General features: G+C 34.7%; 9 protein-coding genes, 1 long non-coding RNA gene, 1 other non-coding gene and 4 pseudogenes across 22 annotated transcripts; 6 read left to right on the forward strand and 9 right to left on the reverse strand.

Annotated features, from left to right (window-relative positions):
* The first annotated feature begins 13,256 nt into the window (after nt 1–13,256).
* On the forward strand, nt 13,257–24,811 carry LOC111012066 (TMV resistance protein N-like). The gene is given in 11 exon segments (XM_088120125.1): nt 13,257–13,796; nt 15,217–15,858; nt 15,860–16,280; nt 16,770–16,945; nt 16,947–17,043; nt 17,373–18,479; nt 19,865–20,463; nt 21,368–21,530; nt 22,188–22,252; nt 22,254–22,899; nt 24,129–24,811. Coding segments are annotated over 11 exon segments (4,911 nt in total). The 5' UTR covers nt 13,257–13,317; the 3' UTR covers nt 24,645–24,811.
* Nucleotides 24,812–31,816: 7,005 nt separating this feature from the next.
* Nucleotides 31,817–47,012, forward strand: LOC111012131 (TMV resistance protein N). 2 transcript variants are annotated; one of them, XM_022286182.2, is made up of 8 exons: nt 31,817–32,400; nt 37,373–38,462; nt 38,920–39,195; nt 39,676–40,791; nt 41,984–42,594; nt 43,165–43,330; nt 43,786–44,499; nt 46,235–47,012. In XM_022286182.2, the coding sequence occupies exons 1-8, from the start codon at nt 31,889–31,891 to the stop codon at nt 46,733–46,735; spliced, it is 4,986 nt and encodes a 1,661-aa protein (XP_022141874.1). In that variant the 5' UTR covers nt 31,817–31,888; the 3' UTR covers nt 46,736–47,012. The 2 variants fall into 2 exon arrangements, with proteins under 2 accessions (XP_022141874.1, XP_022141875.1); XM_022286183.2 differs by lacking the exon at nt 31,817–32,400 and adding an exon at nt 36,471–36,952.
* Nucleotides 47,013–47,548: 536 nt separating this feature from the next.
* LOC148208307 (uncharacterized) lies at nt 47,549–51,412 on the reverse strand. The gene is made up of 5 exons (XR_015789022.1): nt 51,217–51,412; nt 49,164–49,509; nt 48,967–49,013; nt 47,851–48,879; nt 47,549–47,745 (listed from the first exon to the last, which is right to left on the reverse strand). It is a non-coding gene; the product is annotated as an uncharacterized LOC148208307 (long non-coding RNA).
* A 7,273-nt stretch (nt 51,413–58,685) lies between these two features.
* On the forward strand, nt 58,686–59,141 carry LOC111012067 (uncharacterized). Its single transcript, XM_022286092.1, has one exon. It carries the CDS (start codon nt 58,686–58,688, stop codon nt 59,139–59,141), a length of 456 nt encoding a protein of 151 aa, XP_022141784.1.
* Nucleotides 59,142–59,815: 674 nt separating this feature from the next.
* LOC148208308 (uncharacterized) lies at nt 59,816–62,164 on the reverse strand. The gene is made up of 6 exons (XM_088120177.1): nt 62,039–62,164; nt 61,621–61,681; nt 61,436–61,524; nt 60,282–61,369; nt 60,014–60,088; nt 59,816–59,885 (listed from the first exon to the last, which is right to left on the reverse strand). The coding sequence occupies exons 1-6, from the start codon at nt 62,162–62,164 to the stop codon at nt 59,816–59,818; spliced, it is 1,509 nt and encodes a 502-aa protein (XP_087976303.1).
* A 7,233-nt stretch (nt 62,165–69,397) lies between these two features.
* LOC111012133 (putative L-type lectin-domain containing receptor kinase VI.1 pseudogene) lies at nt 69,398–71,902 on the reverse strand (annotated as a pseudogene).
* Nucleotides 71,903–79,891: 7,989 nt separating this feature from the next.
* Nucleotides 79,892–83,057, reverse strand: LOC111012068 (berberine bridge enzyme-like 14 pseudogene; annotated as a pseudogene).
* A 465-nt stretch (nt 83,058–83,522) lies between these two features.
* Nucleotides 83,523–84,346, reverse strand: LOC148208309 (uncharacterized; annotated as a pseudogene).
* LOC148208310 (small nucleolar RNA R71) lies at nt 83,754–83,860 on the forward strand. The gene has a single exon (XR_015789135.1). It is a non-coding gene; the product is annotated as a small nucleolar RNA R71 (small nucleolar RNA).
* A 7,162-nt stretch (nt 84,347–91,508) lies between the features above and the next one.
* LOC148208311 (uncharacterized) lies at nt 91,509–93,931 on the forward strand. Its single transcript, XM_088120178.1, has 7 exons — nt 91,509–91,575; nt 91,660–91,872; nt 91,996–92,287; nt 92,417–92,655; nt 92,902–93,101; nt 93,496–93,634; nt 93,876–93,931. The coding sequence occupies exons 1-7, from the start codon at nt 91,509–91,511 to the stop codon at nt 93,929–93,931; spliced, it is 1,206 nt and encodes a 401-aa protein (XP_087976304.1).
* An 8,328-nt stretch (nt 93,932–102,259) lies between these two features.
* Nucleotides 102,260–102,994, reverse strand: LOC148208312 (secreted RxLR effector protein 161 pseudogene; annotated as a pseudogene).
* Nucleotides 102,995–110,291: 7,297 nt separating this feature from the next.
* Nucleotides 110,292–117,420, forward strand: LOC111012132 (TMV resistance protein N). Of its 3 annotated transcripts, XM_022286185.2 has the most exons (6): nt 110,292–110,615; nt 111,017–111,250; nt 112,813–113,914; nt 114,662–114,937; nt 115,704–116,352; nt 116,440–117,420. In XM_022286185.2, the coding sequence occupies exons 1-6, from the start codon at nt 110,347–110,349 to the stop codon at nt 117,270–117,272; spliced, it is 3,363 nt and encodes a 1,120-aa protein (XP_022141877.2). In that variant the 5' UTR covers nt 110,292–110,346; the 3' UTR covers nt 117,273–117,420. The 3 variants fall into 3 exon arrangements, with proteins under 3 accessions (XP_022141877.2, XP_022141876.2, XP_087976252.1); XM_022286184.2 differs by having other exon boundaries at nt 110,293–110,615; nt 115,704–117,420; XM_088120126.1 differs by having other exon boundaries at nt 110,371–110,628; nt 115,704–117,420.
* A 647-nt stretch (nt 117,421–118,067) lies between these two features.
* EMB1687 (ribonuclease P family protein / Rpp14 family protein) lies at nt 118,068–120,739 on the reverse strand. 3 transcript variants are annotated; one of them, XM_088120127.1, is made up of 4 exons: nt 120,196–120,739; nt 119,862–119,999; nt 119,024–119,180; nt 118,068–118,863 (listed from the first exon to the last, which is right to left on the reverse strand). In XM_088120127.1, the coding sequence occupies exons 1-3, from the start codon at nt 120,371–120,373 to the stop codon at nt 119,035–119,037; spliced, it is 462 nt and encodes a 153-aa protein (XP_087976253.1). In that variant the 5' UTR covers nt 120,374–120,739; the 3' UTR covers nt 118,068–118,863; nt 119,024–119,034. The 3 variants fall into 3 exon arrangements, with proteins under 3 accessions (XP_087976253.1, XP_022141762.1, XP_022141763.1); XM_022286070.2 differs by lacking the exon at nt 118,068–118,863 and having other exon boundaries at nt 118,895–119,180; nt 120,196–120,391; nt 120,555–120,737; XM_022286071.2 differs by lacking the exon at nt 118,068–118,863 and having other exon boundaries at nt 118,895–119,180; nt 120,196–120,738.
* Nucleotides 120,740–127,261: 6,522 nt separating this feature from the next.
* LOC111012090 (RNA-binding (RRM/RBD/RNP motifs) family protein) lies at nt 127,262–131,641 on the reverse strand. Of its 7 annotated transcripts, none has more exons than XM_088119657.1 (6): nt 131,487–131,615; nt 130,861–130,933; nt 130,687–130,758; nt 130,336–130,547; nt 129,021–129,195; nt 127,262–127,500 (listed from the first exon to the last, which is right to left on the reverse strand). In XM_088119657.1, the coding sequence occupies exons 1-6, from the start codon at nt 131,517–131,519 to the stop codon at nt 127,421–127,423; spliced, it is 645 nt and encodes a 214-aa protein (XP_087975783.1). In that variant the 5' UTR covers nt 131,520–131,615; the 3' UTR covers nt 127,262–127,420. The 7 variants fall into 7 exon arrangements, with proteins under 7 accessions (XP_087975783.1, XP_087975785.1, XP_087975784.1 ...); XM_088119659.1 differs by having other exon boundaries at nt 127,262–127,505; nt 131,487–131,614; XM_088119658.1 differs by lacking the exon at nt 127,262–127,500 and adding an exon at nt 127,687–127,974 and having other exon boundaries at nt 131,487–131,614.
* Nucleotides 131,642–132,237: 596 nt separating this feature from the next.
* Nucleotides 132,238–137,670, reverse strand: LOC111012089 (endoglucanase 9). Its single transcript, XM_022286114.2, has 6 exons — nt 137,377–137,670; nt 136,109–136,612; nt 135,124–135,273; nt 133,930–134,041; nt 133,679–133,842; nt 132,238–132,722 (listed from the first exon to the last, which is right to left on the reverse strand). The coding sequence occupies exons 1-6, from the start codon at nt 137,593–137,595 to the stop codon at nt 132,396–132,398; spliced, it is 1,476 nt and encodes a 491-aa protein (XP_022141806.1). The 5' UTR covers nt 137,596–137,670; the 3' UTR covers nt 132,238–132,395.
* Nucleotides 137,671–144,179: the final 6,509 nt, after the last annotated feature.

Consider the following 144,179-nt stretch of genomic DNA (forward strand, 5'->3'; position numbering starts at 1 on the left):
TGCAATGGACTAGCTGAACTTCTCCTTCTTTCTGCACCTCTCTAAGAACATAATACTTTATCTTAAAATGCTAGGTTCTTCTATGAAAAATCAGATTGAATGAAATAGCTAGAGTTACTTGATTATCCACAAACACCTTCACACTCTCTTCTTGCTTCAGATGCAAGTCATGCATAAACTTCTTCAACCAAACAGCTTGGTTGACTGCTGTTGTTGCTGGAATGAATTCAGCTTCTGCAGTTGACTGAGCCACTATATCTTATTTGTTTGAACACCATGAGAAACACCCTGAGCCAAAGTGAACCGATAGCTAGAGGTGCTTTTCATATCATCTAATGACCTAGTCTAATCACTATCTGAGTAACCCTGCAACTCAAAATTTTCAACTTTATTAAATTTGATCCCAAAAGACTATGCTTTTCAGATATCTCAAAATCCTCTTTCCAGTGACCATATGATTCTTGCTTGTACATTGAAGAAATCTAGATAAGACACTTACAGTGTACATAATGTTAGGTCTAGTGGATGTGAGATACATGAGACATCCAACTAAACTTTTGTACACATTATCGTCTGCAGGTTCCTCTCCATCATCCTTTTGCAACTTGATCTTCTGACTCATTGGAGTGTTCACACTCTTACACTCCTACATATTGAACCTCTTCAATATCTCTCTTATGTACTTCTTCTGACAGATGATAGCACATTTTGTGAGCTACATTTCATGAGATTTATATTGAAATTATTTGTTAGTTTTCGTTCTTCATGACAAATTTAAGCACATAAGATATATTTTGTAGGAATAAACGATCGGGAGGAAACGAGACATATTTGGATCAAAATGAGAGAAAAATCAGAATCAAAGTGACCAAGATGGAATAACAAGATTTGAAGCCAAAAACTCGAGGAGATAGCACCAAGGTGTTGGCCTAGAGCGCCGCGGCGCTCCGAAGTTTAAATTTCGCGTTTTGTGAATAGTGTAGCGCCATAACGTTGCCGCGACAACTTTTTATAAAAATAGGGTTGTGCAACCACCGAGAAGGGAGAGTTTGGGATAGGTTTTTGGCAGTTTTACTTTTTGGCCAATTTGGAAGGTAAGGAGACCATTGGAGAGCTTAGAAAAGAGATTTTCAAGGCTCGAGATCGTGGAGCTCACTTCGGGAATGGACGATTCACACGCGGAACATAGTTTCTTCTTATTTCCCTTGATTTTTCTAGTTTCTTTATTGACTTCTCATTGTGATTTTATTGTTTTCCATTGAATATGAGAAGCTGAACCTCTTATCTTAGGGATTGATGTAGCCATTGAACTTTATGCATTGATTGTTTAGTTTTCTTGATTGAATGTTTATGAATGTTTATTAATGTTTTATTTATGCTTCTCTATGCTTAATGTCTTGAATCTACTGACCATAGATTGAGTGATTTTAGACTTGAAATCTTACGTTCGGGAGAGGTGGTATAGAGTTAGAACTGGGATACATAACTAAAGGGGTTTTAAGATCGGGAGATTTAGAAGTCCTTTAGAGGTCGTTAGAAGACTTGATCGATAAAGCCTTTACTTGTTATAGAAACTAGATAGGGATATTGGTTTCTTAATTCGTAAGAAGAATTAGTTTGCGCTAGAGAGAGGTAGTTGAGATTTGAGAGTTCTCAGCCTATAGAATTAATAATTCGTTCAATCTTGGGTAATTAAGTAGTTGCTTCATAGATTCAATAGTTGAAATCAATTCCTTAGAACCTTTCTCCCTATTGTTTTTATTTTTGTTATTGCATGTTTATTTGCTTTGATTATATTCTCCAATTTGATTTTGATTCTCTAAATAAAATTGACCGATTGTATCTATGGTACTTGAGTAATCTAGAAACTCAATCTAGAGGACGATATCGGTATTGACTTACCACTTTATTAAAACTTGACCCGTACACTTGCGGTAAGCAATTTCTGCTACAATAGAGAAACACTTCATTCTGCCCTTGGTGAATCTCCATACCAAGGAAGTAATGTATCAGACCTAGATCGGTCATCTCGAACACCTTCATCCTTTCTTGCTTGGACACCTCTATCTGAACATTATCACTTCCTATCACTAGCAAGTCATCTGCATAGAGAGATACAATCACAATAGCAGTACTTGATTTACTCACATAAAGTATGGATTCACTCAGACTCTTCACAAAATCCAAGTTCAGAAAGTGATCATCCATCTTGCTATACCAAGCCCTAGGAGCTTGCTTCAACCCATAGAGAGCCTTCTTTAATAAATAAACTTTATGCTCTGCCTTAGTGTGATGAACCTATCTGGTTGCTCAACATAGATCTTTTATTCTAACACTCCATTTAGGAATATTGGCTTCACATCCAGTTGATACACCTTCCATCCATGCTGAGCTGACATAGTCATTAGCTTCCTGATTGTGTCCATTCTTGCAACCGGTGCAAAAGTATCAGAGAAATCAACTACCCAGACTTGTGCATACCCTTTTACCACTAACCTGACCTTGAACTTGTTCACATAGTCATCTGGATTTAATTTAGTCTTGAAAACCCATTTGACTCCAATCACCTTTCTGTCAGCAAGCTTCTCCACTAGCTCTCATGTTTTGTTCTTATCTATCATTCTCAACTCCTCTTTCATTGCCTCCATCTACTTTTGATCTCTTTCAGTTTTTCATACCCTTCATGCTTCAATACAGCTACGCTGCTTCTTTCATACACCTCAATCAGTAGTCTAGTCCCTGTAACTGATGCATCATCAACTAGTTCGTCAGGATCCAGAGAGACTTCTTGTTGTTTCACCCCTGCTTCTGTCCAGTCTCACTCCTCATCCTCCAAAAATTGAACGTCTCTACTAATCACCATCATCTTTGTGTGAGATTGATAGATCTTGTAGGCTTTGGACACCATGTTATAGCCTACAAAAGATTCCTGGTTCTGTCTTCTCACTCAACTTATTCTCTCTTCACCTGTGGAACATGAAAAAAACACAAACAACCGAACAACTTCAAATTTATCGGTTATGGTTTAGTATCAAATCGAGCTTCATAGGGTGACCCTTGCAGGTAGTCTATTCAATAGAAAGACTGTCGTGTTTGCTGCTTCAGCCCAAAACTCCTTTGGCAAATTCTTCTCATGCAACAAGCACCTTGTCGTCTCCATAATACACCTGATCTTCATTTCACTAACTCCATTTTGTTGTGGAGAATATGGAGCAGTTAGCTGATGTTCTATACTAACTTCTTTAGAGAAGAAATTAAACCTTTATGATGTATCCATTTTCAGTCCTCACCACCTGAATCTTACAGCCACTTTAATTTTCAACCCATCTTTTAAACTTTGTAAACATTCCAGCTGCTTCAGATTTCTGCTTCATGAAATATATCCAACACATTCGGGTTTAATCATCAATAAAGATAATGAAATACTTGCTACCATTTAGTGAGAGAATTGGTTGAATTCCACACAAGTTAGTGTGGATGAGCTACAGCTTCTCGGTTGATTTCCATATTGACTTCTTGAATGGCAATCTTATTTGCTTCCCTATCAAACAAGCTCTGCAGTTTTTTTTCAGCTCCTCCAAAACTGGTACTCCTATTGGCATCTCATTTTTTTGCAGATACTGCATCCCCTTCTGATGAAAATGCCTCATCCTTCTATGTCATTCACTTGACACTTCAAATCTATCTGCTCCTTCTCGAATGGATCCAGTAAGAAGCTCTTGTGCTGCATCTTTATTTTGAACAACTCATTCCCACCAGAATTAGAAATGAGGCATTTCCCTTCTTCAAATAACACTTTAAATCTCTTCTCTACTAGTTGACTAACACTTAACAAGTTTTGATCAATCTTAGGAACAAATAATACTTCAGTAATCAACTTGGTTCTAGCACAACTCTCTATTGACACTGTGCCCTTTCTCTTCACTTCTAGATACTCATCATTCTCTATCTTCACCCTTGACTTGAATGACTTGTCAAGGTCCTTGGACAACTCTTTATCACTTGTCATGTGATTAGTACACCGACTATCAACCAACCAATTGTTGCATTGAGTGACTGATAAGAAACAGGTAGCTACAAAGAGTTGATCTTCTTCCTGTTGTACTGCACAGCATGTGCTTTCCTTGTTGTTGAGTTTTTGCTTCTTTACAGAACCGTTCATTATGCCCCAATAAATGACACCTTCTACACTTCACATCTGGCCTTCTCCAGCATCTGAAGTGTGGATGATTCTGCTTCCCACAATGCGCTACCAGCATCCTTTGCAGCGGATTTTGAGCTACTATTGCCACTTGCTTTCTTCCATTTCCACTTCTTCTCTCTTCCACCTTCTCCCTACTGCATCTAGCTTTCAGTGCCTCCTCAATGCTTCCTTCTTGCTTCATCAACCTCATCTACTTTTGTGCTTTAAAGCACTAACTACTTCTATCACCTTGAGTTTAAAGAGATCTTTAGTATTTTCTAAGGAAGCAATGGTTCCTTCATATCTTTCAGATATTGAAACAAGAACTTTCTGAACCAATCTCTTGTCAGATAGATCAATTCCTAATGCATTGCCTTGTTAGCAATTCCAATCAACTTGTCTGAATACTCTTTAATTGACCAAAAATCCTTCATCTGCATTCTCTTGAATTCCCTCACCAAGTTAAACACCTTCATGCCTTTAATCCTCTCATCGCCTTCATACTCACTTTTGAGGAACTCCTAGATCTCCTTTGCTGACTTCAAGACCATAATTCTTTTGAATATGGCGGGCGACATACCTGCATATAGGCAAGCTCGAGCTTTTGCTTTCCTTATGACCCTCTTCTTATGAGTCTTAATTTGATGCATTATTCTTGGGTTATTAGGAAGTGGAGCAATCTCAAAATCTTGCTCAATTGCTTCCCAATAATCACAACCCTCCATGTAGGCTTGTATTCTTATTGGCCATGCTTGGTAGTTTTCACCATCAAACACAGGTGGAGCCAGTGAAAAAAGATTTTTTGATCCTAACTCCATCGAACACAACTCTCACAGGTGTATCACTCAGTTTCTCTTGGGGATATTTCACTAAACTTTACTCACAGATCCCTTAAGAATTTAAGGTTCTAATACCACTGTAGTTTTTATTATTAAGAGATAAATGAGAAAGTGGGAAAATGTGAATTTCATTCAATTATGTTCCATATAAATACGTACTTTAATGCTAAAAATATATTCAACTAACTCCATACAATTAGAAACTTACTCCACTAACTCCAAAAGTATAACAACTTAATTTACTTTACTATAACTAAAAATAATACCAACGACTTCCTAGAAACTAGGACTTGGACTAGACAAATTCAAAAACTAACATTCGAACTTGCAATTTGAGTTAACTAACAGTCCATGAAATCAAAAATTGAGGAAAAGGGAGACTAGGTTCTTGACTTAGGGTGTACTTTTCAAATGACCTCTTCGAAAGCATGGTTTTTACATTGCAAATCATAGGAAGGGGGTTCAATGTTCATGGGAGACAATCACAGCTTTTAAGTTGTGGCAACTGGGTCAATTAAACTTAAAATTGAAGACAATAGAGACATCCAACTGAATGAATTCGACTAGCAAACTGCTAATGATTATTCTACCATACTTATGTGTAGTAATGTATGAATAATTTTTGTTTCATGAAATATGTTATGACTGTGGGAGGAATTTGTACTAATATCCTTGCATTATGATTCAAAAAATGCAATATGGATTGTCAAAAATAGTATGTACAATGGCAAGAGACAGCATATACGCTTGAGAAATGAAGTTGTGAAGCAGTTGCTGAAAGGTGGAGTTATCTCCTTGAAGTATGTGAGGTCCGAGAGGAATTTGGCAAATTATCTCACCAAAGGCCTAACAAGGAAGATAATTATTCAGTCCTCCGCTTGTATGAGACTAAAACTATGACGAAATATGTGAATCCCTGACTCTTCTTTTTTTGTGGTCTATGCTTAGACTTGATGGGTTATTGCTGTTGTTCTGAAAATCCATAACCATTCTTCTTGGTGGTCTATGCGTAGACTTGATGGATGATATTGTGATGCACTGTGAAAATCCATAGCCCTTTATTTGGGTGGTCTGTATGGACTTTATGGATAATTTTTTAAAAGTCTTCATAGCTCAGTTCTTGAGTGGTTTATCTCTGATAGACTTGATGAAGCAATAACGTGATTGTGAAGGTGGGTCGCCTTCTATGAAAGAGTTAAATGGTCGCTTTCTGGAGCTTTCACGATGACCCGAGGTTTTATGTGCATGACCATTAATAGCACTTAGTTTATATCGCGAAATCGAAAACATAGGATAAAAACGTTTTGTGGGGTTCTCAACCATAATTATTGAAAGTTCAAAATGTGACTCACTTTTACTACTTAGGTTGTTGCCCTACTTCACTATGCATTAATTCAAATCTAAAGATATTAATGCTTAAGTTTATTTTCCTTCCTTTGCTCATAAAATTTTTTATTTTTACCATTTATCATTTGTGGGGGATTGTTGGGAATGACAATGGACAAAATGAAAATGTGTATTCATAAAGAAAAGAATTAATAATTTTTATTGTTTATATTTTTAAAGTTTTAATAGAAATTTTTTTTATGTTTCAATTAATTATTTAAACATTACTGAATTAATTATTTAACCTTTTAATTAATTCACTCATTATGTTTTATAACGTTTTAATTAATTAATTCAGTCAAAAAGTTTTTATTTACTTTGTTTTTAAACTAAATCGAGGGTAGTTCTTGAGGGGAAAATGAAAAACTTTTGTAAAATTCTGAGCACGTTCTTCGATTACATTCGGCTCCGGTGAGTGCACGTCTGAGTTCGAAGTTGTGTTAACCTTGGGGAGCAACCGGCAACATACAATGTAGCACCATGGTTGTACCGAAATTGCTTTCAAGGCAGTAGTTCTTCCACGACACAACAATCTTTTCATCTGAAATTTTTCTTCTATTTCTAACAAACATGAAATAAAACTCTATTTTTTTATTAATTTTTTTATTTTAGATCACCAACTAAATGCATCCTAAACTGATCAAAGAAAATGAGAGAGCTAGATAGTTGTAGACAAGTGCTAAAACAATGTTGGGATAATGGAGCCAAAACAAATGACCCGCATCCTACGAGGAAAATGATTTTCAACAGTACTATCAATTCCTACAAGGAGTAGGATATTACTGTCTTATAAGAATTACAATATTGTTTTCCTATAAGGATTGGAATATTTGGCCTCTTATAAATAGAACCCTTTTGTTAAGGTTTCATTTGTACAGAATCCAAATAAGAGAGACTTGAGTGGTTGTGGGCAGTGTGTGAAAAAAGCAGTTTGTATCTCGTGGGTTTAGTGAGGGTATTTTCAATTGTGTAATCCTAGGTATCTATTGTTAGGATACTTAGAAGCAAGATAGTAATATCTTGAGTGTGATCTCCATTGTAATATTTTCAACTATAGTTGAACCTGCTTTTTTGCAGAAGACTAGACGTAGTCCCAAGATAGGGGCGAACGAGTATAATCCCTGTGGTGTTAAGCTTTTCTATCTCTATCTCTTATTCTTTTGTTATTGTTACTTATTTATCTGTTTTTAGCCTGGGAAGGGGAAAATCAAATAGTTCCTGTTTGAATAACTTACAGGAGGATCGATTGATCTATATTTTTTTCCCAACAATTAGTATCAGAGCATTTGGTTCAGAAGGTCATGGGATCAGCAAAGAAGTCAGGTTTTGAAGGAATCATGAAGTTCGATGGGGCCAATTTCGAATATTGGAAGATGCAGATTAAGGATTATTTGACCTGCAAGAAGTTGAATAAAGCTTTAAAGGAACAACCAGCAGGGATGAAATATGAAGATTGGGTAGAGACGAATGAGCAGACAGTTGCCTTTTTATCAGATTATGTTTATCGATGAATGTGGCAAGTTTCGTAGGAAACGAACGACAGCAATAGATCTGATGAAAGCACTGGAGAATAGGTACAAGAAACCCTCAACTAATAATAAGGTATATCTCGTAAAAAGGTTCTTTAACATTCAAATGGAAGAGAATACTTCTGTCAATTCCCACATAAATGAGGTCACAAAATTAATCAATCAATTGGCCTCAGTTAAGATTATTTTTAGTGACGAAGTGAATGTTATTTAGTTGCTAACATCTTTACATGAAAGTTGGGAAACGATGAAGACAGCAGTGTCCAATTCGTTAGGAGATGAATCTTTGAAATTTTCAAAAATTTGTGATGCGGCAATTGCTGAAGAAATTCGCAGAAAGGGGAGTGGAAAAAAATCTACTTCCGTACAAGGCTCAGTATTGGCTGTCGAAAAAGGTAAAAAGAAGGTTGCGTCCGATGACAGGCAGCAGAAGCATAGTAGGAGGGATTGGAAGAGAGATGTTGAATGTTTTCATTGCCACAGAAAAGGCCACATCAAGAAAAACTGTAGAATATTAAAAGAGGATCTGAAGAGGTATGTGGCGGAGTCAAATGCAGTTGTAGACGATGCCCTCGTTTGTGTTGAAAGCAACACAGAAATAGGAAACCAGTCATCAGAGTGGGTAATAGACAGCGCAGCTTCAGTACACATATCTTCAAGTAGAAGATTATTCACATCTTTTAGAAGAGGCAATCGCGGCCACGTGAGGATGGAGAATGGAAGACTTTCCAAGACTAAAGGGATTGGAAATATACGATTGAAAAGACCAATAGTGGGACTGAGTTATTACTGCGAGATGTCAGGTATGTACCCAGTATCAGAATGAACCTTATCTTTACAGGTAAATTGGACGATGATGGTTATCAGAGTGAGTTTGGTGGGAACCAATGGAAGCTCACCAAAGGATCCAAGTTGGTGGCAGTTGGCCATAGAAGATCTGCAGTTTACACGTCGCAATTGAGTGTTGCTAGAGGATCATTGAAACAGTGGATGCAAGTTGCAGATGGTGTCCAAAGAGATAGGACTGAACCAACAACAAAGACAACCAGAACAGATCAGAAGGATCTGCCATCAATTCAGGAACAACAATTGGGAAGTCAAAGAACGAGAACAGGTTCTTTAGGTTGTCTGGGATTATCTCTAGTTGTTAGACGAATGGGTGAATTGATGAAGTCGCGCCAGCGAACAGTTGCATCAAAAAAGATTAACTCAGTAGGTGCTGAGGTAAAGAATGGAGTTTCAATTCTGGCAGCAGACTTTAATACAGTTGTCAAGTCATCAGTGAGAAGTTCTTTCTTCAAGAATCAGTATTTGAGAATGAAGAAGGAAACTTCAGATATCGCCACTTAGTTTGAGTGGGAGTACATGGCTGTGTCTCTTGCGTCTGGGAGACAAGACCACGTAGATTGCCTGACCTTAGGGCAAAGACATATGAGACCAGTGATTTCTGATATTTTGTTTTACAAGTTTTTAAACTTGCAGGAGAAGCCTTGAAGATTTTTTCAAAAAGATCAGAAGTAGAAGTTGTTGTAGTAGAAGCCTTAGAGTTTTCCAAGATTATCAGAGACTATTGTTGCAGTGGGAGGCAAGATCGATGTTTTGTCTCCAAATGGGAGATTTTTGGGATAATGGAGCCAAAACAGATGACCCGTGTCCTACGAGGAAAATGATTTTCAACATTACTACCAATTCCTACAAGGAGTAGGATATTATTGTCTTATAAGGTTTAGTGAGGGTATTTTCAATTGTGTAATCCTAAGTAGCTATTGTTAGGATACTTAAAAGCAAGATATTAATATCTTGAGTGTGATCTCCATTGTAATATTCCCAACTATAGTTGAACCTGCTTTTTCACAGAAGACTGGACGTAGTTCCAAGATAGGGGCGAACCAGTATAATCCCGGTAGTGTTAAGCTTTACTATCCCTATCTTTTATTCTTTTGTTATTGTTACTTACTTATTTGCTTTTAGCCTATGGAAGGGGAAAATCAAATAGTTCATGTTTGAAGAACTTACCGGAGGATCGATTGATCTATATTTTTTTCCAACAAACAACACACACGAACACCATTTTTTAAAAGAAAAAATTGTAAGAGATTATGGAAGGTATCAAGATGAAAGAGAGAGAGAAAAAAAAGCACCAAGTCTAAGTGCTAAGAAAGAAACTAAATATTTTTCAAAAAGGAAAAAGAAAGAAACTAAATAACATAAAAGTAGAACAAGTGAAGGGAGGAGGACAATTTTGATGTTCGTAAAATATTTTTAGTTATTTTAGTTATTAGAGCTGGCCACCATGGTACTAAATATCAGTCGAGACATTTCTATCAGCATGTCCATGTATCCATGCATTCGACATCGATATAAGGTATAAATCGACATTTTCATCATTATCTTACAAAAAATAAAAATAAAAAATTGAAAATTTTAAAAAATACCAACAAAATGTAATCAATATATATACAATATTAATATTAATTATTTTTTAAAAACTATTTATTTATTAATTTAAATATATTTTACAATTTTCTAATTTCTCCAATTTTTATAGAAATATTCATCGACATCGATATTTTATCAATATTTCTATCAAAATTTCGATGAAATTGAGATATTGATATTTACATCGACGACATTTAAAACTATGCTGCCGACTCTAATTTCTTCCTAAGAAATATCCAACTTTAGGAGTTGCTGAATCTATTTGAAATTTATTGAAATTTGGTCAAAGTTTGAAGACAAGTACCGTGTGAATTTGGTAAAGCACCATCATTGATTAAAAAGATAATGTCTTAAATTAGAGAGCCCTAATTTAAGTAATGCAAAAATTAGATTAATAGAACATCCAACTGTCATTAAAATAAATAATTAACTGATGGTGATCGTGCCATGGCAAGCCAGCTTTATTCCCAAAGACTCCATTTTTCTTTGCATTTTTTTCTTTTGGACAAACTTTGGCTTAGCAATAATTACAAACAATCTTTCCAAAATCAAACTTTTAATTTCATCATTAAATATCAATACTTTTATTCTTCAAATTTGGAAAATATATCGTGGAATTGATTCCTATTGTCACCTTTACATAAGAAATTAATGTTGGCGTGGGAATCTTGACGCTACACATGATAAGAAATTTAATCAGCAAAAAGTAATATTAAATATAAATAATTAAATAAATAAGCTATGTGAATAATATTATAATATTATTTCCCTGCTTGGCTCTCATTTCACCTTTTTGTTTTGTTATTTAAATCTCTTTTTAATTATCCTTTGAATTTTTAAACTTATTTCAATTTGACCCTCCAGCTTTAAACAAATTTTAGTCCTTGTACTTTTAAAAATAACTATTATAGTCTATTCTCCCATAAATTATTTAACAAATGAACATGTGCATTAATATATTGATATGAATATCTAAGAGCATTCACAGATTGTCAACATGAGTTTAGTTCAGCAGTAATTGACACTTGTCTTGATCAAGAGGTCATGAGTTCAAATCCCCTACTTCTATTTGTTGTACTCCAAGAAAAAACTGTTCTCGGGACGGAGAAAGGATGGGAAAGTCTTCCCCAATCCCCGCTCCCACAGGGTAATCTACGAAGAGTTCACGAGGATTAAGTTCCACGCAGAAAATAATTCCTCACTTATTATTGTTGGTTTTTAAAATATTTTTTTTGAAAAAAAAATAATTAATTACTACTTTATATGGTTAAATCCTTCTTATTTAAAAGAAAAAAATTTAGTACTTAGAATTTTTTAATATATATATATATATCAAGAAAAAGGGCGGTTTTTTCATCCAATGTGGAAAAATTAAAAACCTTTATGAGTATTGGTTGAAATTATATAGACGAACTAAGGTGAATATTAATTTTAAATATGACTCAATTATTGCTAAGGAGGAACAAAGATTTAATATTAGATTTGTCGAAGGCGATTAATCGACCGCCACATGTCAGCACCTGGAGTCAATAGTTGCTAAGATGATCAAGATAACTCAATAAAGAGAATTCGACGAAAACAGTTGTGTCAAATTTGCTAGGGACGAGAGCTTAAAATGTTTTGAGATATGTGATGTTGCAAACCTGTAGGATTCCAACCAATGATCTTTTGGTCAGAATTAGGTGCCTGAACCACTTGAGTATATAAATTTTGTTATTATTCAATGCTTCATTCTAAGGTAATATGAATGTTTCAAACATTAATAAAACTTCCTTAATTATGTCATGCTTGTGCTATTGCCAAGTCTCATAATCTACCTTTTACTCCTTGGACTCAATATAGTGTGCATCTTCACAATTAGTTGTCGCCGACACATATGGAATAAACCATATTAATTACGTAATTAAAGAATATATTTTTAAGTTGGTCCCTGTACTTTAATTAAAGTAATGATTTAGTCCCGAACTTTCAAAAATAACAATTTAGTCTCTATACTTTTAAATTTGTAACAATTTAATTCCTAAAATTTAGAAGGTAACAATTTAGTATTTGAAGTTTAAAGTTTGTAATAATTTAGTCTCCATTGTGGATTTTTTTAATTTTTTTATATATGTAGACCGATAAACCGATGAAGGATCGAATTAGTTTATAAATTACAAAAATTAAATCGTTATATGACAAAATTTGACATTTAATTTTGATGAGATTTTTCGTGATATGGACTAAATTATTACAAATTTTAAACTATAGGGACTAAATTGTTACATATTAAAGTTCAGGGACTAAATTGTTATTAATATGAAAGTACAGGGACTATGTCGTTACAATTAAAAGTTCATGGACTAAATCGTTATTTTAATGAAAGTACAGGACCAAACCAAATGTGCTTTTTAACCTATTTTTAAACTCGAATTAGAAATGTTGTAAATGATACCTTCTGTCTAAGAAAAAATATAAATTTAAAATGACATAATAAATATAATAGAAGAAAGTTAATGTAACAAAAAATTTCCTTTAAAGCGAGAAGTCTAAAAGTAAAGCTAAACTTTAATGTCAACGAGTCAACATTATTTTAAGGAATAGAGAACAATCACTTTTTTAATAAAATAAATTTGTTATTGAAAGCAGTTTGTAAATTTTAACCAAATGCATTACAACATTTTTATTAAAAGTAATTTAAACGATTTTTTTTTTTTGAAAGCTTAATTTAAACGAATTAATTAGTTGCTATTGGTATAAACCATGCATTTATTTAACATAGTTTAGTATTATCCTCTTACCGACCTCCACAAATCATTGTCGTGTTGTGCAAAAGAGTCAAAATCTCATGTGTTTAGTTTCAAATCTGATCTGATTTCTCTTCCAACTCCGAAAACAAATCAGTTGACTCCGTTGACTAGATAAGACATCTCTCTCGAGAAGCAGCTCGAGGTAGTCTCGTATGGCTTCCACAGCCAGCTCTTCTCCTTTCTCTCTCTCCCTTCCTCCTCTCGAGCGAAACTACGACGTTTTTCTCAGCCACAGAGTCGAAGACACCGGCAGTGGTTTCGCCGCCGATCTCCACGATGCTCTAACGGCTCAAGGAATCGTCGTTTTTAAAGACGACGGAGCGAAACCCGTGACCGAGACGCTGAGGGCGGTCGAGGAATCGAGGGCTTCGATCGTGGTTTTCTCAAAGAAGTACGCAGATTGGATTCGAATGAAGGAGATGGCGAAGATTGTAATGTGTAAGGAGAGGATGAATCAGTTGGTTCTTCCTGTTTTCTATCAGATTGATCCAGCCAACGTGAGCAAGCAGATGGGGAACTTTGAGAAGCCGTTTAGTGAACATGAAGAGAATGATATTGAAGAAATTCAAACATGGAGGGATTCTATGAACCAAGTTGGCCACCTCTCTGGATGGCATCTCAAAGAGTCGCAGTAAGAACACCCGTTGATTCTCTTCTTCTTCAATTTTCTTTTAATTTTTTTTAGTTGTACGCCATTCTAGATCAACCTTTTTTAGTTGGAGATATATGTCAACTAACGTTGAACACAAATTTTTAGTTCATCCATTTTTTATGATTTTTTTCTTTTTTATTGAAAAGGATACATTTTTCAATTAAATCGTGTTATTATTTATAAATTATATTATTTATAGATTTTTAATTTAGTCTCTTACATGTTCTAATATTTTTTTAATTATAAGCTTTTTGTAGAGAAAAAGTTTAAAACAAATTTAAATTTTTAATTCATATCTTCCAAAATTCCATGGAGTTGTGGAAATTCTGACGTTTCCACTCTACCCTAATCCCTTGTTCAGATTCCTCCCAAGAGACTAAATATTAAGTTTATTATTAACTATCTGATAAAAAAAACAAAAAAAAAGTGTATAATTGAAAACATTCAAACGTAAAAAGAATTAAATTAAAATTTTTAAATGATTAATACTATTTTGGTTTCTCTACTTTTGGTTTTTGATTTATTTTTTTCCATCTACTTTTAAACCTCTATTTTGGTCTTTGTATTATTCATGTGTTTCATCTCAAAATTAGTTAGCAATGAGAGAAACCTACGTCTAACATGCTCCCTCAAGATCATGACTATTTTTACTCATGGATCTTGACCGGATCCCATTTTTCGACTGGATGCTCATTTGAGGTTTTCTTTTTTACTACCTCTCATATCATAATAATATTCATGGGGTTTCATTTCTAGCCAATTTATTTTGAGATAACACTCCATGAATATTGATATGGTATTAGAGCCGAGCCTCACACGAGCATCTAGACCAACAATAGGATCTGGCCAAAGATTGGTGAACCCTAGAAGGCATTATCTTGAGGTGAATACTACTCTCAAAACTATTTGTTTTTCGATGTAACCTATGAATATTGATGGGCTTTTATAATATGACTAATTTTGGTCAATTTATTTTCATTTTCATCTCATTTATTTCAATCATAATTTTAGCACTGAAATGTTACGTGATCACTAAATTTCTTGAAATATAACCATAAATTTGTATTAAATAGTTTCTATCGTGTATGAAATTTATGTTAATTTTTTCAAATAAAGACCCAATTAGTCTACCTTTTAAAAGTTTGGTCACCTTTTAAAAATAACAAACTATTTTGAAAATGAACAAAAGTTGAGACTACAAAGCAAAATGAACTAAATCAGGAGTAGAAAGACTAAAATAGTATTTAAACCATTAAATTACCGGTTTTTTCCTTAAAAATTAGACACCATCCACATAACCCAAGACAAGTAATTTTGGGGGGAAATGATGAATTTAATCGTTGAATTTCATATTCCACATATTGTTCTTGCTTACTACCTGTTTAATGAAACCTCATAGGTCTGAAGAGGAGGTTATCAAAGAAATTGTGAAGCATATTTTCAACAAATTACGTCCTGATTTGTTTCGATACGATGATAAACTGGTTGGAATTAGCTCAAGATTACACCAAGTAAACATGCTTTTGGGCATAGGATTGGATTATGTGCGATTTGTTGGAATTTGGGGTATGGGTGGAATTGGCAAACAAACCATGGCAAGAATTATTTACAAAAATGTGTCCCATTTATTTGAAGGATGTTACTTTTTGGACAATGTCAAGGAAGCTTTCAAAGATGAAGGCTTGAATTCATTGCAAGAGAAACTTCTATCAGGGGCTCTAATGAAAAGAAACATTGAGATTCAAGATGGTGATGGAGCTACATTGATTAAGAGAAGAATAAGTAATATTAAGGCTCTGATTGTTCTTGATGATGTCAATCACTTGAGCCAACTTCAAAAGTTGGCGGGAGGTTGTGATTGGTTCGGTCCGGGAAGTCGAGTCATCGTCACGACGAGAGACGAACATCTTCTCGTTTCCCATGGCATTGAGAGAAGATACAAGGTCGAGGGGCTAAACCTTGGAGAGGCTCTACGGCTTTTTTCCCATAGAGCTTTTAAATCAGACTACCCAAACAAAGTCTATTTCGACGTCGCTATCCAAGTTGGCAATCGAGGTGCTTGGATCTTCTCTACGTGATAAACCAATGGAGACATGGGAGAATGCAGTAGAGAAGTTGAAAGAAGTTCGTGACAAGAAAATCTTTGAAAAGTTGAGGATTAGTTATGATTTGTTGGAGAGGTCGGAGCAGGAAATTTTTCTAGACATTGCATGTTTTTTTAAAAGGAAAAGTAAAAGCCAAGCAATAGAAGTCCTTCAAAGCTTTGGATTTCATGCTGTTCTTGGAATAGAAATATTGGAGGAAAAATCTCTCATTACTACTCCTCATGACAAGATACAAATGCATGATTTGATCCAAGAAATGGGTCAAGAAGTTGTTCGTAGATTGTTTCCCGACAACCCTGAGAAACGAAGTAGGTTGTGGCTTCGCAAGGATATAAATCTTGCTCTAAGTCGCAATCAGGTAACACTTCCAAATTGAAACGGTAAGCAATATGTCGATCTAGTAAGTCTCTAAATTTTAAACTTTAAAAAGTGTTGATAGATCCCTAAGGTTTTTGATATTATTGTATCTAATATGTTGTTGAACTTTAAAAAGTTTCTAATAAGTCATCCGTGAACTACTCATTTGGTGTCTAATATATCCTTGAACTTAAAAAAGTACCGCAGATTAAGAATTTATTGGATAGGTACAAAATAAAAAATTTAAAGACCTATTCAATGCAAAATTGAGAATTTATCTGATCTATTAGATGTTTTTTAAAGTTCAAAAACTTATTAGACGTTCTCTTGAAAGTTCAGACATCTGTTAAATTTTTTTTAAAGGTCTTCAAGTTTAGAGACTTGTGGTACAGGTCTCTCCTAAACTTGTAATTTAACCCGAAATTTACTTGGCATGTCTGTATGATTTAATTTCTTTCCTTTTGAAAATTTCTCTATTTGATTTTGTTAGGGAACAGAAGCCATTGAGGGCATAATGATGGATTCAAGTGAGAAGGGAGAGTCACAGTTGAATGCCAAGTCCTTTGCAGCAATGACCAATCTCAGAGTGTTGAAAGTTAACAATGTTTACCTTTCTGGAGATCTTGAATATCTCTCTGATCAGTTGCGGTTTCTCAATTGGCATGGACCCTTTGAAATATTTTCCACCAAATTTCAACCCCAAAAGACTATTAGAACTTGAGCTGCCCAACAGCTGCATTGAGCATCTCTGGAAGGGTTCAAAGGTACATGAAATGAGCTAAAATTTCCCATTGTTTAGAGTATGTTCTGTTAATATTCATGGGTTTCACCCCTCATCTTTTCAATATGGAATCCTTAATATGCCTCTTTAAAGTCGTGGTTCTTTTAGCTGGTCGATCTTAGCCAAATTTCATTTTTGGACTAGATGTTTGTTTGAACGTTTTGGACTTTGATACCATATTAATATTCATGGATTCCACTTGAACCAATGAGTAGCACCCATGTCTATTATAAACCCTTTTAAGTCCTTTATCTTTTCGACAACAGGATCCTTATCCTGTGCTCATACACTTATTTTGTTATTGTTTTGCAGAGTTTGGATAAATTGAAAACAATAAATCTAAGTGACTCCCAATTCATTTCCAAGACACCTGATTTCACCGGTGTTCCAAATCTAGAAAGATTGATTTTGAGTGGCTGTGTGGGACTCTCCAAGCTTCACCAATCTCTAGGGACTTTAAAGTATCTTATTCAATTGGATCTCAAGAACTGCAAATCTCTAAGAGGTATCCCTTTCAATATCAGCTTGGAATCACTTGTTATTTTATCTCTTTCAGGCTGTTCAAGGCTCAAGAATTTCCCAAAGATTATGGGAAACATGAAACATTTGTCAGAGATTCATTTAGATAAAACTTCCATACAAGAGTTGCATCCATCAATAGGAAATTTACCAAAACTTGAGCTGTTAAATCTCAAAAATTGCACAAATCTTCTCAAACTTCCAAGCACTATTGGGCTTTTGACATTTCTGAAAACCCTCGACTTAAATGGCTGCTCAAAACTCGACAGAATTCCAGAGAGTTTGGGAAACATTTCTTGTCTAGAGAAGCTTGATGTAACCAATACTCTTGTACATCAAGCTCCATTGTCCCTCCAACTTCTGACAAATCTCGAAATACTAAATTGTCAAGGTTTGTCTCGTAAATTTGTCCACTCATTGTTCCCATGTTGGAATTTTTCATGGAACTCCTCGAACTCTCAAGGCTTGAAGTGGACATACTGCTTTTCTAGCTTTGGCTCAATGAGGAATCTGAATTTAAGTGATTGTAATTTGTTGGATGGGGACATACCAAACAATCTTGAGAGCTTGCCTTCAGTTCAAATTCTTGATCTAAGTGGCAATAGTTTTACTTGTCTTCCTGAAAGCCTTTGCCAACTTGTGAATCTTAGAACTCTTGTTTTGGTAAATTGCACAAGGCTTCAAATTTTGCCTAAACTTCCACTCAGTGTGCGCAATGTGGAAGCAAGGGATTGTGTTTCACTTAAAGAATATTACAATCAGGAGAAGCAGATGCCTTCAAGTTCAACAGGTATTACTGTTATAAGTTGCCCGATAACAAATGAACTTCAGAATTTCAAGATTGATAGGATCGACCTGTCGAGTATCCACCTTCGGACGATGTTTCAAAGATACATCGAGGTAATCCTTCAAGTTTATTCTACTTTGATTCAGAAAAAGTATTTACTTTAATTTCTTACATTATTAATTTTATCTCTGAATTTTCAAATGTATTCTATTTTGATTCATGATTTTTCAATATGTCTTTTTTAGTTATTGAACTTTTAAAAAATAACTCACTACTCTAGTCTTTGTCGTTATTTTGTTGCTAATTGTTTGATAGAAGGACGGTGTAAATTTGAATATATGTATAAACTTGCTAAGTAGATATTTACTAAAAGAGCACTAGGTTGTACCTGGTTGATTCAAGGTCATAGTCATGCATTATTAGCAAGGAAGGGGAAACAAGGGGGAAACAAGGGAGGAGCTAGGTGGGGCTATTAGAAGAGAAAGGGCTCGTTGTTGGATTTTGTGGAGTCCAAATCATCAATAAGACTCGTTGGAAGGTCGTTTATGAAACTTGAATCGAAGGAAATAGAGAAAGGGATCAAAGGAGTTTTGGAAGCACTCGATCGAGCCGAGAAAAGACAACGCCTAGGCACTATACCTGAATGCGCCTACAGCGCCGCCTAGAGTTCCCCTAACACTATCCTAGAGAATCATGGTGCCCACTTATTAATGAAGCTAGTTATTTACGTAACCAAGAAGGTCTGACACATTTTTCAATTTTAACCAAGCTTTCCCCTTTCTTCAGATGCAGCCTCCACTAGTCGCCAAGGAGCTAGTGAGAGGAAAGATTGTGGTTCTATAAAGTGTCAAGTAATTCTTGTTGTGGTATGTATCTTGAGAGCTTTATAGAGTGTTAAGACATCTCATTGTAATCTTTATATTATAGGTAGAATCTAGTAGTTGCAGAAGATCACTGATCATAATCTTGAGTTTGGGATGAACTAGTGTAAACTCTAGTGTTAATTTTCTATCGTTTAATTTGTCCTTCCTTCTATTATTATCATACGAGGAATTGGTTAGATATTGGATAGCTCTAATCTTGGGTTTGAGATGAACTAGGTATAAACTCTAATTTGTCTTTCCTTCTTTTATTATCATACATGAAGGAATTAGATATTAGATAGCTCTAACTTGGAGAGGATTAATTTCCCACTCCGAAACTTTTTTTAATGCATAATAAATAGGTCTGAAAAAAAAAATTGTAACTAGGGTGCCATTTTGATTCGATTTGAATTTTAATATCCACAATATCCTATCTCAAGAGGTTGATACTTGTATTCGAATTCATTTCATCCATCTATCAAACAATTCACATTATACAAGTATCAAAATACATGTTTTAAAAACCCATCAAATGAACTAATATAGACTAATCCAAAATGAAATATACATCAAAGTTCAAGAATCAAACCTAATTTTTATATCTATGTTTCTTCTTTACTTTCTTCAATTTTCAGGCTCTTACATGGCAACAAGAAGAATACTTCTTTTCCATTCCTTACACTCAACTCATTTCATGCTTCGACCACAAAAAGCTTGGATCCTCAATCACAGTCCATTGTGCTCAAGACACACCAGAATCTGAAGATAATACGAGAATTGGGATTGCTTTATCTGCTTTCTTTGAGTTACAAAACCCTCAATCATCTTGCAGTTGCAACTTCCTCATCCAATTGGAAACAGACGATTGTCCTTTTAAATCTCCTCTAGTATTTGACATGAACGAGGACAAATTGAGGCCTCCACAAGGGCTTCTGGTGTTCTATATACCATTCAGAAAGATCAGTTATTGGTTGAGCCAATCTTGCTGTGTAGATGTCTCCATAATGGCTATGAATCCAGTGGTGAAAGTGAAGGCATGTGGGGTTTCTTTACTGTTCCAGAAAAATGGTGGGCTGTTCATTGGAAAGATTATGAAGGGTCTTTTTGGGTCTCCTGATTTTGTCCATAAGTTCATGGTTGATCATATATTGAATGGTCAAAAGCATGTGGAAGTCTCTAGCTTGTTGGAAGGAGGGACAAATGCCAGAAGCTATTGGCTAAATGCCTTGCATAGGTTTGTTTTCAAACTTTCTCTCTATCTAAATTTCAATTTGGTTTGGATTTTTATGGTTGTTTAGGGCCCGTTTGGTAACGTTTCTATTTCTTGTTCTTCATTTTCACATTTCTTACGAAATCTAAGTTTTTCAACTTTCTTAAGAAATCTAAGTATTTTGCAACTAACTGTGTTTCTTGATTCTTCTTTTAATTAACTTTCTCAAAGTTGTATAGAAATTTTGGAAACAATAACCAAAATAGGTTTTTTCCTTCTTGGGTTGGTAAGGAGAGTGCAAGCAAAGTTGCTAAGGAAGAGAATGATCATGAGTATATAAGAGAGGACAATTATCTTCATTGGTATAAGACCTTTTAGGTGGAACCAAAAGCAAAGTCGTGAGGGTTATGTCCAAAGCGGACGATATTATACTATTGCGGAGATATTTGGGATATCGTTGTGCCATGCAAAAATGGTGAACAAATCAATTAAAACATTCCGTTAGTGGTAATTGGTTTATATCTCCAACTAAGAGCTTGTAAGTTCGATTCCTCGCCCCCCACATGTTATACTCAACCAAAAAGGATCTTTGACCGAATCTTATTTTTGGACCTAATGCTTGTTTGAGAGTTTGAGATTGTGATACCATATAAATATTCATGGAATTCATCTCAAAATTAATTGACAATGAGAGAAATAACTCATGTTTATTATAAACTTTTGTTAAGTCGACCTTTATGTTCTTAATATAGAATCCTTAACAAAATCATCACTCGTTAGTTCATTCGCACCCAATATTTGGGTGACGAAATTAACAAAGTTTTTTAATCGGATCAAATCAAAAGTTTAGAAATGTTATTTGAAATTTGACCTTTCCGAATTGTGTTTTCTATCTGATGTAAATCTTATCCCTATGTCTTCGTTTTAGGACGGTCGGATCATTACCAAAGCTTCAACCAAGTAGACAACCTAATGCTACACAAGGCTGTTCCTCTACTCCTAACGCATCAAATGGACGCCAAGTGCATGAAAATGATTCAACAATCATGTTGAAGAAAAGCCTCAAATCGGTGCTATGTAGAACTTTTGAGGTTTGCATCTCTTCTTTTTTGTCGTTTCCTTTTGTTATTTTTTGATACGACATTGACACTACAAGAAAAATGAGCTTTAATGATGAAAATTGTTTCGACCTAATAAGGGTCGCTAGTAGACTCCAACGACAAAAAAGCATGCATCACACAGCTTAGCGAAGATAATGTGTTACGTCACTTGAGCGACAAAATGCCTTTTCATTACTAAGCTCTGCGACGAAAAGTGTTCCATATGCGACAATTTCGTTTTGTGATTGTCGCTATGTTCTTTTTTTTTTTCCTTATACGTGAAGTTTTTCTCTTTTCTGGTCTTGAAGGTTTATAATTATTTTGTTTTGGACCTTAAACTTTGAAATGTTCTATTTGAAGCCTCTAAATGTTGCACCAAAAAAAACTACTTTTTAATGTTGGACGACTAAAGTGTTGAACTTTCATATACTTGTTTTGGTCCTTAAACTTCTTTTTTAGTTTGTTATTCTTCTCTTATCTCCGAAATCAACGATTTTTTAAAAGTTAAGAACTTAAACAGAACGTTTGAATGTTTCAAGGACCAAAAACAAATAAACACAAAAGTCAAAGTAAATTGGTGTCAAACATAAAATTTAGAATCCTTACAAGTAGGTTTACATTGATATTCCATCGAATAATATTTTTCAGGATTTGAAGCTTAATGGTGAATACTACATTTTTCCTCGAGGAGAGATTTCTAAAGAGTGGTTTACCCTTCAAGCTTCCTCCAAATTTGCACAAAACCAAGAGATGGATGGGCTTGGCTCTCTTCGCGATATTCGCCATCGACAAGAAGTCAAAAATTTCACAATCTTTCTCGTATCAAGTAGAATCCGATGAATATCATTTAGGGCGCCCGTCGATCATTCGCTTGCATGATGGAGCATTCAACGACTCCCATCAACTATGGGTGTGTTATGAGCCTCGTGCCGTGTATCCTTATCGGTTAAACAAATGGAGGCATCTTCGTGTTTCGTTTCTACCGCATTGCTCGAACACGAAAGTAGTGTTATGTGGTGCACGTCTACTCTACAAGCAAGATTTGGATGGCTTTATCAAAACTATCATTGATAGTATACTTGGTTGCTCTCGTAACCTCTATGAGTTTTATAATAGAGTGTTTTTGAAAGGTATGTTGAGTTTGATAAGATCGCAAAGATACGATCCGAATCAGGAGGAGGAAGAAGAGGAAGACGACTACTTGATGGAATCGAAGGCGAAACTAGAAACTACTGGACCAAATTATGCTTCCACATCTAGTAATTCTTGTGTAGCTACAACAAGGAGCCTAAATGCTAACAATGATCACTATGTCGAGCTAAAGAAAAGTCTTCAACTTTTCTTCCAAAGGAGTTTACAGGTTTGTCTCTCTATCTCTCTATTTTCATGCATACTTTTAACGCAAATTTTGATTATGGACAGTTGTTTCAACTTTTTTTCCCTTTAAAAGTTACTACAAATCTAACTTTTCTCTATATATATATATATAAAGAGCTCATTAATTGCTAATTTACTTGATAATAATAGTTGGTATACTTTTGGCTTTTTGTTTTTTAATAATAATCACCTTGTACATATATCCATTATAGTATGATCAAGCTACTGTCTAATTTTAGGCCTATCTTTTTGTTCATAGCCATCGTGAGACTATGTTTGCACGTCTAATAATTTTCACATGAGCATTATAGGTGGCTCATTGGTCCAAAAAGGCTAGGATAAAGTGAGAGGAAATGAATTCAAACCCATGATAGTCACCTACTTTAAGAATTTATGTGTTTTTCAATCCCAAATGTTGTAGGGTAGCATAAACACTAACGGATATAGAAAAAAACCACTTGTAATATATCTTGCCTCGAATAATCTCATCCCTGAACAACGAAACATTCTTGCACTCTTTGTTTGATCTATGAATTCATCCACAAATTTGTCATGATTATAAAGACAAATTTCACTGACACTACTAGGTTTAAACCATGACTCTAAGATGCCACTAGTTAAAGACCATGACCCTCCACATATTTTGGTTTCACCGAAAAGATCTCATATCGATGAAGATAATTATCCTTATCTATATATCATGGATCCCTCTCTTTTCCAATGTGAGACTTTATTTGCACTCCTACTTTATTTGAACTTTTAACCCGTGTAATAATGGTGATTTACATATAATAATAATCATCTACATATTGATTGAAATAATTGTAGCAGTCACTAATTTGGTATACTGTGTTTTGCATACTTGTGATTAACTTTTTGGCAAAATAGATATTTTCGTTTGATTTTTGTGCCGTTTTTAATCTCATCCCTAAGTTTTAAAAATTTCATCGATTTTGTGTTGAATCTTTTACTGTCACCTTATAAAGAATTATGATCATGTTGTTAAATATCCCACATTGAAATGTTAAATATCCCACATTGAAAAGAGAAGACTTAACAATGGTTTATAATAGACATGGATTACTCATTTCATTGTCAATTAGTTTTGAGATGGAATCTCATGAATATTAATATGGTATCAGATCCAAGACTACTGTGCATGCATAATGAATTTTAGTGTCTTGTGATATTAAAAGTTTGATCTATTTGTAGAACCGATACGAGACAACATTTGATTTTGTCATCCCTGGACGTGACATTCCACAACTGTTTACCCGCCAGCCAGAGAGAAACAGAGCAACCATTCAACTGCCTCCAACGTTGTATACAAACAACAATTGGATTGGGTTTGTTGTTTGCACACTTTTGAACATCAACAAGAATCCAACAGCAATCTTCAACAATCTTGGTTCAATGGTACCCCATGACCTGATGTGCCAGTTTACAATTGAGCAAGGTCTTCTAAAGCCACTTCACATCCACACTACAATGGAGAACAAATGGTTATGGTTGGACCAAAGGCAATTTGTTTGGTTGTACTATACGCCACGAAGAACGTTCGGTAACGTCTTACGCCATTGCTCTTACATTCATGCCATCGTCGAAACTGATAGTCCTGAGTTGGCGGTTCGCAGTTGTGGAATTTATCTAGTGCATAATCAAGATCGGGAGAACGTTGATCAAATATTGATGGAATCTATATCCATAAAGAGGCATTTAGATGACTAGATACATAGACTAACTTTGTTGTACAATTTCAATTGAAGGGCAAACAAAATTTTGAGGTATAAACTTTGTTGGCATCAAGATGACTAGATACATAGACTAACTTTGTTGTACAATTTCAATTGAAGGGCAAACAAAATTTTGAGGTATAAACTTTGTTGTGTGTGCTTGACATGATAAGCTAAAAAATTATTCTAAAATTGATCTTAACTTCCAAAATGGTCTTCTTGGCTCCATGTTTTTGGACTCGGTGCTTCTCTCTCTTTATAACATTCAAATTTGGCCAATAAATTAATTTTGAGCAATATTTGCTGTAAATACTTTCCTTTTCTTATAGAAAATCAAAATTTGTCTTTTATCAGAATGTTAAGCATGGAGTGCAACATTTGCAGTGCTCTAGATCCAAAATCTGGTGAATTGCAGTGCTGCATCATTCAAGTTTTCAAGCACGTTATGTTCTCACAGCATAATGTCTCGCACTACTACTTCAGCATTGCTTGGGACATCTATAAAAAATCATTAATACAATATCTCAACAAAATATATTCATTTCTCATCACATGCACGAGTTCTCACAATACATTCTAAGCTCCAAAAATATACTTTAATTTAACTAACTTATTTCATCATAATTGTTCTTTTCTTTGGAAAACAATATGCTAAATAGAGAAACAAATAACAAGAGATACATAAGGGGTTGGGTTACAGAATTTTCATCTTGTTAAACTAAATAGGTTCTCCTGTCGGAGCTTAATTCTCAATGCTCTCGTGGTGAGATTTACTATAGTACTCAACTCTGCAACTTCCACTCGCACAGCATTGATGACACCTTTGAAGTTTTCAGTTAGTTTGGTGACCATGTGAAAAATAGACTTTTAGGGGATGTTCAATTCTCCAACACTCTCCTCCATGTGGACGATCGAGCTTGACGAGTTTTTGCAATGTTTATAAGGTTATTATTAGTATGCTTAACCTTGTCTTCTATGGTCTCAACCCTCACCACCAACTCTTACGTAGAACAATCGCATCTATAAGAGTATTCACTACATCAATTCTATTATCCTTGTTAGATTTCACATATCGAAGATTGGTCAAAGAACTTCCCTTATAAATAGCAACTATTCCTCAATCTCAACAAGTCTTTTGACATGGGTCTTGCCCATGGGTTGACATGGTTACTTTTTTCCAACACGAGGAGTCAACTAGCTAGACAGCTTTAATACCAAAGCTCACAATCACACTCTAATGAGGCTCATGGAGCGATTATACGGCACTTGCTTCCACCTACAGGAAAGTTGGCCAATTCGAAACGGGATTAACAATGGCACAATGGATCTATTTCCGCAAACCTCCACCGACATTCTTGAGAAAGCGATTTTAGAGAACGTGGTCGGAGAAAAGGTTTTGGAAAATGTTGGGAAACATTTTAGAAAGCATATTGTAGGCTTCAAAGCAATAGAGAGCAAATAGTGGCAAGGCAAGTATACAATTCAAGGTCGGGAGGTGAATAGGTGTACCCCTACATTATAAGGCATTTTTAGTCTAACAGACATGAATATCGCAAAGAAGCGAGGAGTCACTTGTCACCAAAAGTACAAAAAAAAAAGTAAATGTCGTCCAAAACTAAATACATTGAATAAAAGTACGAGAGAAGAGGGTGTTATAGGGATGCAGTCACATGCCATAGACGTTGTATGAGCATGACCACATGACACCCGAGCACCGTACCATTTTCCTTTCCTACTTTTGCTTTTAGACAAATTTGAGCTTACCAATGGGTAGCAAAAATACTTGTCATATTTATAAATATAACAACTAAAATAAATGTTATAGTTATATTTGATATTAGGTATATTCAGTTATATGATTGAATATACCGAATATAAAGAGTATCACTTATATAATTGATATACCTAAATATATTAGTGATATACTTCATTTTAAGTGTATCGTTGATATACCTAATTTAAGTACATCTCTAATATACTTGATATTGGGTATATCAACCTGAGCTGGGATTTTTTCATTTTTTTTCATTAGGACTAGACCTTTGTTTTTTGTTATATTTCCAAATCAGAAAACCAGTTACTATATTTGGAGCTAATTAATTTTTTACTATACTTGCAAGTGGCCCATAAAAATTCTCTCCAATTTGATCATTTTTAATAAAACAGTAAATATCAATTTTTCTTTTTCTTAAATATGTAACGACCAGCAATTGTATTCGGTTTCTTGTTTTTCAGATTCATTGAATCAAATGGATTAAACTACGTAATTACATTAAAAAAAATTAAAACTTTGATTAATATACTATTTCATGTAATAAACTCATTACATTTTTGTTAAAATTAAAACATGTAAAACATAATATATTATAAAATAATAATTATACAAAATTTATATATAACACATATATGTTAATAAATTTTTTAACAATATTTTGTATTAAAATAAACACTTAGTTGATAACGACTAGGTTTACAAATATATTGGCTTGAATTAAGATTCAATTTTCGAATGTGCTACCAACCACCTATTTGAAAATACTAAAAACATGGAATACAGTTAAATTTTTTTTTTTATTGAATCCCTCGTTTTCAAATCACCTTGTATTTGGTTGGAAAAAAAGGGATTCAATAAAAAAAAAAATTAACTGTATTCCATGTTTTTAGTGATCTTGTACTGACGCTGAATACCGACCCAATCTCGATGAAAAAAGCAAAAACGTGCGCAACTACATCAAAAACCTCTATTCCTGAAGTAAACTCTAGTCGCTCTCGCTCCGCTCATATACTATTCGAAACCGAAAAAACCATAAAAATCTTCAATGGTATACTCGTCTGCCTTATTTTGCATGTTTTCAAATAAAAGAAGTGGTATAGGAAATTCTAAATTAATCTAAGAAGACGAGAGAGCTAGTAGACAAGTGGTATAGAAAAAACACATACAAATATCGTTGTTTAAAAAGAAGAAATTGTAAGAGATAGGAAGAGGATCAATACGAAAGGAAAAGAAAAAATAGTTGATTCTAACCATGAAAAAATAAACTAAATAAAATAATATAAGATGTTATGAGATAGGAAACGACAGGCAACAGATCGCAATAAGCCAGAGGAGGGGCCCACGAAGGCCAAACCAAGCCAAGCAGGGCTCGATTTCGACCCCTGCTCTCAATGTCGAGTCGGGCTCGGCCAAAGACCGAGCCCGTCCTTCCTCCTCTCCTATTATGGGGGACGTCTCGACCCATAGGCCCGCACCTATCATGACCTAGTGGGCTCGACTATCGTGAGATGACCTAGGGTTGGAATTCGTGAAACCCTAAGAGGAAGGTCAACTATAAATAGAAGGGGAGTCACCCATTGAAAGTAAGATAAAAACGCATACTAAGTACTCTTACTTGTTTAATTATTCTCTCATATCTGACTTAGGCATCGGAACCCGTGAGACAGTAGTCACACTGGTTTAGGGTTACTCGATTTTGTAGGTAATATTCGGTCCCTTGATCATCGAGTTTGGTTCGCATTTTGGAGTAGGCCGGGAAGACCAAAATCCAAGCATCAACATGAGATAAGATAGGAGTAGAACTAGGGATATTTACGAGACGTATGTGGACGGGGATGGAGTCCCCATCCCTATGAAATTTCTCACAGGGTGGGGATTTCGTGTGGGGTTCCACACAGAAAATTTTTCCCGTTCTTTTTTTTTAATTTTAAATTTATTTCTTAATTAAATATTATTTTTAAAGAAATTTCTAATTAATCTATTAATTTTTAATGATACAACTTCATTTATGAGTTTTATTTTCTCTACATATATTGGGTTGGTATAGAAGAACTATTTTTTTAATCTATATATATAGATAATAATCATATTTCTTTTAGTATATATATTAAAAAAAAGTGAGGTACTATAGGTAACGGGAACATATTCCTCATCGGATAAAACTTCCCTCCCGAAGATTCAGGAGAAAGTTCCTCCTGAATTCCTCCAGTAACATATAGACAAGTGGACCACCGTAAGAATTATGCAAAATTAAAAAAAAAAAAAAACTTGTCTAGAATTAAGGAGGAACTTCCTCCTCAATCTTTAGGAGGGAAATTTTTTCCTCCCTAATCTCCGTCCTTATTTAGGTGACAGGTAAAAATTCAAAATTCCTTACACAGAATCTAAAAGGGGATTCTCGACCCTGGGTTTTGATAGGGCCCATCCCCAAAGAGAAAATGGAAATCCCTAAATAGAACAGAAGTAGGGAGGAGGATAATTTTGGTATTCATAAAATATTTTAAACTATTTTAATTATTAGGGCTGCCCACTCTAATTTCTCCCTAAAAAATATGCAACCTGTGGAGTAGGTGTTTGAATATATTTGAAATTTGTTGAAATTTGGTCACAGTTTGAATATAAGCATCATGTGAATTTGTAAAGCACCATCGGCTGATTAATAAAATAATGTCTTAAATTAGAGAGCTCTAATTTAACTAATACAAATATTATATTAATAAATCATCCAACTGTCATTAAAATAATTAATTAATTGATGGTGATCATACAAGCCAGATTTATTCCAAAGGATCACTCCATTTTTCTTTGCACTTTTTGCTTTTGGACAAACTTTGGCTTAACCAATAATTACAAACAATCTTTCCAAAATCAAACTTTTAATTTCATCCTTCAAATATGGATTAAATTTCAATACTTTTATTCTTCAAATTCGGAAAATAAATCGTGGAATTGATCCTCTATTGTCACCTTTACAAAAGAAATTAATGTTGGCGTGGGAATCTTCATAAAAAGTTATAAGAAATTTAATCAGCAAAAAGTAATATTAAATATAAATAAATAAATAAATGAGCTATGTGAATACTAATACAATATTATGTCGATGCTTAGCTCTCATTTTACCATTTTGTTTTGTTATTTAAATCTCATTTTAATTATCCTTTAAAGTTTTAAATTTATTTTGTTCCAACTTTAAACAAATTTGGGCTTTCCTCTCATAAATTATTTAATAAATGAATTGTGTGACTTTAAATATGTGTATTAACATATTAATATGAGCATCTAAGAGTACTCATGAGACGGAGCGAGGACGGGAAAGTCTTCCCCATCCCCAATCGCCACTCCCATTTAATTTCTCATCACATGAAATTTGGAATGGGAAGAAGATTACCCATGGAGAATTCATGAGGTTCAAGTTTCCAACCAGGAATAATTTCTCCATTTCCTCACATACTATTGTTAGTTTTTTTAAGTACAACATGTTGGGGAGGAGATTTTAACTCACAACCTCATGGTTGGTGGTATATGTCAATTATCACTGACCTATGCTCACTTTGACTATCAGACGGGTTACCATCCTATGTGTAAAAAATGAAATCTTTATTAGTATGAAATTATATAGACCAACTTAGGTGAATATTGAGTTTCAAATATGACTTAATTATTTTTAAAAAGGGAAAAAATTATTAGATTAATTATAATTAAATCTATACAATTTAATTTGAGCATAACTCAACTATTTTTATCTCTTTTGAGTACAACAAGTAGGATTGAGAATTCAAATTCATAATTTCTTAATCGAGATAGCTAATTACCGCTAATTATTGTTAAGCTAAATTTATATGGGTCATGACTCAACTACACATTCATTTCTCATGAAAAAATATTGTATTAAAAAAAATAATTTTATACAAAAAGTAATAATAATAATAATGAACCGAGGAGACTGACAATAGAATAATAACAAAAAAGTTTGTTATTCTTTTGAGATCTATGGAACAAATAGGCATTTCGAAATATAAAAAATATAATTTAAACTGGTTTCACGTCACCGACGAAAAAGTTTAATATTTGGAAACGTTAAGGATAAGGATGTCATAGTTTCACAATTTAGAGACCAAAGTCCAAAAACCAAGAATCAGTCAGAAATATTTTAAAACCTTTTTATGGGTTTGTCGTTATTCTTAGCACAATATATGAAATTAAACAAAAGAAAACATGATAACTTAATTTAGTATTTTTCCTTGTTTCCACCTCCACCTATCTTTGTCTTGTTTTGCTCAAAAGTCAAACGTTCATACTCAAAAAGTGGTTTTTTTCCAAAAAAAAAAAAAAAAGAAGAAGAAGAAAAACATGTCATTGATCAATTGATGGACTCAATTACACAATAAATACATGCATGATAATGGTCTACTTCTTTACAATCGTCGTGTAATTTATGTTATTATGTAATTTATGTTATTATGGTATGCACCTCGATATACTGACTAAAGTGTTATACATTTATCTCGCGGAGGCTATATTCATGCTGGTACTATAATAGATAAACTTGAACTCATCCCATACGTAGATCTAGTCAAAATTTATGAATCATAGAATAATTATTCGATTCTTTTTGCTCTTTGGATTGATAAAAACTTATAGAATTATCCCAATACGTACGATGAAAAAGAAAATTGTTTTATTCTTCAACTTCGACAAAATCAAACTATTTCTCTTCATTTTGATCCTACTACTAAAATTTAACTAGATTAAAATATTTCTTATGTTTTATTGATTCCCATCAAATAAAAAAAAAATTGACTACGTAGTTTGTATATATATAGACACATAGATACACGTAAATATTTTCATAGATTCAACTTCGACATGAATTCAAGTTTTGATTTATTACAAGATTTGCTTTCTTTCATAATTATATATAATAATAATAATTATTATTATATCTTTTAAAATTATAATGACATAACAGTAAAATAAAATATTTTTTTATTTCTTATAAACATCCTAACAAAATTTAATGATTTAAAATGATCAATTTGATTTTAAATACAGGAATTTGAAATCATTTTCATCTTTTTAAAATTGTATAGCTTTAAATTATTTAGGACCAATTTCAAATGCTAAAAGGACCTAAGAAAATAAAGCTCTCCAACCTTTCTACCATCGAAAAGGGAAAGAGCAAAAAATTAAAAACTAAAAAATTCATTTAATTTTCTATTTTTAAGAAAGATTCTTTTTTTCTTTGGAATGATCATGCGTTTAAATTCTTACCCCACAATTTCAATACTATATTCTCATAATAAATAAATAGATAATAAAAAAGGGAAAAAAAAATCAAATCAAATTTCACATGAGAGAGAATATGTTGGCCGGCCAGTCGAGTTGAAAACAAATTTCAGTATCAGCTACTGCAAAACTCAAATTATTTGCCACACTATCAGAACCAGAGCTCTTACCGGCCTTCAATGGCGTCTCCGGCGATTGCGCCGAGACCAGCTTCATTATCTTCTCCTCCTCCTCCCTTTCTTCTCTCTTTTCCTTCTCCTCCCAAGCGAACGTTCGACGTTTTCCTCAGCCACAGAGTCGAAGACACCGGCCGTGGTTTTGCCGCCGATCTCCACGATGTTCTAACGGTTCAAGGAATCGTCGTTTTTAAAGACGACGGAGCGAGACCTGTGACCGAAATGCTGAGGGCGGTCGAGGAATCGAGGGCTTCGATCGTGGTTTTCTCCGAGAACTACGTGGATCGGATTCGAATGAAGGAACTGGCGAAGATCGTAATGTGTAAGGAGATGATGAATCAGTTGGTTCTTCCAATTTTCTATCAGATTGATCCAGCCAATGTGAGGAAGCAGCAGGGGAACTTTGAGAAGCCGTTTTGTGAACATGAAGAGAATGATATTAAAGAAGTTCAAACATGGAGGGATTCCATGAACCAAGTTGGCCATCTCTCTGGATGGCATCTCAAAGACTCGCAGTAAGTACACCATCGACTCTCTTCATTTTTCATTCTTGTTTGTTCTGTGTTTTACCGAGAAAACTTCCCTCCAAATATTCAGGAGAAACTCTTCTTGAATTCTTGGAGAGTCCATAACATACGGAGTGAACCATGTAGAAATTATGTAAAATTAAAAAAAAAAAAGTATTTGTTTATATATTACTAGAATTCAGGAGTCCTCTGGAAAGTTTTATCGATAATTTATTTTACTTTTACAGTATTATTAGTTATATACTTTGAAAGTTTAGGCTTAATTATAAGGATTAGGGGATGAATCGATATAATTTCTAATTGGAAAAGTTGGATCTCTCACCCATATTTGTTTTGTACTAAAAACCCAAGATTAGCCTCTTTTTTTTTTAATGGTTATTAGACACTCAACCTAACTTAGAAGAAATATTTATCGGAAAAGAATAAGGAATTCTAAATGTTAAAGTATTGAATTCACATGGGCTTACATGGTACCGCTCAGGCAAATGGTACCTAGATTGATTTTGTTTTTTTGAATATAGATGACCAACATTTTTAAATGTTTGAAATTTTAGATGTTCTGACATCTCATGTTTATTTTGGAGAATATAGATGTGTTTTTAGAATACGTAGATGTCTGACATCTTCCATAGTTTGTTTGGTATGAAAATTTAAAAGGATATCATTGAATATAATAGGTTTGTTTTATTAATTTAATATTTTATTTTTTTATATTAGTTTTGTATATATATTTTTTATAACAAATTAAATCATATTAATATAAATTTTTTTAAATAATTAATGTTATATAAATTTTATTTTCAAATTTATTCTAAAAAGACAATTATATAATTATCTTGGATGAAATTTTTTTTATCATATTATAGCATTAATTGATTTTAAGAGGAAAAATATCAATATATATTGATTGTTAAAAAATATGTTGTTTAAAAATTATATATTTTATGACAGTAAATATTATTAATAATAATTTCTTCAAAATTTAAAAATAAATGGAGATATTATATAATTGAATTTTATTTTATTTTATACATATATGTAATATATACATATATTTAATTGCATAAAGTTCTTTATTAGTCCATTAATTTATTAAATTATAAAATCAAAAATAAAAATACAAATTTTGTTGAAAGTAAATATACGAAGAAAAACCAATGAAGAACAAAAATGTAAAAAGATGATATCTTCGACATGGGAATCTTGTAAACCCGTGTTTCAAAAAAACATTTAAAATACGTTAGATGTCCATTGTATGAACATTCTAGAATACCAAGATATTCTCGGGTATCTTACATTCTTATAAAACAAACGTGGGATTCCCATGAAACAAATGCCCTCTTAATATTTTAGGTAATTATTAACGTGTATTTAAAAGAAAAAGGTAATTCTTAATGTCAATTTTACCATCAATGCATATATTAAATATTTTCAATTATGTTCTTCCATAAAATATATATATAAAAAGATTATTGAATTTTGGTAAGTGAAAGCTAATGCAATGCTGATTTGTGGGCAAGTGACACGTTAGTATCACGTAGGTGTCACGAACACCTTCATCTAAAAAATCGTAGTTGTCTACACACATAGACAGCATCGGGGTAGTACTCTGCTGAATGTACTTTAATGCTTAAGTTAAAATTCAAGTTGGGAGCAAACGAGTATGGAGTAGATCACAAAGTAGAGATCAGTAATCTCGAAGGTAAAAGTTTGCTTAAGAGTGTGTCTTGAATTCTCACAAGGAGTTGTGTACGGAAGATGACTTACCTCAATTACGATTGCTATTTTCCTTATATATGAAGAGAGAGTGAGTGAGTTTGAATGTAAAGGGCAGAGGCAAAGACAAGAAGCAATGTTCCTCGCCAATTGCCAACGGGACCACCGACAACATTTTTTCCTTTGTCCCACGAATGGAGGGGCGTGACAGTGTCCTAGGTGATCATTTGACGTGTATCATGGTTTGAGTATAGGGTATCAAAACCCTGCCTACTGGTTATCCTCTATACTAGATGTCCAAATGCACTTAATCAGTGTACTCGAGATTGGGCCCAGTGCACTTGGTCTCAATGGTTCTTTTTTGACTTGGCCCGAGTGGTTAGATGGGCTTATTATGACGTGTGACACCTCAATATTACCCTATAATAATGGTCCTACTTCCTATGTTGGCCTTATTTATTGGGCCGATGGGGGAAGCCATAGAATCTGGGAACTTCAAGATGCCTCACACTTTGATAGCCAAATCGAGGTGCTCTAATGACGCCTTATTTTTTAGCAAGCATGTGTCAATTTAGTTGTCATGGGTGTTCCCGAGCTGCCTTGTCAACCTTAGGCTTAAGGTACATCAATTGCTTCTGAAAGTTGTGCTCTTTTATAATAGTCCTTTTTCACCATTTGAGCTTTCCTCACATTTCTTATTTAAGGGAGGGGGACAGGTTGAGACTTCCCATCTTCTATCTTCGCTTTGCGTTTTGTCTCAAGAAGAATGTCCTCTGATAATATGGATTGTTCCTTGGATTCTTCAAATTCTTCTTCGATTGGGGAATGAAGATCGGTGGCCCCGGTGCCCTTTCCTTTTTCCCTTACCGACGATGCCTTTCTCAATTTGGAAAAGTGCTTAACAGAGATGGTTTGTGATAAGCTGTAAGAGATTGTAGACAGCATTAGCCGCATGCAATAGAGGTTGGTGGCAAAGGGCTCACTCTTGGAAAATGCTCTAGAGGGGTCTAGGTTGTATTGCAGATGGTGGGAGGAGACCAACAACTAGAACTAGGAGCTGTCAGATGGAAACTGTGACCTTTTGGTTTAGGTGTTCGAGTTAGATATCGTCCTGGGGAACAAAGGAAGAGGGATCGGGTTCCACTTTCTCCTGCACAAATCAAGGAGTTTCGAGATTGCATTAGGTGTGGAATAGGCATCTCGAGGGCAGGTGGTAGAATTGCAATTAATGGCTATTGGGCCTAGGGCTCCCATCGATAATGCTCCAAGTTTTGATTCTGCGATAAGTTCCTCTATTCTCAGTTTGAGGTTAATGGTCTCTTAACTGAAAACATATGCTTTAAGTTACTTGCATGTGCTCGAATGAGCCCTATAATGGTTGATAACTTAAATGAGCGCTTTTTTTTAGGTATGATTTGACTTTTATTTCATTTTTCCCTTTCTTCTTGTTTTTTAGGTATGATTTGACTTTTATTTCATTTTTCCCTTTCTTCTTGTTGTGGGCTGTTGGCAAGACCTGAGTTTCATGATTGAGCTCGAATTGATTCCTTTTTCAAGGTGTCGTTATCCAACACAGTCACCGTTAATGTGAATTTAGTATCTACCAAGTGGCAACCTTGGGTCTTGTCACTCCCCTTCATGAAGGCTATAATGTTGTGTTGTCATTCTGATGTCATGCGTATTTTCAATGCGTGTCGCTTCGATTCTCGCAATCGACATTTTATGGACCATTTAGAGCTATTTTACAAATTTTATGGACTAAAAGTGTCTCTCCTAAAACTTAAAAAACCAAATAGACACATACTCTAAACTTTTGGACAAAGTATAATTTGCCACATGTCAAAAATTGTTTTGTTTTGTTTTCATTATCCGATACATTTTTGTTAACTGGAGAGTATAATTTTTGCTTCATTGAGTGACATCTATAAACTGCCAAAATAAATGAGTAATTTATGACATTTTTAAATTGTGGTGGATAACTAGTTCTAGACAGCTTATAACAATCGTTGTAATTATATTGATGACAGTTTTTCAATGAATGTCACATTTTCTTTTGTCTTGATGCCTTAATCCAGGACAGTTATATAAGTGTCTTGGAGTCATGGTACTAACCGTTTATCATTGAAGTCCGAATTTCTACTAGTGACGGTTTAAAAAAAAATAACCCAAAAATCGATTAATAAACCAGATTTTTATTTGGGATAAATTTATTTGCAAATAAATAAGGTTCAAACAAAAATTAATTTCATCCTAAAAAAAAAAAAAGCTTAGGTGTAGAATTATATTTTACAAAGTTTATATAACACTCAAACTTCGAATTCGTAGTATTTGTAAGCATTTACCCCAAGGCAAACGCAGGTTTTCTAAACAAGCTTCCTAAACTCCAAACCATCTTCTTTCAACTACACTCCCAATTCCATGGAGAAGACGATCACCAATCCATTATTCTCCATAAACAACAGCCGTCCTTTTCACCAGTTTTACCCTCTTATGCCTTTTTCTTCTCCCGCTTCGAATTCTCTCGACGGCCTCCAAAAACTCATCCACTTTCAACAACTGCCGCCGCCATGGGCTTCCGCTGCCACCGTAAACCCTCCACCGCCGCAATATTTCCAACCGCTGCCACCACCACCACCACCGCAAAAATTGACCCTCAACACGCTACCGGTTGTATTCTCCGTCCGACCCACCATGGGAGTGGAATCCAATCCCCGGGGCCATGCCCTTCGAGTAAAAGAAACTGCAGTTTTACTAACCAATTGAGCGGCCCCTTCGAGTAAAAGAAACTGCAGTTTTACTGACCAATTGAGCTATATTCTAGTTGGTAATGTTGATATGTTAATTCATATGATTGAAGAAATATTGTGCTTGTTGCTAGCTCAACGACTTCGATTAATATTGTGCCTTGTTGCTAGCTCAACGACTTCGATTATATATATGCACTTTTAATGATCAATTGAGCTATATTCGAGTTGACAATTCAGTGCCTTGTTGCTAGCTCAACGACTTCAATTCTCATTTTTCGTTTTTGTTTACTGATATATGTATGACTAATCATACTCCAACATATTATGCTGTTTTGTTATTGCATTCATACTTAAATATTGTTCTTCTCTTGTATCAAAAAATTTTTGGTGGGAACTGAAAGTTGGCTTCCTCTCTCATGAATAGATGGCAATTTTTCCTTTTGCTTCCTTTTCACTGATCTGAAAAATATTGAGTCACTGATAATTTAATTTCGTAGGTCCGAAGCAGTGGCCATTAAAGAAGTTGTGAAGCATGTTTTTAACAAATTGCGTCCTGATTTGTTTCGTTATGACGGTAAGTTGGTTGGAATTAGCTCAAGATTACACCAAGTAAACATGCTTTTGGGCATAGGATTGGATGATGTGCGATTTATTGGAATATGGGGTATGGGTGGAATTGGCAAAACAACCATCGCTAGAATTATATACAAAAGCGTGTCCCATTTATTTGAAGGATGTTACTTTTTGGACAGAGTCAAAGAAGCTTTAAAGGAGGAAAGCTTGACTTCATTGCAAGAAAAACTTTTATCAGGGGCTCTAATGAAAAGAAACATTGAGATCCCAGATGGCGATGGAGCCACATCGATCAAGAGAAGAATAAGCAATCTAAAGGCTCTTATAATTATTGACGATGTTAATCATCTAAGCCAACTTCAAAAGTTGGCGGGAGGGTACGATTGGTTTGGTCCAGGAAGTCGAGTCATCGTTACGACGAGAGACGAACATCTCCTCATTTCTCATGGAATTGAAAGAAGATACAATGTTGAGGGTCTAAACATTGATGAGTCTCTTCAACTTTTTTCCCAGAAGGCATTTCTTGCAGACCATCCGAAGGAAGGCTATTTTGACCTTTCAAGCCAAGTTGTGGACTATGCTGGAGGGCTTCCATTGGCAATTGAGGTTCTTGGATCCTCTTTGCGTGATAAGCCAATGGAGGCATGGGAAAATGCAGTGGATAAGTTGAAGGAAGTTCGTGATATGGAGATCCTTGAAAAGTTAAAAATTAGTTATTATATGTTGGAAGAGTCTGAGCAGAAAATTTTTCTAGACATTGCATGTTTTTTTAAGAGGAAGAGCAAGCGACAAGCAGTAGAAATTCTGCAGAGCTTTGGATTTCCTGCTGTGCTTGGGCTAGAAATTTTGGAGGAGAAATCACTTATTACTGCTCCACATGATAAGATACAAATGCATGACTTGATCCAAGAAATGGGTCAGGAAATTGTTCGCCAAAAGTTTCCTAATGATCCTGAAAAACGAAGCAGGTTGTGGCTTCGTGAGGATATAAATCTTGCTCTAAGTCGTGATCAGGTAATACTTCCAAATTGAAATTGTAAGCAATATGTTGATCTAGTCTAATATACAGGTCTCTAAACTATAAAAAAGTATCGATAGATCTCTAAGGTTTTGATATTGTGTTTAATACATCTTTAAATTTTAAAATTTAAAAGGTATCTAATAGGTTGTCCCTGAACTATTACTTTTTCTTTAATAGATCTTTGAACTTGAAAAAGTGTCTCATAGATTAGAGAGATCTATTTGAAACACAATTGAAAGTTTAAAGACCTATTAGATATAAAATTGAGAGTAAGAACTTGAAGTTTAAGGACCTATTAAATATTTATTAAAGTTTAGAGACCTGGTAGACACAACTCTACTGAACTTCCACTCTACCGAACTTGTAACTTAACCTAATGTTTGATTAACAGAAAATTTGGCATGTGTCTATGATTTAATTTCTGAAAATCTCTGCATTTGATTTTGTTAGGGAACAGAAGCCATTGAAGGCATAATGATGGATTCAAGTGAGAAGGGGGAGTCACAGTTGAATCCCAAGTCATTTTCAGCAATGACCAATCTCAGAGTGTTGAAAGTTAATAATGTTTACCTTAACGGAGAACTTGAATATCTCTCTGATCAGCTGCGGTTTCTCAATTGGCATGGATACCCTTTAAAGTGTTTACCATCAAATTTCCATCCCAAAAGCCTATTAGAACTTGAGTTGCCCTGCAGCTGCATTGAGCATCTTTGGAAGGGCTCAAAGGTACTTGAATGATAAATGGTATATGATTTTTTTGTTAAATTATCCCTAAAATACTTGTGGTTGGTTTCATAATTTTGCTTTTTAATGTTTTAAAAGTTTCAATTTTCTTAAAAAAAGCACCATCTATTAGCCATCTTTGTTAAATGTCTGATGTGAATTAAAAGGTTGTGGATAAAGTTGAAATTTTCAAAACTTCGTGGGTAAAATTGAAATCAACCACATATGTTAAAGCCATTTCTTATAATTTAGTTGGCTTCAATGTTTCCCCTTATCTATGTATACTTGGTTTCAATTTTGCCTCTAGCGTTTTAAAAGTTTCAATTTTGCCTCCTTAGGGAGTTTGTATGTTTGAACACTTGTAGTATCTTTTCATTATTTCAATGAGAAGTTGTATCTTTGTTCATACTTGGTTACTAGATTGCTAATCAAATCAAATTATTAACTTTTTTTTTTTTTTTTTTTTTTTTTTTTTTGTTGCAGAGCTTAGATAAATTAAAAGTGATAAATCTCAGTGACTCCCAATTCCTATCCAAGACCCCAGATTTGTCCGGGGTTCCAAATCTTGAAAGATTGATTTTGAGTGGTTGTGTAAGATTGTTGGAGCTACACCAATCTTTAGGCACTCTAAAGCATCTAATCCAGTTGGATCTCAAAGATTGCAAGCAACTCACAACTATTCCCTTCAACCTCAGCCTAGAATCCCTCAACATTTTGGTTCTCTCAGGCTGTTCAAGTCTCAAAAATTTTCCAAAGGTTTCAGCAAACATGAACCATTTATCAGAGCTTCATCTAGATCGAACTTCCATAAGAATATTACACCCATCAATAGGACATTTAACAGGACTTGTTCTATTAAATCTTAAAAACTGCAAATACCTCGTCCAACTTCCAACCACTATTGGTTGCTTAACATCCCTCAAAATTCTCTCACTTCGTGGCTGCTCAAAGCTTGATAGAATTCCAGAGAGCTTAGGAAATATTTCTTCCTTGGAGAAGCTTGATCTCACTGGTACTTGTATAAACCAAGCCCCATTTTCTCTCCAACTTTTGACAAGTCTTGAGATTCTAAATTGCCAAGGGCTGTCTCGTAATTTTCTCCACTCACTATTCCCTTGTTTGGGTTTCTCAAGGAACTACTCACAATCTTCTCAAGGCTTGAAGCTGACAAATTGCTTTAGTTTTGGGTCTTGTTTAAGGGTTTTGAATTTGAGTGATTGCAATTTGTGGGATGGGGACATACCTAATGATCTTCTTCGTGGGTTGTGTTCATTGGAAATTCTTCATCTGAGCCAAAACCATTTTACCATATTGCCTGAGAGCATTTCTCAGCTTACTAATTTGAGGGATCTTTTTTTGGAGGAATGTGGTAATCTTCAGTCATTGCCAAAGCTGCCACTCAGTGTTAGAGATGTGGAGGCGAGGGATTGTGTTTCACTTAAGGAATATTACAATCAAGAGAAACATATTCCTTCGAGTGAAATGGGGATGACTTTTATTCGTTGTCCCATATCGACTGAGCCAGCTGAAAGCTACAAAGTTGATCAGCTGGGCCTCTCTGCGATTCACCTAAGGACTATGGCTCAACGATACCTAGAGGTAATTTGTCTCTTTTTTCTCCACAACTTTTTGACTTGTTTGGGCAAACCCATTTATGCATTATACCATATTTTGGCTTGTTTTTGTACTTGTACTTTGTCAATTATGTTATCTTATGAATTCTCTCGGGTTAAGTTGCGGTTTGAGCTTAGTTTCGACTTGGATCAATGTATGTGATTTGAAAAGTTTTAATTTTTTCGACTTAGTCCTCCATTGTTTTCAAGTTTTCTTTTGTTGAGTCGCCAATTTTAATTGTTATGGGCTGATCAGCTTTATTTTGATTGGGTGTGGTTTTAAAAGTTTCAATTTTGCTTTGTATGATTTGAGTATAGTTTTACTTTTGTCAATTTAGTCCCTTGTTTTTATATACTTGACTTTATGTCAATTGGAAATTGCTAATTTGTTTCTTTATGGTTTGGGCTTATTTTCGATTGGAATTTTTAGTATTTTAAAATTTTAAATTTAGTCCATATGATTTGACAATTTTGTCTACTTAGTCCATTGTTTTTATACCAGGACGTCTTTGTCAATTGTTTTCTCTTATTATTTTTGTTGGTTAAATTGCCCATTGATTCTTATGGTACACTTTTTGATTAAGTTTTAATTTGATATCTATTATTTCTTAAGTTTCAACTTACTTCCTATGGTTTTAATTTTAATTTTGTCCTTGTGCATGGTTTTAATAATTTAAGTTTGAAACTATAGTTTTAAGAGTCTGAATTTGGTTCTTTTAACCTAAAAAATGGTGTCTACCATTATAAGTCATTACCATTTTGAATATACATTTTATTTACATGACAATAGTGGTGTTTTCAACAGTTTAGCTGATCAATGTTGATTATTAACTGTATTACAAAGCTGAGTAGTAAAAAAAGTAAAGAGAGAGAGCAGGCTGGTAAAAAATTGTTAAGGGATGATTTGTGAAGTTTAATCAAATTATAGAGACTAACTGTAGTAGCAGTTGATCAGCCAAAACTTCTAAAACATAAGTGTTAGGAATGTGACTAAAATTTTACATTGGCTTGATAATAAGAAAGACTATAAGTATATAAGTGAATGACAACATCTCCATTAGTTTGATCAAAGTGTTATGCTCCAGCGCCTACCACGCAAAGCTTTCTTGAAGAGGCTGGGCTGGTTCCTTTTCTAGCCCGCGATTCGTAATGTAACCATTTTGAATATTGTTTTGCAGGTACTTACATGGCAACAAGAGAAATATTATTTTGTGATTCCCTATCCCAACTTCATAGCATGCTTTGATGACAAAAGGTATGGATTCTCAATCACGGCCCACTGCTCTCCAGATTACACATCTGAAGAGAACCCAAGAATCGGAATAGCTCTAGGCGCTGCATTTGAAGTCCAGAAACACCAAAACAACAACAATAATTCAAAACTTTCTTGTGATTTCATAATCCGGATGGAAACAGACGAATGCCCTCTAAAATCGGCCCTAGTAATCGATGGCAACACAGATGAACTGGATTCGCCACATGGGCTGGTGGTTTTTTACATTCCAATGACAAAAATTTCAGAATGGTTGAACCAATGTTGCTGTATTGATGTGTCCATAATCACTGATAACCCATTGGTGAAGGTCAAGTGGTGTGGTGCCTCGATTCTGTATGAACAAAACGCAGGGAAGTTCATTGGGAGGATTATTAAGAGTTTTTTTGGGTCTCCTGGGAAATACCATACGTCCATTGTTGATCATATATTGAATCGTCAGAAGCGTGTGGATGTTTCTAGTTTGTTGGATGGTGGAGCCCGTTACAAGACTTGCTGGTTAAATGCATTGCAAAGGTAATTCAATCAAATCTTTGTCTGTCTGTCTCTTCTCTATTTCTTTCTGTCTCTCTCTGCCTTTCTCCCTATGTCTCACACTGTGTCTCTCCCTCTGTCTGTTTGGCTGCCTTCCTCCTTTAAAACCCTTTCAATAATTAGCACCGCATAAAAACATTCCCCATATAGTAGCTGGCTGTTAATACGAATAATAGAACTCTGTTATAGCCACGTATTAACAGAACTCTGTTATAGCCATATTAATGCATTGTCTGCATTAAGTATTTGACAACTAACTCATTATTGTTTAAAAAGAATTTCTGGTTTTGCATTTCTCTTGTCAAACATTTAATAGTAAGGAGGACAAGGTTGCTTCTCATTGTTTTGGAGCCAAGTATCTTCCTTGTACTCCCTCTTTCTCTATCTCCCAGTTACTCAAACTCTGTACATGTACATTCCCTCTCTTATTGTCTCTCAAACTCTTTACACTAATGCAATATAATTTCCCTTTATATTATTACACTATTTGTCCTATTTCTTCTATCTCTCTCCCTCACTCACAAAACTCTTTACATTAATGCATTGTTTCAGGACAATTGGCTCATTTCCAAGACTTCGACCGAGTAGACCACCACCTGAGGTTATAGAGGATTGTTCCACTAGTACCAATGCATCTGTTGAGGCTCAGGAAAATGAAAGTGACTCCATTATCATGTTGAAAAGAAACCTCAAGGCAGTGCTTCTAAGAACTTTTGAGGTTTCTATCTGTGCTCTACTTCTTGATCTTTCTCTTTCAGAAATATAAGTAGGAAAAATTTTTTTAACCTTCAAACATGGTACAAGTATCATTTTTTATGCATAAACTTTCAATTTCATCACATTGTGCCTTAGTTTTGATAAGGGTAGTAATTATTTTTAAGGATCTCACATTGAAAAGAAAAGAGAGACATTTATACTCCTCTTGTTGCCAATTGATTTTTGAGAATGGAAACGTATGAATATTGACATAGTATTACAGAGTCCAACAAGCTCAAACGAGCATCCAGTTAAAAAATGGAATCCGGCTGAACCATGATCTTGAGAGGCATTTTAAGGGTCACACATTGACCTTTACAAAAGTTTATAATAGAAATGAGTTACTCCTTTCATTGCCAAAAATTTTCCTTCAAGTACTTGTCTCCATCAAATTAACTACTCTCCATTTCTTCACAGGAATTGAAGCTTTATGGCGAATACTTTGTTTTTCCCCAAAAAGAAATTTCAAGAAGTTGGTTCACTCTTCAACTAAAGAAGCCCAAAGTCACTATCAAGGTACCTCCAAATTTGCACAAAGACAAGAAATGGATGGGATTGGCCTTCTTTGTAGTATTTGCAGTAGATGAGAAGTCAACAAAATCCCATTCCTTCTCTTATCAAGTGGAAAATGATGAATACACAATGCAACGTGAATCAATACTCTACTTGAACAAAGAGATGTTCAATGATTACCACCAACTTTGGTTGTTCTATGAGCCTCGTGCTGTTTACCCGTATAGATTAAATCATTGGAGGCATCTCTGTGTTTCATTTTTATCCAATAACCCAGACTTGAAAGCTGTGGCTTGTGGTGCACGTCTAGTTTATAAGCAAGATCTTGAAGGGTTTATCCAGATGATTATAAACAATGTGCTGAGTTGTCCACCGGATTTGCATGGATTTTATGACCAAGTTTATGTTGAAGCTATGTTGAGGATGATACATTTTCATAAGTATGATCCAAAGGAAAAGGAAGAACAAAGAAGACAAGATTTGTGTTTGGAACAGTGGGAGGCTGAACAAAATCTTAATGGTCATTCTGATCAAGATTATTCAGCTCAAAATTTGGGAGGGAACCACATTTTGCAACTCAAGGAAAGCATTCCTTCTTTCCTTCAAAAGGATTTAAAGGTCGATATCTACCTCTTTCTCGTTCTAATGCATTAACTCATTATTTAATGTCCTCTTGTTTTTATTCGTTTGCATTTCTATATTGGAGGCAAAAAAAGAAAGTTGGCTAGACATACCTAGACTGAAGAAGGAATATGGAGATCAAACTTCTTCTATATATTAAGTGTTTTGACACTTTGCTCAATTGGAGCTTGATTGCCTTGGGTAAAAAAACACGTACCTCAATTTATAGCTGTTTAAAAAAGATTCTGTAGAGTTTTAAAGTAGAAAATACATCACAATTATGAACCCTCATATTCAAAAGATACTTTCAACATCCTCATCTCTTTCTTGTTCTTATGCAAGACATTCATTAATCCCTTTTCTTTTCGAGTCTCGTTCTTTCTCAAACTAATGCATTAGCTCATTAGTTAATACTTTCTATCTCATTCTCATGTATTAAATTATGTATAATACTTACCTCCTGATCGGTCCATTAAGGAGTCTTCCTTGACCACTATTGACAGCTCTATTCATTTAATTTTCATTTTTTTTTTGAAAACATGAAAAGAACATCTCTTTTTTCCCTTTTCTATCTTTCTCTCCTACTTGACAAAAACATAATGATGGTTGATAGGAGATTTCTATCTGACAATTATTCGAATGACTTAGTGGATGAAGTTATCTTCAACCTCTCTTTTTTGTTCTTATGCATATGAACTCATTTATTAATTTTTCCTCTTGCAGAGTCTCTTTCTCAATCTTATGTTTTAGCTCATTAGTTAATATTCTCTCTTGTTCTTATGTATTCGACCATTAGTTATTATCTTTTCTTGTTGCCTCTCTTTCTTATTTTTATGAATTAACTCATTCTTTAATCTTTGAAAAAGAATTAGATAATGACAATGAGCACCGATGTTGACCACCAATGAAAAATTGATAACTTATTATTTAAAAAAATTATCTATTTTTGCATTTATCTATTTTATTTGTAAAAAAATTTAATGGTGGTGGACACAAAATAAGTTGTATTCACCAATAAGTACTTCGGTATTTTCCGTAAAAGTTTCTCAACCAAAATATATTTGGTCTCCCAATTATATGCATTAGATCATTAGGTTTCTATCTTTCATTTTTATGCATGAACTCATTCGTTAATCTTTCTTTTTTTAGTCTCTTTTTTTTTCAATCTTATGAATTAACTCATTAGTTAATATTCTCGGAGTTAATGATGTTCTCTCTCGTTGTTATGCATTCATTCAATCATTAGGTTAATGTTTTCTTGTTAATATGCATGAAATCATTCGTTAATCTTTTCTCTTGCTTAAAATCTCTTTATTTCTCAATCTTATGCATTTTAGTTAATTCTTTCTCTCTTTCTTATGCAATTCTTATGGATTCAATCATTAGGCTAACATTTTCTTTTCCATCTTTCTCTTTCTCGTTCTTATGCACAAACTTTTCTCATATTCAGATTATTTTCTTTCTTTCTAAATCTTATATGTATTAACTCGTTAGTTAACATATTCTCTCTTGTTCTTATTCATTCAATCATGAGTTAATATTTTCTCTTGCAGCCTCTCTTTCTATGCATTATCTGATTATTTTCTCTTGCAGAATCTCTCTCTCTCTCTCTTAAACATGAACACATAGTTGAACATTCTCTCTTGTTCTTATAGCATTAAATCATATTTTCTCGTGCAATCTACCTCTCTCTCATATATCAACTCATTCGTTAGTATTTTCTCTTTTTCAGGATCGATTCGGAACCACTTTCGACTTCGTTATTCCTAGGCGACACATTCCCCAGTTGTTTAATCAACAATCAACAAAGAATTATACAGCCATCGAACTCCCTCCAAGTCTGTACACTAATAGTAATTGGATTGGATTTGCAGTTTGCACACTTTTCCAAGTCAACAAGCATCCAACTGCAATTCTCAACAATCTTCGTTCAGCTTCAAGACATGAACTTATATGTCAATTTGCAGTTGAGAATGGATTAATCGAGCCATTCCACATTCATACTATCACCGAGGACACATTCATTTGGCTTCATGAACGACAGTTTGTTTGGCTCTATTACAGCCCAAAAAATACATATGGTAACATTTTTCGCCACAAGTCTCATATTTGGGCAATTATCGAAGCTGATACCCCAGACTTGACTGTACGATGTTGTGGACTCCAATTAGTATACAACCAAGATGTGGAAAAGATTGACAAGATGTTGATGGAAGCAATACAATCATCTTAAACAAGCAGCAAATAAAAGCGTTGTTCACGAGGAACCAATGTTGTCTTTGTTAAGTGTGTCCAAACCGTATTTGTTATTTACCTGAGATCTTGCATGATAAAGATATGAGATTTTGTGAATCGGTTACAATACATGTGGCATTTACCTTTACATTGTATCGGAGTCTCAGACATTCGACTCCTCCTATTAATCCTAACAAATTCTTGGAAAATATTGGATTATGAGTAGAAATTCGGGCTTCGGTGACAGTTAAAAACTGTCATTTGATAATTTTTTTTTTTTTTTGTGTCATCTACTAAGACATCAAGAAAGAGGAGATGACAAATTTGAAATATTGTCATCAATGCATTTACAATTAAATAAATGTCACAGTTCAAGATTGAATTTTTTTTTTTAACGAAGAGAAACTTAACAACGACTATTTATAACTGTCATGAGAACTTTTATAGTGATAATTTTAACGGTCAATATTGTCAGTTTTAACTATCATGTTTATGTTTAGTAATGACAATAATTTATGATCGCAAAAAATGTCATGAAGAAGTTTATAACGACAATTTTAAACTATCATGGTACACTTAATGTCAACTATCGTGTTTCAAAATATCAATAGAAGGCCTTCAATGACATTTTTTAATTGTCACGAAACAGTTTTGAATGTTTTTTTATTGTCACGAAACCTATATTGTTGAAATTTATGAATCACATAAACCTGTTTTGAAATGTTTTTAAAAATCGCTTTGCATAGTTGTACCCAGTACCTGTCAATTGTGACGTATTTTACATACACAAATATATGCATTAGCACACCAATCCACTTGCAAATATAAAGTGTATACATATAACAAATTATATATATATCAACGAGGTGTTTTTATGTCCATCAACCCCGTACATAAACAATCTACATACCAAGTAACTGCTAACCGAACAAAAAATGACCCAACAGTCAATATTCCAAGTAATCCAAGTAGTACCTGTCATGGTTCTCCAGGCTCTTCTTGAAAGACCTAAGCAATTAAAACAAACTTCAAATATTTGACAATAGTATCTCTGAAAGGTCAAACTACAACAAATGTATCTAACATATTACTATTATGTGTTAGAGCTCATACCGTGTAAACGTGAAAGGTAAAATTACAAAATAGCGCAAACGTATTATAAAAAGTCTCGCTCCTGCTTCCTTCAACCCTCGCTCCCACATGTTGAACAACATATCCAAAACAAACAATTAAGAAAACACAAATCTAACTTCGTACATTAGTTTGTGCAGAATGAATACTCTCTTTTTTTGTAGGGTGGGTGGGCATGGTGGTGTTTTGGATAAAGTACAATATCAAGATGAACTCGTTCAATCTAACGAGCATGCTATTCATGGATCATAAGATATACTTAGATAAAGAATAACAACAAATTTCTGACGAAGTACCATCCTTTCAGTTTAACATGTACGAGAAACACTAGTTCGAACTAGGTATGACCACATTAATTGTATTACATTCTCCATTCCTTGAGAAGATATAACAAACATAATGCATGACTAATTTTATAGAGTGGTGATAGACACAATATATGAAATGGATATAAAGTCTACAACGAGTAATTCTACTCCGATCAACATGCTTCTCAAGATCATAGGATATGTTTCAGTTCAAGAATATAGTCAATAACATAAGGCATGAACAGAGATAAGAGTACCATACCTCAATTTCTCATTACAGTATATATGGTTCATGCCAAGGGTATTGCCCAAAAGAGTTCGATCAATCTTTCAAGCAACAAAAATTTTCAATCTCCAATATGCAGCGGACAACAAAACGCAAGATTATGTGAGCGGGGAATCCAAAAAACAACATATCACATATACTGTGGAAAGTATATGTGCGAGAGTATGAACTCTGCCAACTCACTCCTAATCACATCCAATTGTTCTTGTGTGTAACACTGCGGTGCTCCTTTCATTTATACATATTTATATCAAAGTCAAAGCAATGCATCGTGAGAATATTATTACATTTTCGAAAATACACACTATTCTATATACGTACGCAGTCTGAGATTGTTGTATTACGAGCGTAGACTATGTCACACATCAACCGCATGACATAGTATCTGCATTCTACTGCATTCAATTGTCTTGGGCTCTGTGAATACAACATATAAATAATACACTGCAATGAGAAAGTTATATATAAATCTAGACAAATATTTGAAATAGCTAAATGCTTTACCGTTACATGCTTCAGAGCAAAGGGTTTTTCTTGTATATTTCTTAGCCCTACAACAATTGACTCATATAAGATATTTTCTCTTTACATACGTTGAGTAATATTCAATACTAAATAGTATGCATGCAGTAAACTTATAAGTTAATACATACTTATTAGCACATACGAAATATTTATCTATGGCGAATACAAAAACTTACCCGGAATGATATGAAAACATCAGCAGTTGGTTCAACTCCAATTCCGATAGTCTTTTAGTCAATACTTGCACGCGGTTTTCTTTAGACAGATTTGTTATACACCAACCTATTGCTCTAACATGTCTGGGCCGATCCTGACTACCTAGCGCGATAGATAACAAATCCCCATCTTTGTCCATATTCTCTTCTTTCAAGTCTTGAGTTATCATGAGATCATCCTACAGTTGTAACAGCAAAGATGACACCCATTTGCATGATGGAACCCAAAGTCGATGAATGACTCGACTCCTAACTCATAATCCTCAGACAATCTATTTTTTTTTTCATCCATGATTTGTCCATTGTCCTGATATGAGGCAACTTATTAACTGATGACATAAACGATTTATTGATGATATTTGGAAAGAAATAGAAACTACTGGTTGAGACTACTTTTAAGGTTTATTCAAAGTACATCAAATATGGACAGTATGATTAAACTTGTCATCAAACTGCAAGAGCAGGAGATCATCCAATGAAAGGTATCGTAAGGAGAACCATCCCAATAAAGAAACTACTATGACGTATAATGGTCATTAAAAGGTGAAGTTTCCTAGAAACAAACAAACTTGCAAAGATATGGAGGCTAGCAAAGATCTAAATAGACTATTTAACTTGGCTAGTCTAAAAATTAGACAACTCTCATGAGGTATAATTAAACTAAACTAACATGGAAAAAATAACAAGGCAATAAGCAAGAATAACTAGGAAATAGGCAAAGGTTTTAGCAGTGGTGGCAAACCGATAAAAAAACAAAAAGACTATGGACTGCCAAAAATATCCTTAGGCCAAATAGTTCGATAATATTTTTCAAATTTCTATACAAGAATCGGATCAAACCAGCTACACCAACTAAAACCCCTCAAAGAAACAACAGATCTGTTGTGGTTTCTATTTATTTGTAAGTTCATTTTAACGTGTTATGTTGTGGAGGGCCATCATTCATTATTGTGATTAAGCTATATTAATAACAACACTAACAAACATCTGCAACCCTACCTTTCTTTTTTCAATAAGAAACGAACTTTCCATCAATGAGAGATAGAAAAGTGAAAACAAACCACCAAACAAATAAAGAAAAAGAGACGAAAAAAGAAAGACATGTCCTGTATGACTCCCAACATAAGAAGATGAAACTATTAACCTAGTACAAATACAGAAATCATTTCTAGAAGTTGGAACTTTTAACATAATTGGTAAGCCAAATTCTAGAAATACTTAACATGGTTAGTTAAGCTAGATTCGTGGGCCAAGACATAGTTAAGTCTCCATATTTAAAGCAGTTGATGAATGTTATAGCTTATAATGATTTAGTGCTACCATAAAAAAGACATAGTTAACTCTATAACCAAGTGCTACTATAAAAAAGAAGAAGAAAAATTCATAACAAATATTCAAGTTACAGGAGTCATTTCTAGACTTAACACAATAAATGAGTGAAAGAATAAGAGAGGTAGAAGAATGAGTGGACAAGTTACTCAATGTGATACATGTAATTGCAACCAATTTCAATGGGCCTCGACATTAAATAAATGATTTAAGCAATGCTTTTTCACAATTAGCCATAACCAATTAACTAAATAGCTTAATCACAATAATGAATGATGGCCCTCCACAACAGAACACGTTAAAATTAACTTACAAATAAATAGAAACCAAGAAAAAAAAGATCTCAAAGAAACAACACTGAAAATTGATCTCGTACGCTCTAATGGATCATCGTGCAAAATCAAAGCCCTAACTTGGAATTTCAAAAAAAGGGGAAGTATGAAATCGAAAACTGGGTCCGAAATAGCTACCTTGAATATACACAAGTTTCATAAACTAAAACCTATCATGAAGTAAAAACAAAATAACATAGTTTCATTAATAAGGTAAACAAGCAAAGAACAAAAAAGAAAACGATTGTAGAGCAGAAACAACATAGTTTCATCGACGGCAGTAGAGGCAAGTTGGGCGTAAATTGTAGAGCAGAAACAGACCAAACTAAGAACAAAACAATTTGAGACAATACCTAGGAAGGAAGAAGCAAGTGAAGGAAAGAGCGTGAGAAATGGGCAGTACGACGGAGCGATGGCGGTGGACGACGGACGAAAGTGCGACGGCAGCGGACAGTTTCCGAAAGTGACGGACGACAGACGATTCGCCTTGACGGCTTTGAAAGAGAAGGAGACTAGGAGGGAAAAGAAAAAGGGATTAGGGATTGGTCATTTCCCGATTGTTCATTTAAAAAAATGGTAAAAAGTTTTAGTTTTGTAATTATAATTATTTAAAAAAGACAAAATTTTTAAAAACTTTTTAATTTAAAAACAAAAAGATACTTTTATAAATAGGCTAGATTCACTTTTCTCCCGTCTATTTAGAATATTTAAAAAAATAAAACAATATTGCCAGACAATTATTGGAAAAGTCCATTTTTTCTGATTCTTTCTCAAAAGAGTCGGGAGTTGTAATTTTTAATAAAAACATTACTGATGCTATTTTAAAATGGTCGGGAATATTAATATGTCCCGACTATTTCGAAAACTTTCGAGAATTGTAATATTTAAAAAAAAATAAAAACAATAGTGCACAACAATTTATTAAAATATTGATGTAAAGTCCACTATTCGACTTTTTTCTAAAAATAGTCGGGAGTGGTAATTAAAAAAAATCAAGAACAAATTTTGTCTAACTATATAATAAAAGAGTCGGGAATATATAAACCTCTCCCGACTATTTCAAAAACCTTCAGGAGTAAATTTTGTCTGACTATTAGGCAAAGCATTAGTAAGAGTAACTTCACCCTTATTTTAGTCAATAGTCTGCAAAGTCCCGACTATTATTCATTAGTCGGAAAAAAGATGTTTGCCCCGTCGAGAATAAAAACGGTGGAAAAAACTCATAATTCTTGCAGTGTCGACTATGCTATTAATATTCTTAAAAATTTAGGCAAGAATCTAAAATAAAATAAAACAAACTTTCAAAACTAAGATTTAATTAAAAAATTTCTATCTAACATTCGTGTTATAAAAAATTTAGAGGTTCATGGACCAACTAGTTCCAATTTAAACCCAAATTAATTCCTAAGCATTCGATTAAGTTAACTACCTTTCATTCCAATAAAAAAAATGAGGGTTTAATTTAAATATGAAATTTTATTTACGGAATGCTTAGTGAAACTAGAAATAACATATTATTATTATTTTATGTTTATCATCGTATTTTCATTTTCATGATGAATTAAATTTATGCAAGGAAATATGGATACGACATAAATATATATTACTTATTTTAAATGAAAATTATAATTCTATTAATTTTTAATTGTAAAAAGTACTTTTTTGTAAAAATACAATAATAGAAGGTTGAAAAAATAATGAAAATCTACTGGGCTCAAACTCGGGACCGAAGAGGAAGATCACAATTACGAAGTGTAAGCATACCACTATACGAAATACCATTTTCTAATTATTTCATGAAGTATTTGGGGAAACTATTAATCACAAATCTATATTCGATACTAAATCTATACTCGATACGACCGGAGAATCCAGAAATAATTAATATCATCTATAAAGCTGCAGTTTTTCAGACTGAAATGAAAAGTGCTTAAAATCATTTGTGACACTTTTTGTATGTCATAAATTCTCGAGATGGTCCACGTAATTGTCATATAATACTTGATTTTTTTTCTTGGCAATTATAAAATGTCATAAAGCACTAAAGTTTTCGTAAATTGCCGTTTTTTCCCGCCAAAATCGTGCCGCCACTTTTCGTGACAGTTTTTAGATATCATTGAAAGTTCACTTTTGGTGACAGTTTTTAACTGTCATAAAACTTACAAAATTCGGAAAGGTGCGTTTTTTCCTGCCAAAAACGCACCCTAATTATTTATGATAGTTTTTTTTTGCCATCCAAACTTTTTTACTATTCGCAACTGTCATGGAAGATCATATTTCTACTAATGGACAAGGAACCCTTATTCCCGTCCTTCGCTTCAGGGCCATTTTGGACTCATGATTTTGCTTTTGGTTGCACCCAAAAGACTCTGTACCAATGGAGATGCCCCTTACATATATACTCTATTTAATGTGGGACTTTGTTTGCACTCAATGCAAACCTAACAATTTGCCAACAAGGTTTTGCTGAAATTGATTTTTTTATCCTCCTAGTGCTCATCTCCCTACTTATCCTCAAATCGAGGGCGACCAATTTCCCACATCTCTCACCTTGGATCGCCAATTCTCCAACTCACTCCCTCTTCTTATTCTCGAATATTTGCACCCTATCTCTGTCAGGCTTGACCCAACAACTACGCCTTTTAACGTTATCAACTTGACTCCATCCTTGAAGGCATATCATCTCTATGGTTACGTTGACGGCTCATAAGTTTTCTTTGATCAGTACATTCAAGAAGACAATTCAAGAAGACAAAACATGCAAACCCTATACGAAATATGACTTTAGGCACTCCCAGGACCACACATTGAAGACCTTAATCAATCCTACTACTTCCTAGTCTACTCTCTCTCTTGTTGTTAGCTACAATAACTCCAAACAAGTATGAAATCCTAGTATTAATATAATTGATTTGAAATATAAATGACAGAAAATCCATAAAAACGGAGCCAAGCCCATTGACGGTATTTAACAAATCAAAATCATCCATGACAAATTATCCACTCTTTGTGTCTACAATGACAAAGAGTACATCCTTATCGACACCTTGAATGGCATACCTCAAGAGTACATTGTTTTCTGCACCTCTCTTTGCAGCTACTCTACTTCTTTTCATGTGGAAGAACTTCATTTTCAACAAAAGGTTGAGGAAGTTGAAATCTCCTCTCAAGCAAAGCGGTGTGTTGAATCCATGTTTCAATGTACTACCATAGTGGCTAACTATCAACCACAGTCTAGTCCTTCTCGTGGTTGTAGTCTGCAATCCCTCTCGTGGTCCCAATAATCATGGAGGCAGTGGTAGTTTTTTTGCAATTCTCAACTCAACTTCAACCCCAATCTTCTTCCTTTACACCGATATCACCAATCCTTCATGGTTACTCAGCTTCTCACCCTGATGAGCCCAAAATCTAACAAAGTACATCGTGAAATCTGTGGAAAGTTCGACCACAATGCATTATACTATTATAATCGGATGAATCATGCTTTCCAAGGTTGTCTTTGCAACTACAGTATTTTCTCATTAATTGTCTTCCCTCTCACTCTCTTGATAATGTTTGTCCCTTTGAACATTACTTTATTTAGTTGTGCCTATTATCCCTTACTTCGTCCCTGTTCCAAGAATAAGTTACACCCTTTGCACTAATCGATGTGTTTTCTTTGGATATTATCTCAAGAAAAAAGACTACATTTGCTCTGATCCATGCTCCAAAAAATTATTTGTCATGCGTCATGTGATATTTGATGAATTTGTCTCCCCTTTGCTGAACCACCCTCACCTATAGCTTCTAGACTTTCTCAGCCCACACCACCCTCTCTCCCTTTTGTCCTCATCACCCTACCAACATTGCAATTCCAACCTTTTCCTCTCAACCCCCCATCTTTACCTTATGACTGATTATGTGTGATTCATCTGAGCGCTTGTTCCCCAACACGAGTGTTAACACCATTTGGTCCCCAACAAGAGTGTTGACACCGCCATTATTCTTTGGGCTATTGACTCAAATGACCTTCAAAAACTTTTGAAATGCTCAAATAACCCTCTTTCTTTTATTGTGCCCTAATGACCCACTTGAATATTAAATTAATTTTTATAGGTAGCGAAATTACTATAGTACCCTTCGTTCAAAAAATTGGACCGTTCTAACTTTCCCAATTTCTCTCCGTTTTCAGTCGTCGTTCCTCTTCTCCTTCTCCGTTCGTCTTTTCCTTTTCTGTTTGCGTGAGTTATCTTCTCCTTCTCCGTTCGCGTGAGTCGTCTTCTCCCGCTCCGTCTCCGTTCGAAATCGCTCAAGGTAAGTTCAATTTTTCCACTGTTCCATGGGTTTAGGGCTACGTTTTTTCATGTTGAATGGGTTTTTTTCCATTGATTCATGAACACCAGCACTGTATCTTGTTGACCATGTACATGAATGAGTGATTTCGCTGTTCAATTTTACTTTATTTTGTTCGTTCCATTATTGGGAGGTTGTTCTGCTGTGATTTCCTTCATTGTTGTTCTGCCGAAATTGATTTTTGAGCTGAAATTGAGTTTTGAGGTATGTGGGAGGGAACCGTTCTAAGTGTGTTGGGAGGTTGAAGAAGGAGGAGAGCTCTGCCATTTTTCTCGGGTCGATATCGGGTGAGGTTGAGCACGAGGTATTCGTCAGATGCTTGAGGCTGAACCTCGAGGTTCCTCGAGGTAAGCTCAAGGTTGGATTTCTTTCAAGTACCTCGGGTTGACCTCGCGCGAGGTATTTGAAAGAAATCCAACCTCGAGCTTACCTTAGGAACCTCGAGGTTCAGCCTAAGCTGAATACATTGGGCATAACCTCACCCGAGGTCAACCCGAGAAAAATGATAGAAGCTTACAAACGTTGAGCGACTTTACATATTTTTGTGTAGTCTATATTCTGTGAAATTTCTCGGGCCCGATCTTACCCGAGGTTGTACCCGAGGAAAATTACAGAATGTAAACTTTGTTAACAGTAATATATATTTTGCCCGAATTATTTAGTGAGTTATTAAACAGTGTTCATTTATGACCATATATGGTTTAGTTCAGTGTAAACTTGATGGTTTGAATCTGAGTGTAAATGTTTGTGTGTATTTACTTATAGGAAATGGATTTGGTACCGAAGGTCCCTCTCGCGTTGTATGTCTCGTCCTAGCTCACCTGTCTATCGCACCTAGCGAAGACATCCGAGGCTATTAAGAAGAAACTTACCCCCGGTCAGCTTCGTTTATTTAGGAAGACTGCAGTTGGGCATTTGCTTGATGTGGATCTTGTCTTTAACGGGCCACTAATTCATTGTCTGCTGCTTAGGGAGGTAAATGAGAGTCGTAAGGACACCATGAGTTTTAACTTTCTTGGTAGTAAGGTGTCCTTTGGACGGAGAGAATTTGATTTAATTAGCGGCCTAAAATATTCGACAGCCACCGTTATGAAGGACACCTATTCTCGTAGCCTTAGGGCCCTGTACTTCGATGATAATGTAGACCTAACCTTGGCTGAGTTTGAGAAGAAGTATGAAGTACTTCGTTTTGAGGATGATTGGGATGCGGTCAAGGTCTCAATTGTATACTTTGTTGAATTCGTACTTTACGGACGGGAAAGAAGCGTGAAGTACGACAGTAGTCTGCTTGGAATAGTAGATGATTGGGAAGTGTGCTGCAACCATGACTGGGGGCAACTATCATTTGAGAAGACTATGAGGAGTTTGGAGCGAGCACTTGCGAAGAAGACACCTCAGGGGGCGTTGAGGAAATCGTACAGTCTTTATGGTTTCCCGTGGGTGTTCCAGGTAAATAAATATATATGAATTTTTAATATAATTTGGACATAATAATTGTTACTAACATTATTTGTAATTTGTGTAGGTGTGGGCGTGTGAGACAATATCTTCCATGACGGGACGAGTTGCCAGGAAGATAAGTGATAGTTTGGTACCCCGCATGCTCCGGTGGAGGTGCGGTCACTTGACTGGATGGCTCGTGCTGGAGAGGGAGATCTTCCAGTCTACAACAGTAAGTCTGACCCTTTTTTATGACTTTATTTCAAATTGTGTATTATTGATATCATTTTCCGTGCAGGCCAGAATTAGGGGCTTAGAACCGACTGAAGCGGAGAGGAGGTTTTTCAATAGGGCAATCGAACCACCAGCATCAGATGAACTAGAAGCTGATGAGGAAGTCCGTCAACGTCTAGAGACTGCATTCGAGGGTGAGGACATAAACACGGACCGTCCAACCGACAATGTTGGTGCTCCTACCGCTGCCGAGGTCGATCGTAACCAGGATGGAGAGGCGATACAGAACAAAGAAAAAAAGAAGAAGGTTATCAAGAAAGTGTTAAAAGAATTAAAGTGTTGGACACGCGTGTAGCCGCTATGGATAGGAGACTTGAAGGTGTAGAGGGTGAGCTGAAAGCCATACGCAAGTATTTGCGGCGACTTGCAAGGGTAAGTGTTTCCTTCATTAAGTTTGTTTTATGGAATGTTTTCTCTATCACGGTTGGTAAATATTTCATTTTATGTATAGGGTCAACCAGTCGACCCAGCCGATATGTGAATAGGCAGAGGAGGTGACGATGCTGGTGGATCAGGAAGTGCTGGCGATGGAGGGCGTACTCATGAGGGGGGAACAGACAGTCATCTCGATGGCGATGGACATGGGGATGCAGCGGGCGATGGACATGGGAATGCAGTGCGCGATGGTCATGAAGACGCAGTTGTCCAAAATGTCCAGAACGAAGATGTGGACCCGGAGGCAGCAGAGGTCGACACTGTTGCGGTTGACACGGTCAAGGTTGGTAACAAAAAAACCGTGGAACCTGAGGTAGAATATGTGCTTCAAGGAACGCCTCCTGATGATCCCAATGACGTCCAAAGTATCGGCATTGGTACATCGAAACACATGGGAGATGTTGACATCGACGCCGATTTGTACCAGTCATCGACACAGGTATCTCAATTGCTGCGCACTAACTTATTGTGGTTGGGGTTACTTTGACGATGTTCTAATGATAACATCTTTTCAGGTCAAGATTCTACAGGATTTATCAGATACCGACACTGACCCAAATATCGTATCCCAATCACGAGCGTCCGAGGAAACACAATCACAAGGCCAAACATGTGTGGATGACAACGACGTACGTGTGTTATCTCAGCCAGTCACACGTCCACCCCCTCGTCGTGGAGAACGGGAAAAGAAAAAGCCATGGAGACTTGGAGGGTCGTACGAAGTTAAAGTGGGCGGGAAGCGAAAGAGGGTGATCGTGTACAATCCACTCCCAGATCTCCCAGCTGTAGAGGAGGTCAAATTCGGAAAGTGGATTGAAGACTACGAATCAAATCGTTCGTCCCGAAGGACACCATATGCGTACAGAAAGAAACAATGGTTTCGTGATCTACTTACGGCGAACAACTGGTGCACGAATGAGGTACATAGGCTTTGAATGGTGAAGGCTGAGAATTACTAATTGTTTTGTGTCTATTACTTTTAATATGACGGTGATACTTGCAGGTCGTTGATTATGACGGTGATACTTGCAGGTCGTTGATTCACTAGTCATGTTCGTGCGGAAGAAGCTAGAAGAACGTCCTGACTTATGTTCTCGGCAATTCACCACTGGAGACACTGTGTTGTCGGTACGTCCCACGTAATTGTCTGTTACTCCATATTTTTTGTTCTCTATTTCTTATCCATGCCTAACAACATCCATATTAAATGTACAGAACTTTTTTCGTCGAACTGATGGTCTATATGAGCTGGTGAAATCAAAGAATGCCACTCCAGCACAGGCGGCGAAGGAGTATGACTGATGCGTGGGAGAGTACCGTCATGGCATACATTGACCGAAGTCATTCGAACTACCCGCTCAAGTGGCGTGAGGTGGAGGCTGTCTATTTACCCTTCAATGTCAACGGCAACTATTGGGTTATGATATGCATAGACTTCGTTGAAGGTGAGATCGTTGTCTGGGACTCCCTGAGGGCAATTACCTTAGATGCATCATTGGAGGAGCAACTGGAAGTCATGCGCACAGTCATCCCATCGTTATTGCATAAATCTCAGGTCATCGCGGTACATCCAAACCTACCAATGATACCGTGGCGAATTCGTAGGGTTACGTCGGCCCCGCAACAGTTTGGTAGTAGAGACTGCGACATTTTTTGTGTTAAGTATTTTGAATATGATGTAACAGGGACTTCTTTAGAAACATTGAGGCAAAACAATATGCCATACTTTAGGAGGCAATTTGCCTTCCAGCTATGGTCTAATAAGGCAGTTTGGTGATAATTTATACAAAATATTTTGCAACGTAGTATCTATTATCTCTATTTGGTGACGAAGTATACAAACTATTTTTCAATATATTATTCATTTTAATCTTTACTTTCATAGCTCATTGAATTTGAGGGCCGGGGTCCAGTATAACTCGGCCAGGAATTATGGAAACAAAAAAAATGTGCCAACCTCGGGTTCGACCTCGACCGAGATCGCCCCTGAGAAATTTCACAGAACCTTAAAAATATCCAACCCCGGGTGTCACCTAGCCTGAGAAATGACCGGAAATTTTGACAGAACCTTCCAATAAGCTTACCTAGGGCTTCACCTCGTCCGAGAAAGCACCGAGAATTTTGACAAAACATGACAGAAGCTGAAAAGAATTATTCTTGACTTAGTCTACTTCTGAACCTACAAAATACATCATTTTAATGCCGGCAAAACCATAATGTCTTAGTATTTACATAACACACATAGTTCCGACTATAATAACAACCATATCATTCTGTTCGGAGCGGTTGCCTACACGTCTTGCGGTTGTGTCCAACGTTTCCACATCGCCAGCATTTATGTACCTATCGGACTTCCCCGGCCGATGGTATTCTAGTAGTTTGGCGACGTCCAACACGAGGAACAAATTTTGGTGGCTTAATCGTCTTTGGCACGTAGTCATCCGGTAAAATTCAATCTTCTTCATCTCCGAGCCGGTACACGGGTTCGGCGTAACCAAGTATGAGGGTTTCGATTCGGTACCTATCAGAACATAATGAATGCACGCTAATGTTTCGAAAAATCGCCCCAGCAATGGCATGAGAGCATGGAATCTCAAAATAGTCAAATTGTTTACACGTGCAGGTCTTGCTATTCAGGTTGACACTTACCTTGGATGTACCATCATGCACTTCGAATTCGAACCGATCAATTGGCCTGACATGATGATATCGAGCTTGTTCCACCTATTTTTTAAGAATAATTTCTGCATATTCAGTAAGAACTGTTCCTCGACTAGAGGCAGCCGTCCGCCTCTCATAAAACTATTGTTGTAGTAGAGCTCGACAATTTTCAAATAGAGCTATTATTGGCAAAGCACGAGCATGAACAAGTACCGCATTCATGGACTCAGCAAGATTCGAGGTCATTTGGTTATACCTCATTCCAGGTTGATATGCACGAGGCCACTTGTCGAATCCGATGTCTTCCAAGTATTTCTGGACTCCTGAGAATCCGGCTAGTTGGCCCCAATAGTATCGAAACTTTGATATCTTGAACGCCTTTGCTGCTTTAGCGAAAATTATTTGCATTCCCTCGTTTCTAAACTTCTCATTCAATTTCATCGCTAAATAATGCATACATGTGACGTGCGCTGCATCAGGAAACACCGTTGCCATGGAGTTCGTGATACTTTGATGCCAGTCAGATACAAAAACCAAACCATTTACGTCACCTATACAAATCTTAACCCGCTCGATAAACCAAGTCCATGAATCATCACACTCCTTATCGACAACACCGAATGCAAGAGGATAAATTTGGTTGTTGCCATCTATTGAGGATGCAGTAAGTAGTACTCCTTTGTACTTCCCCTTCAAATGTGCTCCATCAACCACAAGTATAGGTCGTATACAACTTCCAAAACCCCTAATCGAGCATCCTAAGGCCATGAATGCGTACTTGAAGAATGTGTCGTCCTCCAATTTCATGTGGAAAACCATTCCTTCATTCACGGCCTTCAGAGCCTCTCCATACTTATGTAAAGTAGAGTACGACTCTCTAGGAAATCCCATCAATAGGACCAGTGCGACTTCTTTCGCTCGCCATGCCTTTTCATATCGGACATTGACACCGTAATTCTTTCGCATATCATTCACAATATCTTTAGGCCTGTAACGACGGCTGACCTCCTCAAAGTTTGACTTTATCCACTGACCCACCACCCAACTACCAGCTTGTCGATGATCATGTGCCAGTGTCGGTCGTTCGCAACTGTGATTCTCAGAAAACGTTGAGATGAGAAAGGTATCCGAACCTTTGATTCTTCTTGCATGTAGGGCCCATTTGCACCCATTTTCCGTGCATGCAACATATAATAACTTTGTGGTAGATTTCTTAACCTTGTACTCAAAATTCTTGGTTATAGCAAAAATAGCCAGTTTAAATCGTAATTCGTCCTTAGACCGAAAAACACTGCCAACTGCAATGTCGTGAACAGAACCATCCTCATTACCAATTATATCCATCTGTTCTAAGGACGCATGTTGACCATTAGTAGTTGCACAAGGGGCATTCCTACTTACAGACTATACTTCCACAACAGGTGTTCTTGAGGATGGATCACCGCCCCCAACTGGGTCCTCAGCTTCATCATCCTCGTCCTCATACTCATTCTCAGTTCCTGTTGGACGTTGATAAGATCCTTCCATTTAGCAGCACCTTAGGATGGCATAGCCTTAAAGTTAAGGGTGTGTAGCCATCATCCTCATTCTCATACTCATGGTCCTCATCACTTTCAACATCATCCCACTGCCCGAAGTGTTCTTATTCATTGTCGCCTAAATTGCAAGGGACAATATTGTCCGTCAATGGAGTCATAAATTGTACAGAACATGGCAGGTTGACAGTATCTATAGGTGAGTGCATGTGATTTAGTGGGATAGAAGAAGGAACGTTTTGTTCTACTTGGCATGAAAATGAAGCCAATGTTTCGGTTTGGGGTTATAATGTACCATCACGTGAGTTACTACCACTACCTTGTCTTTCCTTTGGTACAACAGATACATACAAAGACACTTGGAAGGGATGTGGAGGGCCCATAAGGTAAAAACTTGGTACTCAAATTTCTAGATACATTGTAGAACAATATTGAAAAGATCAGGATTTATTCTAGTCATCCTAAAGATCGCACTTACAAGGTCTCTATATGTTATTCCTTCATCAACGTTTAACCCACCCATAACTCCACCTTCGTATACAGTGCCTGTCTGATTCCACTGACCTCCATATATCACAAAAAGGGGAACCATTTTGTTCTGCATTGCAAACCATAATTGAAAAACAATTAGAAATGGGAAGAATATATAAAATAAACTTCAACCTCGGGCGGGAAATATATTTTCCCGCCTGAGGTGGAGTTCAATACGCAGCCTCGATCGAGGTGATTTCAGTCCCTCGCCCGAGGTTCAACAAAACGTGATTCTCGTTCGAGAATCATATCACCTCGCTCGAGAACGACCAGAAATTCAAAACGAACAGTGCGGGAGGAATGAATAAATGGGTTTAAAACAAAGTAATAAACGTTATTGCTACTCCCACTGTAACAAAAATAAACCAAACGAGTACCCAATAAAAACACATCTGTTACAATGTAGACATCAAGCAAGATTATTGAGCAAAAGGAGAAAGCATAAAAACCAAATAACTACCTCTTCCAAAGTCTTGAAAATTCCAAAGAAAATATATACAAAGCTTTTCAGATTTTTTAGGATTGTGCAGAAAGAATATTCACGATAACGACATATGTTTTCTGAGGTTAGTAATGACATGTACTGATTGGTTAGGTACGACTTGATGTGCATTAAATTGGTTTTGTAGTGCATTCAAGCTACCTCGGGCGGGATTGTTTCTACCTCGGGCGGGAATTATGTAAACGTTCATTTGTTACATTTAATGGCATTTTGGTTATTTCACCTGCGTTTGACACATCATCAATGCTAAAAGTGGGTTGGTTGGGTACTGTGAGGGGGTGGGTCATAATCGCGCCGTTCGTCTTCTCCTTCTTTGTTTGAAATCGATACAGTTCCATCGTCTTCTCCATTTATCTTTTCCTTCTCCGTTCGAAATCGCTCGAGGTAAGTTTGATTTCTATTAGATTTTGTTCTTTTCCATCACATTGAAAGTTAGGGCTTCAATTTTCAACTCTGTTTAGGAGTTCAATGTTTGATTCTTCCGTCGATTACGTTTTCTGGTGTTCGGATGAACGAATACATGATTAATGATTAATATGGCATCAATTTAGTTTTCGTTTCTCATGTATTCTGTGTTTCGAAAAATAGGAAAACTAATTGTTGTTTCTGCCTTCTTTGTTCTTGATTTTTTTTGTGTATTTTTATGTCGATATGGTCTCTGTGTGTGAGGGTGTGAGGTTTATTCGAAATATGTCTGTAGGAGGTTCATTTGAAATATTTGAGGTGGTGGGGTGGGAGGTTGAAGAAGAACTGCTCTCTGTTATTTTTCTCGGGTTCAACCTCGGGCGAGGCTGAGCCCGAGGTATTGAAAGATGTTCAACCTCGATGTTGAGCCTAATATTGAGCCTCCTCAATTACCAACCTCGAGGTGAACATCTTTCAATACCTCGAGCTCAGCCTCGCCCGAGGTCGAACCCGAGAAAAATAACAGAGAGCAGTTCTTCGTTGTTTGAAATTTGTTTGTTTGAATCTCAGTGTGCATGTTTATTTGCATTTACCTATAGGAAATGGAAATGGTACCGAAGGTCCCTCCCGCGATGTATGCCTCGTCCCAAGTGTCTTGTCTGTCGCACCTAGCAAAGACAGCCCAAGATATTAAAGAGAAACTTACCCCCCGTCAGCTTCGTCTTTTTACGAAGACTGTATTTAGCCATCTCATTGATGTGGATCTAGTATTTAACGGGCCGTTAATACATAGCTTGTTACTTAGGGAGGTATTGGTAGAAAATAGTAGTCCGGACACCATTAGTTTCAACTTGTTGGGGAGTAAGGTGTCATTCGGTCGGAGAGAATTTGACCTCATTAGCGGCCTAAAATATTCGAGAGCACAAGTTAGGAAAGACATGTTTCCTGCCAGGCTTAGAACATTGTACTTCGATGATGACGTAAACCTGACCTTGGCCAATTTGGAGAAGAAGTACAAAATGTTACGGTTTGATGATGATTGGGACGCGGTGAAGGTCTCAATTGTGTACTACGTGGAACTAGTACTTCATGGACGGGAGAGAAGTTTGAAGTTTGACAGTAGTTTGCTAGGAATAGTAGATGATTGGGAAGTTTACTGCAACTATGACTGGGGATCCATATCGTTTGAGAAGACAATAAAAACTCTTCAACGAGCACTGATGGGAAGTTGAGGAAAGCGTACAGTCTGTATGGTTACCCGTGGGTGTTTCAGGTAAATAAATATCATATAATTGCCATATTTATTTGGACTCACTAATGATTGCTAACATTATCTATAATTTATACAGGTGTGGGGGTATGAGACGATATCGTCCCTGGATGGACGAGTTGCTATAAAAGTTAATGATGACGTGGTACCCCGCATGCTCCGGTGGAGGTGTGTTCGTTCGATAGGATGGGTGATGTTGGAAAGAGACATATTCCAGTCAACAACAGTAAGTGACTAACTTTATCATGCACTTGTTTTCGAACCACACCTGAGTGATATCATATTTCGTGCAGGCCAGAGCAAAGAGCTTGGAACAAACTGAATCGGAGACGATATTTTTTAATAGGACGTTCGAACCACCAACATCCAATGATGTGGAACATGATGAAGAAGGGCTCCAAAGTCCGCGACCCGCATGCGAGGGCCACGACGATATGATCGAATGTCCACCAATCGATGATATTGAAGACGGAGAGGGCACAAATAAGAAGAAAGAGAAAAAGAAGAAGAAGATCAAGAAGAAGGTGTATAAGAGGTTAGGAAGGTTGGACATGCGTATCGATGCCGTGGAAAATAAGCTCAAGGGTGTGGAAGGTGAGTTAAAGTCCATACGGAAGTATTTGCGACGGCTTGCCAGGGTAAGTAGATAAGTTTATTAAATTTTGTATTCCCGTATGTTTTTTAAAATTTGGATGGTGTGATATGTCATTTGATGTATAGGGTCAACTAGTCGATCCTGCTGAAATGCGAAGAGCCAAAGTAGGCGGTCATTCTGGTGGAGCAGGCCACATGGACGTCGACATGGTAGAGGTTCAGCAGGTCCAAAATGCATCTGATGTCCCGAAAGAACCAGAGGTTCACGAAGTACTGAAGGTCAACATAGGAGATGAAGCAGGGGTTTGAAACGTGGAAGAGGTTGAGTCGGACTCGAACCAGTTTCATACACCGACGCCAGAGGTATCGAACCGTACATCATATACTTCATTTTATCAATCTGTCGAGGTTCTAACTAGTTTACTTTCAGTCCCAATACGTCGATAGTGCATCGGCGACGGACGAGGTCGTACCAGACCAATCACAGCATGTAGACTCGGACGAAGTACGTCTCATATCACAACCATTGCCACGTCCCAAAATTCAGCGACCACAACGGGAAAGGAGAGTACCATGGAAGTTGCGTGCGTCGGTTGAAGTGAAGGTGGACGGAAAACGACATAAGGTCATACAATACAATCCAGTTGTGGATATTCCAAAAGAGGAGGATAACAAATTTCAGGTCTGGCTAGATGACGATGACAAACGTTCAACGCGAAAGACCGCATACTCCATCATGAATAAGGCCTGGTTCCACAACCTATTGAGGCCAGGTAACTGGTGCACAACCGAGGTAAGTGATCATTAACCAAACTAAATGTAGTAAATATGTATACGTTCATGTTTATAAATTGGGTACTATTCATAGGTCGTCAATGAGCTGTTCATGTTAGTGCGGAAGAAGCTTGAGCAGCGGCCTGACCTGTGTTCTCGGAAGTTCACAACTGGCGATCTAGTTCTTGCGGTACGTGTGTTCATGCCTATCCACTAACTTCAAATTGGTCATAGTGCATAGGTTGATGACTCATTGAGTTAAGTTTGATACTTCAGACGTAAGGATAGTCTATATGCATGCATGCAATCTGATAGTTCATTGCCTTCAAAAGTAGCGGTCGAGTACGATTGGGACGGGAGGGACAAGAGCATCATGGGTTATACTGACGACACTCATACGGACTACCCTTTGAGGTGGATGGAAGTGGACGCCATATATCTCCCATTTAACATCAGGGGCAAGCACTGGGTAATGGTATGTATCGACCTCGAGGAAGGCGAAATCGTAGTATGGGACTCCTTGACTTCAATGACCACGGATCATGCTATGGAGGATCATTTGAAGGTAATGCGCACCATCATCCCAGTAATGCTCTTCAAATATGATGTTATGAAAGTCCGACCCAATCTACTGATCCAACCATGGCGGATTCGACGAGTTACGTCAGCACCACAACAGATTGGCGGTGGCGACTGTGGGATTTTCTGCGTCAAGTATTTTGAGTACGATGTAACCGGGTCCACATTGGATACTCTAACACAGTCTAGGATCGCATACTTTAGGAGGCAACTTGCTTTTCAACTTTGGGCGAATAGACCTATTTTTTGATATTCCATTAGAATTGTTTTCTTATTTTGTACGTAACTTAGTTAAATTTGATAATACAAATGAATTTAAGTATATTGACTATGATTTAATAGGGACTCGTTTAGATACATTGAGACAAAACATCAATTATTAATGGAGTTTAGGACTGCGTTTTCAATATTAGGATCATTCTAATCTTTATTTATGAAGAACATTGTATTTTACGGTCGAGGTAAGCTGGTTCAGGCTCGAGGTTTTTTGCACAACTGAAAAAAATACCAACCTCGGTATCTACCTCGATCGAGTTCGAGCCCAAGAATATTGGCAGAACTGAAATAAAGAACAACCTCCATATTAAATGTACAGAACTTTAATCTCTATTTTTGTAGCTCATTGAATTTGACAGTCGGGGTCGACCATAACTTGGCCGAGAATTATGGAATCAAGAAAAATATGCAGCGGCGGTCTCCAGTAAGAGTCCACAAATTTTGGTGGCTTAATCGTCCTCGACACGTAGTCATCCGGTAAATATTCTTCGTCTCCGCGGGGGTACACGGGTTCTGCGTAACCAAGTATGAGGGTTTCGATTCGGTACCACTTTGTTCTGCATTACAAAGCACAATTGAAAGACAAATATATATATATATATATATATACATTAACCTCGGGCAGGAAACATATTTTCTCGCTCGAGGTGGATTTCAATACGCAGCCAAGCCCGAGGTAAGTTTAACAAACATTCCGTTTTGAAAACCTCTGACCCCGGTCGAGAAAGTTTAGTACCTCGCCCGATGTTCATCAATAACATGAATCTCGGCCGGTAATCATATCACCTCGCTCGAGAATAACCCGACAATTAGAACGCATAGTGCAGGAGGAATGAACATATGAGTTTAAAACAAAATAACAAAAGTTATTGTTACTCCGACTGTAACAAAAATAAACCAAACGAGGATCAAATAAAAACACATGTGTTCAAATATAGAATCAAGCAAGATTAACGCGCAAAAGGAGAAAGCATAAAAAATAAAGAACTACTTCTCCCAAAATCTTGAAACTTCTAAAGTGAATATTCACAATACTTTTCATATTTTTTAGGATTGTGCAGAGAGAATATTTACGATAAGGACATATGTTCTCTGGGATTATGTACTGATTATTAAGGTACAAGTCGGTGTGCATTAAATTGGGTTTGCCGTGCATTGACGCTACCTCGGGCGGGAATTTTTCTACCTCGGCCGGGAATTATTCCAGCGGTCATCTGTTACATTTAATGGCATTTTGGTCATTTCACCTGCTTCTAACACATCATCAATGTTAAAAGTGGGTCATTTGGGCATAATTAAAGAGGGTAGGTCATTTGAGCATTTCAAAAGTTTTTGGAGGTCATTTGAGCCAATTTCCCATTATTCTTGCTCCCACATTTACCTTCTATCTATTACTTCACCGGTTGTTCCTTCGTTGGATCCCTCTTTCTCTATTCAAACAAACATGTCAAAACCCTCAACCACACTAGCTCATTCTTACCGTTTGAACTGCACCCCTTCGCCATCAGCTCCTTCTGCATTGTCAGTCGTCTCCAATACTCATGCCATACAAACATGATATAAGTATGTGATTTGCAAATGCAAGATGTGTTATATTTCTGTCACTTTGAACCTAAACACAGTGAACCTAGTTCATTCACACAAATTTATCAAGTGATAAATTTTTGGGTTATAGAAACAAGGTACTTGGTCCTTATTTCCTACACCTTCTTGAAAAAAGTGTCATTGTGGTTGGTACATCGCATCAAACATTGACCTTATGGGTCTATTATACATTTAGTGGTAAAAGACTTTCATTAGGAACATGACCTTCAATACAATGAGACTTTTAGCCCAAACTAACTCATGTTGCCCAGCATGGGGCAACAACTATGGACGAGCACCCTAGTCAACCAGACCAAACAAACCACCCCAGACCTAACTAGCTCCCACCTAAGCAACAAAGGTTGACCAACTCGAGCCAACAAGCACAAACTTGATGACCCATGGCTTACCTATCCTAGGCAGACCACTCCAAGCTGATCAGCACCCTCGAGACAACCATCCCAGGTTCACCACACTGGAGCAATTGGACTGAGTCACAATCTTGGGCCAACCACCCCAAGCTGACCACTACAGGTCGGCCAATCTAAGTCGAATAGCTCAGATCGACCAACTCGGTTCAACTGGGTGGACTAGTCCAAGCCCAACAACCCTAGGTCGACAAGCCCTAATCGACCATTATTGGCTTGACCAGCTAGGGTTGATTAACCCGGGATAACCATAATGAGTGCAACCACACTGAGACGAACATTTTGGACTAACCCATGTCACTTAGCCTTCAATTGCAAAGTCAAAGAAGAATTAGAATGAGGAGGGATCAAAAGTTGAGGAATTAGGTGGTGGAAGAATAACAAGCAGATTCAAATAATCCATGGCCAAGAGAAAGAGAATTAAAAAGTTGTTCGATTTGTAAAGAGTGCAGACAAAGATCCCACAATAGCTAGGGAAAAATAAGATCATGAGTATAAGTATGAGAGACAACATCTCCATTGGTATGGGCTCTTTGGATGAAACCAAAACCAAAGTCATGAGAGTTATACCCAAAGCAGACAAAGACATCTGGTATTAGAGTCATAGTCTAAACCTAGCTGTGTTAGTGAAATTCTCGAGTGCCAAACAAAGAAGTGGTGAGTCTTGGAAGATGTAGTCATGGTGTGATTCGTAATTGTGCTCTATCTGGGTGTACCTCGAGCTTTGAATAAAAACAAGCTCTCGTTGTAGTTCAGGAGTGGATGAATGGATGACTACTTGAACGGAGGATTGTTGGGTTTGCACATGGAGTACTCAGGGTACCATTGTCCCCAACAAAAGACACCGAAAATTGTTCAAATACTTGATACCATTTTAGAATAGTAAATGGATGGAAAATCAATATTATTGCCTTAATGAAATCATGTACAGAACTTCTCATAATGTGTCTAAAACTTTGGTACAAACTAACTGATAATACAACCAACTAAAATACTAACAACTGATAACTTTGAATTAGGTAACACTCCAATACTAATAGTAGGGATTATACCTTGATAGTGAACTATATTCATATTGATCGCCACAAATATAGTTACTATCTCGCCTTCTAAGGTCGGCACAATGATATTCTTAAAATTTACATTAATGACAGTATTGAAATAGCTTAAACTATCTGCCTGTATTTATGGAGCCAGAAGAGAATGTGCCAATGGACATTACTGAAATAACTTCATCTGTCAATCTTAAATTAGATCCAAAGATACTTTGAGAAAAATCCCAAGTGTGGAGAGCTGGAAGCGGGTCGTCTCGGTTAAGAAACCTCATGACTTGTCTCATCGTCGGTCGAGCTTCTGGTTTCCGGTGAGTACAGAAAAGCCCAAGTTGCAGCACCATCTCCATCTCTTCAACTTCATAAACAGAATCCAACTTCGGATCAGCCGCACAAAGAATCCCACCCGTTTCATACCATTTCCTCACCCAATCCACCAACATGAATTCATCTGATTCCAAAGGCTTTCTTCCACACGCCACTTCTAGAATCAGAACTCCATACCCGAACACGTCGGCATTCTTCGATGCCTTGCCTGTCAGGAACAACTCTGGTGGTATGTAGCCGATGGTCCCGACAACTCGTGTCGTGTGCGATATTTGGTTGTGGTCGTATTGTCTGGCCAGACCGAAATCGCTCAATCGGGCATTCATGTCAGCATCTATCAGAACGTTGCTTGGCTTTACATCTCGGTGGATCACCACTTGCTCCCAATCTTCATGAAGATACAATAAGCCTGCAGCAATCCCTTTGAGGATGTTGAATCTTTGCTGCCAATTCAAAACAATTTTGTGTTTTGGACGATAGAGAAGAGAATGAAGGCTCCCATTTGGAATATAATCGTAAACTATGAGAAGGTCGTTATGTTTCTTGCACCATCCTTGGAGATTGACCAAATTCTTGTGTCGCAATCGTCCCAAGCTTTCGATTTCTGCTGCGAATTCCTTCAGTCCTTGGCTTGAGTTTCTTTGTACTCTCTTCACAGCAATCTCGGTTCCAGTTGAATGTAGCAGGCCTCTGTATACTGAGCCGAACCCCCCAATTCCAATTTGCTCGGTGTCTTTAAATCCATTTGTTGCTTTGTAAAGATCTCTGTAGTTGAATCTGTGAGGGCAATCTCTTTCCCAGTCCTCCAGCCTCTCAGTTTGCCACTTTCTTCTAACCAAGAAAGCTATTAAAATAACTCCAACAATGGTCACAATAGATAAAACTGGTAAAACAACCCTCAATTGGGAATTTGATAAGGAAAAATGATGTTGCTCTTTTGGTCCATTGGGAAGTTCAGAGTACTTCAGCTGCAGCGCAGGAGCATTCACTGCAAAACTCCATCCCAAAATGTAATGAGAGCTTGATTCCTCACCAGTCGACGCAGTGAAGCCGACGGACATTTGATCCTTCATAACAGAAGTCAGATCAACCAGAAGGGAAATGTGTGGCTTTTCTGGTTTTTGCTCCATGAAGGGGCCTATAGTGACGTTCACAAGTCTTTTAGGGCCGTCATATTCAATCCAAGCAACAATCGGATCACCTGAATCGATTTGTATTTCTTGGACTACACCATGGAAAGAAAAATAAGCATGTCGTGATGCAACTGATGAGATGCTATTAATGTTGATCCCAACATCGTTTCCTTTGGTGTTCTTTACCTCACCATGCCCATTAACAGTGTCAAATTCCACAGCAAATATATGGTTGGAACGGTTTCCATCGTTGGAAGCGTTGAATAATCCCAAGTAGTGTCCACTTTCAGCACCTACAATTTGGGTTGATGGAACCAAGGCGAAGGCGAAGCCATACCCACCTCGGCCGGGGCTAGATGGATTGATCGCAAACACAAAACTTGTGCTGAAAGAAGAAGCATTCGGATATGAGTCAGAACTTTTATCAAACATCTTAAATGCATTAGGATAGAATGCTCGGCCGACCACGTTATGTGAAGTGTCCGTGAGCCTCAATGCACCAGAGGGTTTCTCAATTACTGCTCCATCAAGAGACAAGTTTTGTGCATTCTTGTTGAGCCTCGCGTTTTCGTTGAATCCATTGTATAGAAACGAAGACTGCGCAGAACAAGTAGCAGCCAAACAGAGGAACACACAAAGAAAACACAGAGGAGCTGCCATAGCCATAACCCAAAAGAAAATATGGGCGGGTCACAATTTTAACTTCATTGTTAGTATATAAAGAAATGGTTTTGGAATTGGTCTCAATTGGAGGCGAAACCCAAATGGCTTGAAATTTCCTAGACATTGTGAGCAAAATCCATGGGGATGAGAGAGTCTAGAGAATAAAATGGCTTGATGGAGAAAGTTTGAAACTTAGAGCTTCAAAATCGAAAGCAAGATAATTTTCATGTTCTGGCACGTTACGTATCTAATGTAATTCTTGATTTGGCCAAAAAATCTTTTAAAATTCTTAATTTTATTCTTACTGTGTTGAAAAATATTTAATTAAGTCATTCTGTATTTTTTTTTATTGAAATTTATTAACAAAAGGCTTATGTTTCGTTACACATATTTAATTCTAAATGTATGTTGTTTGATCAAGAAATTGACCAAGTCTGCTACGCAAGTGACGAGTTAAGGTATACTCAAGTGAGAGACCTGCAAAACATAGTCAGCAGTTCAACTCTCAAGTGAGTAATTGGTCGATCTATACTTGAGAGAGAATATAGTTTCACTTATCTTGCGGGGAAGTGGATCTATATTTATGAAGATGAGCTCTCGATAAGGCGCTTCCAACAGCACTCCAATGGTTCTCCGACTATCCAATAATCGTGACGCCTTGTCGAAGATTGCGTCCAATGCCTTGTGCCTGTAGGTACTATTTAAGGTCAGCTCATCATTTGATAAAGTCCGCCAAAGGTAGAAAGTAGCTAGGCTTGAAGAGTATTTCCGAACTATTTGGATTTTTCCTAATAATGATTAGATTCATTTGATTCCTCTCTTTATTTATGTCAGTGATGACCTTTATTGTCGACACGTGACAGGTGCTAATTCACCTTCGACGTATGTTTCTAGAAAAAAGTAAATTTTATTGATGGGTGAGTTGGATTTTAAAGGATGGATGAATTAGATTTTATGTGTTAAATAGTATAAATGTATCTAGAGAGGTTAACAAAAAAAACAATAAATTAAGAAAAAATAATAATAATTATTACGAGTCTTTTTTTTTTTTAACAAATTGTTTATGAAATTACTAGCGCTATAAATTAAAAATATCTCTTTTCTTAATTTTTGTTTCCTACATGTAAAATTTTTAACGATGATGAATAAAAAATTGGATGGCAACTAACAAAAACCTAACTATTATTCTTTGTTTTTATAGTCATGTGTCGAAGCGAATGGCACACATTAATTTCCAAATAAAAGGACAAAAGAAAATGAAGTGAATAGATAGACTCTTGATTTTTCTTTTTCTTTTGGAAGAATCAACACAAAAATATAAGACCCAATGAAATTTCAACCAGACTTTTGAAGACAAGTTTTTCTAACGTTTGTCCCTAATTTTACAATTTTGCCATTGTTATAGGGAGAAGGAGAAGATCCAGCAAAGCAAGAGAAGGCTGGGGGAAAGCCAAGAGAAAGTACGAACCAGAAAGGGGACCGATGCTCGACGATCCAAGCCAGCCCCCCTGGTCGACTAGTGGTTGGCGCCGACCAGGGCTCGGCCCCCCGGTCGAGAACTCGAGAAGATCCGACTTGACTGCGACGCATGCTGGCCCGAACTCATCGCGTCCCGACTCTTGATCCGACGATAGGGCCATAAGAAGGGCCAGATAAGGGATCAGGATCCAACTTCTATAAATAGGGAAATAAGTCAAACCCTAAAGTACGTCCAAATACCCTACTCTCTACACTCGACTACTTCAATACTAATTTAAGCATCAGAGCCTTGTCACATCGATCTTAGGATTATTTCGTTTTGCAGATCATGTCGATCCCTTTCATATGTGAAAGATTGGTGCAAATGTGAAGGAATCCCAGAGAGCCAAATTTGTGCATCAAGAGTCATTATTCGTTACAAGAATCCAACATCATAATTATAACGAATCCAACATCATAATTATGAAAAGAGTTCTTCATTAAAAAAAAAAGGTTACATATATATATATATGAAGTTTTAGAAAAACTTTATTTTTATTCATTTCTCAATTCCAGAGAACTTTAAAAATGTTATGAATTATCTTCACACTGAAAAATGTTAGCTTGAATTAGTTAAATATAGCTTTTATTGTTTATTTTTATAGCTTATGTTTTGAAAAAAAAAAAGGTTCTTCTTGCTCACAAAGTTGATAATCCTTTTAGTGATATTTTGTTTTAAATGCGAACTTTGTGTAGTTTTCAATCAATGCACATGCATTGAATGTACTTTTTACCGAGGTTTAAATGTTAAGGTTGAATATAAAAAAATTTCGATGTCAATGAAAATGTTGAAGTTCATTTTTGTCATAGAAATATTGATAAAATATCAATATGAGATGAATATTTCTGGAAGTATAAAAATAAAAAATTCACAACAAACAAACCTTTCATCTTTTTAATTCACAATTATTAATATTAATATTATATCCATATTAATAAATTTTTAAATATTTATGTCAATGAAAATGTCGAGGTTTCAATTCTATAGATTTATTGATAGAAATATCAATAAAATGTCAATATGGATGGATATATATAGAAAGTTATAAAAATAAAAAATTCTTGAGAAGTATTTAAATTAAAAAATAAGCATTTTAAACTTCAAGTTAAAAAGGATTAATATTAACATTAGGATCATATTAGTGATATTATGTTTGTTGCTTTTTATACTTGTCGATTTTTTAGGAAATATTGATGTTAAATCTATAAACATATAAAAATTTCAATGAAAATGGCGAAATGTGACTACTTTTTACGTTCTATTGAACATAACTTTGAACAAATTCGTGTGGATTTTTCTTGCCTAGGGTTGATGAACATCGAGGTAAAAAAAATTGCAGAATTAAAAAATAAACATTAATGTATTATTTCTTTCTACCAATAATTATATTTTATCGGGATAATATAATTTTTTAATTTTTCTAGCCAAAGTTGTTTGTGGTGATTTTTGGTTTAGGTCAGAACTAGTTGTGATCAAATATCAAGTCGAGTTTGAGTGTCACTTGGCAAAGAAGACCTGAATAAGAGAAGCAAACACTCCGACGTTGATCAGGTCAATATGAATTCGACCTAAAGAGTAAGACAGCTGAGTCAAAATGTGGTACCTGATACCGGAATGAGACCTTCTACATATAGGTTGAACATTCGATAAGATGTCTGATCGATAGTTTTAGCTGTTGGATAATTTTGGTAGAAGGTTGGCTTATCGGGTGCTTAATGTTCGAGAGGGGCGAGATCTTTAGCCAAATTAAAACTTACCTATACAGTTCTATGGTTAATTATGAAGGTCAATCTTTTCCTTCTGGTCTTCAGGAAATCCTAGACTTACGACCTTCCTCTGTTCTCCTCGTGGCAAGGTTGTTTTCTACTCCTAACATTGACTCCCTCACTAGTAAGCTGGGGGTTCCAACTTGGCAGAGAGATCCTTTGGAGTATGAGCTTGAGAAACTTCACAGCTGCTGAGCCGTCTCAGACTATTTAGCTTCCGTTAAATATGGGATGTTGATTACACCTTACATAGACAATTGAGATCATTCCAGGCGTTGCTATAGACAACCTAAGATCTAACACTCCACTTTTTACACTTCCAAAACTTCTTTCACTCTAAGTTCAACCTTTTATGCTCGGCATCTTTGCTTAGGTCAGTCTTTTGCTCTTTAATTTTATATTTCCAACATATCTAGTTTTAGTAGTTTGACTACTTTTGAGGGTGAGCAGTGGGACAACAAGCTCCAATTCTTCAACTGGCATTGGGCGATCAAGTATAGCATGAGTTTCCTTAAGGTCAGCCTTTTTAGAAATAATGCAGATGACCGAGCCCTTAAAAGCAACCACGTAACACTCTCTAAAAGTCTTTTTCTCGCCACGAACTATGCCAACACCACTAAAGGTTAGATACTTCAACTCTTGATGCAAAGTGGATAGAATAGCTTTTAGGGCATGGATGATAGGTCGATCGAATATTCCATTATAGGCCGACTTTACGTCAATAACCAAAAAGTAGGCAATCCTTCATATTTGGGTATCCCCTGGCCAAGTATGATGGGGGAGTTCACTGCACCCTTATCGAGTAACTTGTTTGCCTGGGAAGTCAACTAATGAGGTATGACTCTTCTTCGGTATGGTCAAGGTCCATCCTTGGGCTATGATCGTTGTCAAGGAAAGGATATTTGCAGAAGTTCCTCCGTCAACAAGTACCTACCGAACTTGGACATGGTCTACCTTGGATGCAATAACAAGGGCGTCATTATGTGGTTGATGAACACCTTCTAGCTCGACATCGGAAATCACGATCTTAGTATTTGATAAGATGAAAAATACACTCATATTTTATATATTTATTTTTCATTTTATTAATTTAAGTTCCCCAAGGATAGTTTGGGTGGCTTGGGGTTCAATGTCTTGGGGGTTTCTACATGGGAAGCAACTTCCACTAAGTAATGATTCATTGCGTATGTACGGGTATGGGGACAATGAGCATACCCCAGGGGCGTAAAGGTCAAACGACCACCGACTCCTGGGTAATAAAAAAAGTTTATTAATTTATTATATTTAAATATTTAAACTTAATTATAATTTAATATTTTGTGACAATTGAAGATATTCAAAAATAATCATTTAAAAGCACAATTTTAGAAGATAATGTGGACTTCACAAAATTGGGGAGAATTCAATAGAAAATTATATAGACACTGTTGTAATTCTAACGATCGATTTTAATGATCTTTGGGCGATTTTTCGTCAATACAATAATTTTACAACGATGAAAAATATCATTTTCACTCCTAAAAATTACAGTAATAATGTTTTTTATGATTTGATGCTCATCGATTCGCAGAATAACCAAAGAAAGTATATGTAAGTGTAAAAGAACAAGAAACACAATGATTTATAGTGGTTTGGTCTTAACGACCTACTCCACTTGCAAAGATTATAAGATCTTTGCTAGTCAATATTATTAGAGATCAAACAGAAACATACAATAGGTACAACAATGTCAGATCTAAGAAATCAAAGGAAAGATTCAAGAGAAAATACAAAGATGATATAGATCGTTACCAAGAACACCGAAAACAAACCCTCACAATGTCGAAGATCGCCAAAAAAACACCTTACGGTGGCCAAACTCACTCGACTCAATCAATGGGTGGCGGCGTCGTCTCTCCAGCGTGTATTTGATTCTTCCAACGGAGCCCTTCTTTATCACGGTGACAAGGAAAGCATGCACCTTACCTTCTCTTTGGTTTCACAGCAATGAGGGAGAGCAACCCAAATCTCTAACAAAAATCTACTCCGAGGGTTTCATCATGATGCTTATATAGGGGAGTTTTAGGGTTGTTCCATTTGGACCAACTAAAACAACAAACATGGGCTAGAAAACTTTTGGGCCTCATTTCCAAAATGAGCCAATCACTAAAGGAGATATGCAACAGATTTAATAAAGTAGTTAATGTTTGATTACTTCACAACAAATCACTTAGGGCCCGTTTGATAACCATTTTAGCTTCTAGTTTTTAGTTTTTCTTGTTTTTGGTTTTTGGTTTTTGGTTTTCTGTTTTTAAAAAACAAAAACCATATATGTTTACTAACCATTTTTTGTTTTTGTTTTTAAAAAACAAAAAACCAAAACATGTTTGGTAACTATTTTTGGTTTTTAGTTTTTAAAAAGTTAGAAAATTGAAAATACATATTAGAGAGATAAAATTTTATGTAGAGTAGAGATGACAATGATGTGGGTGCGAGAGAGGATGCTCTACCCATTCTTGTGCTCGTGAAAATTTTTAGTCTCCGTCTCCACCTCGTTCTTGGGTCCGAGAGATGTTCTCGAGAAAAATTATCGGTTTTATAACTATTTATACTTATTTTTCGAATTTAAGTATAAAAAAGTGTAATAAATATATATATTAATTATTTAAAAAATGGAATCGGGGTCGGGACACGCATTTTCTATTTTTGGACCCAACCTTGAGGAAATTTTTGTCTTCCCCCTAATGAAGAGATATGAAAATACAAGTTGGGAGAGATGTAAATAAACTTTTGGAAGATAAATTTTAGAGAGATAAATAAAAATATTTAGAAAAAATTAGTTAAAGAAAAGTTAAAAGACAAAAAGAGAAAATTTTTAGAGGAAAAAAAAATAAAGTCGATAGGAAAAGATATGTTAAAGAAAAAAAAGAAATTATAAAGAAAGAAATTATAGTGGAAACAAATTTAGAGATAAAAACAAGATTTAAAATATAATTTTTAGAGAAAATAAATAAATACAAACATAATAAAAGTTACCGTGAAAGAAAATTGAACGAGAAAATAAAATATAATTTTTCAGAGAAAAATAGATTACGAAGAGAAAGAAAAGTTATAAAAGATGAAATTTTAGAGAGACGAAAAATATTAAATTTTTAGAGAGAGAAATGAAACTAGGCTGTTAGAAAAAAAACAAAAATATAAAAAAAATTGGAGAGAAACAAATAACAATAAATATTCAAAATATGAAAATTTTAGAGAGAAAAATAAAGTTTGTAGAGAGAAATTTAGAAATAAAAAAATTAGAGTGAAAAATAAATTTTTTAGAGATAAATATAAGAAAGAAAAAAAAAGTTGAGTACTAACAGAAAAAAATCAGATTTTGAAAAAAAAAACCTGTTTTTGAAAACTTTTTTTTTTTGAAATTTACATAGAATTTCAAAATGATTTTTGAAAAACAAAAAACAGAAAATTAAATTGTTTATCAAACAACCATATTTTTTAAAAACTAAAAATTAAAAATCAAAAACCAATAACAAAATGGTTATAAAACAGGTTCTTAATAATAAATGATTAGTAAGAAATTAACTCTAACAGACACGATTATTATTACGCGACGCTGCACATTGAGGAGATTTTTAGGATATTTTGTAACCAAAGAGATATAATCAAATTAGGAAAGATGATATAATCATAAATTGATAAGTAAATCTTCTATTTAATTTATTTTCTTTCAAATTTCATTTCCCAATTAGTTAGAGATTATTTATTATTGATAATTTTCTTTTAAAAGATTATAAAATTAACTCTATAACTAGAGGAGCCAAGATCCCAAATTTCCAATTCCAACAAAAGTTCTTCTGAAACCAAAGTTTCTTCATCTACCACGAGTGGATAGACTTTAATTCTTCCAATTCAAAGATGATTGAAGTCCGATTGTAAGATTGGAGTGCGATGATCGTACTACCACCTCCCAGTTTGTCCTTCATGCAGACCGTCGTCTGCAAGCTGTAGCGCACCTTCCGTATCACGCTCCAATCAATATGTTGTCCCCACCACCAATTGTCACCCTTCAGACCGATACGTCACCTACTCATATTTTAATATCAACAGTAATTAATATATTTTATAGTAAACTTTGAAATAACTATCATCTTATATGTTACCTTGTATCAAAAAAAAAAAATCTTATATGTTACTTAATCAAAAATTAATGAATAAAATTATCTATTCCATTAATGTGACCCAACTATATTTGAAAGAACACTTGAAAAAAAAAACTCATTCACATGTAGTTAAAACGTCAAATCTCTTTTCTAATTATTTTCGCTTTTTTAACATAGTTTAATTTATTAGCAAATTTCTATGGGATTGAGAATCATGCCACCACCTACAAGTAAACAAATTCCCTTTAATTTGCATCTCTAGGTCCTCATCTGTTCAGATCCTTTGGGGAATGACTTTTTGCAGCCTCCTTCGATTAGGTCTTACAAGGTGAAGACAAACGCCTATTTTATTTTGGCTTCTTTAAACGATAGTTTAAGAGTTGTTATTGGCAATGCTCATGGTCGTGTGTTGCTAGTGGTAGTGAAATTCCTTCCCCATTGTGGTTCATTTGATATGGTCGTAGCGATGACAATTCAAGAAGATTTGTCCTTAATAGTGAACATGAGTTTGAGGTTAGTTATCTTGACTTTCTTCGACCTTAATTTGAACATAGTTTAATGGATCACTTACAGATTATGATTTTATCCACCACTCAACAACCAACTAAAAAAGACGTTAATGATTGAAAATTAACATCCAATGATAAGGTATTTCATTGATTAGTAACACAAGTTGTAGCATTCAGAAATTCAAAGTTGTGCTAAGCAAACTGATTTGCTCAAATACATAACAAAATCATAATTGGAAGCACAAGATATAGTTTTATTAAACGTCCATTCACAAGATCAACGAGTTGGGATACTTTGTTCATTTCTAAAGAAATTCTCAGGATCAACCTTCGTCTTCCCGCTCACCAATCTCTCAAAATTTCCCTTGAAATACTTCGCCCCATAAACCCTACCTTCCTCCACGCTCCAATGGGCGGTGCTCCCCATGTCGACGTCCTTGTAATTCAGGAAAGTCTCCCTTGAATTCTTCGACACATAAGGCGTCATTGCTTTGTACAATCTTCTCGCCAATTCAATATTCTCCTCAGCCACTTCATCGCCCCCTTCCTTCCAGTTTGCAGAGTATTGGAGCTTGAATTTCACTCCTGCTCTGTGTAGAAATGGCGTTGCTGCCTCCGTAAGGGTTCCAAACGAGACCCACTTCCTTAATTTCAATTATTGTCTTCTATATCGATTCTATCCCTTCTCTCGAAATAGGTTCCCTCACATAGTCCGATTTCCATTTGAGAAAAGGTAGAGATGAGATTTCCCTGCTCAATAACGCCTCTGAGGCCATACCGTTTGGGAAATTGATCCAAAACATAACAGATTGAATCCAACTCATGTCACTGCACTCTTGTTTCTGCAATTTCAAACTGAGTAGGCTTCTGATTCACGATCTCCAAAAGTTTCTCCACTGGCCCAAGATACAATCCCACCAACGACGCCTTCCCTATCATCTGCCCCTTGATCTTCTTTCCTTTGGAAGCGTGTAGCATCAGTCTTATGAACACATTCTTATTCAGCTTGTCCGCAACTTACTGCCATTGCTAAACCACATATGTTGCTCCTTCTTCTATGGTTCTCTCAACATTAAACAGTGTCACTATTGAAGGGACTGGAACTAGCTTTATCTTCCATGAGAAAATGAATCCAAAGCTTCCTCCTCCTCCTCCTCTAATGGCCCAGAATAGATCTTCCCCCATTTGTTGTCGATTTAGAATATGGCCCTGTACATTTACAATTTGTGCATCCACAATGTTGTCCACGGAGAGCCCAAACTTTCTCATTCAATTGTCGTATCCGCCTCCTGAAAGATGCCCACCAGCACCCAGCATCGGGCAGACGCCTCTAGGGAAGACGTGGACTTCACTCCTATTTGCAATGGAGTAGTAAAGTTCTCCCATGGTGGCCCCTGCTTGAACCCAAGCACTTTGGTCTGCGATATTGACATTAATTGTTCGAAGATTGAACAGGTCGAGGACGATGAAGGATTGTTGGGAGACGTAGGAGAGGCCATAATCATGGCCTCCGCTGTGGATTCTGATATGTAAACCAACGCGTTTGGCACAAATAATAGTTGTTTGGACATGGGATTCATGTTTGGCTACGACAATCGCGAGTGGCTTCGGGGTTTGGGGGGTTTAAAATCGAGGGTTTTTTATGTAGAAATTGAGAGTCGGCAAGAAATAAGAATTATTGGGGGTGAAGATGGCTTCAGAGATAGGGAAATTTGGCTGTCTGTTGCTTGACAGACATTGAAGAAAGCTCCATTCATCAGAATAACAAGTAGACACCTGTTGAGTTCGATTTATGTCCCCTTGTGCAAGTGTACACAATTGTCGCAGCAAGTAATAAAAAGTTCGTATCAATAGGAATTGATTGTTACACACTTCAATAATCACTTAAGATGAGGGGTTTTAAACAAGCAAAGTATTTATATCAAATAGGAAAACTAAAGTAAATCAACCCAAACAATACACCAATGAACTACTGTTAAAATAAATTAAAGACATATCACAGCAAAATGTCTGAGGAAATGCGCAAATATGAACTGAAATATTGATATTAAAGTGAGTAAGGGGGAAGCAGCTAAGTCAATCTTATGGACTTAAGCAGACGATGCTACAACATAAACGATGCTACAACATTGGCCAAACAGACATAGAATCTTCCCAGATTTTCCAGATTTTCTACTGTTAACATTCATAGACAAACAATAACAGCATATATGCACAGTTTTCATGACCAAGCTAGGTGATGCTTATCCCTAAGTCATCACACGCTAAACTCAAGTAGACTCTAGCTCGAGATGAAGTATTTCGCTTCCTATTACGATTTTCCAAAAGTTAACAAGAAGGTATTTCAACATGGTGATCAAGCATATTGGAAATAAATTTATAAAACAACTTCAACTCAATGTTCTTCATCATTTAAAAACAGTAACAAAGTCTACAGCCACAAGGGTTCACAACATACCTCCCCCTCACAAATTAGATTAGCTATGCAAAGCCATACAAGAAAATCAAATAAAAACTAGAATGAAAATAAAACAAAGAGATTCAAAGATGAAGAGAGGAGCTTAAGGTTTCAGCTCAAAGCGAAATCCTCTTGTTCTCTGTTTCAGCAGTAGATTTATGGGCTTCTTCTTCCTCTTCCACGAGCACTGCAAATGTTTTCTTGAAGAGTGGGATGGATGATTTCAAAATGGAGTGGGGAAGTCTTCTCTTTTGAGGCTGCCTTAAAAGGGTACTTTTATACACATCCTTAATTTTAGGGCAACACAAAGGATAAATGGGCACCAGCTCTAAATTCCATATATTTCTCCGAATTACTGTGGTAAATCCCGTTGAACAGTCCTTTCACTATCAGTCTGTCATTTTCAACTGTTTTCTGAATTTGGATATGATGTTGTAGCATCGTCAAAGCTGTAGCAAAATGCACCAAAATTAGGTCAATTGCAATTAACAATACTACAGTGTAGAAAGCTAGTGTTTATGATCTTTTTAGCACAAAACAATGATTAAGAGTGTAAGGGATGCTATCTTTAGCTAATTTATGCCAACATTATACCCAAATAACTCTCTATTTGGTCATTAACTCTCATGGTGAGCTCTCCATTGTGCAAATCGATCAATGTTCTACCCGTGGATATGAAAAGCCTTCCCATTTCCTGCTGTGCAATCGACTCTTGTTGAGCTACTTGCTCTGATGATGCTGCAGCAGCATTCACTCTGGTCTCATTAATAGGTATATTTTCTGCAATACTCTCAGTCAACTTCTCTATTGGAAGCTCCTCTTGATGCTCCTCCGTATTCTTTTGCATCAGAGAAGGATAGGGGTGTGGTAATGTTTTGCCACATCGAATAGTCAATGCTAGACATTGCTCTTTCCCTTCTCTTTTAGGAATCTCAGTATCACTTGGCAAAGTGCCTTGTGGTCTGCTTTTCAGTTCATTGGCCATTTGTCACATTTGTACTTCCAGATTTCTTAGGGTGGCAGCCTGACTTTGAATCATGGCATCATTTTTAGCCATATACTATCTCATCAATGCTTCAATGGAGTTGGAATTGAAAGAATTAGCCACTGGCCTTGCTCCTTGTTGCTGATAGGGCATTAATAATCCTGGTTGTTGCGCTGCCTTTTGATGATAATGCCCTACATTCTGATGTCCTTGAATTCCCTGGTTTCCTCCCTAGCTGAAATTTGCATGTTGCCTCCATCCTAGGTTATACGTGTTTGAATAAGGGTCATTTCTACTAGGGTTACCCTAATAATACATAGATGTTAGGTTCCTTGGGCAAAAGTCATACGAATGGTCACCTTCGCAGTAAGAACAAGAGATTTCTATTACTTTGCTTGATCCAGGGGTAGTGGATTATACTGTAGCAGTGCTCATGTTCTTTTCCATGTTGGTTAAGTTTGTGATTTAATCCTTCAGGGAAGCCATCTCCGTATTGCTAGCTGTCCCATAGTTGCCTCTGTCATTTACAGCTCTTGAGTATGACCAATGGTAGTTATTGGAAGATACTCTTTCTAATAAATCCACAACTTCTGTGTATGATTTAGATAACAAGGCTCCATTAGCAGATGCATCACCACCATTCTAGTTGCTTCGTTCAGCCCATTGTAGGATGTTTCAATTTGAATACACTTTGGCAAGCTATGGTGAGGGCATCTTCTGAGTAGCTCCTTAAACCTTTCCCATGACTCACTCACGGATTCGCCTCCTCTTTGCTGGAAGTTGTTGATGTCTCCTCTGAATTTGGCATTCTTACTTGGTGGAAAATATTTTATCATAAATTTCTCGGCGAGGTCATTCCAAGAGGTAATGGATTCTGCTGGCATAAAGTTCAACCAGTCCCTTACCTTGTCCCTTAATGAATATGGGAACAATTTCAACCTTAGTGCTTCTTTTGATACTTCTTGAATCTTAAAGGAATCACTTACTTTAAGGAAGTATCTTAGATGGAGATGTGGGTCTTCAGACGAATTTCCAAAGAATTGACCCACTGTTTGAAGCATTTGGAACATGAAAGGTTTCATCTCAAATGTCTCTACTTCTATCTCTGGATCTGCTATAACTGGATGAAAATCGTGTAGTGCTGGAGCAGCGTAGGCTCTGATAGCTCTGTCTCCATCATCTGCCAACAGAATGGTGTTAAGAGGGGGAACAACTGCTGGTTCAGCAACTCTCCCTCCTCTGTTATCTCCTTCAACTACTGGATTTGGGAGGCTTGGTGGTTCATCCATTGGGTTAGCTTCCACTTGCTGTCTATGATGTTCTCTTCTTCTACGGTGAAACGTGCGTTCAATCTCGTTGTCTATAAAATACTCCAGCCCTTGTAGATTGTGCATCCACCTTCAAAATCCACCAAATAGTACTTAAGAGAAATGCTTTTAGCACAGATTATCTAAAGCAAAAATATGAAGTGTAAAACGAAATCAATCCCCGGCAACGACACCAAAAACTTGGTTGGGTTTGATTTATGTCCCCTTGTGCAAGTATACACAATCGTCGCAGCAAGTAATAAAAAGTTTGTATCCACATGGATTGATTGTTACACACTTCAATAATCACTTAAGATGAGGGGTTTTAAACAAGCAAAGTATTTATATCAAATAGGAAAACTATAGTAAATCAATCCAAATAATACACCAATGAACTACAGTTAAAATAAATTAAAGACATATGACAGCAAAATGTCTGAGGAAACACACAAATATGAACTGAAGTACTGATATTAAGTGAGTAAATGGGAAGCGACTAAGTGACTCTTGTGGACTTAAGCGGACGATGCTACAGCATAAACAATGCTACAGCATTGGCCAAACAGACATGGAATCTTCCCAGATTTCCCAGATTTTCTACTCTTAACATTCATAGACAAACAATAACAGCATATATGCACAGTTTTCATGACCAAGCAAGGTGATGTTTATCACTAAGTCACCACACGCTAAACTCAAGTAGACTCTAGCTCGAGCTGAAGTATTTCGCTTCCTATTACGATTTTCCAAAAGTTAACAAGAAGGTATTCCAACATGGTGATCAAGCATATTGAAAATAAATTTATAAAACAACTTCAACTCAATGTTCTTCATCATTTAAAAACAGTAACAAAGTCTACAGCCACAAGGGTTCACAACAACGTCCCCTTCACAAATTAGATTGGCTACGCAAAGCCATACAAGAAAATCAAATAAAAACTAGAATGAAAATAAAACAAAGAGATTCAAAGATGAAGAGAAGGAGTTGAAGGTTTCAGCTCAAAGCGAAATCCTCTTGTTCTCTGTTTCAACAGTAGATTTCTGGGCTTCTTCTTCCTCTTCCACGAGAAGCTGGAGAGGTTTTCTTGGAGAGTGGGATGGATGATTTCAAAATGGAGTGGGGAAGTCTTCTCTTTTGAGGCTGCCTTAAAGGGGTACTTTACCCATTCTTAATTTTAGGTCAACACAAAGGATAAATGGGCCCCAGCTCTAAATTCCAGATATTTCTCCGAATTACCGTGGTAAATCCCGTTGAACAGTCTTTTCACTGTCAGTTTGTCGTTTTCTGCTGCTTTTTGAATATGGATCTGATGCTGTAGCATCGTTAAAGCTGTAGCAAAATGCACCAAAATTAGGTCAATTGCATTTGACAATACTACAGTGTAGAAAGCTAGTGTTTATGATCTTTTTAGCACAAAACAGTGATGAAGGGTGCAAGGGATGCTATCTTTAGCTAATTTATACCAACATTATACCCAAATAACTTTTTATTTGGAGAATTATCAACACCCACGACAATAAGATTAAATGACAGAGAAAAATTTGAGGATTGAGGAAGAAGATGATGATTTTCACATTTGTGTAATGAAAAATAGAAGTTTGGAAACTTTAGGAGTTGTGATTCTTTGGGGGTGTTTATAAAGAGACACGAGGATGAAAAGATTATATATTCCACCTCTTCCTTAACCATTTTATTTTTAGTTTTTTGTTATTTAAAATTTAGCTTATAAACATAGTGATGTGCTGTTTTTATTTTAATTTTTGTTTTCAAAATCCATATAAAAGTTTAAAAACTATAAAATTGTAATTTTTAAAAATAGAAAATAAAAAACTAAATGTTAGCTAGTTGCTCTAAAACCATAATTTTGAAAGATGAGCTGTGTTTTCATACTTACCTTAACTACGACGTATTTATTAATACTAGTAAGAAACACGTGCGTTGCACGTTGAATCTTGTAGTTATAAATTAAAGTAAAACAAATAGTGTTTTTTAAGTTTATAATATTATCATTTTAAAGAAAGAAAGTGATTATATATAAATATAAATTCAAGGTATGATATTGTTGTAATAAAAGAAGATGATGAATTATTAGCATGGAAAGTACCAACGATCAAGTTTTTTTTTTTTTAATGAATGAACGTTCTTAATTTACCTCTAATTTTCTTGATTATAAATTATTATATTACATTTTATCTTTGTTAAATTGTGTGACGTTAAATCATTGAGTTTGTTCATTCTAGAATGAAAAAGAAAGGTAAGAGTGAGAGAAAGAGTAAACCCTAAAAGGTCCAACCTGATGATATTGAGAGGGATAAAAATTGTTTTGTTTGCCCTAACTTTGTAAAAATAATTACAACATTTCACATATATAAATCAAAAGCATCAGTTTTAAAAAAATAAATAAAAATCAAACTCATAAGCACATCAGTTTAAAAAAAATAAATAAAAATCAAACTCATAAGCATTTTATTATCCAAATTATGAGAATAATCGAATTTTGCTTTATCTCGATTCCATCGACCACCATCTCGACACATCGTACTCTAGAATTTTTTTCAATCTAAACAATGATAAATTTGGGGAAAGTGAACCGATGCCATCAACTCAGCTTTAATTTGGTTTCTCTTCACTATCAATTCTCCTCTCGATCACCCACATGCGCATTGTTGTTGTCGTTGCTAAATCAAGAGAGTAATATTCATACCTTCACACCACTTGGAAAATTTTCCACTTTGTTCCATCCACCACCTCTTGATTTTTGGTTGGCATGAGAAAGAGATGACACATATTTATATATGGATTGGAAGGGGATTAGGAAGATGAAAGGATTGGGAGAGGGTATGTGATAATTGGAAGGGGGTTAGGAAGATGAAAGGATTGGGGGAGGGTATGTGGTAGATGAAAGGAGTTAAAAAAAATCAATGAGAAAGATAAAAATAATGAAAGACTAATTAAGAGAGAGAATATTAGTAAGAGAAAATAGGGGAATTTGGAGGGATGGAATCGTGACGGAGAGAAGAGATAAATTGAGAGAGAGAAAGTTTGTATTTAAATGACACAATTGCCATCAAAAGAAGAGTGAAGAGAGTTATAATAAGAGGGCAAAAATGGTATATATAAGTTTCTCCTCATCCCACCTTTTATATAAACTATAGATAGTGTGTTCTGGAAGATTATAGAGAGAATAATGGAAATGATTTGAAATTGGCATCGTACTTTTCCTTTTTTGAGATAAAATAAAACAAATAAGCACAATACCACACACACAACGGAATAAACAATGGAAACTACAGAAGTCATTTTAAATGTGACCTGTAGACAGTTATTTTGGACGCGTTTTATAAAATTTTTGTTCTTCATTTCTTGTTTCTCTTGTTTTTAATTTATAATTTTAAAACTGAGCATTATCAAATGAATCATTCCTATCTTAATTGGTTTTACTGTACTCAAAAGTAACAACAGTTTCTTTTTCTCAAATGAATCATTATCAAATTAGTAGTTTCTCTAATTATGATTAAGATAGAAATTAATCGAAAGAATAAGTTTGGTATATAATTATTTATAAATCAAGGGCTACATTAGATCGATATTATCCTCAACCATATTTAAAAGCGAACTTCAAACACACACACAGCAATACAAGCTGGCATTGTCGAGGAGGACACATGTCCTCTAACGAAGAGATGAGGGAACAAGTATGGCAGGCACGCCTCACGGTTGCAAGTGACAAGCTCTGAGCTGCAGGAGGAGGTGCCACCCCGCAGCTATTGGAAGCACGCTCATCGGGGCTCACCGTAAAGCATGACGCGTCTCTGCCACCTTTAATTGTCGTCCTTCCTGGTCGACCACCCGAGGATGTAAAAGGAAGGACCCTAATTCTCACAAAGTAAATGAAAAATCTGTCACTCACACTTTTAGTGTCTTTTTCCTATTTCTATTCTGATTACTAAGTTGATCGTCGGAGTGTCTTAGACGAGCACCACACCGGCGTCGAGTTCTTTTAGTTTCAGGTCATATTCTTCTCCGACCGGACTGCTCGTCCGAGGGACACGTGACCTTTGACCAAACTTCGCCGTCAACAGTTGGTACCGTTTGTGGGGACGACGTTTTTCAAGCCATAACAAAAACTAGTTCTCCGCACTAAGACATCATCGAAATGGCCTCTAATAAGGAGTTATCCTTTGAGAATACCGTCGACGAGGAGTGTCGGTGCAACAAGCCCGTTGATAAGCCTGCCCCAACTCTCCCTGCTCCACAAAAGGCAAGGCGAACCCGGGACACTATCAACGCCCTCCGTCTGATTGGCCATCTAGGCAAGTGGAAGGTTGGGCACCCCCATCGCAAAAGTTCAGGGTTCCGTAGCGAGATGCAGGCAGCTAATGCCAGATTGCCTCCTAGATGGGAAGACTAATCGAAGTGGTCCTGAGTGACCGAACCCGTGGAACCCTCCTATTCCCCAAAGGGAGCGCGGTCGAGGGTGGGTGGAGCAATCGGAGAGGAGCCCCAGGCCCTGACCCATGGGGGGCTCCAAAATGAGGACCCTCTGGCGTCTCTTGGGCTCCCTGAAAGGTCGAAAGACCTTCGAATAAGCTCAACAAAGGTCGTTCCAAGCACGGAGCGACCAGCTCCAATGTGGACTCTCAAACTAGCACTAAGACGTCGAGCTGACCGAACGGATCCCAAGCTAAGATCAGTCGAGAGGAGCTAGACCAAGTGAAGGAAGAAATCTTCAACCGAGTAGAAGCCGAGATCAAAGCAGGAGGAGCTGTACCCACGACGTAGTACGAACCATCAAAGACCGCTTAAGAGCCGTTCACGACCAGCATCATGGCCGTGGAACTGCAAATGGGGTTCAAAGGGCCTCACATCGACAAATACGACGGGTCGTGGACCACTCCACGTCCTACCATAACGCCATGCGTCAGGCGGGATACAACGATGTCGAGTAGTGCCGGGGCTTCTCCGGAACCCTTATTGGACCTGCTCGGCAATAGTTTCAGAACCTCCCTCAACCTTCCGTCGAAAGCTAGCTACTTAGCTAGGAAGTTTGTCGATCAATTTCACTACTTCTGCGTCAATAGGCGTATAGAAGCCCACCTATCGTCTGTCAAGCAAAAGCCGGACGAAGACGTAAAAGCATACGTCACACGCTTCACCAACGAATGACTCCGAGTACCAAACTGTAATGAGAGTGTAGCCATCTAGGCACTCTCCTAGGATATCAAAGAAAGGAAGCTTGTCCGCTCGCTAAGCGAGTACCTCGCCAAATGCATGGTTAAACTTACGGCACAGATCAACTAGCACATAGCAGGAGAAGAGCTACTCGAGGCCCAGTCCCTGAATAAGAAGTTGAGCAACTCAACATGCTCCAATAGTATCCCCCAAAGAGTAGGGCTTCAAGCGCATAGCCTCCTTACTGACTCATTCTACTTTAAATGAATATGTAACTTGTATGAAATATCGCAAATGCCTGTGAGGATCTTCTGATGCCAATTCATGGAATGGTCCCACAGTCTGGAGCATTTAAAACATTGTTGGCTTCAGCTCAAATCTATTATCTTCAATTATTGGATCTGCTATTACAGGATTGAAGTCATAGAAAGCTGGAGCCGCATACGCTCCAATTTCTTGCTATGTGTCATCTGCGAGCATGACAACATTCAAGGGGGATATTGGCACGACAGCTCCAGCCATAGCCCCTTCTATCCTATCCAATTACTGTTCAAAATTGGTGTGCTAGGATTCATTGCCACTCCTTTACACTGTATGTTGGCTTTTTGGCCTTAATCTCAAATTAATTAATTTTAATTAATTAATTAATTAATTAATTAATGTTTTGATGATAACAAACTTAATTTTATTTATTGACATTTTTTGTATTTTAAAGTATCCACAGTGTAGAGCTCGTTACAACGACTCCAACGACTGTTAGATCATCCAAATCGGAGCTCAAACGGAGAAGTTACGATTGAAACAAATTGAAAGGAAAAATACCCGAGAAGATGACGTGGACAGTTCGTAAGGTGACAAGTGACAAGCTTCTTTTTAAAGTATATATATATATATATTGAAAAAGAAAATAAAAAGATTAAAAATCAAAAAATCAAAAAAAATCAAAAAGAAAAAGTCAAAAGTTACCGTTGGTAACTTTGTTAAAAAAAAAGGTCATTTCACATTAAATGTTGTCAGTTTAAAAAAAATATATATATTTTTGAAAAGTTACCGTATTCTCACATATATATATATATTATTATATTATATATATAATTAAAATAACTTGTCACATCACTTTTTATATATATATATATATTTTTTTTATTTTATTATCATTATTATATATATATTATTCTTAATTTATTTTTTTCAATATTATCTCAACCCTTCATTCTTAATGGTTAAGATCTAATGGTTTAAAATTAAACTTGATTTTTTTTACCATTTTCTTCCCTATATTTAAACTAAACTTCACATTCAAAATTATACAACAATTCTCTTATTCTCAATCCTCCATAACTTCAAAATTTTCATTTTGCTAATCTCTCCAAGTTCTCAATTTTTCTTTCCATCTTATTTGTGAGAGAAATTTTATTGTTGTGAGGATTGAAATTTTTGTGAGCTCAAATTTGTATATTTACTCTATTTGAGAGTTTGTAAGTGTGTGTTTCAAAATCTTCAACTCATTGTAACGGTGTGATCCTCATCGTGGAAAGGATCGTCTTTGCTCTTGTGAAGAGCAGTGTACCGGTTTGACTCCTACCGTGGAAAGAGTCAGAATTTCAATTTACAACCCAAGAGGTGCTTGGGAAGTGAAGTAGGACAGTTGTGCCGAACCACTATAAACATTCCCGGTGTCAAATTTCTCTAACCCTCTCTCTTATTTATTTTTACAATTAATCTTAGAATTTGATTGTTTGCTTTAAATTTCTCTTGTTTGCCTTAGAATGTATTTTATCTTACTTAGTTAAAATTGCATATCTCAAAAAGTGTATTATTTTTGTTTAAATTGGGCCCATTTATTAAAAAGTTTATATTTTGTTAATTAAACTCTATTCACCCCCCCTCTAGGGTTGCCATACCGATCCAACAATTGGTATCAGAGCCTTGAGGTTGCTCTTCTTTGATAAACTTAATTGTTTTTGAGCTATGGCAACTTTAGGTTTCATCCCTTTTACCGATATGACATCTATTACTAAGCCTCCTTTCTTTAATGGTAATAATTATAGTTATTGGAAAAATAGAATGAAATTTTTCTTGCTTTCTATTGACTATGATTTGTGGGATGTTGTTGAAGAAGGATTTAAAATTCCAACAAAAGATGTTGATGGTGTTAGAGTTGTAAAGCCTAAAGAAGAATGGTCTATAATTGAAAAGAAAGCATGTTCTTTAAATGCTAAAGCTATTAATTGCTTGTTTTGTGCTTTGAATGAAGTTGAGTATAATAGGGTGTCGATTTGTAAAACCGCTAAGGATATATGGGATAAATTAGAAATTACTCATGAAGGAACTAGTCAAGTAAAAGAAACAAAGATTGACATGTTAGTTCATCAATATGAAATGTTTAAAATTGATGAAAATGAAGCTACTTCCGATATGTTTATTAGATTTACTAACATTGTCAATGCTTTATAAGGACTTGGAAAAGAATATTCAAATCTTGAGAATGTAAAGAAGCTCTTATGGTCCTTGCCTAAACAATGGGAGCCTAAAGTCACCGTCATTCAAGAGGCAAAAGATCTCAAGACTCTCTCCATGGACGAACTCATTGGTTCGTTGATGGCGCATGAGATAAAGATCAAGAAACACATGGAGGATGAGAATAAAAAGAAAGAGAAGAGCATAGCATTAAAAGCCATCACCCTGGAAGTTGACTCCGAATGTGAGAATGCTCTTGATGAAGATGATGTGGCCTATCTCTCACGTAAGTATAAAAATTTCATCAAGAGAAAGAAACAATTCAAGAAGAATTTCTCCAACCAAAAAGAGTCAAAAAGTGAAAAGAGCAAAAAGGATGAGGTAATTTGTTATGAATGCAAAAAACCGGGTCATATTAGAACCGATTGTCCTCTTCTTAAATCATCCAAGAAATCCAAGAAGAAAGCAATGAAGTCTACTTGGGATGATAGTGATGAAAGTGGAAGTGAAAGTGAGAATGAAGAAGTGGCCAACTTTTGCTTCATGGCTCATAGTGACAAGGAGGATGAACAAGGTGATGAGGTAACTCTTGATCCCCTTTCTTATGATGAGTTGTTTGAAGCTTTTGAGAATATGCAAAATGATTTAGAAAAGCTTGGTTCTAAATATGTTATGCTTAAAAAGAAATACAATGTCTTAACTAGTGAAAATAAGTCTTTACTTGATGATATTGCTTGCTTAAAGAAAAATGAGCATGATGTTATAAATATCTCTTATGATAAGCATGTTCTTGATTGTGATGAGAAAAATGCATTACTTGATAAAATTAGATTTCTTGAGCATGATGGTTGTGAAAAAGATAATTTGATTAAATTGCTTAAGAAAAATGAATCAAATGCTTTAGTGGAACTTGATAAGGCTAAAGATTCTATTAAAAAATTAACAATAGGTGCTCAAAGGTTGGACAAGATTATTGAAGTAGGTAAACCTTATGGTGATAAAAGAGGTTTAGGCTATATTGATGAATGTTCTACTCCCTCAAATTCTAAAACTATGTTTGTTAAAGCATCTCCTAATATGCCTAAGCTTGTTGCTCCTAAAGTTGTATCTAAACATACTAAAATTAACTTTGTGCCTATATGTCATTATTGTGGTGTTGAAGGTCATATAAGACCTAAGTGTTTTAAATTAAAATATGTTCAAACTACTAGAAGAAATTTTTCTCAAAGAGCAAAGTTTCACAATGCTCCAAGAAAAATTTTCTCCAAGAAAAGTAAAATGCATAAATTTGTTGTAAAAGATAATTCATTGCATAATGTTGTTTGTTTTTCATCTGGCAAGTATAGACATAAATCTTATTCTTGTTACTTGTCTAAATCTTATGCTTTCAATAAAAATGCAAAAATGAAATGGATCCCCAAGTTTGTTAATGCTAACCTTCTAGGACCCAAACAAGTATGGGTACCAAAAGATCAAATTTAAATTTTTGTGTTTGTAGGTTTGTTTGAAAGCTTCCAAGAAAAGTAAGTGGTACTTGGATAGTGGTTGCTCAAGGCACATGACGGGAGACCAATCCAAGTTTGTCACTTTCTCCAAAAAGGATGGAGGTTTTGTAACCTTTGGTGATAACAAGAAAGGTAAAATAATAGGTAAGGGTAGTATAGGTAATGAATCTTCTATTTTGATTGAAGATGTACTTTTGGTTGATGGTTTAAAGCATGACTTACTTAGTATTAGTCAATTGTGTGATAAAGGATTTAGAGTTGTGTTTGATAAAAAGAATTGCATCATTGAAAATGATAGTGATAGAAAAGTTTTATTTGTTGGAAATAGAGATGAAAATGTGTATACTATTGATTTGAATGATTGTCCTATTAGTGATAAATGTTTATCGGTCTTGCATGATGATTCTTGGTTATGGCATAGAAGACTAGGACATGCTAGCATGCACTTAATTTCAAATATTTCCAAGAATTCTTTGGTTAGAGGTCTTCCCAAGTTTAAATTTGAAAAAGATAAATTTTGTGATGCTTGTCAAATGGGTAAGCAAACCAAGTCTTCTTTCAAATCTAAAAATATGATCTCTACTACAATACCCCTACAACTATTACACAAGGACTTATTTGGCCCTTCAAGAATTGCTAGTTTTGGAGGGAACTATTATGTCTTTGTGATAGTTGATGATTTTTCAAGATTTACTTGGGTTTTGATGCTAAAACATAAGGATGATGCTTTGAAAATTTTTTCTAGTTTTGCCAAAAGAGTTCAAAATGAAAAAGAATTTTTGATTTCTAAAATTAGGAGTGATCATGGAGGAGAATTTGATAGTAATGCTTTTGAAAATTTTTGTGAAGAAAATGGATTTTCTCATAACTTCTCCGCTCCAAGAACTCCTCAACAAAACGGTGTGGTTGAAAGGAAAAATCGTACTTTGCAAGAATTTGCTAGGTCAATGTTACATGAGTATGGTTTACCTTCTTATTTTTGGGCGGAGGCCGTTAATACCGCTTGTTATGTTTTAAATAGAGTTTTAATTAGACCTTCTTTAGATAAAACTCCTTATGAACTTTGGCATAACAAAATTTCGAATATTGGGTACTTCAAAGTTTTTGGTTGCAAATGTTTCATTTTGAATAACAAAGAAAAGCTTGGAAAATTTGATTCTAAGATGGATGTTGGTATTTTCCTTGGTTATTCCTCTACTAGTAAAGCTTATAGAGTTTTCAATAAAAGAACTTTGATAGTTGAGGAATCTATGCATGTGGTATTTGATGAATCTTGCAATGTTGTTTCTAATGATTCCTTTTGTAGTGATTCTTTAGAAAGAAATTTTGGAGATTTACTTGTTAGTGACAAAAGCAAAGAGATTGCTTCAAGTAAGCAAGAAGTGAGCATCAACGAAAATAAGGTGGACGGTTTTTCTTCCATGCCTAAGGAGTGGAAGTATGCTCCATCCCATCCTAAGGATTTAATTCTTGGTGATCCCGAACAAGGTGTGAAAGCTCGTTCTTCCCTTAATATGTTTAATAACATTGCTTTTGTTTCTCAAATTGAACCAAAAAATTTTAAAGATGTCGAAAGTGATGAATTTTGGATTTTAGCTATGCAAGAAGAATTAAATCAATTTGAAAGAAACAAAGTTTGGGAATTAGTCCCTAGGCCTTCCTATAATTGGGACTAAATGAGTCTTTAGAAATAAAATGGATGAAAATGGAAATATCATTAGAAATAAAGCTAGACTTGTAGCTCAAGGTTATTGTCAAGAAGAAGGAATAGATTATGAGGAAACTTTTGCACCCGTTGCTAGATTAGAAGCCATTAGAATGTTACTTGCTTTTGCTTCTTATAAGAATTTTATTTTATACCAAATGGATGTGAAAAGTGCTTTTTTAAATGGTTATATTATGGAAGAAGTTTATGTGGAACAACCTCCGGGATTTGTTAGTTTTGATTTTCCAAATCATGTTTTTAAGTTGAAAAAGGCTCTTTATGGTTTAAAACAAGTTCCAAGAGCTTGGTATGATAGACTTAGTAATTTTCTTATTGAGAATGGTTTTAAAATGGGTAAAATTGACACTACTCTCTTTATTAAGTCTAAAGAAAATAATATGCTTCTAGTGCAAATATATGTGGATGATATTATTTTTGGTTCTACTAATCCTTCTATGTGTGAGGAATTTTCTAAATGCATGCATAATGAGTTTGAAATGAGTATGATGGGAGAACTTAGCTTCTTCCTTGGACTCCAAATCAAACAACTCAAGGATGGTATCTTCATAAGTCAAGAGAAATACACAAGGGATTTGCTCAAAAGGTTCAAATTCAATGAAGGTAAAATTGCCAAAACTCCTATGAGCACATCCACTAAGCTTGACAAGGATGAGAAAGGTAAATGTGTGGATGTAAAGACTTATCGAGGTATGATTGGCTCTTTACTTTATTTAACCGCTAGTAGACCCGATATTATGTTTAGTGTATGTGTTTGTGCTAGATTTCAATCTTGTCCTAAAGAATCTCATGTGCATGCCGTTAAAAGAATTTTTAAATATTTGCTTGGAACTATTGATTTAGGCTTGTGGTATCCTAGAAATGTTGAATTTAATTTGGTAGGATATTCCGATGCGGATTTTGCGGGTAGTTTACTTGACCGAAAGAGTACTAGTGGGACTTGCCAATTTCTTGGTAGTTCCTTAGTTTCTTGGTTTAGTAAAAAGCAAAATTTGATTGCTTTATCAACTACCGAAGCAGAATATATTGCGGTTGCTAGTTGTTGTGCTCAAATTCTTTGGATGAAACAAACTCTTTGTGATTTTGGATTAAAGTTTGAAAATGTGCCTATATTTTGTGATAATACAAGTGTCATAAATTTGACTAAAAATCTTATACATCATTCTAGGACTAAGCATATTGATATTAGGCATCACTTTATAAGAGAGCATGTGCAAAACGGTCATATTACTCTTGAATTTGTAAGCTCAAATAATCAATTAGCGGATATTTTTACCAAGCCTTTAAATGAAGAATGCTTTTGCAAAATTAGGCTTGAGCTTGGCATTATTCGTTGTGATGCATCTTGATTTTGTATTTGTTATTTTTTTTAAATGCATATTGATAGGGAGAACATTTATGCAAAATTGTGTTCATATTTTTAGGGGGAGCTTTTTATGTTGTTAATTATTTTTTTTGTTCTTTTTGATGATTCCAAAGGGGGAGAAGTTTAAGGAAAATTTGTTCTAAAAATGTTCATGATTTATTGGTTTATTAATCCATGGATGTATCAATTGAGGGGGAGAAATTAATCTTTGAATGATTTTTAAGTAAGTATGATATTTTGGATTTACTATGATGTCTATGTATTTTTCTTTGGAAGTTTGTCATCATCAAAAAGGGAGAGATTGTTGGCTTTTTGGCCTAATCTCAAATTAATTAATTTTAATTAATTAATTAATTAATGTTTTGATGATAACAAACTTAATTTTATTTATTGACATTTTTTGTATTTTAAAGTATCCACAGTGTAGAGCTCGTTACAACGATTCCAACGACTGTTAGATCATCCAAATCGGAGCTCAAACGGAGAAGTTACGATCGAAACAAATTGAAAGAAAAAATACCTGAGAAGATGACGTGGACAGTTCGTAAGCTGACAAGTGACAAGCTTCTTTTTAAAATATATATATATATATTGAAAAAGAAAAGAAAAAGATTAAAAATAAAAAAATAAAAAAAAATTCAAAAAGAAAAAGTCAAAAGTGGTAACTTTGTTAAAAAAAAAAAGGTCATTTCACATTAAATGCTGTCAGTTTAAAAAATATATATATATTTTTGAAAAGTTACCGTTTTCACACACGCACGCACACACACACACACACACACACACACACACACACACACACACACACACACACACACACACACACACACACACACACACACACACACACACACACACACACACACACACACACACACACACACACACACACACACACACACACACACACACACACACACACACACACACACACACACACACACACACACACACACACACACACACACACACACACACACACACACACCACACACACACACACACACACACACACACACACCCACACACACACACACACACACACACACACACACACACACACACACACACACACACACACACACACACACACACACACACACACACACACACACACACACATTTATTTTTACAATTAATCTTAGAATTTGATTGTTTGCTTTAAATTTCTCTTGTTTGCCTTAGAATGTATTTTATCTTACTTAGTTAAAATTGCATATCTCAAAAAGTGTATTATTTTTGTTTAAATTGGGCCCATTTATTAAAAAGTTTATATTTTTTTAATTAAACCCTATTCACCCCCCTCTAGGGTTGCCATACCGATCCAATACTGTATCTGTTGTTCAGCCCTTCTTCGTCTTAATGTATGCTCTGGTTCGGGTCTAATGTAAATTCAAATGTAGGGAAATTGTTCCTTCACTACACAAATTACCTGAAACAAAAATTTGAAACTCTTTAATCATCGTACTCCAAAATTAAAAAAAATCAAAATATGAATTCTATATCCCCGACAACGATGCAAAAAACTTTTTTGGTTCCCTCACAACTAGGAACAGATATTGCAATAGTATACACTAATTTACCATTGTAGTATAAGAACAAGGTCATATCCTCAGGGAAATAGGTTATAAATTGATTTTATAATTTCGAAATACCAAAGATTAAAAATAAAAGATGTTTTTTTATTCGTTTTGCTATATCGGCATAAAAGAAAATAGGACACAACAACTTGGAATACATCAGATGAATTTCTATATCACACTCTGCAGAATCCACTCAGAAAACACATAAGTGATATGAAGCAAGGATTTCAGGATAAATCAGGGAGGGGGATTTCACTTACTTCTTTTCTCTAAGTTAGCTATATAAAACTACTCTAAAAACATTGATTGCCCAAACATTCATGGCTCTCTCCCGAGATACCTAACATATGCCTTAACCAAACTCCCGTCGTGAATACAGCAAGTAGTTAAAGCAGTCTATTGGTGCAATAGGGTGAACCTCATCCCTGAGTATTCACCTTCCTATTTCAAGAAGAGGAAACTATGGCTAATAGTAGTAAACCCACTCAACAAGGACTCTCCTGAGCATCAAGTGAGTTATAAGAGAAAAGAAATAGAAAAGACATAAGAAGATTTCATCGTTCATGTAGATGGTAGAGAATAAGAAGCTTCCTTCAATGCGACCCACAAGCAAACAACAATCTCTCTAGCTCATTCTTCGATGCAAAACTGCTGATATCAATGGGGAATGTTCCCTGAAATTGATGCTTCCCCAAAATGAATCAATCGTCTGTCCCCCTTTTGTGGCTAGGGCACCTTTTCCTTATATACCGGGTCCTTAAAATTTAGGGCACCCTTTGGAAGCTGTACGGATGCGGTAACAATTTAAGTCCGTCGAGTTACTGCACTGCCATCCGTGCTGGGGCACCGAGCGACAACAGGCTCCAGCAATCACGCCTCTTCTAACTGGGCTCCAGCATAAACCCCACAACCTTGGTAGCACTCTTCTTGTCCTTAGCTAAATTCTACCATTCTGGCATAAACCATGAATACTTGAGCGTTCCCACTCAATAAAATCTTACATTTTCCTTGATTTATTGATAAGGATCCTCACATTTCTGCACATTTAATGCTCCAAATAGCCCACTCAATCATTATAATTCTTCAAATGAAAATCTATTAAAACGTAAAAATTGAAAAACTTTTAAAGTTTATGTGGAGATGGTAACACACTTTTCTTTGTCAAAAAAAAAAGGTAACACGCTTTCCAAAGTTTCAGTACAATTTAATGAAATTGAAAGTTTAAGATAAAAGTAGATACATCTTTTTAACTTTGGTAAAAATTGATTTTTTTCCTTTATCATCTATTTAGTTTTATCTAATTGAACCCCTTTTTTCGGAGATCTATTTATTTATAATTTTGAAAAGTCTTTTATAATGCCCAAATATCCGATCGGCTCATTCGTTTATATTAAACATTAGAGACCTCTTGAATCTTCTATTTACCTATTTTTTTTCTTCTTTGATTTGTGTGTAATGCAATTTTATTCATGTTTTCTTTATTATTGATAGTATTCTCTTGTTAGGACCCTATGAATCAATTAAAATTTTAGATTCATGCCAGAACCTCGATGATTCAATAAAACATTCCAAACAAAGTTAAAAAAAATCCTTGAATAAGAACCTTTGGATTGAATTGACTTTCATTTTCAAACTTTTTTAACATTTATCATATGATGCAGCATGAAGTGGAACATGAAGGCGAAACAGGCAAAGCTTATAGAGCAAATTTTTTTTTTTAAAAAAAAAAATTATTTGAATATATATTCCGTTTTACTTGGTGCTATTATGAATATCCCTTTCTCTTAAAAATTAAAACTTCAAGAAACAAATTTTATTATAATATAAATTGATAATTAAGCAGTACTATAAGGTTGAGCTAAGTTAGGTTATACCAACTTATTGTTACAAAATGTAACAAACCATTGCAAACATGTCACTACTGAAAGGAGAAATTTACTATTCAAAAATATATAATAGGAAGTGACAAGTTTAAAAAATCTATTACTTCGTTTATATTTATTTTGGTTAAAGAATAAACATTTCTCTGTCTTTTTTTTTTCTTCATCATATTCGGTCATTGAATAAGCATTGAATAAGGAATAATCTAAAGGTTCTTGCTCAAGGAATTTTTTAAACTTTTTTTTGGAATGTTTTATTTGAATCATGGTGGTTCTTAGTATGAATCTAAAGTTTTAATTGATTCACAAGGTCCTAACAAGAGAATTCCTATCAATAATAAAGAAAACAGGAATAAAATTGCATTACACACAAATCAAAGAAAAAAAAATAAATAGAAGATTCAAGAGGTCTCTAATGATTAATATAAATACTAATGAGCCGACTCGTTATTTGTGCATTATAACTACAAAAGACTTTTTAAATTTATAAATAAATAAGTCTCCAAGAAAAGGGTTCAATTAGACAAAACTAAATAGATGATAAAGGAAAAAAGATCCATTTTTACCAAACTACTGAATAGATGATAAAGGAAAAAGATCCATTTTTACCAAAGTTTGGTAAGATGTATCTAACTTTTATCCTAAACTTTCAATTTCATCCCATTGTACTAAAACTTTGAAAATTCTTACCATCTCTACCATAAACTTTAAAAGTTTTTCAGTTTTTACCTTTTTAATATATTTTCATTTGAAGAATTATTAGAAAATGTACACTCGTGTGCATCAAATGAATTCGCCACTTTCTTTCAATTCGAATAGGGATTAAGATACAACTCTAATCTTGAATGGTTTCTTTTTTCTTTTTTCTTTTTTTGGTTTGTTGAAATTAGAACGAATATTGCACAAATCTTGGCCCCTTAATTTTTTTTTATATTTGGGTTATGATCATTAATATTGAGCTTGAATCTCACTCGAAATTGCATAAATGTCACCCAAAATTCATAAATCTCCCTCGAGACTCGTGTAAATTCACCTAGGATTCAAGCAAAACTTGGGTGAATTCAAAGAAAACATGCCCGAGATTCATGTAAAACTCAGACGAGTTTAAAGAAAACTTGCCCAAGAATCATGTTAAACTCGAGCGAGTTCCAATAAACCTCGCCCGAGTTATGAAATTTGTAGATTCACGAGCGAGTTTCAAATGATTAAAAGATGAAAGTAAGAAAATGAGTATCACTAACCCATCTTATTTCCTCGGGCTTATAAGAAAATGATGTACTTAATATGATATACATGATTTGGTAGACCATTTATATACTTGATTTTATATCATTGATATACTTGACTTATATTTCATTAATATGTCTGGAATCTAGAATGGTAAAATCGAAAATAATTAAGGGTCCATTTGGTAGTATTATTGTTTCTTGTTTCTCGTTTCTAATTTTATTAAAAAATCTGAGCCTTTAACGACTATTTATGTTTCTTGTTTCTAACATTTAAGAAACATTCTTAAAATTATATAGAAATTTGGGAAGAATAAAAATTTATTGTTTTTTTTTCTTTGTATTTCCAATTTGTTCCAACATAAATTAGGATCTTATTTATCATTTTTTTTAATTCATTGAGTGTTGGGGGCCATGTAATTTTATTTTTCTTTATTAACAATGATGAAACATGAATAAGAAACAAAAATATTGTCAAACGGGCCTTCAAAAATAAAAAATCATATTTCAAATATTTAGCTATATTTGTAAAATCTAAAACTTGTTGCTATATTTACAAATATGACAAAATATATTAGTTACCGTCTACAAATTTCTAAAATTTATTAGCGTTAAAAAAGACGTGACCAATGCATCATTTTCTTGCAAACATGAGTAGAGCTTAGAGGTTAAGGCACATTACTTCTTCTCTTGAGGTTGAAGATTCGATCCCCATCTCTACATTTGATGTACTAAAAAAATGCATAATTTTCTTTATTGTTTTCGTGACTTACAAAATAATTGGTTAAAAAACACATTTGGTCCTTGTACTTTAATGTTTTTGTCCCTGAATTTTCAAAAGCAACAATTTAGTCCCTATACTTTCAAGTTAGTAACGATTTAGTCCTTACAGTTAAAAATTATGTTAAACATAAGAGAACTATGTATGCCGCCTATGTTTGATATGGACAAATTAAAAAGGCCACCTGTACATTTTGGTTCAAATTTGAGTTAGCTGCATTGAACCTGTAAATGGATTAGCAATATTGTGCTCCAAAGCAATTCTCGTGACGATCAAATCTCGTTGAACAATCTCCCTTATGAGGTGATATTTCCTCTTTATGTGTTTGCCTCTTTTATGACTTCGAGGTTCCTTTGAGTTGGCTACTGCACCATTATTATCACAATATAGTGTAATGGGCAGGGACATATTTCGAACGACTTCCAAGTCTATCAAGAACTTCCGAAGCCAGACAGTTTCTTTAGTAGCTTCGTAAGCAGCTACATACTCAGCTTCCATAGTAGAGTCCGCAATACACCTTTGCTTAACACTCTGCCACACTACAACTCCTCTATTAAGAGTGAACACTAATCCTGATGTGGATTTTCGAGAATCCTTGTCAGTCTGAGATTCAAAGTCAATGTACCCTATGAGGATCAAATCCTTAGCGTCGTACACAAGCATGTAGTCCCTCGTTCTCTGAAGATACTTAAGGATTGTTTTGACTGCAGTCCAATGTGCAGGTCCTGGATTGGACTGATATCGACTGGCAATCCCTACTGCATAGCATATGTCAAGCCTAGTACACAACATGATGTACATAAGACCGCCCACAACTAACGCATAGGGAATACATTTCATATCTTCAACCTCTTGAGGTGTCTTAGGACACTGTTCCTTAGACAATATAATCTCATGTCTGAAACGCAATAGCCATTTGTTGGAATTCTGCATCGAATATCTGACTAATTTATGCCAATTTATGATGCTTGAGATATAGTTAGCGTTTTGTTCTTCCGATTTCTAAGATCTGAATTCCAAGAACAAATTGTGTTTCTGTGAAATCTTTCATTTGGAACTGTGTTTTCAGCTAGTTTTTAACGTTGGTGAGAAAACCTACATCATTCCCAATGAGTAGGATGTCATCAACGTATAAAACTAGGAAAGCTACACTATTGTCGACAACCTTCTTGTAAACAAAAGGTTAGTCAACGTTTTGGTCCAAGCAGTAAGATTTGACTGTAATGTCAAACCTTATGTTCTAGGATCTCGAAGCTTATTTCAATTCATAAATTGATCTCTTAAGCTTGCAAAAGTTTTGCTCTTGACCTTGTTCTATGAATCTTTCTGGTTGAGCCATGTAATTGCTCTCACCAAGATAGTCATTCAAAAAATTTGTCTTGACGTCCATTTGTCATATCTCATAGTCATAATATGTGGCAATGGTTAAGAGAATGCGGATAAACTTCAACATGGAATATCGGAGAAAGTTTCTTCATAATCAATTCCCTCCTATGGGGTATAACCCTTTTGCCACGAGTCTAGCCTTAAAGGTCTGAACTTTTCCATTGGCATCTCTATTCCGCTTGTAGATCTATTTGCAACCTACAGGTTTTACCCCATCAGGTTGATCTACAAGCTCCCAGACGAAATTGGAGTACATAGACTCCATTTCCTGATCCATAGTTTTGACCCATTCATCTTTGTCAACCTTTTTCATTGTTTGTTGATAAGACCACGGGTCCTTAATGCCATCATCAAGTATGACAACTTGGGATTCTATTAATCCCACGTAACGGTCAGGCTAAGTTACAACACTCCCACTACATCGAGGTCCTCTAAAATCCTGTGAAGTTTGATGTTGGCTCGATGTACTGGCTCCGTCAACAACCCTTGTTTATGGTTCAGCGGTATCAACAACTTTTGCTGTCGTACTGATAGCTTCAATGGAAATTTAATTTAATATTTTACTACGTGGTTTATGATCTCTTACATTGTCTTCTTCTAGGAAAGTAGTATTTATCGATACAAATACTTTATTTTCCTTAGGATTGAAGAAGTAACCACCTCTCATTTCTTTGGGATACCCTACAAATAGGCTTACCTTTGAACGAGGTTCCAATTTATATGGGTTTACCACAAGCACATGTGCTGGACATCCCTAAACTCTGAAATGTCTTAAACTAGGTTTACGACCTCTACAAAGTTCAAACGATGTTTAGGAAATACACGAGCTAAGGGCACCAAACCCAATAATCTCCCACTTGTCCTAAAGTGAGTGGGATGTACAAGCATTACAATGAACTAAAACATACAATATACCCAATAACATCTCTCATTTGCCCTAGACTAAATGGCACATGTCTCGAAAACCTAGACTCTGTAGATGACCCTCAAACACTTTAGCCGTGAGAGTCTTTGTGAATGGATCAACAATGTTGAGCTTCTTCCAAATCTTTCATTTGGAATTGTGTTGCCAGCCAGCTTTTCTTTTTAACGTCGGTGAGGAAACCTACATCATTCCCAATGAATAGGATGTCATCAACATATAAAACTAGGAAAGCTACAGTACTGTTAACAACCTTCTTGCAAAAACAAGGTTCATCAACGATTTGGTCAAAGCCATAAGATTTGACCGTAGTATCAAACCTTATGTTTTAGGATCTCGAAGCTTGTGTCAATCCATAAATGGATCTCTTAAACTTGCAAATATTTTGCTCTTGACCCTGTTTTATGAATCCTTCTGGTTGACCATGTAAATGCTCTCATCAAGATAACCATTCAAAAAAAAAATATATTGATGTCCATTTGTCATATCTCATAGTCATAATATGTGGCAATGGCTAAGATAATGCGGATAGACTTCAACATGGCAACAAGGGAGAAAGTTTCTTCACAATCAACTCCCTCTGGTTGGGTATAACCCTTTGCCACGAGTCTAGCGTTAAAGGTCAGAACCTTTTCATTGGCATCTCTCTTTCGCTTGTAGATCCATTTTCAACATATAGGTTTTACCCCATCATGTTGATACACAAGCTCTCAGACGGAATTAGAGTACATAGACTCCACTTCTTGATCTATCGCTTTGACCCATTAATCTTTGCCAACATCTTTCATCGTTTGTTTATAAGACAACGGGTCCTCAATGTCATTATTAGGTATGACGACTTGGGATTATGTTAATCCCACGTAACGGTCAAACTGAGTTACAACCCTCCCACTACGTCGAGGCCCTATCAAATCTGGTGAAGTTTGATGTTGGCTCGATGTACTAGCTCCGTTTACAACCATTGTTGATGGTTCAGTATCAACAATTCTTATTGTCGTACTGATAGCTTCGTTGGAAATTTCATTTAACACCATTTTACTAAGTGATTGATGATCTCTTATGTGGTTATCTTCTAGGAAAGTAGAATTTGTCGATACAAATACTTTATTTTCCTTAGGATCGAAGAAGTAACCACCTCTCGTTTCTTTGGGATAACCTACAAATAGGCATACCTTCGAATGTGATTCCAATTTCTTTGAGTTTGACACAAGTACATGTACTGGACATCTCCAAACTCTGAAGTGTCTTAAACTAGATTTATGACCTCTCCAAAGTTCAAAACGGTGTTTCGGAAACACTCTTGGGTGGAACATTGTTCAGGATATAAAATGCAGTCTCCATTGGATAACCCTAGAACGAGTAAGGCAATTGAACATAGCTCGTCTTTGATTGAGCCATATCTAACAGGGTTCTGTTTCTCCTTTTTGACACATCATTTTGTTGTGGTGTACCGGGTGCTGAGAGTTAGGAAGTGATTTCTGAAGGGATGTGAATCCCGAAGCGGAAGCGGACCGTTGTTCGTGAAATTTGGGAAACAAAATCAATATGCAAATAAGAAAATACAGGGGAAAATCATTACCTTTGAAGAACGTTTCTTCAACTTTTTCCCAACGAACACCACCAAAAAATCTTCCTTGCTATCCTTCTAGGTTTCGAGAACCATGCTTGTAGGAGCACCTTGTTTGGAATGAGAGGGAGAGTTTTAGAGAGAGAGCTTCAAAGAGTAAAAAAAACAGTTCTTCTTTTTTCTGTTCTGTTTTGCAGAACATTTCTACAAATATTTCCGAGAAAAAACAGTGACGTCACTTAACTCCCCACTCCCCTGCAATAATGCAAGGGAGTTAATAATTAATATTAATTAATTAATATTAATATAATTAATATATTAAATAATTATTAATCAAATTAATAATTAATTAATTAAATGTAATATTAAATAATTATTAATCAAATTAATAAATAATTAATATTAATAAATAATTAAGATTAATAATTAATTAATTAAATAATTAACAATTAATTATTTAACATTTAATTAAATATCTCATATTTAATTAAACCATATTCTCTCTTATATAATCTATAGATTTAATGTACATCTTATGTGCATTAATTTTTAACCTATAGTTTTAATATGAATCATATTCATATTAATTTTATTTGAATCTCATTCAAATAATTTTCTCATAATATATAGTTTTAATTTAGAATTAACTATATATTATAATGTATCAATATACATATAATCCCTTAAGAAATTTGAACAGTTCAAATTCTTCCAAAAACTTGATCTTCGTTTTACCCGTTATGAGCTAGCAAAGGGACCTAATGGACCTACAGATCAGAAGCTCCAACGATACGAGATTAATCGGTCAAACTCATTAACCGAGTTAATCAACATTCGTTAACTACGGGTCACTCCACTAAAGACCCGCAGTTGCACTCTTCTCACCGCAGAATGTTTTCGTGTCCAAGGATATACGACCATTAATGACGAGTCAATCCTTCACGAGTGCTCGTAACTCAAGTTGGGTCAAATTACCGTTTTACCTCTGAGTTACATCTTGCTCCTTAAATACCACTACTCTTCTAATGAACAACCCGGTTATGGTCCAACCAATAACCGGAAGTCCCTCTCGGGCTAATGAGAGGGTGGGGCCCCTTATTCAAGTCTCGGAGTCAGCATTTAAGGGAACACTCATCTACCCCCCTAAAGTCGAGAGGAGTGAATTCCATCTTGTGTAGTTATGTTCTTAGCTCCCCACTCGGTCTCGTCCCCAAAATGGTAGGAATATTGAGTCGGCAACTCGGACCACTCTCACCCATACAGATCAAAGGACGAGCCCTCATGAGCAGGAGTCCATAACTCACTCAGGATTGAGAATGAGTTGTCTGGTCATCCTAAAAAACAGCAATCTATTAGTTAACGGTGTTACATCTAAAGATTGGCTATTTCGTAGTCCGGTCTTATACAAACTCATTGTATAGGATACCCCCACTCGCATGACTCCACACGAACGACCTGGATCGAGTCGTCTGTAACCTTCACAGAGTGGGCCGTATCCATAGTGTTGCCAGGATAAGGTACCCAGCCTTATCCATGTACTATAGACCCTTTAGGTTATTCACGGGACATTATCCACTTGTATATCAGGGTATATCAAATATATACCTCGTATATCAGGGGTATATCAAATATATACCCAGTATATCAAATATATACGCAGTACATATACTGTCCCGGTTACACTAAAATAACCTCGGATGTTTAGTTTATTGGATTTTGGACAATGCAATGTTATGAATTCAACAACAAATTTATTGAATAAAACTTTATTGAATATACAATTGTTTTTACACAAAATAAAAACTACGAGTTTAGGGCAACACACCCAACAATTTCATGTTCTATCATATAGTCTTGGAATCTTAAGTCAATGTACTCACCACCACGATCTGATTGAAGTGTTTCAATGGACTTACCTAATAAATTTTCAACTTCAGTCTTATACTCTTTGAACTTTTCAAGAGCTTCAAACTTATATCGCATTAGGTAAAGATACTCAAATCTTGAATAATCATCCATGAAAGAGATGAAATATTCGTACCCACCTCGAGCTTGAACATTAATCGGACCACAAAGGTCTGAATGTACCAGTTCTAAAGGTTCTTTGGCTCTATAACCCTTTGCTATAAATGACCTTTTAGTCATTCTACCTTCAAGGCATTATTCACTTACTGGTAAATAGTTATCACCAACTCACTTAGGAGACCGCTCTTAACCAGTTTCTCAATCTTGTTGAGATTAATATGACCAAGCTTGAGGTGCCAAAGATAGGCATTTTTTTAAGAGAAATTCTTTGTCTTTTCGACTGTGTTGTTGCAGTTTTAAACAATTCAATGTTTAGAATTGTTTTAGTTAAAGTTGGTCTAAGTACGTACAAGTTATTTTCTAATTTTGTTTAACAGATTTCAACACCTTCTCTTATAATAAACGCTTCATTAAAAAGAAAAGAGATTGACATGGATGTTCAAGTAAGCAAGCAACATAAATTAAATTCCTCTTCAATAGATATTATTTGATGTAATTTTATTTTAATTATTAATTATTTATTAATATTAAATAAACTGTTATAATAAAAAATTATTACTATCCAATATTGTAATAAATTAAATTAAAATTTATTGTTGTTGTAATTAAAAAAAATTACCACAATAATATATTTATAATTAACTAAAAAGAGAAAGTTGTATACTAGTAATTGTTATATATTTGATTCTGATTCCAGACAGTTTTAGTAAACAACATCAAAGGAATAACATTATCATTTTGATTGATTTCATTTCGATTTATTACCGATTATAGGTGAGTAAACGAGACCTAAGATTAAACAATTTTAATTTAAAAAATAAGAAACTAAAAAGCAAGATTAGTTTGAAAAGTCATTTTCTTCAAAAGACACCCCATCCAAACAACATGCACCCGCTGTTGACTGCTGAGCATTGGATTCTCTCTCTTTTTCTTAATTACTTTAATCTTGAAATTTTTTATTTTTTTATTTTTAACAAAATACTTATCGATAAAATCTCAACTAAACATAATAGTAGAAAGAGTACCCTGCTGCGTTTGGACTTCAAACGGTTTAGCTTCAACCTTCCCAAAAGATAATAGTGGCGTTCAAAGATTTCCTCGAGCCAGAAGAAGATTGGCTCTCGAGTGCAAAAGCAAAAGGGAGCTTGACTGTAAAACCCACTTGTCGAGCAGCGACGAAAGTCGGCCAATTATTTATGATTATTCAAAGGAAGAAGAAGAGTATTTCATTGCTGCAAATATGGATTATTTGAAAAATAATACATGTATTTCATTGGACGATATTTCTTTCTCTTCAAAAAAATAAAAATAAATAATCATTGGATATTCTAGACTCTTTTATAATTAGTATCTTAAGTCTTCCCTCCACTTTTTTTGTTACTAAAAATTGGCAACATGTGAAACAATTTGGATTACTTTTACTAATTTTCTTGAGTAAGAGTTCTTTTTTCCGTAAGGTAAATTGATATTATTACAATTTCAAAATCCTATAATTTTTAATTTTCTACAAAATTATATTTTCATTTGAAAGCGATTCAAATTTAGTGATGAATTTTGTTTGTAACTTAAAGCAAAACCCGAACTTTTGTCGTAAATTATCTGATATAAGTTTTAAAATTTTAGTTAATAAACTAAACTAGGATTATTTTTAAAATCAAAATTAAACAAACTTAAAATTTTAGCTACCCGACTAAATAAAAATAGACGGGACTTTTACTGAAGATGTCTCACAATAATCGAGAAAGATATATCTCTCTCGACTATTTTAAGAAACTGTTCGGCTACATTTTAATTTTTTTAAATAACATAACTCCCAACTATTTTTAGAGATAGTTGGAAGAAATTAATATTTCCGATAGTTTGAAATAATAGTCCGCTAAAATTGATTTTACTCGACTATTTTAACAGTTAACCCGTCTATATTGTTCTTGAAAAACTGTCGGTCTATATATTGTTCTTAAATTTTGTTTTTAAATGTTACAACTCCCGACAATTTTTAGAAATAGTCGGGAGAAGTTTAATCTTTTCCACAGTTTTCAATAATGGTAGGGAACCCGACTATTTTAATAAATCATTACCCTATATAGTTTTTAATTTTTTTTTAATATTACAAGTCCCGACTATTTGAAAAATAGTGCAGAGAAGTTAAATATTCCCGACAATTGTAAACAAGAGTCCGGAAAAGTGGACTTTAAATTAGTTTTTTTAAATAATATAATTTCCGACTCTTTTATAATAAACTGTCACTGTCGGGTCAGGTCGGGATGATTGTTTTAAATTTTATTTTAAATAATACAAGTGAGATATGTTTGTGAATTATTAAAGCACTGAAGATGAGCCCCATAGACCACACATTTTATACGGAGCAATGGGAATAGTTGGCAGATGAAAGCTCTGTCCATGGCGGTTTCTTCTTCTTCTTCTTCAACTGGAAAATACAAATACGACGTTTTTTTGAGCTTCAGAGGAGAAGACACACGTGGCGGCTTCACAGACCATCTCTACGCAGCCTTAAAACGGAACGGAATAATCTTCACTTTCAGAGACGAGAATGAGATCCAACAAGGAGCCGACATTTCTTCCGACCTGTCGGCCGCAATCGAAGCGTCAAGAATTGCGGTGGTCGTCGTGTCGGAAAACTACGCTTCTTCCAGGTGTTGACATTGGGTGAATTACTACGTGTTTAATTTTCTTCATCATCATCTTTATTTATCTTAGAAATTTTAGATGGGTAAGTTGAAATTTGAATTTGAATTCCATTTTAATTGTGGTAAAGATCCGACGTTGAAAAGCGAGAGAATCTAACAATGGTTTGTAATAGACATGAATTACTTCTCTCATTATCAATTGATTTTAGGATAGATCCCGATGAATATTATCAAAGTCCAAAACGCTCAAACGAGCAATCGATCCAAAAATGGAATCCGACCAAAAGAGCCACAATATGAGATGGAACTCTGAACATTGATAACCAGAACCTGATCTAGGATTAGTTAACAAATATTATCTACGATGTTTGTATTTAAGATAATTATTAGTTTGTTGTATTTTTCAGGTGGTGCCTCGGGGAGCTCCTCGAAATCTTCGAGTGCAGGAAGAGGTTGGGAATGACCGTTTTGCCCATCTTCTACAAGGTGGATCCTTCCGATGTTCGCAACCAGAGAGGGAGTTTTGCGGAAGCTTTTGCCAAACATGGAGAAAGATTTGGAGAAGAAGACTTCAGGCTCACAAAATGGAGGCAAGCCCTCACACAGCTCGCCAACCTCAAAGCTTGGCTTTCCCAACATTGGTAACCAAACAATTATCAATATTTTCATCTTCTTCATGTGCCTTTTTATATAGTAAATGTTGGAAATTTCATTTGGTTGCAACTTTTGAGGATTAGTCTCGAGTTTATATTCTTTCAAGTGTTTTTATTTTGTGTCTAATTATAGTGTTTTTCTTTGGTTGATAAGAAATGGAGAGATGAAAATTTATAATTCTTCCCCCAAATTTGTAAGTTGAGCATAAATTTCGACTTTGTGGCTTTGGCTTTGGCCCGATCAAGTACTTGTTAGGTTTACTTGGTCGGTACAACAAAGTCTTTATTAGATTTACTTGGTTCACCTTGGTTTGTAGAGTTCTAACGCAACCAAATTCTTACGAAGTTTACTGAATCACACGACCAAATTTTTCTCAAATTTATTTGATCGACTTGCATTGTAGAGTCCTAGCACAAGCAAAAGTCTTTCTCACATTTGTTTGAATTAGTCTAATTATACCATTTTTTGATTTAGTCTAACTATAGACTTTGGTTGATGTTGATGTGACTGATGATAAATTCTACGTTTAGTTGGATTGACATAAATTTATAGACGACTCTAAATTTATGATGAGTTGGCTTAAATTTTGACCATTTCTTTTTCTCTTCTATCAATTTAATATCCACTCACAAAACGGGTACAATTGAAAATGTTTAGAAAGGAATAGACTAAGTTGCAGAAACTAATTAAAACTAGATTTTTTAAAGCAATATGGACTACGGATTAGGGTTTTGCAGTTTATTCCAATTGTTTGATCATTGTAAATTTTTCTTCTTTTCTCATTATTGTTTTTCTTTTGGGGTTCTACGTTTTCAAGAAAATTTGTATTTTTATTTTTTCCTATTTTTTCCTAATTTCCTTCTATTAGGTGATAGACATTATTAAAATTTTCTAAGAACACGAGAACTAAATTATTGCAAAAATAAGTTATGAAGATGAAATTATTGCTAAAGTCAATGCATGGAGAATGCTGCTAGTCAAAAAATAAATAAAACAAATAAAATATTAACAAATTGACTGTTTAAAAAAAAATTAAAATAAAAAACTATTATCCCAAAAAATCTAAAATAAAGCAAGTTGTGTCACCCTACACAACCCATTAAAAGATTGAAATTTTTAAATGCGTGCCATATTTTTCTAAAATATATTTTACAAATATACTATTCTTTCTTAATATAAATGTAAATATAGTATATTCTTTTAAAAAGTTATTAATTATTGATTTAACTTTGATAATTATGTTGTTAAATCTCAAATTATTATCAACCATTAACATAAATCAATTGCTAACACTATTAAAGTTAATTAAATATTGATAAACTATAATTAGTGAATAATTTATATAGATTAACTATTAATCACTTACCTCTAACTTTTACTATTCGTTTGATTTTTATATTTTATCCAAATCATAACAAATTTGATGTTATTTCTAACCCATTTATATCTTGCATTAATTAGAAAGAAAAAAACCACTTTCTAAATCATTTTTAGACCTTCAACTAACTATCAATTGTTGTTTCTTACATGTATTATCTTGGGTAATTAGGTCACATGAATCAGAAATCATAGAAGAAATCTCTGCATCAATATGGAAAAGAATCAAACCGACCTTGACACTCACTCGAGAAGACCAACTTCTTGGAATCAATTCAAAACTAGACAAACTTTCTTCACTTTTGAACAGAAACTCAAACTCAGATGATGATGATGGTGTGTTTTGGGTAGGAATCCATGGAATGGGTGGCATCGGTAAGACGACAATAGCTCGGGTTTTTTACGAGCAAATCCGCGACGAATTCGACGCTCATTGCTTCCTCTCCGATGTTCGAGAGAAGTTCGAGACGTCGGGGCTTACATATCTACACAGCAAACTCCTGTCAAGATTAACGTTTTCAATGAAGAACAATGACATATGGGATGCTGAAGAAGGCATTGCCATGATAAGCAGAGCAATTTTTCAAAAAAAGACACTTCTTGTATTGGATGACGTGGATCATTCAGACCAAATCAAGGGGCTGATTCCAAGCAATGATTTTTTTGGTTATGGCAGTAGAATCATCATCACAACAAGAAATGCAGATCTGCTTTCCAATGAATTGGGAGTTAAAAGAATTCTTGAAATAGAAGAACTCAAATACGAGGAGGCCCTTCAACACCTTAGTTTGAGTGTTTTCATGAAAACATGTCCGGAAGAAGGTTTCTTGGAACATTGCAAAAGCATCATCAAGCTTGTCGGAGGGCACCCTCTTGGGCTAAAATTATTAGGAACATGTCTAAGGAACAAAGATTTGGGTGTGTGGGATTGTGTAATAGAAGAACTCCAAGAAGGTGGGAATATTGATAACCAAATTTTCAAGTGTCTGAAAGTAAGTTATGATGGGTTGGATGAGAGGGAGAAGGATATTTTCCTTGATGTGGCATGCTTCTTCAAGGGAAAAAGGAGAGATTTTGTAGAAGAAATTCTTGATGGATGTGGTTTCTATGCCAGAAGAAGGATTGAACTTCTCATTCAAAAATCTCTCATAACTCTATCTTATGACAATAAATTGCAGATGCATGATTTATTGCAAGAAATGGGTCGGAAAATTGTTCGTGAAAAACCTACCCAACAAGATCGATTGTGGTGTCACAAGGATATTAAATGTGTGGTAAGATGTATTTGAGTGTTCTATTTTTCATTTTGGTTAGAACTTGGCGTTTATATCGACTTTGCTAATGTTGGCTAACAAATTTCTTTGTTTTGTAATCTACTTTTTAAAACGCTACCCAAAAAGAATAGTTTCTAGAAAAATATAGGAATTGTCATAACGCTTCAGGCAGGCCTAGGATTCGGACCACGATTTTGAATCCAAATTCTGAATTCTGGTCCAAATCCTAGGACTGTGGCGTTATAGAATGGTAAGAGTGGAACCTCTACTAGTACGATGCGGTTTGAAGACAAACCAAGTGGATGTTGGTGGGCATATGACGTCCGAGTAGAAAAAATGGGTACATAAATGAACCGAAACCACGTTTGAATGAAAGAGATCTTAAGATATTGAAGCATGGTTAAGAAAGACAAAAAAAAATTATAGTCACTACCTATATAAACAAGGTACACCTAGATTTCTTAGGCACCATGTGAGTGGACAAAAGATGCTGAAATGACTCATATTGATCTGTAGAGATAGTCTTCGCTCTTCTAAATAGTTCAGATAAAGACAGTTGTGCAACCAGGTCGTAGGGGATGTTGGGAAATGTCGGGGCAATTAGGTGTTGAATCCGGATTCCAAATCCTTAGAGTCGATGGACCTGAGACGTTATACATTATCATGGCTAGCTTTTTTCTTGGTTCTTTTTTAATTATATAGTTATAAAACTCAATTGTGTGTTGAACATAATATCTTGCCATTCAGGTTACAGAAGCATTGGTCCAAAGCATATATTTCAAGTCCCCAAGAAACACTGTTGAGGTTCCAATTTTGTTTTCAAGAATGCAACAACTTAGGCTGCTCAACTTTCACAATGTGAGACTGCAAAATCACTTGGAATATTGCATTCCAACTGAGTTGAGATATTTGAAGTGGAAAAGATACCCCTTGGAGTTTCTAAGATTGAGTTCTGAAGAATATAAGCTTATCACGCTTCACATGTGCCATAGCAATTTGAAGCAATTTTGGCCAGTAGAAAAGGTAACAATCTGAATCTAATTGAGTTATATGGTGTTTGAAGTAAATATACTTTCATTTTACATACATAATAAAGAATGAGTCATTGAATTTATGGAGTGATTTGGAAATTTAAAACTTGTATAAGGATAATGAGGCAAATTCTCATAAACATGACCTTATTTAGCCTTATTTCGTCACCCGAGATCCAAGTTTGCACCGACAAAGATCTCTTTCTTCCTCGCGGCCGGACCGGCTTGGAAGCAAGTTACTTGTCGCCTATCTCACCCCTCGGCCTTATCTTTTTCTTTTTTCTTTTTCGTCAGTCTAGAATTAACAAATCTCTAAAGGAAGATAGGTTTAGCTTTCCAACTTTAGACGATCTAAACGCAACTCCTGACCTATTTGTCGAGGAGTTATTTAGAGTATGGTTGGCACAATATTGCCGCCACTTTTACATAGTTAGATATGTCCGTGAAAAATTAAAAAAACAAGGTTAAAATATATGTTTTAGTCTTTGATGTTCAAGTGTTTTCTCAATTTAGTTCCTATTGTTTAAAAAGTTTCAATTTTTCCTCTTATGTTTAACAATTTTCAATTAAACAATTTGCATTGGTCAATCTTAAGATTGGCTTACACTAAACTCACGTGTGGCATGATGCTTAGTGAGTTGGCAGAAATTTAAAGAGGAACTAGATCACCTCTTAGATATATAAATGTTTTCGGTTCTTCTAGTATATATTCAAGTGTTGTTCTTTGATTAATTTCTATTGATCTTTGCATGTGGCAGCATTTGGAGAAGTTGAAGTACATCAAACTCAACCATTCTCAGAAGTTATCCAAAACTCCTGACTTTGCAAAAATTCCAAATCTCAAAAGATTAGAACTTGAAGGCTGCACGAGTTTAGTCAACATTCATCCATCAATTTTCTCCGCAGAAAAACTAATTTTTCTAAGTTTGAGGGATTGCACCAATCTCACCAATCTTCCATCTCATATTAACATCAAGGTTCTTGAAGTTTTGATTCTCTCTGGTTGTTCAAAACTCAACAAGGTCCCAGAATTTTCAGGCAACACAAATAGATTACTGCAACTCCATTTCGATGCCACCTCCATAGCAAACCTTCCTTCATCAGTAGCAAGCTTGAATCGCCTAACAGTGCTGAGCTTAAAGAACTGCAAAAAGCTAGTCAACATTTGTAGTGTCATTGACAAGATGACGTCTCTCGAGAGCTTAAATCTTTCTGGATGCTCAAAGCTCGGAAACCGAAAACGAAAGATCGACGACAATGTCGGATGCTTGGCGGAGCTCGACGTGAGAGGTGCTCCAAGAAGAAGAGACGACGAGGGTAAAGTCGGAGTTAATATCTTCAAACAGTTGTTTCTTTGGTTGTGTAAGGCTCCAGAAAGTGGCATTTTTGGGGTCCCTTCGCTGGCTGGTTTGTACTCTCTTACGAAACTAAATTTGAAGGATTGCAACTTAGAAACAATCCCACAAGGGATTGAATGTTTGGTGTCTTTGACAGAGCTTAGGTTGTGTGGCAACAACTTCTCTCATCTTCCAACAAGCATTTCTCGACTTCATAACTTGAGAAGATTGAATATAAATGGATGCAAGAAGCTTCTGTGCTTCCCAGAGTTGCCTCCAAGGATTCGATGGCTGATGTCAAAGGGTTGCATTTCACTGAAAAACATTCCAAACATTTCAAAAGTGGACCATTCATATTTCATGAGGGAAGTGAATCTTCTGAATTGCTACCAATTGGCTGACAACATAGGGCTTCATAGATTGATCACTTATTGGATGGAGAAGATGCTTTTCCGGAAAGGAACATTCAACATCATGATCCCGGGGAGCCAGATCCCGGATTGGTTTACAATGACAGAAATGGGATCTTCGATATGCGTCGAGTGGGATCCCGACGCGGCGAATGCCAACTTGATTCGCTTTGCTTTGTGCGTCGTCTGTGGTCCGACGAACCAAGGCGACATTATCGATACTCCCTTCGCCATTATCGCATCTGTGACGGGAAGAGGTGCTGATGACCCATGTTTGAACAATGGAGATCTTATTGTTAATGCATTCAATGTTTCGGGGATGAGGAAGTTGGACCATATTTGGTTGTTCGTTTTGCCTCGAACCAAGTCTCTGGCAAGGAAGATTAGCACATGTAAAGAGATTAAGTTTCAATTCTTGGTCCAAGTTAACTATAGTCGATCTGCTTCTTCGCCAAGTATCGCGCTGAAAAAGTGTGGAGTTCATTTGATAAATATGGAAGAAGAGAAGGAAGCCATGAAGCGATATGCCTCTTATATCATCTTGAAGAACAAGATGAGGTCATTGCTAAATGTAAATTGAGTGAAATTCACAGTAGGAACTTCTCATTCCTCTCTTTTATATATGTTAGTAGTACCGTAATTGACTTGTCGACCATGATCTCCCTTTATCGACAGAATAATGCTCCAAATAATTTCCAATATGATGTTGTATTTGTTAGCTTTATGAACTTCAATCGTGTAAAATGTTTTGATCATAACAAATTTTATTTACTAATGATTTTAGTGTTTCAAAGTACAACATATAGTTCAGAAAGACGAATCTAACACCTTTTGAATCATTCGAATCAAAGTTTAAACGAAAAATTTATAGCCAAAACAAGTTTGGGGAGGAAGAACACATGTAACAGGTGATGTGGACAATCCAACCAATTAGAAGCCGACACGTGGCAAATGATATTGCAATTTGCTAACATGGCAAGATAACGTGGTAGTGACAGTAGTGATGTGTCAGTAATATGGCATCAACGATTTTGCTGATATAGTGGATGATGTGGACGAATCATGTGATGACTCATTCAAAAAAATTCTTAATCAATAATTTCCATAATTTTCTCAAATCCACCATTCTCTCTCAATCTTTACAAATTCTCTCGATCTCCACCAATTCCTCTAAATCTCCATAATTCTATTTGTTCATTTTTCCTTATCTTTCCTCTTAATCTCTACCACTCATCCTTTATTAAAATTCTATAAAAAACCACCAACCTCATTCTCCTACACACCAATTATCAAAGCAAATATATTTTCTCCCTTCAAATTATTTTACTCTTAAATTTTCATTCTCTCCCCACAAAAAGTTGTCCTGAGATATACATTATAGTTTTTTTTAGATAAGAAGATATACATTATAGTTTATTTTTACATACAATTTGAGTTTTTCTCATGAGTGCTCCTATTATTTTATAAATGACTTTTCATTTGACATTTTTGCTAGGCACTTGGCAACTCACTCGTGGGGCATGATACCCAAAAATTACTTCAAGAGTAGCTTTCTTCAGCTTCAGCCACTCGAATTTTATATTAAGGCATAGGTGCACCTTGAATTTTGGAAAAAACACAACTGGTGAACTGGTAAAAAAGATCATGAGTTTCACTTTAGCCTAGGATAAAAAAATGGTCAATCGATCGATTTGGTTCTCACCCGTAAGAGAGTTGACGCAGTAAAATATCCAAAAAAGAGTCTTGGAGAGTGGGGTAGAAATCTCAAATTACTAAAAAGATTCCTAGTGTCATTTCTCTCCCTACTCCTTCCCCCTTCTGGTATTACAATACGATCCTACACCATTCTCTCATCAAAATTCAGCTTGCGGTTATATGGTGTGTCCATAGGTAGTTGGGTTTGTAAGGTGAATACAAATAAAGTCCCACATTGACTAAGGAAGGAGGTGATCCTGGATATATAAGATATGACAATTATCTTCATTGGCACAAGGCCTTTTGGGTGAAACCAACCAGGCTGCCCCCGAGCTTCAATATATACGGTATTGATTTATCTTAATGTTGCAACCTATAAATTTGTTAGGTCCATTCTCGTTTCCAGTGGGACTCTTTCTTGGTTATAAACTCTTATGGTTGAATGGAAGACTTTTGTTCTAACTAGTAAAAGTCTCCTACAAAACAAAAGGAGAGAAAAAGACATAATTCTAGTCAAGTGCTCGAGTTTTACTTCAGCTCATTGATATATAATTAGAAAGAAGTTATTTGAAGCAAAAAGAAATGTGTATAAATTCAGGAAGCTATCTATCTACTGCTAGCAAGAATTTCACATACATGTCAGATAATCAGTCCCAAGTTCTAATCTTCTCGAGACAATTCTGCATTTGCAAATTGACATCATCCGAGAGACGAAATCCAACCATAAGCTTATATTGCTCAAACTTCAATTCTTCGAACCTCAAGGCAGTGTTCTTGCAAGCCCTGGTATTTCCTGTAAAATAAAATGGAGCTAACGTTCAATTCTATTGCCAACTCTTATGAGGAAAAATCAGTGCAACTGCAAACTTTCGACTGTCAAGTGGGGAAAAAATTAATTTGAAAGCCAAACTTTATCAGAAAAAGAATTGGTATATGATAATATAGCAAAAGAGAACTAATAAGTAATTATTATGCTGGAGAATATTTGAAACTTCGATTGAGGATCAACTGAAAAATAACACACTTTGCAACACACAAAACAAGTTTCTTATTTCTTGTTTCCAATCCCAATTTTTTCCAAAACATAAATAAAAAGATTGTTTTATCATACTTTAATTCATGGATATTGGGTCATGCAATTCATTTTTCTTTATTAAAAATGAAAAAACTGAAACAATAAATAGAAACGTTACCAAATTAGCCCTAAGTTTCTTGTTTCTTGTTCTCGTTCCCTATTTGACCATCGAGTGTTGGGGGCCACGTAATTCTATTTTTCTTTATTAAAAATGAGGAAACAGATAAAAGAAACACTAACTTTATCAAACGTCCCAAAATTTCAAGTTTGTTGATGTCATTTACTAACTATACTAGAACAACATCATATGACTAAATTGGAAGAATCAATAACATGTTTTTTTGGTAAGAAAATAGTCCATAACACAAAGAAAAACGATGATCCTAAAGAAAGACTCACCATTTAGGTCCAGTAGATTAAACAGAACAGGACAATTGCCGATAGTCCTCACCATAGTAATTGCAGCCCAGACCTTTTGGTAGTCCTCTTTGGAAGTTCTAATGATACATAACTTTGTGATCGGATTTACATACCTAACTAAATAAACACCAAAAATTCAAAAAGAAACATTAAAGCCCAGATGATAAACATTTTGTTTTTTCTTTTCCGTTTTTAAAAATTAAGCTTGTAGTTCAACATTACACCTATATGAGGAAGCAAGCATAATTCTCAAAAACAGAAAACTAAATTCCATTTAAGAAAAAAAAACATTAGGAAGATGCAGATTATCTACCTTGAAAAGATCCGAGTGTGGAAGCAAAACCACACTCCCCAAAGTTGAGAAGAATACTATCCTTGATTGCTTTCGAAATATTGTATTGGGTAATGATAATAGAATCATCTGTTGCAAAGTCTTTTTCGGGATCTAAGATAACTTCAAGTATCAAGTATCGGTTTCTATACCTCACCATTACTCTAATCAAGATCACCTGGTATCACACAAATCACAAATAAAATTTGACATTTGCTACAACCATACTAAAATTCAGATCTTATAAGCATAAGAACCGAGATGAAGCGAAGCTCCGATGAAAGTTAGAGAATAGTGAGAGGAAGAAAAAGGGGATCATCCCAAGGGCGTCGAAAACGAACAAGTGAGAGGCCGTGAGACTGCCGATGATGACGTCACTCAGCGACGGCTTCCGCCGAGGGAGTGGCGGAACTGATTGGGGAGGAGGCTGCCGGTGCCGGTGCCGGCTGGGATGGAGGAAGAAGAGTAGTTTCGGCCTCGGACGCTGAACGAAAGAAGAATGAAAAGAGTTAGGGTTTGGCCTAGGCTTGGGCCTTCTTTTAATATTTTGTTTCGGGTAACCAGCGTAGCTAAATTAAATAGTTTGATTTGAGAAATAGCCAAAATAATTAAATATCAGAAAAATAGCTAAAGTACCGTTAGAGCTGAATTACGTGATTTTATTTAGACAAATTTATCCTCCCATCAAAATAGGTAAATTTATCTTACCATTACCTCTATAAATTCGAGACGAAACTACCCTTCAATAAATCTGTAGTGAACCTAAATTGTAGGAAAGAAGATAGTGAATGGAAATTATAGAGTTAAAAAATTTTAAATAACATATAAATTTCCAAATTTCCAAATTTGTAAGATAAATCTGTTGAATACTTTGAAATTAAAAAAAAAAGATCGAATCAAAGTGTAAAATAGATTAAAAAAACGTAAAATCAAATTAGAAAAGTGGAAAAATAAAGATTGAAGCTGTAAAGTACTGTCTTTAAAATTATAGATGGAGTAGTTGAAGATTAATATCATATTAGGATCCATTTCGGAAGGCAACTCAAATGACTCCTTCCCACTTTTGCCCTTAACTCATTCTTCCCACACCTGCTCTTACTCTTCCTTCCTAAAATCAAATAAAATTTGATTCAATCAAGTCTCAAGCCCTTCAAGCCTCGTGCGCCTCAAGCTTTCGGCGTCCCTCTTCGGCGTACATAATCTTCGGCATCCCTCTTCCCACTCTTGCCAAAACCTAAATAACCTCCTTCGGGTAAGCTTTCGGTGTCCCTCTTGGGGTACACAATCTCCTAGCTTCGTGATCTCTAATTCCTCTAGTTGAAATCAAAATCCCTTGATTTCAATGGGTGGATAGCTTTAGGCAAAATCTCTTGAAATCAAAAATTGAAATTCTAGGTGATTGTGTGATTTCAAATTGAAATTGGGTACAAAATCCCAATTTTAGATTCTGGCATTCCTTCGGCAAAATCTCTTTAAGCTTTCGGGTACAAAATCCCTTGAAATCAAAAATTGAAATCATCCATCGGCGTTACTTCTCAAATCCTCCTTCTAAAATCTTCCAAATTTCGACGTTCCTCCTTCGTAAGTAGTCGACTGTTTTTTTTTTTAATCAACTTTTTTGTAATACTCCAAACCTCATTGTTTTTGTTATCCAACAAGGGTATTCATCGATCGATTTTGATGTTGTTTAAATAAATGAGGTTTAAATAATTGACTGTTTGTTAGCAACCTCCAATATTCAAGGGATTTTATTCGACACAACTTGCTTAGTTTAGATTATATTCAAAATATAGTTTAGATTAAATAATAAATAATAAAAATATTGTTAAAATTAGATTGTCAGGTAGTTTAGTTTGCAAAAAAAAATTAAATAAATTTTCAATCTTAAATCTCATCATAAATTTCAAATTTCAATAAATTTAAACTCAGACCTCAATTCTGATGTTTCAATAAATATCATTAGTACCTGGAACTTGTCAATTCCGATGTTTTTTAGCTCAATGTAACCATTTTATTGTTAAATATTTAAAATTTATTGTAAAAAAATCAATAACATCCAATTAGATTCCCGTAGAACTAATTGATACTTATGTGGTACTAATTGATACTCATTAGGAACTAATTAATTTTAACAATATTAGGAATACACATTCTTATTTATTGGTTCTACCGGACAAATTTTTTTTGGGGCTTGATTCAATTGTTGAATCTTGTGGAGTTTTCTTTTTTCGTTAATAATCTAATTTTTTAAGAACTGGGTTTGTTGCAATAGGAATATTCTTTCGAGTAATGTTTCAGTAACTCGATGACTACTTCTCATATATCAAGAATTAAAATGCAGCTTCTTAGAATGTAATAATCGTGGCATATTAGTCATGAATGTTGATGGACAAGGATAACCCAGTCAAAATGGTCATCTACTCTATACAATCCTATATCTACCTCGTTGTATTCACGTCTCTTGCTTAGTTTGTGAGATAACCTCTAGTAGCCATATATTTACACATCTATCGAATCTCTCCTTAGGTAAATATTAATATATGTTTCCTTGATTGCTAATATGCATTTTTTATTTTGTTGGTTTTGGTTACCTTTTTGTCATGTTTTATGCATTGATCTTTGTTCCGATTTAGTGATAAAGAAAGATTATGTGATGCAAAATATGACTATTTTCTGCAGATAGTTTTCAATCTATTTTCGGCGTCTGAACTTTCACTACCCCGTATATGGTGTTATATACGGGATCAGTATCTACAACTATGCCGTAGTCGTTGCACCTGACATCCGCCAACACGGATATGGCCCATGCCACGTCCCTATCTACTAACAGCCTCATAATTATCGACTTGTCAGTACCATTTCTGAAAAGTGAAAGACGTGTAATTTTTTTACCTTCTAGAAAATGAAGATCTCTAGAGATACATTCACAGAGTTGTTGTAGGGTGGAATCGAATGGAATTGAAACGTGCCCGGTAATGAACCCTTGATAATTGTTGTGCTCCTCCCAACTAAAATGGTGACTAACAATGATCGCATAATGTTCTCGCATTGATTGATTTAATTCTTGAAAAAATGTAAAAATAAAATGGGTGGGGATTAATGATACCTTGTGTAAGAATATTAAATGAAGATCTCTAGAGATACATTTACAGAGTTGTTGTAGGGTGGAATCAAATGAAATTGAAACGTGTCCGGTAATGAACTCTTGATAATTGTTGTGCTCCTCCCAACTAAAATTGTGGCTAACAATGATCGCATAATGTTCCTGCGTTGATTGATTTAATTCTTGAAAAAAAGTAAAAATAAAATGGGTGGGGATTAATGATATCTTGTGTAAGAATATTAAAGAAACATTGTATTTAAGGTTGCTGATTACTGGAATGTTCAAACCAATTAGTTAGGTTTGTTTAAAAAAATTAAATACATTTTAAACTTGTTTGAATCATATATGTAGATTTGGTGGATTAAATTTTGTGGAAAGATTTTAGGAATTATATAGATTTTGTACTTAAATGTGGTTTCAATATTAAGTATGATATAGGTAGATTTTGTGGTTTAAATTTTGTGGAAAGATTTTAAGAATTATGTAGATTTTGTAGTTAAGGTGGTTTCAATATTAACTCGATAACATTGCTAGTTTAGGAGAGATTTAAGGGAATGTAGGAGACATAAAACGTGGATGGGTAAAATGGAGAAAGACTGCAAGGGCAATATGGACATTTCATGAAATGTGTAGAGGGATAAATGAGGAATTATACACCTCTCCTAAAATGTAGGAAACCAACTTTGGCCATGTCATGCAATTTAGAAAAACTTTGGCCATTTTGCTTAACGATAATTACTCGATAATTTCCACAAGCACAAATCCCGCTTTTTATAGGCCCAAAAATTCTTTCACAAAATAATCCATCTTTTTCAGGTTTATTGGTTTTGTAATGAAAAGTATAAGGTTTTGTTACCTCTCCAACTATCTCGTCATTAGGTAGGGTTTTATTGGCCCAAGTACTTATTTGTTGAGGAGAAACTAATCCAATTCGGAGTTGATGTTTATACCGATCGATCGTAGAAAAAATTTTCTGATTCATTTTGATTAAGCTTTCTTGTGAGTAGTCATTCCTGAGGATTTCTCATTTTGTTTTTGTTCTCTAATCTTATTTTCTAAATTTTTTGTTCTTTTACTTTTATAAATGCTATTTCGGTAGTTTAGGTTATTAGGTCATAGGTTATTGTATTGTACTTTTAAAAAGTTTTTAGTTATTTTAACTGTAGTTTCTTTTAATCCTCGTGTTTCAAAATATTATTGTACTTTTTAAAATTACTATTTTTGTTTATATTTTTAAAAATTTAACACAAATTCTATATATAATTGAAATTCTTTAATATAAAATCATGATTAGATTTCAAAAAATATATTGAATTTAGTGCGAATTTAAAATTACAATAAAATAAATGAGATTAAAAGTCAAATTAAAAGACTATAATAGTTACTTTTCAAAATTACAGAAGCTAAATTGAATCAAAAGCATAAAGATTAAAATGAACATTTTAAAAGTAGAGGAAGGAAAAAAATAACTTAAGCTAAAAATACAAGGACTAAAATAGTATTTTAACTTTTCTTTTTTTATTATATATTTTCTCCTTCTTCTTTCTTTTTTTTTCCCTCAAATTTCAATTTTTGTTTTACCCTACGTATTTTCCAATCTCTACGACTTCAAGACTTTTACTTAGACCATAAGTAGGCTTGGGTTTATACAATATTAAGCTTAATGTTTTGTTCAACAATTTGATTCTGACTCATTTGTCAAAACAACGAGCATAGCTCATTCGATCTCCCACCTCACGTGTTGGTATTCAAGGAAAAAAATAATTAATTCGACTAACTTATGTTACTCTAGTTGAATTAAAAATAGAGGTAAAATCTAGTCTCATCCAACCCATTTATCTAGGATCATCCAACTCAGATTTATACATGTCATAAATATATGAGTCCATTTTATAATTTCTTTTAATTTAAAGATAATAGCAATGTACAAATTTGTAATTGATAAAAAAAATTCGCTCAAACCTTCCTACGCTTATTTATTATACTAAAAAAATCAAATATATGTTATATTTGTTTATAATTTATAATTTTTTAAGTAAATAGGCCAAATTCTTTATTTAATGTAGGAAATACTAATTGTTTTATTATTAATATTATTGATATGGTCACCAATTTAATTATGCTCACGTTGGCTAAATTATTTAAGACGCGTTTGATAACATTTCGTTTACATTTTTTATTCTTTTAAAACTAGAGATAAAAAAACATAGGATCTGATTCATAATTTTTGGTAACAATTGAACAAATGCATATAAATATAACAAAAAAAATATCAAACTTGACGACGTTCATTAATTTACACTGAACCAATATTGTAATTTTCACCTATATTTCAAATTTTACCATTTGATAGATTCTCTTTTGAAAAATTATCGAAAACAACATAATTTTGGTATAAAATAATTATAAGATTTAGACAAAAAAAAAACAACAAAAACAAAATTTGGTTTTTGCAATTTAAATTTATAAATTTTGTAAAATTATTTAACAACTATTAATCAAATTTAATTGGACAAACTTGATTTTTATTAAATTAGTGAGTTTTTCTAGATTTTTTTATTAAATAGAATTATAAAAATTATAACATTTATCTACATTTAGTGTTACGAATTTAAATTTATTAATAAAATACATTCCATGATATAATTTAATTAAACATATTTTGTCAAAAAAATTAAGGGCACATTATTAAAAAAGTACATTCCATGATATAATTTAACTAAACATATTTTGTCAAAAAAATTAAGAGCACATTTGGAAATATTCTCACTTACTATTTCCCATTTCCGAACTAGAAACAAAATACGTTTCGTAACAATTTCTATTTATATATATATGTTTGATAACTATTTCATGTTTCTTATTTTTATTTTTAGTTTGTCTTTTCATACAATAAGGAAGGTTGGAATTCAAACCGACACCCTCTCGTCAAAAATATTTGTCATAACTTTTATTTTTATTTTTAATTAAAATAAAATTTAATAGAGGTTTCTTTGATATAAAAGTCTAAATTATTAGCTTTATATACAAAATATTTATAATTTTAAAAATAGAAAATATTTATCAAAAAATATATAAAATATAAAAAGACCAATAAAAAACATAATTTAATCAAACAAAAAACAAAAAAAGGGAAATATAAATATGAAAAACAAAATTATGTAAAATATATAAAAGAAAATTAATATTTTTAATTTATTTTTTAAAAAAAATAGAAAATATTTTATCAGTAAAAATTATAAAATATAAAAAAACCAAGAAAATATAAAATATCAAAAACAAAAAACAAAAAAAGGGAAATATAGATATGAAAAAACAAAATATGTAAAATATATAAAAGAAATGCCAACTGCGAAACCGAGAAGTAACTTCCTTAATTAATATTTTAAATTTATTTTTAAATTTTTAAAAAATAGAAAATATTTTATCAATAAAAAATATCAGATATAAAAAAACCAATAAAAACAAAAAAGGGAAATATAAATATGAAAAAACAAAATAGGTAAAATATATAAAAGAAATGCCAATTGCGAAACCGAGAAGGAACTTCCTTAATTAATATTTTTAATTTATTTTTAAATTTTTAAAAAATATAAAATATTTTATCAAAAAAATATATATAAAATATGAAAACAAAAAAGCAAAAAATATATATATAATATAAAAAAGAATTAGTATTTGTTAATCAGATAACCCTAAACTCAACAAGTATTTTGTTAATCAGATAACCCTAAACTCAACAAGTTCAAATTTTAACCCTTATATGCTATATACTAAAAAAAAAAAAAAAAATTACCCCGAGAAATAGAAACAAAACAAAACTACTTTTTCTAATTTTCATAATTTTCTTTCAGAATAAAAAAAATCCTAACAATTTAATCCCTTTAATATGCAACAATTTATTTATTTAAATAAAATATATAGCAATCTATCATCTATACTTAAAATTTTTTAAGGATTTATACCCTACCTTTAAACATCCAATTAAGGATTAAATTAATCACCCACATGCTTTGTTTTACATCCCATTATTCTCTTCCCTAAAAATGCATCTCATTGTTTTACCTCTCACTGTTCTCTTCCCTAAAAATGCATCTCAGCTTTCTAAGCTTCTTGAACGCCTATGAACAATATGAGCTCGAGATTACCTTTGTAACCCCGCAACGAGCACAACCCTAACCCTCCTGCACTGCCACCGGTGAGGCCAGATTGTTAACCAGGGAAACAATTCTAATTACAATTATAGGAAAGAATGAGGATGCAGAAAGGTAATCCTCTTCAACTCAATCTCTTACTGATTGCACAGAATCAGTATAAAACAATCTTTGAGAACACTGCTCCCTAGATCTATATCAAACTTATCCCAAATCTTAGAAGAACAGCCAAATAATGATTGTTTTATCATACACATACAAACAAACTGGTATATTTTACATCAAATACAGATTTCACAAACAATAAAAAGAGGATAAGTATAAGGGATTGAGCAAATTCATATTACGATACAAAGAATTGTAAAATTAATGGGCAACTCCAGGTAGGAACTTTGAGCCCAGAATAGAGAAAGGAGGCATTTAGATTCTTGGATTTTGATAGAGACCACTACTACATTGATCCTTGGACAGAACTGCCACTAGCCTGATCACCAAATGTTTTATCTACGATCCCACAGAAAAACCAATGGCTTTCAGGACTAGTAAAGACCATTTCTTTCGAAGAATTAAATTTTCAATCATCAATTCTTTTCAAACCCTTGAAAATTTCAAGCAAGCCATACGTTTGTTTCAAATACAAGAATCAGAAGTCTCAAAACCATATGAGGACAACACAGAAACAAAAGGTTGCCCTGATAACGATTTCTTTCCTGTTTTCAAAATAATTGAGCGATTCTAAATAGTCTTCGAACATGTTCTCAAAAAATGAAAAAACTAAACAAATAAGTTATTTATAAACAAATGTAAATTTGAAAAGATATATAAAAATAAAAACGTTATCAAGTAGGTCTACAAAATGCAACAAGGTCAGTCCATATCAGTTCACATTTTGGACCTTGGCCTGGCAGTCAAATATACACAAACAGAAAGCCATCCCTTGCAGTCACCACGAAAAATGTCATTTATATTACATAACATCAAACTCGAAGTAAAGTAAATCTGACAATTTTAAAAATAGATTACAATACTTGGATTAGAGTATCAACTATAATGAAACAGCCAAAACATATGAACATGCACACCTACAGAATGACACTATATATTTGATATCACAAACCAGCAAGCTCCATAGCAAATATCATATCATTTTCCACTAAACCTTCTGCATCAACAAAGAGATCAAACTAATCCTAAAGCTTAAATTACCTAAGATGATTAACCAAAATGCAAAGTGCTAGCTGCCTTAGTTCAAAAATTCGTAAGGAGGATAGTATACTGGATTACTCGTTTCATAGCGGCGTGGTCTAGAATGGTTAAAGCTATCCAAAGTTGTCCCACAATATCGCTGACTGTATTCGTTATTGTAGTTACCCATATGTGATCCATACCCATTAGATTGGTTAACTAAACCAGGGTAAAGAGGCGCTGAATAAAAGAAAAAAAAGAATTTGTTGAACTAGTGTGGGAAAACCCGTGAAAGAAAAAATACAAAATTTTATAGCACAACTAACAAAGAAAATACAAAAACAGAGGAGAATATGGAAAATCACCTTCTAGATGGTTCTCGGGGTACGCTGAAAACCTGCATGATGTTGACAAGCGATTGGAATACTGAGATATTTCACTAGAGTAACCCGGAACAAACTGCGATCTCAATTTATGAGATATATTTGATGATGAATTGATTGCGATACTACTAGGTGAAGGCTTGTCTTGCCCAGATACCTGTTTGCAAGAAGTAAGAAACCATGCCTCATTCCCATAACTTGATAACTTTCCAAGTACCACACTCAAGATGATTGCACAATCATCTGATTACAAAATTGAAAGTATGAGACCGCACAGCCAAGAATCATATATCAAAGGAAATTAACTATACTAAATATATAAATGGAAAAGGAAACATCATATTTCAATGTGCCCCTTCATTGTTTATATTGTTCCTAATTAGTCCAAATCAGAATTAAAACATATCACCTTTTATAAAACTCATAGATATAATTTAATACATGCAATTATATATTTAAGCTTATTTTGGTTTTCTATTAACATTTTAAAATCTACCTTCATTCCCAAATTTAGATAAGTTCTTTGGTTTGCAACGAACTCATTTAAAGTCATGGTGATGAATAAATTATAGTTTCCATTTATTTTTGTTTATCAATAATCTTTTAATGCTTGTGTTCATCCTCTAAAATTGGAAAGCCTTCTGTCTTTCCAACCAAGTCATTTAAAATTGTGTGGTGATATAAACTAAACTAGATTAAATTTCCATTACATGATAAATAATGACATATCCGTGAATATATCTTCCTTCCTCCCATCAATTCATTATGATGAGAAGGTTGCTTCTAAGTGCAAACTAGATTCGTAAAGAATAAAGAACAAAATGATATAATTTTAATGTGATTGCTAAAACTGTAAAAAGTTTATGAATTATATACTACATAAGGCATATGAAGGAGAACCAAGTTCTATTACGAAGATAACTTCATTAATTAATATATAGTTAGTACATAAAAACTTTAATTATAAATCAAATCATATGTTATTCTCTTAAGACTTTTTAATCTTTGACATTTAATTAAATTTCTCAAATCTTCTTTTTCCATGAAGTCAAATGAAACAAAAATTTCAAATGCAACACACGTGTTAATAGACTAGTACTATCTAAAGTGAGTTATTGATCAAAATGCAATGGTTGTCAAACTAGAGAAGATGTGTGTATCACCTAAATACTGAACCATGAAGTAAATATTAAAAAAAATAGCTAGAAAACAGATTTGATAATACATTTGAAAAAAACAAAGATACAAGGAAAGGAAACCCTGAAGTTGCATTGAGAAAGAAATAATAAGGACATACTGCAAACTTCAGGATCCGGTTATGAAGAATCACGAGACCGGAGAAAAGCTTAACAGCATAGTTGGCAATCTCCTCGCTTTCATATTCTGCAAAAGCATAACCCTTGGGTTTGCCAGATTCCTTGTCCCGAGGAATGTGCAAGTCCACTAACCGCCCAGCTTGGATTAGAATGTCATACAGAACCCTATCACTTACCCTATCATCCAAATTACCTACAGAAAGTGAAAGTCCCCCGAAAGAATAAGCTCACAGAACATCCATGACAGCATAAGTAGAAACGATTTTTTATCATATTTAAGAAATATTAGAGAACAAAATGGCATTAACATTAAAATGGGGAAAAAAACTAACCCAGATGCAGATCAACTATGTGGGGAAAAGTGGAAATCAAGGTTGTACAAGTTAAGCAAAAACGAAGATAATCTAAGAGATGTAACGGAAACAAAAACAAAATAAGGTCAACTTCCAACCCCTTCACCTCAAAAGCAGCAAATCAAGCATCTTAACAGGAACTAAAGTATTTACACGAGAGGATACGTTGGAGAAAGAAATCCAGAATACAATCCAGCCCTTTCTGTTCAATCACTGAACGCGCAAACTGAGAGAATCAATAAACCCGTCCTACACATCAATTACTAAAGCATAATAAATGCAAAGGTAATGTATCTCCAAGTTTTTTTAGTGACTTCAAATTGTAACGTAATTCCGTTTGTAATAACTTGAAACAGTAGTTTTCACTTCAAAAGCTTTCCAAACTAAAATGGTCGAATTTTGGAGGATTTCATACCATTTTTAGGTAAGTTACTAATTTAATTATCTTCAAATCTTTCTAATTTCAAACAAGAGGATTTAAAACATCATTCCTCGGACTTTCTTGAACTTTCTTGATTCCAAACAGAGGGTAACGCCAAAACAGAAACATAAATCTTAGAATATTGACAACCCAAAAGCATAATTTTCGTATGGAACTCGACGTAAGTACAACCACGAAGCTTAATCCTGGATAATTTCCAGCGATTTCTTTTGCAAACGGAAGCATCAGTATCCTCGTAAAAGGAAAATGAAAAAGTTCAAACAACGAAGAAAAGCGAAATAGGGAAGTGAAGACATGAATTAAGTTGAAGAATAAAGATAACAACGAACAAACCTACGTAAACGGTGCAGCAATTTGATCTTCCCGACATGATTGAGATGCAAAACCCTAGCACCGAAGATTTTCAGAAAACAGAAGGAAAACCAAACGATAAAAGAAAGAGAAACGACGGCGAAGTCACTCAGCCAATTGACCTCAATTTAACGACTTTTGATCTGCCACGTCGATTGCGATTTTCTTATTGCCGTCTTTTTTTGACCGTACACGTGGAGCGCTTGAAAATTTTATGATTTTACCAGTTTTTCTTTTTATTAGGATTTTTCAACTGGGAAGGAACCTTCTAGTAGTAATAGGTTTATTAAAGAATCAGAAAACAGATTTTATTTTTAGAAAAGAGAAAAAAAAAACTTTTTTTCCTTTTTCTTTGTTAATTTATTGACGTAAGTTGGTCTATATTTCAAATTAGAATTACATACCAACTTCTTTTTTAATAATTTTTTTATAGAGTTAGAATTACATTATATATATAGACCAACAGATCAAAAGAATTTATAACTTGAAATTTCAAATTCTGAATCTGAAAACACTACGTAAAAAAATCGTTTTTAGAATTTCTATCGTAAATAGTTTTCAAAAATGAATCTTCAAGATCCTGCCAACCGTATTCGCTCAATCCATTCAATAAAAACAAAAAACAAAATCCAAGTTTACAACCAAACATGCCCTTAAAAATTCTTAATTTGATTTGTCATTTCATTTGGTCACCTACGCTTTTTTCGACAGTAATGGTATGATATGACAAGAGAATCTACAGATATTTCTTTTAGTATAATCTATGGGAGTGGAAGATTGAACTTACAACTTTTTTGGTTTGAAAAAAAGAAAAAAAGGAAAAAAAAAGAGTAATTTTTCATCCACTCCTTTTGGGGATATTCACAGAGGGCGGCGGCGGTGGAGGAGCGTGGAATTAGGATTTGCCGGAGAAAAAGGCGAGGGGACCGACGAGGGCGGCGTTGATGTATGTGGCAGGCTCAGAGTGGCTGTAATCGGAGCGGTCGTCGGAAAAGCCGTCGCTCTGGTTGGGGCCGCCGACGACGGCGCCGATCAAGAGGTTGGGGTTGGGGTTGTAGGAATAGAAGAAGGGCTGGAAACCGCCGTCGCAACCGATGGTCTGAGGGTGGCTGGCCTTTGACGGCAGCGAAGATCCTCTATGGTGAATTCTTCTTGGAAAATGTGGTCCGTACCCCACCATGTATGACATCTTTAATGGGTTCTCTCCCAATATATAATCAACCTAAATTTCATAATAAAAAATATATATATATTTAGCTAACTCAAGACATATATCTCAAACAAGAGGTTATTATGAGTTCGATCCTTGTCTTATTATACTAAAAAAAATATTATTTAGTTTAGTTCTTATGATTTTATAAATTTTAATCCAAAACAACTTCAAATCTGATCTCTTTCCCATATTCTAATATTTATTCTTTATAATTTGAGCTTAATTTCAAAAAAAAAATTAACATGGACTTAATTCAATGTAATCTCTATAATTGTTAGATTTTCAATTTTAAGGTACTTTAATTTGATTCCTATAATTTTGTAACTATAAAACTTTATCATCTGTCTCTCATGTTAATAAAAAGAAAGATTACTTAGTTTGAATTTGATGATTTCTATTTAGTTAATTATGTTAGGTTACCATGTTTAAAAATAATAATAATAATAATAATATGAAACATAAAGAAATATGTGGACTTTCTTGGTGATTAAAACAAAATTTAAAAACAATGGTGGATTTTAACAAAATTATAGAGACCAAATTGAAAATAAGTTAAACGATATAGATTGAATTGAAGTTTTTTTAATTGCTGGGATCAAGTTAAAAATAAGTCTAAACCATGAGAATTAAATTGGAATTATAGACAAACAATAAGGACTATTTATAATTTATTTAGTATGACAAAATTTATAAGCTATGTTACTTTACAAAATATATATATTATAATAATAATAATAATAATAGCTCTATTAAGGTTTACTATTTGAGTTTTGGATGAATAATGTAAAATTATAAAAACAGACTAAAATAATTTTTATATAAAAATTTAGCACTAAAATATAATATTTTAAAATTGAGAAATTTAAAAATTTAATCGCCAAAACCAAATAAATGCGAAATTTGACAGAAAAACAGGATTTAAAATTTGTTAAGAAGGTGACAATACGACGGCGTTTTGGCGTCACCTGTTTTTTGGCAAGATTCTTGAGGGATGCCGGAGTGACAAGGAGGCTGCCGCAGTTAAAAGAGTGTTTGGCGGCGGACATGTACTTGGAATAAGTGGCGAGTAAAAACGTTATGGATGTCACATATTGGAGGTTACTTTCTGGCAGCTTGAACATCAATCCCCCTGCACAAAATTCAATCAAACATCGTCTCGAGATATGATTGAGCAATGTTTAGGTCGACTTTTAAGCATTATAATTTGATTGCACACCTTGAGTGTAGTGCGTGCTAGAGTATGGAGAATTGGGCAAAATTCGACACATAAAGGCTTCCGCTTCTTGTTTGTACGAATCGAAATTCTTGTCTTTATTTAACAACGCCCGCTACACACACAGTATACAAAAACAATATTAAAAATGATAATATATATATATTATATTTATCTTTCTAAAAAAATATTACATTGCAAATAAGAAGAGATAATTAGATTAATTAATAGTAAGTTTCGTCAATGCACTACTTTCAACGTTATGCCTTGTAGGTCTATATGTTTTTTTTTTCCTTTTTCGGTAAAATATCCTTTTGGTCCTTGAGGTTTAGACTTAGTTCTACTCAACCGTTGAATTTAAAAAACCATCATTTTTTATCCTGGGTTTAAATTTAGTTTCAATTTAGTCCTTGAAGTTTCAAAAGAAACATGTTTAGTCCTTAAGGTTTGAATTTAGTTTTTAATTAACCCGTGAAGTTTGAATTTAATTTCTAATTAAGTCTCTGAGTTAAGTTGACCGTTAGTTAACCTAACGAGATTCTCTCATTCTTTTTTGCCTAAGTAACAACGTCTAGTCAACATATATTAATTGTGACAACAACATTCCGTTAACTCAACTAATAGTCGACTAACTCAGGGATCAATTAGAAACCAAACTCAATCATCAAGATTAATTCAAAACTAAATTCAAACTTCAAAGACCAAATATGTTACTTTTGAAACTTAAGTACCAAATAGAAATTAAATTTGAATCTTAATGACCAAAAGTGATAGTTATTTAAACTCATGGACCAAATAGAAATCAAGTTATTTAAACTCATGGACCAAATAGAAATCAAGTCCAAACTTTAGGGACCAAAAATGTATTTTACGTTTTTTTTCCTTTTATATACGTGAGTGTCCAGGTATCTTACACGCATCTCAACTCATCTCACAAGACAACCACATACCCTACTACATTTGATTTGTCAAATGAAACTCATAGTTTATTAAACTCTAACCAGGTGGTCACCTTAGTTTTCAAGATCGTATCTTATAGATGAATATAATTCAAAAGATTACTAACGAGTCTTTTAATTTTCAATTTCGTGTCTTTAAATTTTCTAAAATTCATGAATCTACGACAAGTAAAAGTAAGATGTACGAACATCTGAAAAGTGATTCGGGAAAAGAGAAGAGAAGAGAGAATGTTATTACCCTAGACAAAAGAACATGAGCACCAGCATACTTGTTGTCCCAACTGAAGATGTCAGTCACATCATCACCTCCCAATGACTTCAACAAATTGAAGTATTGAACATCATTTGTTGCTCTTAGAAGCCATGCTGCTCCCCACACCAACTCATCCTAAATTAATCAACATAATTTTCATATCATAAATAAATATCTCATCATTTCCCGTGACAAAAAACTAAATCTCCAAAATACAAAATTGTTTTCTTCATTTCTATACTTATAAGAAAAGTATTTTAGCACTCGCAGGTCAATATCTATCTTATATTAATTACTATTAATTTTTTTTGACATGTAGGAGAGAGGATTGCCAAAAGAAAAACAAGATGCTGAGTAATATCATAGTCAGCTAACTTGAGTTTACTTCAATGGGTTAAAACATCCCTCCTTTATATGAGTTCGAATCTCCTCACCCCACGTAATGTTGTTGTATTAAAAGAACAATAATAATATGGCTGAAATAAGATTGAAACCAATTTTTTAAAATCAAAAAGCGAAAATACATGAAAGAAAGAAAAAAAAGCATTCCAAACAAATAATGCTTTTAATGTATATTGATCAAAATCTATCTCTTACTAACTAGTATTTAAAGAAAACACATAAAAAATTCATAAAGATAAGTACTATTCTCATTTTTATGAAAACGAAACTTGATTAATGTCTTTTTCCTTCTATATCATCGAATGTCACTTTTAAATTTCAAAATTTATGATATCTCAACAATATCTCTTGCAAGATTCAAAACCCTTTTTTTTATGTCAAATTGAGTCTAGTTCAACTAGTTTAAGTCTTTTATCTCCAATCAAAGTTGTGATTTTGAATCACTACCCCGTATTGTACTAAAAAACAATTTATTTATTAAAAAAAAAACCAAACTAAAGAGTTAAAATAATGTAAAAAAAAAAGGAAATGGGCCTATTTGGGCCCAACAAGATCTTAAAATTGTTACCTTGTATCCAGAATAAGAGCAATAAAATGGGCAAACGGCAGAACCAAGCGAATCGCTATAAGACCCTTTATACTGAACGGCAAACTGCAGCACCTTCTTCGCCGTCGCCAGCAGCAAATTCGAGTATTTCCGGTCAACCTTCCGGAAAACCATGGAGGCGGCGGCGAGCGCGGCGGCGGTCTCTCCGGCGACGTCCGATCCCGGGTTGGCGGCGGAGACCGAGTAGACGGTTCGAACCGTGTCCATGTCCTCCGGCCGCTCCCAGCACCTGTGGTCCACGTTGGGGTCGCCGACGCCGACGTAGACCTTGCCGGGGGTGGCGGTGGCGCACTTCAGAAGATAGTCGGTGGCCCAGCGGATGGCGGCGCGTGTGTTCGCCAGCTGCGTCCCCATACGCGCCCCGTGCTCGAGTGCGCCCCACGACAGCATGGTCGTCGTGAAAGCCATCGGAAAGTTGAATTTTACGTTGTCGCCGGCGTCGTAGTAGCCGCCGGTCAAATCCACCTGCGACCAAGCAAAACCATTGGTTTGACTAAAAACTAAAACCTTGCAACTCTCTTTTTGGTAAAGTTGATATCAATAGTTTTTTTTTTTTATTTTATTTTATAATTTTTAAGAAATAAGTGTTTAGTAATTTACATTTGACATTTCTAAATTTTGTACAAATTTAATTTCTTTCTTTACTTTCCATTTCAATAAAATAATAATAAAACATAATTCTAAATTAAAAATTTTAAAAGGAAAGTAATTAAATTTCTTTATTCGAATGCTAGCGGAAAAGGAAAAGCACAAGAAAAACTTCATGCTATTAATCTATTAATAAAAATTAACATACGACAAAGTTAAATAAATAATCGCATTAAAATCAATTCAACCGTTTTCATTAGAAAAAATATGAGTTGAAATCACAATTCATGTGTTATTTATATAAATTTCTTTTGAAAGTGCATATAAATATTATTTTATTTTAAAATTAATGTTCATGTAAACGTTTTATTTTTTAATTTACAATTTGAGAAAAAATTAAAAGAAAAATGGTTACCTATGGTAGTTTTGCTTCTTTTAAATTGAAAAGACAAAAAATTTTGGTTTTTATTTTATTTGAAAAATGCAAGAAATAAGAAAGATAAGGTGGAAAAACCGACTCTTTGACATTGAACTTAGTTCATCAGTAATTTGACATTTTTCTCTGACTAATAGATTATAAGTTTGAATTCTCCCTACATGTTGCATTAAAAAAATGTTAAAGATATTTTGATAATACATACATGAGCAAGTTCGCCATCATAGAGGCCAGAGTTCGACCTCCAAGAAATCTGTAGGCCAGCAGGGATCCTTCCGGAGCGCTGTCCTTGGAAGAACAATATCGACTTAGCCAAGGCGTCTCGATAATTCGGATCACCCCGAGCTCCATCCATCCATGAAAATGGAAACAAGAGCAAGGAGAATAAGAAGAAGAGAGTCGAAGCCTTTGGGGTGGCAGCCATGGCAAGAACAACTCAAGAAAAACAAAAATAGAGAGATTCTTTTAGTTTGGATTGAAAATGATGGAGAAAGAACATTGGTTTATATAGAGAGAAAATTAAGTGAGATATTCAGTTGCATGTTTATTCATTAGCGCAATCTTAGGCTTTTGTTTTGCAAGTCAATAAGAATTCTGATTTTTAATACTCTTCAAAATTTTCATGCTTCTTTCTAAATTAAACCTTCCCTTTTCTTTTTCCTTTCTCTTGTGCCAAAAATCATGTCTCTTACTTTAGGGTTTTTGAATGCTTAAAAAGCTACCCATGCATAAATAAATTATCCAAAAAAAAAAAAAACTTAAAGTCCCATTTAGTTGACCTATCTTAGTTTCTTTAGGGGTAGAAGTCGTCTATCGTCTCGTCTAGTAAATTAGATTGTGTAAGACAAGAAAAAGAATATTGAGTTAGAATAGGTAAATGAAAGAGAGATTAAGACCACAAATTTATATTGTTCTTCGTGCCTACAAAAAAATTATGAAGTAAATTGCTAACTTGAGCATGACTCAATTAATTAAGACACTTATCTCGAACTAAATTAAAAAATCGTGAATTTAAATCCACACCTCCACATATTGTACTGAAAAGCTTGTGAAGTAAATTGGACATTTATAGATCTACGAGAATACTAACTAACCACGACGAGATAATGAGATGATATAACCATATAAATAACAAATTTTAATCAACATATTAATATCCTTCTTTAAAGTTCGTAAAAACATATCATTTACATAAAATGAGACGAGGAACCAAGTATTTTCCTCTTTTGATCTATTCGAACAATGGACGTCATAACTTCAAATGTAGTCCTTTGTAGTATTTAATAAAGTTTTATTTTACCTCTAAAAAATTACCTTAATCTATCAACAATAATCAAGATCATTATTTTGTATGTTTTAATTTAAAATTTCATTGTCAAATCAGGTTAACCTACTTATCTCTGATAAAAATTGATTTCGAATCAACACTCTACATATTAGTACTCTAAAAATTGAAAAAGAAAAAGAAGGAAAATATATATATATATATAAATATATATTCAAAATTGAATTGGGTGAATATTTATGGGGTGAATCAACGAGCAATTTAATAATTAAATTGAAAAAAAAAAGATTTTACTGGTGATTGAACAAATCATGGACACTCATGTAGAGGAAGCACTTTTTTAAACGCTTGGCTCAAAGTGCTCGGCTTGTGCCCGACCATTTCATACCCAAAAAATAGGGCCTCGTTTACGAGGAAAGCAAATTCCATGATTTTTGGTTTCATGTTCTCTAAACTAAATTATGTTGGTTTTAGTCACGTTCTAAATAACCATCGATATGTCGACGTTTCTATCGACATATTCATATTTCTGTGGATTCGACATCGATATGAAGGGTGAATCGACATTCTATCATAGTACAAGAAAATCGATAAAATATGTGCAATGGAAATATTTTTCTTTGTCTGCAACCTTAGCCTTGGATTCTTTGGCAGCGACAACAGCGGAGTCAGGTTTAGGCCACTTACCAGCAACCTTCTTCTTCTTGAAAGTCTTGCTTCCAGAAGAAGATGGCGTAGACTTGGTTCTAGAGAACCAACCTCGGTGGAACCTTTTTGAGGTGATAACATTTGCCTCCCCTTCCTGTCCCTTTTTTTTTTCATAAGAGACTGATAGGTCTGCAGCTCGTTTAAGAGCATGGTAAGAGTGTACTCCAGCTTATTTATGACCGCATTATTGCTGTGGAATTGCAGGAAACTCTTTAGAAGAGATTCCAGAATGAAGCTAACCTGACTCTACTCGTCTTTGACGGCCCCGTTCATCTCTGTCACATTAGAGTGGACCGTCAGATTGAGAACGTATTCTCGCACTGATGAGCCCTCATTCATGCAGGAGTTATAGATGAACTTAAGGGCTTCATATCGAGCCTGTGAGGACGGTTTTCCAAACATGCTCTGTAGCGAGTCCATGATCTCCTTGGTGGTGACCATATTCTCGTGCTTCTTAGCAAGCACATCAGATATTCTCGTCAAGATGTAGAGACCTTGGCCTTATAACTGGCGTTGATCCACCGGTCATAAGCGTTGTACACCGCCACATTGGCGTTAGGCGTAGAAGCTTGAGAACAATCCCTCTTGCAAGACGAACCTTAGATCATCTATTACTAGTATAGTGTTTAGGTGTGATTTCTATTGTTCGTAGTTATTGCCGTTATGTTTATTTTTAACTAATTTAGAAATAGAAAAATGATTATTTATAATTTAAATATTTTTTACGATTTTTTAATTTTTCTAACTTTTACATAATTATCCATTGACATTGACATTTTATCGATATTTTTATGAAATTGAGACCTCAATATATTTCCATCAATCTCGACTTTTTGTAGTTTCTTTTTTCACATATATTTTTTTAACATTCTTTATTAATTTGGATTCTTGTAGTTAATTTTTCATATTTATTTAATATGGAAATGGTAGGCTGCCTGTACACAGACTTGATATATACATGTATGACGATGCATTTGCCTAAATTAAATAACAAAGACATTGTATAAAGTTTAGCTACTCAAATAAGACTCAAATGTATATTTTGGGTCCCTAAATTTTAAAATGATCTCTATTTTTCCTTTTTTAGCCAAAACAAAATAAAATCATCTCTTAAATCTTGTATGCAAAAATTGATTCTCTTTTAACATTTATTTTAGATTAGTACCGAAATTATAAATTTAGATTTATACAGATGGTGTGTATTTAGTTCTTATATTTTAAAAATATTATAATATTTGACTGCATATATTCTCAACTTCACACTTGTTGAATTATATATATATATATATATAAATATCCACATAATACTTAAATCGGTTACTAACTTTACTATGTCATGCAAGTGTAGAAAAAACTAATTACATGAACCTATTAGACATAAAATTGGAGGTCCATAAATTTATTAAGAACTTTTACTACTGTCGGCCTAAATAATATAGTTCAACAACTATTTCCAACTAAAAGGTCATAAATTCGAATTGTTGGAGGTGATTTTCCAGTTCACACGTGACATGCGATAATTGAATCATATGAGGCGCACGTGTCTTATACTGCCAAGGCACAAATTTCATCACCTTGGCCATGATTCCTCTGACCGAGCTGATCACTTTGATGGCCGAACCGACCAAGTCATATTAAGTATTGTTCTCAAGTCATTGGTTGACTCACTTGCTTCACTTCGGCTTAGTCTCTTCTCCAACAAACTCCATGACAATACGCCGAATTTTGCGACAACCTTAAAGAGTCGTTGATGCTTTGTCGGAAACGTGGTTGGGGATTTCGCCTAGAGGAGGTGGATTTTGAGAATGAAATAAAAAAAAATAAAAAGTAGGAAGAGTAAAATGAGAGGGAGGGGTATTTTTGGGGTCAAAATGAGTATAATTAGAATGAGGAAAAAGGGAAAGGCGCGAATGGCGCAGAATTAATAATAATAATGGGGCCTTGGATTACGGTAAGAAATCGGCGCCCAAAGCGTTGAAGTAATCAAAATTAGGGCAAAGGGAGTGGGGGAGTGGGGGATCAATGATATGGAAAGGAATCAAAATTAATTATTTCCCCTTTTCTTTTTTGTTTCTTTTTTCTTTTTTCCTTCACAACAAAGAATTTGATTTTTATTTTCTTCCTTTACTTTCATCACTTATCTTCCTTTTTCTTGCTTTTTCGTTTTTTTAGTATTTCCATGTATTTGAGAGGGTCCCATTATTAGATAATCCATTTTCCAAATTCTATTAGGAGGTTTTTTTTTTCCATATTTTCGAATTAGATGTCTTGAATTGTAGATGTTTGCCATCTTTAGATAACCATGTTTGAAAATATTTGTTACGTTTGTTTTGTAAGATTTGAATAGATCATAAAAATTAAATATTGTTCCAACAATATTCATACCAGTCATCATCTAATTTATATGTCAATTTAAGTAAAATAAATGAAAGATTGCATACTAAATTTCATTTGACAATAAATTAAGATATTACACAGTTAATCAAATTAGTTTATTTTATATCTCAATGTAACATATAAATATAATTGTATATAATCATTTATCAATAAATTAATGCATTAGTTTATTTTTAAAATAAAATATGAATGATAAATAAAGAAAATTGATGAAATATAAATTATATAGAATAAAAATAGGCCTGTTTTTTAAAAGAAGATATTTGCCTCTATAGATGCCTTTGAATGTATATAGTATAACTTGATTGGCTGAGACATTGTTCTGAAACAAACTAGTAAGATATTATAAACTCGATGGAATCCTCCCCTCACCTTTGTTTAACCTTAAAAAATAAAAAGAAGCCAAAACGAGCCTACACATGTTGTACTGAAAAAAATCTTTGGTGCTTAACATAGATTTTTTTTAAATATTATTTTGATCAAAAATATTTTTCAATTTTTATTCATTTTGGTGCTTTTAAAAAGTGATTGATTTCCTCTTTTTATTTTTTATATCATTTTTTCATCGCACGATACCATACTCAATATATTTTTTGAAATATTATTACTTACCTTTATATTAAAAGATAAAAATGGTCACTCTTAAAAGTAAGGATTAAATAAAAAAACGTTTTAAAAGTAGATAGACCAAAATGAACTAAAGTTGAAAAGTACAGAGATCAAAATATTGCATTTTAACTTGATACTTTAAACTAATAGGTCTTTTGTCGGGTGGATCATTTAAGTAATTTTTTCTAGTACAACAAATTAGAGGTATGAGAGTTTGAACTTCCGATCTCAAGAGAAAAAGTAGATACCAATTACCGATGAGTTATGCTCGTGTTTGTGGATCATCTAAAGTGGCTAGAGTTCGGGTATAAAAGGAGACAAATGGAGGGCACGTGTTTTTAGTTGACATAATTAGGGTTAGAGCATGCGAGAGAGACAAATTCACAATTCACAATCTTGGAGAAAGGGGTTACAATGAAGAGAATAATCAGCCAAAAGTTTAAATTTGTCTAAGTAATTCACAACAAAGAATCCAAATTTTGGGGCTTTCTCCAAATTCCAAACTTGCCCCTCATTCTCTACTAATTGCACATTTTACCATATGTTTTTTAAATTTTTAAGAATTTTAAATTTTCTTTTAAAACTTATTTAAAACAGTAAAGAAAACAATTTTAGCATAGTAGTTAAAAGCAAAAAATCAACCCTTCCAGTTCAATCATGGTGGGGATTGAGAATCAAATCAAGAGACTTTTGAAATAATAATATTAGTACTGTTGGAATTGGTGGAGTCAAATCGACGTCGGAACGAGCTAGGGACAAGTCAGGTTGAGCTGGGATGCGTCGAGACAATCAAAGGAATGAAAAATGAGCATCGGGACTGCAAAGGTCTTCGACTGAGAGGACAGCGACGTGGCACTGCAACGTAAAAACAAAATAAAGGCAGTGTTGGACACTGCATGTCTCATAGTTAATTACCCCAAGCTTACACTAGTGTCTTATCTATTAACTAGGTTCGAACTGATAAAATAATAATGTGTTCCTGTCATGATATCGAGATCCTAATTATTTATATAGGGAATTAAAAAGAGAGTGTAGCTTAATTAGAAGTTAAACTCTACTTTGATTTTTTAGAAAATACTCATTTTGGTTTTAAACTTAAAAATATTTTACTTTTATTGACTCAAACAAAACCATTTAAAATTTTAATAACCAAAATAAAATAAATATAAAGTATTTAGAGATAAACACAAAAATATATTTTTTTTGGTATAAAATACTTAATTCACACCACTCGAAATTATCTTCCAAAGTAACACGAAAAGTATTTTTAAAAAATCTAAAACACCTTAAAATACTTTCTAAAGTACTTTTGGCCCAAAAAATATTTCTAAAATATAAAACTAAATATCAAAATAATTTATTTTCAAGTACCTTAAACACATACTAAACATAAAAATTCAGAGAATCAAATTAGTCAAAATGGAGATTTTAAGTTTCTTCAAAAAAAGGATTAAAAAAATTGAGAGTTTCTTTAAGTAATTTGGATAGCTTAATTATAGGTAAAGCCAAATGGAAAAACATCCCCTTTGTGTCATATTAAATATAAATACAAACATTTGCAATTATTGTGAAAGCTTTTATTTGATTGAATTTGCCGCATCAACCAATTGCTTCAATTCCAAACTATTCATCTGAGATTCGAATATTGTTTGCTATACTTTTGAAGGTGTGGAAGTCAAACCTTTAATTAATTTAACTATCAAATATGTGAATGGAGGAAACACACTCAAATGAAATTATTCAATGCACTAGGCCTGTGTGATTGGTGATTTGGAAATAAGAATCGATAAATAGTGGGAAATCTAGAATTTTTTGAGAACTTCCGTTTAGATTTATAAAAAGAAAATTTACGAGCAATTTTAGAATTTAGAAATGAAAATAAGAATTTGTAAACAACAGTGAATCCAAAATTTTATGTCAAACGCAAAATTCGTATAAAGATAAGCTTTAAACACATATATAAATATATGAAATTTGAAATGCTAGGTAGATTCTTTTATTTACATTGC

The sequence above is a fragment of the Momordica charantia genome, assembly GCF_013281855.1.
Source record: "Momordica charantia cultivar OHB3-1 chromosome 11 unlocalized genomic scaffold, Mcharantia_2.0 BLBB01000011.1, whole genome shotgun sequence".
Classification (NCBI taxonomy): domain Eukaryota; kingdom Viridiplantae; phylum Streptophyta; class Magnoliopsida; order Cucurbitales; family Cucurbitaceae; genus Momordica; species Momordica charantia.

Coding starts and splice junctions, on each gene's coding strand:
- LOC148208311 (XM_088120178.1), top strand. CDS start 91,509: ATGGCAACTTTAGGTTTCATCCCTTTTACCGATATGACATCTATTACT. Junction 91,576..91,659: donor TAAGCCTCCTTTCTTTAATG/GTAATAATTATA, acceptor TTGTTGAAGAAG/GATTTAAAATTCCAACAAAA. Junction 93,102..93,495: donor AGCTTGTTGCTCCTAAAGTT/GTATCTAAACAT, acceptor TTGTGTTTGTAG/GTTTGTTTGAAAGCTTCCAA.
- LOC111012067 (XM_022286092.1), top strand. CDS start 58,686: ATGGCATACATTGACCGAAGTCATTCGAACTACCCGCTCAAGTGGCGT.
- EMB1687 (XM_088120127.1), bottom strand. CDS start 120,373: ATGGTGAGGTATAGAAACCGATACTTGATACTTGAAGTTATCTTAGAT. Junction 120,000..120,195: donor CACACTCGGATCTTTTCAAG/GTAGATAATCTG, acceptor GTGTTTATTTAG/TTAGGTATGTAAATCCGATC. Junction 119,181..119,861: donor TAATCTACTGGACCTAAATG/GTGAGTCTTTCT, acceptor TTTATTTTACAG/GAAATACCAGGGCTTGCAAG.
- LOC111012090 (XM_088119654.1), bottom strand. CDS start 131,519: ATGTCGGGAAGATCAAATTGCTGCACCGTTTAC. Junction 129,196..130,335: donor ACCGGATCCTGAAGTTTGCA/GTATGTCCTTAT, acceptor TCTTGCAAACAG/GTATCTGGGCAAGACAAGCC. Junction 128,896..129,020: donor CCCCGAGAACCATCTAGAAG/GTGATTTTCCAT, acceptor TCTTTTATTCAG/CGCCTCTTTACCCTGGTTTA.
- LOC111012132 (XM_022286184.2), top strand. CDS start 110,347: ATGAAAGCTCTGTCCATGGCGGTTTCTTCTTCTTCTTCTTCAACTGGA. Junction 110,616..111,016: donor GAAAACTACGCTTCTTCCAG/GTGTTGACATTG, acceptor TGTATTTTTCAG/GTGGTGCCTCGGGGAGCTCC. Junction 114,938..115,703: donor AATTTTGGCCAGTAGAAAAG/GTAACAATCTGA, acceptor TGCATGTGGCAG/CATTTGGAGAAGTTGAAGTA.
- LOC111012131 (XM_022286182.2), top strand. CDS start 31,889: ATGGCGTCTCCGGCGATTGCGCCGAGACCAGCTTCATTATCTTCTCCT. Junction 40,792..41,983: donor TGGCTCAACGATACCTAGAG/GTAATTTGTCTC, acceptor ATTGTTTTGCAG/GTACTTACATGGCAACAAGA. Junction 44,500..46,234: donor TCCTTCAAAAGGATTTAAAG/GTCGATATCTAC, acceptor TCTCTTTTTCAG/GATCGATTCGGAACCACTTT.
- LOC111012089 (XM_022286114.2), bottom strand. CDS start 137,595: ATGGCTGCCACCCCAAAGGCTTCGACTCTCTTCTTCTTATTCTCCTTG. Junction 136,613..137,376: donor ATGATGGCGAACTTGCTCAT/GTATGTATTATC, acceptor GCTTGGTCGCAG/GTGGATTTGACCGGCGGCTA. Junction 133,843..133,929: donor TAGCACGCACTACACTCAAG/GTGTGCAATCAA, acceptor AATTTTGTGCAG/GGGGATTGATGTTCAAGCTG.
- LOC148208308 (XM_088120177.1), bottom strand. CDS start 62,164: ATGCAGAACAAAATGGTTCCCCTTTTTGTGATATATGGAGGTCAGTGG. Junction 61,682..62,038: donor GAATAACATATAGAGACCTT/GTAAGTGCGATC, acceptor CTTGCAATTTAG/GCGACAATGAATAAGAACAC. Junction 61,525..61,620: donor GAAAGTGATGAGGACCATGA/GTATGAGAATGA, acceptor AACGTCCAACAG/GAACTGAGAATGAGTATGAG.